The sequence below is a fragment of the Hippoglossus stenolepis genome, chromosome 15 (genome assembly GCF_022539355.2).
Source record: "Hippoglossus stenolepis isolate QCI-W04-F060 chromosome 15, HSTE1.2, whole genome shotgun sequence".
NCBI lineage: Eukaryota > Metazoa > Chordata > Actinopteri > Pleuronectiformes > Pleuronectidae > Hippoglossus > Hippoglossus stenolepis.
In genome coordinates this window covers 4,371,154-4,487,987 of record NC_061497.1, presented here as the reverse complement: position 1 = coordinate 4,487,987, position 116,834 = coordinate 4,371,154, and the positions used below count along the sequence as shown (strand labels likewise).

The following is a 116,834-nucleotide window of genomic DNA, read 5'->3' as shown; positions in this document are numbered from 1 at the left end:
GCAAAGTCAAAAAGACAACAGCTGTCACTGCCAATCAAATTCAGATTCAAATTCAAATGGAAGCATCTGGTTGCCATGGTGACTGATGAGGGAAGTTTTGCCTCTCTCTCTCTCTCTCTCTCTCTCTGGTTTGAGCCATCTCACAGAGAGATGGCTCAAACCAGCCATCTCTCCGTGTCTCTCTCTCTCTCTCTTTCTCTCTCTCTCTCTCTCTCTCCCTTTTCTCTCAGCTGCAGGAGCAGCTGAGAGAAAAGGATGGTCTCGTGAAAAAAGAGACCAGGAAACGACGTAATCGTTTCAGAGCCTACATGGTGTTGGGCCATGGTTTTGTGTGAAACCACACTTCGGCCTACATGTGCCATCAAACCCTGAAGCCGCATGTTCCCCCAGGACTCCGTCTCCCAGGGGCCATTAAAAACCAGAGCAAGGAACTCAATGTCCCAGAGGGCATCAACTTCACACAGAGGGGTGGAAACCCCCCAGGGACACAGGTTTCAACTCCCATTGGTCACTCTGGACCCCATGACCTGTGAGGTCACCGGGCCAATATAAGCCAGGTTCTCCAGCTTCTTGCGCTCGATCTCTCTCTTGCTAAAACCCCTCTAAGGAGAGAAGGCTGTTGAGCCTCTTCTGCCTCTTCCTACGATCCTTCCACAGGAGGGAAGGCTGTGGAGCCTCTTCTCCAGCTCACATCTTCTCTTCCCATCCAACTCTTCGAGAGGAGCACAAAGGTGCAGCTTCCAGCTCATCTCACCAAGGAAACCTCCGCCCTCCAAGCTCTACCAACGTCCTAGCAGCGACTCGATGTCCTGCTGGCAAACTTCAGCAACTGAACTGAACTCAACCGAAACCAGCAAGACGACACAAAACTGCGAACTGCACAGCAACTCTGCTTTTCCTTTCCACGGACTGGTAACACATCTGGGCTTAATAATTATACTAGGCTAAGCAAGACTGTTTATTCGATTCTGTGGTTGATAAGTTATAAGTTTGATTTGTGGTGTTGTGATATTTTGGGTACAAGTTATTGAGAAAGTAATGTTAGTCTGTTATGCTCTTCACAGTCTTTCGTTGCATCCAATCTAGTAACTTCCTCTAATTTGGCACACACACAGACACACGTATAACTCTTCACCTCATTATCTCTACAGGTCGTAAACATTCCAATAGGTGGGGGAAGGGTGTTATCTCTTTGGCCAGCCACCATCTTGAAAGCACGCTGACTCACACAGACACACACACATGTATACACACATACCTATCTTTGTTTAGCAATTAGACCGTTAGTAATTTGTGTTTTTATACTTTATTATATTCATAATAAATGTTTTTCTTTCACAAATGTTTTTCCATTAATGTTGCATGAGTGAATTTCGCCAACCTCTACACTGTCAAGAACCCTATATCTTTCAACTTAGCTAACTATCTATATGGTAATTTTGGTTATAGTTATTAATTTAATTGTTAATCAGAGTTCCAAATTTGTAGTTAGAACCTTTATGAGACTTAATCAATAAATTGGCTATATTTTCACTTCCTTTGAAGGGTGGTGCCCCGAGGTAACTTTAATCAATTAAAGTTATTATTTAATATTAATAATAAAATATTAATATTTAATATCTTTATCTTGATAACCAAATTTATTGAATGCCGAAAGGCACACCATTTTATGGTATCACGTTTGATGCATTATGGCACAACATTAATGGCGTCCCTGGGTGGACAGAGTATAGTTGGCAAAAATTCATAATTATGTAACATTAATTAGTAATTTTTATTTTTAATAATTTTTTTCAACATTAATGGCGTCCCTGGGTGGACAGAGTACAGTTGGAAAAATTCATAATTATGTAACATTAATTGTTTTTCCTCTTCCATTTTTGGCTAACATAAATGGTGCCCCGCATGAGGAGAGTACAGTTGAAAAATTCATAATTATGCAATATTAATTTGTTTTCATTTTCGGCAAACGCCAGAAATAAGTGGAATTTTGAATTTTCAGTCAAGCCAAAGGTTTGAATTCAATTCCACTAGTCTGCCACCGGAGTAGACATTCAACCGTATTTACAAACAAGTGCATTGTGGTGAAATTTAATTTATTCATAAATTAAATGTTTATTAATAATTAATTATTCATAACTACCATTTTAGGTCCTCATAGTGTTACGCTAAAAGATTGCTATCGTTGCTAATAACTCCAGTTGAATATTCGTTGTTGAAATTTTAAGAATTTCTCTTAACATTTGAATATCACATATTCAATGTTAACTGGTCAAGCTGTGAAATTTTCTGTAACTGTTAAGTGCTTTTGAATTAAGACATAGCGTGCCACCGGCCCTATGTAACAGAGCTTGTACCTGGCTGTTACTGCCAAGCATATCAGCCCAAGTTGGATAAGAGAACCTGAGAAAGAGCCACAGCATGCTTCCAGCCCTGTGAATTTATAGAACCTAACTGTTACTGCCCTGCATATCAGTTAGTGATTAAAAGTTTGGTGAACTGTTTAACCCACCATAGTTTTGGTTAGGCTAGTGTACGATCAAACCCACACTACAAGGTGTCTGCCAGTGCAACACCAAAGCCAACCACACTGCTTTTGATTTATAAACTTGTAAATCTAATTTTCAATTTCAGAACCAACAATGGAGAACCCCTGTGTAGAACAATTTGTTTTTTCCATAGCACAGAGCCTGACCCCTGGCTATCCTGAATTCATCAGTAAGTTGAACTTCAGTGAGTGTAATAAAGAAATAGATTCTCTACTTAACGACAGGGGTGATGCACAAACAGCATCAAAGGGTCCATTGTTGAGATGCATGATTCTAAATTTCCACAGGCAAATCAACCTTGCCTGTCAGAGCAAAGCAGCTGTGGAACAGGAGGTAAATGCCCTAAGAGCGCAAAATGCTTTTCTTTTCCAGGAGGTTCAAACTGCTAGTAAGAAAGCCCTGCACTATTTAGAGGACCTGCACTCAGCAGAGTCAGATCTCATTTCACACAAGGAGGAATTGTTAAAACTTAGATTAGAAGGCCCGGCCTCACATCAGTTTTGAACCAATGCGATTCTGGTTATTCCGATTCACACTCCTCCGATAGTGTACGGTTAACTCCTCTTCACTCCCAAGATGGGACAGAATCCCATCCGACCCTAAGTCTTCGGGAAGTAAGTCACCTCCTGATCCTCCACTGACAGGAAGAGGTAACAGCTTCCTAACTTCCCATCTCCCTGACTCTGACACTGACATTGACGACACATGTAGTTTATCTTCAAGAACACATTGTGCCTCATATTCTTCTCATCCACGGATGCATGACACATTTTTCCGTGCACAACTCTCCAAAGGGGGGACTTCAACATTTCAGGATGTTTTAGCACTCTCCCTCAACCAGGAAACCTGGAGCAGGTGATGCGTGGCCGGACCTCACAGTGTCCTCGCTTGATTTGCTTGAGTTTCTAGCTAAAGATATTGAACAATTTGATCCAGACAACTGTGATAACAATATTGATAATTACTTTAGAGAACTAGATCTCAGCTTAAGTGATGTGCCAAATGCAACAGAAAGAGAGAAGGTTAGACTCGTGTTAAAAACCAGCTCTACAGCTGTTCACAAGTTTATTCAGTCACTTCCTTCCAGTGTCACAAGTAACTACACAGAGCTCCGTCAAGCACTAGTCGAGGAATTCTCTTCTACTGCTGACGAGATCACATCCATTGTTACAGCATCCCAAATTAAACATTCACGTCGCGAAAATCCCAAAGATTATTTTCATCGTTGAGGCATGTTTATTTTCAGGAAAGAACGCACCAGGCCTAGAAGAAAATCCCACCTTCAAGTCCATGTTCTTACGAAACTTACATCCATGTATACGCACACATGTTGTACTGATGACACAGCAAGGAAAACCTTCAATGCAGCAGATCAGGAAGATGACACAGGTGGCTTGGGAAACTGTTATCACTTTCAAGGCTACAGTAGGTGCAACCGAGCCCGTCAAAACAAACAGCACGGTGCCAAATTCATCCGCTGCCTCAAAACTTCACCCTCACAACAAAACGAAGGGGGGTGACAACAGGCAGCGTAGGGACACAGAGCGTATCCGCCATGTCCACCCACTTCCCAGAGATAGGCATTCCCACAGTAGAAGCTGTAGGAAGCCATACTCTGAAATTCTGGCTCAAACAACTGACCACTACTCAGAAGATGACGACAGCGTCTCTGAGTACAGTTTAAAATATGGTTATGACCGAGCACACAGTGACAGCGCCTCTGAAGTCCTCCTGGACTCTGGCTCCCCAGAGCGTTACGGCCCTGAGCCACGACACAGGCGATCCAGAGCTCGCTCCTCAAGGCCATAACCAACACAGTTAACCCCTGTACTGACAGTATGTATTAAGTTTCTTGCAGTTAATAGGAAAACTGTTTTGTTAGCAACAGCAGCAAACTCCAAAACCTAAATTCTGATTAAACTTATATACCACTGCCAACTTTGTAAATATGTTTGGATCGACTACTTTCCATTTCATAATAATGAAGTCCATACCACACATGTTAGGACATTAGCATATTCTTACAGAAACAATGATACAGTCATTTGGATTTTGAAAAATTATGACAACCTTCCGCAGGAAAACCTGCTGAAGATTAAAATTGTTAAGTCTAACAGATCAGACTGAGTACTACATTGTGTAGGATCCAAGGAGTGAACAAAACTCTTGGACATTCCAAAAATGACCTTATCATTGTACGTGCCACTCTCTCTGCATCTTATCTTACAATTCACAATGTCTTATTTTTTTTCCTTTTTCTCCCTAACCTAGTGAAGAGCACAGGTTATTCATATTGTACTGTCATTGTAATCTGAATTATTTGTCTAATTTGAATCTTGCTTAGCCAAACTAGATAGTATACACAAATGCCCAGATGTGACAATCCAAATGAACTGACAATTGACTTTTCCAGCTTTGGACTAAACATGTTCAAGTTCGCCCTCAGGAACCCACGTCAGGTGCGATCCTGAGAACGAAGGGGGGATGTTGGGCCATGGTTTTGTGTGAAACCACACTTCGGCCTACATGTGCCATCAAACCCTGAAGCCGCATGTTCCCCCAGGACTCCGTCTCCCAGGGGCCATTAAAAACCAGAGCAAGGAACTCAATGTCCCAGAGGGCATCAACTTCACACAGAGGGGTGGAAACCCCCCCCAGGGACACAGGTTTCAACTCCCATTGGTCACTCTGGACCCCATGACCTGTGAGGTCACCGGCCAATATAAGCCAGGTTCTCCAGCTTCTGCGCTCGACTCTCTCTTGCTAAAACCCCTCTAAGGAGAGAAGGCTGTTGAGCCTCTTCTGCCTCTTCCTACGATCCTTCCACAGGAGGGAAGGCTGTGGAGCCTCTTCTCCAGCTCACATCTTCTCTTCCCATCCAACTCTTCGAGAGGAGCACAAAGGTGCAGCTTCCAGCTCATCTCACCAAGGAAACCTCCTCGCCCTCCAAGCTCTACCAACGTCCTAGCAGCGACTCGATGTCCTGCTGGCAAACTTCAGCAACTGAACTGAACTCAACCGAAACCAGCAAGACGACACAAAACTGCGAACTGCACAGCAACCTGCTTCCCCTTTCCACGGACTGGTAACACATCTGGGCTTAATAATTATACTAGGCTAAGCAAGACTGTTTATTCGATTCTGTGTGAGGTTTATAAGTTTGATTTGTGGTGTTGTGATATTTTGGGTACAAGTTATTGAGAAAGTAATGTTAGTCTGTTATGCTCTTCACAGTCTTTCGTTGCATCCAATCTAGTAACTTCCTCTAATTTGGCACACACACAGACACACGTATAACTCTTCACCTCATTATCTCTACAGGTCGTAAACATTCCAATAGGTGGGGGAAGGGTGTTATCTCTTTGGCCAGCCACCATCTTGAAAGCACGCTGACTCACACAGACACACACACATGTATACACACATACCTATCTTTGTTTAGCAATTAGACCGTTAGTAATTTGTGTTTTTATACTTTATTATATTCATAATAAATGTTTTTCTTTCACAAATGTTTTTCCATTAATGTTGCATGAGTGAATTTCGCCAACCTCTACACTGTCAAGAACCCTATATCTTTCAACTTAGCTAACTATCTATATGGTAATTTTGGTTATAGTTATTAATTTAATTGTTAATCAGAGTTCCAAATTTGTAGTTAGAACCTTTATGAGACTTAATCAATAAATTGGCTATATTTTCACTTCCTTTGAAGGGTGGTGCCCCGAGGTAACTTTAATCAATTAAAGTTATTATTTAATATTAATAATAAAATATTAATATTTAATATTTTTATCTTGATAACCAAATTTATTGAATGCCGAAAGGCACACCATTTTATGGTATCACGTTTGATGCATTATGGCACAACAATGGTCTGCCTGGTCGAGCTCACTGAGTGTCAGGCCAAGTGTGGGAGACTGGAGGCAAGTCTGCACCAGGAGCCACCTCAGCCCGAGACGAGCTGGAGCAGAGAGGTGGAGGTGGAGAAGGAGAACCAGGTTCTGAAGGAGGAGGTCGACCTGCTGAAGGTCGGACAGAGGAGGCTGGAGGATGAGCTGATACACAAGAACCAGCTCATCGTGAGTGCTACTAAGGAAAAAAGAGCTCAAACCAACGCTTACATTGACTGCCTGGCCGTGCTCACGGCTAAAGAAAAGGAGCTGAAGAAGAGTCGGGCAGAGACCCTCGAAGTGAAGCTGCAGCAGACTCAATCTGAGAGACTGAGCTGCAGAGAGGTGGAGGCAGAGACGAGCTGGAGTAGAGAGAAGGAGGTGGACAAGGAGAACGAGGCTCTGAAGGAGCAGGTCAACCTGCTGAAGGTCGGACAGAGGAGGCAGGAGGTGAAGCTGCAGCAGACTCGATCTGAGAGACTGAGCTGCAGAAAGGTGGAGGCAGAGACGAGCTGGAGTAGAGAGGAGGTAGACAAGGAGAACCAGGCTCTGAAGGAGCAGGTCAACCTGCTGAAGGTCGGACAGAGGAGGCTGGAGGTGAAGCTGCAGCAGACTCGATCTTTAAAAAGCTCAGTGAGAGAGAGAACGAGCTGAAGTTTGTTGAGGATGTGGAGGAGAGAGGAGCAGCAGCTGGGGACAGTGAAGGTCTAGAACAAAGACAAACTCCTGAACCAGCAGACAATCATTGTACAAAGAAGAGAGGGATGTGTATATAAAAGTTTGTCCAAAATATTATAATGATGTAAATATTGTAAATATGTTTAATTTTGTAAATAAATATAACAAGTAAGGTAACATCTACCTGTGTATGTCTTTCTGAATATAGATACAGGATTCATGGCTCTGATCAATTAACACAGTGTTGGAGTTAAACACATCAGTGTGAATGGTTTAGTGTGCTACTGTTCACAACAACACAACACAGCAACACAAGACAAACCATGTTTCTTACATTTTTTACAATTGGTTTTATTTATATATTAATTATGACAATGATACAATAATAATAACAAAGATACACCTTTTACACTGATGATGATTTTCTCATATCGTATTTACCAGCCATTTAATACCAACCTTCATTAAAAACAAATTCAATTAAAGCCCTCAAAAAGCCAATTAATTTGCCTGGAAAAAAAAAAAAATAATAATAATAATAATAATAATAATTAAAGTTTCTGTGTGTAAGATTTAGATGTTAGGAATTTATTTGCTGAAATTTAATATAAAAATAAAAACACAAAACATAATTAAAGCCCTCTAAAAGCCAATTCATTTGCCTGAAAAAATTAAATAATAATAATAACAAAATATTATTATAATAATAATAATAATAATGGGCCCGAGCACATGCTTTGGTGAGAATTTGAGCATGGCTAGGCCCTGAAAAAGCCCCAAAAGGGAAATACAAATCCTTCGAAATACAATAGGGCCAAGCATATGGCACCAGTAAAGCCATCATCATCATATATCACAACATCACATATCACAACATCATATATCACAGCCTTCTCAGCAGCTGCCACTGCTCTGAGACAGGTTTGAAGTCCAGCTTCCTTTGTTTTTGGTTGTAGCCTTTGATGCTCAGCCGTCAACAAACAACTCCACTCCTGCATTATCAGCATCAAAGGATTCATGGTCCATGTATGTCCGAGATACAGAACCTCGTGTTTTGATGGCGTGTAATCAAACCTTGATGCCACGCCATGCGCCACGGTCACACCGTGTGACGAAAAATCGATCTTTGAGGTAGTTTTTATCTCCATCTTGTTTAGATGACACTCATCTCAATTTGAAATTGATCTGATGAAAGCCCTGGGACAAGTTCGTCAAAGTAAAAATGTGAAAAATGGCCAAAATGGCCACTAAATGCAAAATGGCGGGCTTCCTGTTGCGTTTTTCAAATTGCACCTCAGACTTTTTTGTTTGTCTGGTCATGATACGCCTGTGTATCAATTTTTGTGAAGATCGGTCAATGTGAACGCGTTCCAGGGGGCGCGGGGGGTTGAGCTGTTGAGCCATTTTGCCATGCCCATTTAAAATTACTCCAGAATACGTACATTTTCACCACTTTCTAATTTTCTGCAAACTTTGGTAACGATTTGAGCATGTTAAAGCCCTCCAAAAGCCAATTCATTTGCCTGAAAAAAAAAAAAAAATCCTTACAATTTCAATAGAGCCTCCCACTGTCTCCTACTGTTCGGTGCTCGGGCCCTAAATAGGTACAAACATGTTAAGTTTTTGTATTCTTCTTTATTGCCTTTATAGCTTGTTGCATGTATTTAGTTTGTCTTGTCATTTTGTCAATGATGTATTTTGAAAAGGATTGTTGGACTCGAACATGTAATAAAGATTAAAGAAATGGTTGCACCCGTTGATTCATTTTATCACAAACTCATCTCAATATAGTAATTGTTGTTATGCATTAGTGTAACGGTTGTGGGATGGTTATATCGAAGGCTATGCCATTCACGTAATAAATTAACTAGTTTAACTTTTGGTTACTGTGGGAAATTGTCAGCTGGGTGCCGCCTTTCTAACTATAATTCATCGAAAACAAACATTATAATATCTTGTTGCTTTTGTACTCATATCTACACCATTCTATAAAATTTCTAATTTTTTAAAGTCATAATGCTGCTATTTAATTTTCTCAGGAGATTATGTCAAAAGCTGTTTAATCCATGTGAAGTTTAGCCTTGTATTGTTCTTAAAACCCTTACCACATCCATTAGTTTACCACACAACATAACCACAGGATCATTTGCTGTTAAACTTGTAAACCCTTTTTGACCACAGGGAGGCACTCAACCTCTATGCCACAGTACAGCAAGCAAACGCCATCATCAATGAAATTTCTATTGTAAAAAAAACCCTTTGAGGTCAACCTTGGAGTCATTATCAGAAGAAATGATAATGATAACTTTCCTGAATGTCTGCAGTCATTTTATGTTGAAACTGTTGTCAGTAATTATAGTAATAATTTCACTTAGATCCTTAAGTATACATGGCTGTGTGGGGCCAATACCACACAATGTGGCTGATCTGTGTACATTATATTCCATCTTAGTGAACATTGGATCTTAAATACTGTGTATTAAATTACATTACATACATAAAATTAGCATCCATTAGGGGACGTTTTTGGGGTTCGGCATCTTGCCCAAGGACACTTCGGCATGGGTTGGGATTCGCATTTTTTGCCAGGAATCCGTGTGCGGAAGTAGCAATCTTTCTTTTTCCATTCCACTATTTGGAAAATACCATCATATCTGAGCATGTCGTAAAAATAATTTCATTTTATTGGAATATCTTTACAAAAAATACAAAGTCGCTTAAGCACAAATCACACAGCCTGTGTAATGTCCAAGAACACACACACAATAAATAGAATATAAAACATCACACAACACAAATTAAAAAAGCCTTGTTCAACATTAGAAAAACAAAAGATCAAAAAAAGTCAAGTGAGTCCAAAAAGAAGGAGGTGAAAGTCAGACAGGTATTTTTACATTTCCAGTAAAAGATCATGAAAAAACAGAGGCACAGGCCCAGGCATGTTTCCACAGTAAAAAAGAAAACACACAGCATTCATATTCAAAGCACAAACCGAAAACACACAACTGAAGACTTCTCAAACACACCAATTACAACAGCTATCAAAGTAAAACCAAAACTGAAATTTAAAATGGAGCAAAAATGTTTAACTTGAAACCCTAAAGGGCTCAAATACATTTAATCTCTTACAAAGAGAGCGCAAAGAGATATACTGACATAGCTGAGTTCTTCTAATTATCAACCTGTTTAAAATCTTGTTTTACCTCCAGCTTATTATACACCGGTAGCTCTGACCTCCTCTGAGGAAAACTCAGATAACCAATAGTCTTTATCATAGTTTCTACTTAATAAGGCTTCTGATTTACTTGTGTCTTTCTTGCATAGGATTCCTGAATAATAAACTACTGTAAGCAGAACTTCAGGTTGTTAAAACCATCCCTACGTCCTTTTGTGTCCCCTTTTGTTAAAAAATAATAGACTTGCGGAGGCACAGGAGACCAAACTGTCCTTTCTGTATTGCTGTGACCTCAGCTGGGATTCCTTCAATGTAGGAGAGAGGGCAACAAATGAGAACACTGAATATGAAAATACTCAACAAGATTAATAAATCAAATCATAAAATGCACACATTGTGTACGTGAGAACAAATCGGTTCCACATCCACACCTTTTAGACTAAAACCTACAGTTCATTATCACACAGTTTGGTATTGCATCTTTCTCTTATAATATGATCAATTATTCAAAGCTTAAAATTCACACGCGAAACACCACAAATACAGACTTTGGTTTGTCAGCTGGGTTTCTCTCTCTCAATAGCTTCCTCTTTCACTAGTGCTTTTTCAGTGTAAAGCCAGACATGACTTGTGCTTAACAGCTATACCACAGACAACAAGCAGCTCTGCACTAAATGTCAAGTAAATATCACCAGCAATAATAGGTTTGATAAAAAAAAAATACCTCCTATCTTTGAGATGTGGGGAGGGTATGTTAACTGATATTTCTATGTGCTGCTTGACATTATTAGTTCATAGACACTCCCAAAATATTGAAAACCCCACAGTCAGAAACCTGCTCAGCTAGTCAAGTTAATATGACTCTGATCTGTTTTTGTTGCACTGATGCTTTAGGGTACTTTTGGGTGTTGTCTTATTCCTGCTCTTTTCCAATGTTACTTGATTTGAGTTGCTGACATTTCTGTGTTGCATTTTTTTTTTAGAATACTTCTATAATTCAAAAGAAAGACATTTCATCTTTCTTATGTATAATCATGAGCATTTTCTCCAGCAGATGAAGTTCTCTACCAACCTACCTGATCTATATAACATTTCAGAGGACCACTTTTAATAAACTATCATGACAACTTTGGCAGTTGGAAGAGAACTCATGTTTTCAGCCATGATATTGCTAAATTTTGCTTTACAAAAGACTAGGAATTAAACACTACAGCTGGCAGTGGCTGATGGTTAATGTGATGGAAACCATCAACCTAATGTGCTTCAAGTATTCACCCACGCCTCGTTACAAAATACTGTAGCTCACTTCTGACCGGCTACTTCTGCAGAAAGCCACCAGATAACATTTGAAGGAGTGTTTCACAGTGCTGACATTAAATGAAAACTGAAATGGTTGACATCCAACTTATCAAAATAAAGTAAAACCAACATAAAATGTCAATGTAAAATTATGTAGACAAACCTTTTTTTTGTTTGAAAAGATAAAATCCTTGAAAGTTATTCTTTAAAGACCATGTAAGGACATTTTCTGATCATGTGCTGTAGCCAGGACTCTGAGCCCCACCTGGTGTCAACATACATCAAAGGTACTCTTAGTTAGGTGATGTTCAGCTGCAAGTCCAGCAACAAACACCCCACCATTAATCCTTGTATCATCACTGCAACCATGAAAACATAGGCCTTGTCAACCCATCCCTTAATGTTGCTCGAATGCAGAGCTCACAGCTCAGTGTCACCAAAGTGTCATAGCAGTCACTCAGTATACATAAAGGAATTTCCAGCCTCACTGCAACCAGCATGCTGACGCGTCTGTCAGCTTCCGCCCAGCAGCAGAAATACAAGTATCATGTTTTCCACCTCACTCCACGGGGCCGCTGCTGCTGCTGGCCTTGACACCGGCTCTGCTAATTTGCAGCCAGGGCAGTTTGGCACAGTTCTTAAAGAGCTGCTCGATGGCAATGTGCCGCACATGCAGCTCTGACGCCAGCGAGTCTTTCTGTTGCACGGCCACAGTCAGCTCCTCGAAGACCTCTGTGGGGAGACAGAGAGGCAGAAAATGGGATTCAGCATTTTCCTTCTCACATAAGGTCAACTTATACACAGCCAAACAAATGGTACGAACTGGAGACACACATAAGAGAAACAAACATGACAAAGAAAAATCAATACTAGTGATTACTGAAGGAGCAGAGGGCAAAGACAACACGACAGGAACAGAGCGCTCATACACAAAAAAGAAAAAAATAAATCTGACAGCTTTACTCAAGGTCTAATTTATACAAGGTTATGGTCATGGAAAAACTACCAGTATAACAAGTACAATCTTGGGCTTGTCTGGCCCACACTAAATTATGTTTAATGAGAAACAACCTCCCCATATGTTCTGACTAAAGTAATAAAAATATGTGAGACTGACATCTCCTGAAGGCTGAATAAGAATGTTGCAGACCAGGCACCCAGTAGACACTGATCTGATGTCTCTCTTGATACTGGCCAGAATGACCATTTGACTCATCTGATCACTCACACTGAAAGACTCAAATGACTGGGACGTCGTGTGCCAACCCTCTCAGAACGACATTCCATGATGGAAATAGTACATGAGCTACCCAGGACCTTAGTGAGATAAAAATAAAACTTCTGTTGATAAAATAAAATGTTTCTAGCATAGCTGTTGTATGTTGTTGTATAGGGCAGCACCTATCAATTATTCTTTTATCGTTTAATCTAACAATTGCTTTTTCGTTTAATCGACCAACATAACAATACATTTTTTTCAATTAATCTAACGATTATTTTTATTACTCGATTAATATAATTTTTTTTAATTTAGAACTTTTTTCATTTATATTTATTTAATCATCTTCTCTTAAATACAAATATGACGATAACAAAGTATGCACTGCAAGTCCTTATTCCACAACAAAAAATAGCCCAGTCAGAACGGCTATTCTGCCTTTTACAGTCCCATACAAATCTCTCCAAAATAAAATTTGTTCCATTAAAGTAGAATGAATATATCAATCTACATTAAGCAGTCAAACAAACAAACAAACAAAAATGAAAACCAAAGTAAAATTCAAGTTACTTTCTGGAGGAATATCAACACTGTGTAAATTCAAGTTTAGCAGTCTATCAAAAAATCTTCTTAGGGTAAAATTAGTGCAATTTCGCTGAAACTTTGAACTGAAGTTACACTGAACTTTTTAACAGGAACAGGAATTTCTTCTTTTCCTTAATATATAACTACATTACACATATAAACAATCTAAACAAATATTAAGAACTCAACAGCTTTAACTTTTATCTTTCTTCCCACTTTCTCTCAGTGAGAGAAGTAAACTCTACCGTCAGCTGCCAGGATTTTCTACCGTAAAGACGTGAAAAGCAGCACAGGTTAAAATAAGACTACTGTAAATGTGATAAAAGTTGCGCAGGTTAAAAATAGAAACGCTCCGTCAAAATCTAAAATTAGATCTGAGTCCGTATAGAATGGCGTCTGGGTCCAGCTCCAGACCGCGGTACGCATATTGGTGACCTACGCTTTAGATGATCATGGGCGATTTGTTCTGCTTCAGCTTGCTCTTCAGATGGATCCATGCTTGATCAGGCGCAGCCGCCTTCCCTACGACGCGTCGACTAACGTTGCGCAAATCACGTATATACCTAATAGATGATGTCGATTACGTTTTTCCAGCCCTAGTAGCAAACAATGGGCTTGCCTGATGAATAATAGAGTCAGCAGGCAGGTAGGGTGTGCATGAGCAAGCAGAGTGCACGATTCAACACAGCTGATCACATGGAAGGACATAATGTGTTGACCAGAAGACTTCCAGTGTGAATTTGTCCCTGCATTATGGAGTCTGATGTTCTGAATCTGTGAGCTCACACTCAGACTGTGTGCGGTGAGTCAAAACACTCTTCACTAATGCAGCTTTCATTTGGAGATTTAATAGAGATGAGACTTACAGAACACGGCAATTACATTTTTTTTAATTGAGAATATTGATATTTGAACGTGTTGGACTCGTTAAGACTGTGTGATGAATGCCAGTATACTTCACTTACTTTGAATCTGCATCAGTAGCTGGGAATTCAGCTGATGGAGCTCGTCTACACTCATTTTGATCACTAGAAGAAGGGGAGAAAAAAATGTATTTGTATGAGAGGTAAAAAAAATGATTTCTATGAGAGGTAAAGACTGTATAGTGACGATTTAGCCACAAGTTACTTTATTATTGTTACTTTATATTTTAAGCAATGTCAAGAAATGTGTTATTACACGGAGGAGCTGCAAGAGCATTTCAAGCTGTTTACGAGCAGAACAGCATCATCACAGACTGGCACTGACTCTAACCAGCTATTAACAAAGCAATAGGAAACCTGATGATTACATAATCATCAAACATCTAAAATGATTTACTCATGTATATGTGCAGGTTTAAGATATTCAGAGCAGTGAGCGCTGTTGGTTTATGACGAGCTAAAGTAGATTTACACACAAATTAATGCAAACTGCATACCTGTGAGATGCCTGTCATCTTTTATTTTGAAAGCAAAGAATTTACAAGTATAGTTTGGAAGGCTCTCTCACATTCCTGCAGGATCTGTAGTCCTAAGCAGCTTTAGTAGTGATGAGACATGAGACAGCCAAGGACATATCTCAAGGTTATAGGAAAATTTGCTTCTCTCTGGAGATACCACAAAAGGAAGATAAAGGATAGACCAGGTAAAATGTATCTCCTGGTGTTGTGTAACTGTTTTGTCTGCTGCCTTTTAATGAGCAACTGCTCTCAGGCTTTAGAAATCTCAGGAGAGATCAGACAGAGTATTTATCCATTTCTGTGCTTGTATTGTGCATACCAGGGATTTTCAATTAAAATTCAGAGAGGTTCAGATAGAGAAAATTTGCTCAAGCAAAGGTCCAGAACATCATAATGTTCAACTACTGTTATGATCCAGGGTCAATATATACAATATATATTGAAATATTAGGGGCATGTTAAAAGTTTGTGAATAGTTTGTAATGTGTTTAAAGTTTCCTTTTTTCTTAACTAATTTTCACTTAACAGTCTCAACCCATCTTAACAACCAAACAGCTTTAGCACCTGCTTTAGTTTCTTCCTATATCCAACCACTGGTTTCTGTCCGTCTTCACTGTCCCTATCAAGCGAAAAGACAATTCATCTTAAATGTGCTCACGTTCAGCTCTGCGCGGGCCCTGGTGGCCCCCTCCTGATGGCGGGTTGCGCCCATGCTGGCCTCTCCTGCCGTCGCTGGTCCAAACCTTAGGTTGTGACTCCTGTAGGAGCCCAAGCTCCTCCACTGTGTGGCACTCCAACATCCCCATGGTGTAATCAGGCAGCCCCGTTGCTTTGCCCATGTCCCAGCAAGGCGTGTAGCGGGGGACCTGGGCATCTGACTGTGGCAGCAGCTTACAGTCACTCTGCTGGCTGTAACAAAGAAGCTTGGTCCCTCGTCTGCTGAGGCCGTTGGAGGAGACAGAGTCTTTGTTCTGGGCGTACTGGATGATGCGGTTCAGTTTCTGGCTGAGGGCCAGCTTCATGCCCTCGTAGGCACTTCGGGAGACCTTGGAACGTGACAGCTTCTGGTTGGCGATGAGATGACATTTCTCAAAGCAGTCTCTGTGGCCACGCAGGGACTTTGAATGTAACAAGGTGGCAGAGCAGACACCTGCATTCACACAGACAAAAAGCAGTACGTCAATATTGTCAAAGGCATAAGAGCAAACATACAGTGGACACAAAGATCCAGGATTCCTAATCCACATAAAAGTACCTAAAATAGATGACAGAAAATTAAGCAGTGATCTCAACAGCTGACCAATTGATCTTGCCACAGCAAATAAATGTAAATTAGAATGAAAGCTCAATAAAACTGGCAGATTGACTTATCGCAATCTCTCTGTGAAAGCTGCTTAGTGTGGAGTGGATTAGCCAGTAGTGTTGAGACAGTGGGTGGATAATACATCATCCCAGTCTCAACACAAACACATAAATCATATTTTTACTGAGCAACAAGGGGAGAAGGTGCACAGAGTTGTCTCTGTTCACATTTATTTCAATTACAATCATTTCTAACTAACCTGTACAACTCAAACAACATAATATATAATTAACACAGTTTGTAAAAAAGTGTCCACTTTGTCTTTTGTTTATCTACTGTAAGCACAGACACAGGGTACAAGTATTCCCAATTCAACAGAGGATGAACCTTGGTCCCAAAAACAAAACAACCCTTCTCATTTAAAATGGGAAACTGAAAAAGCATCTTCAGTACTTGGGCTGATGTTATATAATTATGATGACATTCCTTGGAAGTCGAGAGGCTTCCTGGATCCAGTCAAAACTGGTCACACTGTTACCAATTTAGCCTGGACAGACAAAATGAACACAGAGCAAGTGGACCAAAATTAAAACAAGCTAAAGTGGGTCAGAGCTTGATAAACAAAAGGGAAACTGAAGGTGAAAAGAGGATGAGAGTAAAAAGTGTGTATGACAGACAGCCAATGGGACTGAAGTGAGAGTGTGCTGAACAGGGGTTTAGGTTTCACAGCAGACATTTCTCATCAGACGGACGTACATGTTGGAACCTGAGGTGAGGAGATTAGTCACCGCTGTTCATCTAGATATAAGAGCTCACTTAGGTAGGTTTACCTCAAACGCCTCTTTCAGCACATTACAAGAAGACAACATGGTCTGGTCCTAACGTCACCCACCCAACACCACCTGACCACAGTACATACACAAAGCCTAACAATTAGTGTGGTCTACAGGATATACTTAAGCTTACCGACACACATACACACCACACAAAGTGGAGTTCTGCTGATTTCTTTGAAGGGCTGTAACAGCTGATTTGACAAACTGTGGCCGACAGGTCCTGAAAAATACAGGAAACACACAAATGCTAGACTATTTTCTTTGTTGCAGTTTCAAAGATTCAACAATCGGTTAAAGTGTAAACAGTAATTTACTGGGGAAAAAATGATGATTATTATAGACTTAATTTCTGACAAAATATTAATAAAATCGAAACATAATTCTGAATGTAAATGCTGCATTAATAGGACAAGAGGAAAGGAAAGTTTAACCATTAATCGGTAAAGATTTTCTGTTTCTGCTGTGTACCGCAGCTCTCTCTTCTTTACTGTGCAGGAAGTATATTAAAACACTGGCTTTACTCCTGCAAGCATCACTAAAACAAAATTGCTCATGGGAGAGTTAAAGAGTTATTTCCTTTATCTAATTGGGGGTGTTAGAAAAGAGGATGCTGTATGTTGATTGTAAAGCCTGTTCGTGCAAACTCATTATTTTTAGCTAAATAATAAAAATTGCCTTGGCATGTCATGTCTGTTCTCAGTTCAACTTTGCTGTACGACTTCTGTGTGTGCATACTGCCTAATGAATAGCCAATGAAATGCCTTACTAGTAGCTGCAGGAGCTTCCTGCTTATCAAACAGTCGTTTTATAATCCGATCAGTCTCCGTCTTTAGACCACCACAAAAAACACACTGGCTACCACTTGCCTAGCAGGAAAATCATTGGCCCACAACCAGGGCAGTGCACCGCCAGCCAAAGACCTCACTCACAGCTAAGCAGCTTAGCACTACTGCCTTTCATGGCTGCACACATACGTAAGTGCAGGCACACACACCATTCACTGGTGGTGAATCCACATTGTTCAGCAGTCTCAACGAGAGACATTGAGCACAGCAACGCTGACAACCAGTGAGCGTGTTCTCTCCTGCCCTTTCTAAGGAGGGAGACTAGGAGTAGGATCCTGCCATTCAGTGATACAACTTACAAAGACACAGGATAGACACAAGTGGAGGTCTGACAGAAACATTTTTAATATATTCCTGAGAGTCAAACCAGAGAAAAGTAGCCTGAATGAACTGAAACAAGAAATAATACTCCTGATGCTATGTTCAAACTATGCTTCTAAAAATCTGAAATCTAACCAGGATCAGTAAAATCTCTTATTTGAGGTGAAATTAAATATTTTAAAGGTGTGGAACAGCCAACAAAAAAGTTTTAGTCCCAAGGGAAATCTGAGAATTCAGGCTCAGAAATCTTCAGAACTAGAGGAGCAACATAACTCAGAGACACATTCATGACTTTTAGGTTGGATAATTATTTATGGTAACACAATACAGAGAACTCTCCCAATAGGACGCCATACAAATCCACAGGGTGAGACAAGACATCTCTCTGTTCCAACTAGTCCTGCTCTCTATTTAGTGGTCACAGTTTTCCAGGTTTTACTCAAACATCCTCTTTGCCAACTTGGTTTTGCCATCACGGAAAAAGCTCTGCCTAAAGTTTAAAATTTGATTTATGTACCAGATCATAATACACACACTGCTGTGCTTTACTATAAAGTGTGGTGAACAAAGTAACATGCTTTTATCATCCCTTGTGCGGCTATCTGCAGACTTGTGGTTTTGCTCTGAACAGCATGCGAGTGTCAGGACTGTTTGTTGCACACTTTTGAGCTGACAGTTGAGAAATGGTACCAGTGTCAAGTGGGACAGAGGTCATCGCTGGTAAGGTGTCCAACAGATCAGCATGATAAAGCTTAGAGCAATATGTTGTTGGCAGCTGCACGGGCCAAGTTGGACACTAACATAAAGCTCACATGATCAACTCAGCAAGAAGTGAATTCAAAACCAGCTGTTGAACTCCGCAGACCCTCCACAACCTTCAGATTAGCTGCCTTTTTATAGAGTTGAAAAGTACAACACACCAGTCACTATCTGCTACAGCCTGGAAGAATTACACTATTCAGTTTTCCTTTGTTAAAGTAAAAGAACCTGACGGCACTGGCACAGTAGAGACACAGCCAACACAGATTAAAAACTCCTGAGATTCATTTAGTAAATTCTCACATCTGTAACGTCGATGGACCCATGCAGTTGCAGGCAATTCTGAAACATGTTTAGAATAATAAAAGGAGGAATGAGCAACTGGATCAGAAAAAGAGAATCGTACACCACACACAGGAGAAAAATACTGTCAAAAAAAGGCAACGATCTTTGATAGCCATGTAGAGTCTGCTTGTTATATAAATATCATTCTCTAATTTGCTTTCTCTAAATCATTCCAAAAAGAATAACAAGTCAGTCATTTTATAATGACAGACAGCATAGGATAACTACTGTGTTTGTTCTTAATTATTGTGAAAAACATAATGAATAATTCTAATTACAATGATAATAATCTTTTATGGAGTTCAAGCATAACTACCCAGCCATTTATGAATAACTCTGTTGTGAACAAAAACAATTTATTCTGCAATTTAGAACTGACAAATATACAGTATGTGCTTGTTTTAGTGCGCTTACTTTGAAAATAATTGATATTCTGCAAAGCATTTCATGAGCTTGAGTGTTTGGACAAAATACTATTTTATAAATACAGCTATGTTATCATTCCTTTTCCAGGTAGAACAACGTTATTTTAACATTATTGAAAGCAAACATTCATGTATAAGTCACACTTTTCTTCCCTGGTGTATCCTCCAGGGCAGGTATGTGTGGTATGGTAAACTGAACTGTAACAGAGATATACTCCTCTCCTCTGCAGTGGCTGGTGTCTGACATTACCACCCTGCATGTCACTCTGGTAAGAAAACTAGTGGCTAACATTGGCCAGATATCACATTCAGTTGTTCAGACTGTGTAGTTGAGTTAGTGTAGAACTTTACAAAACTGTAGTGAAAAAGTAAATTATTTTAAGGCTGAATACAATAATGAATAAACTCCATGAGGCTACTTATTTATATATACTGGGCTAATGACGACTGACAACTGTGAAAAAGAGGCTGTTCAAGTTGCACATAAAAAGCAGGGGGGGTTCAGCAGTGTGGACCATACAGTAGGTACAGAAAATCTCAGGGATTTGACTGTGTTCAATTGAACAGCTACCGAGCCTTCCACACGCAGCAGCATGATTGGGCCTCTCTATACATCCCAGGGTGGAGAGTTCACTCACAATGAATGAGCTGTTTACAATAGTATCTGTAGAGCAACCACAATCAGCTGCAACTGCATCATTCCAGTCTCTGGCTGTAGGAACTTTCTGTTTTTTTCCCTCCAAACACAGCTGAGTACATCATCAAGCCTCAGCAAATATTCAGTCTGCATTACGTAACAGATAAAGGAGGTTTTACTGAACCGTGCCGCTCAGCACACGTCTTGTCTGACAAGGAGACGGCCAAAAGACCAATGGAGGAACGTGTGAGAGGCTAAAGGTCACAGTACTTTCTCACTATAGCTCCACATCACTTATTTGTTTAACAAAGCACAACTCATCACATCCAATGAGGCCAGCTCACTAACAGTTACAGTCCTGATATTAAATTATTCTTCACTGAGTAGCAACATCCAAACATTTAAGTCTGATGAAATTAGACACTTAATATTGATAAATAATAAAATAAAATGTTGGTGCTTTGAATACTTCAAAGAGACCAGGACCTAAACCTAACTGTACCAGCTAGTTTACTATATGTTTCTGTAAACACACTGACTTCATTGGTGTTTTGACTGACATGAGTATATATAGATAATAACCTAATTTTAAGGGGGGGGGTCAAGAATTCCTTAATAAGACTTTTGCACATCAGGTGTAGTATGTGTGACCAACTCTAATTTGAATCATATATCCAACAAAAGAAAGTATAGAGCATATAAATGTGCATATACACACATTTTTGTTAGTGATACAATTTCTGGACTCCCAAGCCTTGTTTGGAAAGGAGGTCAAGTTCTCTTAGCTACTTTACAGACTTATCTGTAGTTGTGGGACTGCAGTAGCCCTCTTGTTATCTGCTGAACTGTTTTGACGCTCAAGGCTGTATAACCAGCACAAAGCTCAGATGGTGTGGGAAGAAAAAGAAACGAAAAGCAAGCTCTGAATGTGAGAAATCCCCTGTTAGGCAGATGTTGAGCAATATATAAACAGGCACATTTCTACAGTATTTAGTGCTTTGTGAAGAAACCAGCACATACACAGGCCAAAGCCGTTTCCTCAGGAAACAACCACTTGGAAGGACAACAAAGGCTGCACATCCTGAATGTTTATCCGGTTTCAAAAAGCCTTCTCTTCTACTTCTGTTGGTACTGTGGGCTGAAACTACAACTCTGCACACAGTCAACATGTATATCTGGCTCCAAGCACATGCATAAGTATAATCTATGATATATGAAGGATATTTTATATTATTAGTGGAGCTTGTTGGTGTTTCAGTTGAGATATGTACAATAACTGCCTAACTCTACACAGTGTGCGTAAGCAGTCAACACAAAAATGGACAAGTTAGAACATCCCCACTTCATGTAGACCTACAAACAGAGGTTCGAAAAAAGAAAGACACTTTAAAGAGGCACTCCACTAATTCAAAATATGAACTATAGTTTACTCGTCATGATTATTACCTAAAAACTTTTGTTGAATTATCACACCTCGTCCTGGCATTAAAATTTGTTTTGGGGGATCAGATTGCAGTCTTATAGAGCAATAGAGCTACATATAAGTAAAGGCATGAATTCCCCCAAGATGCATTGAGGACAGATGGTGACTCAATCTACCAAAGTACATTTGTGGTCAGGGACACACTGTGATAACACTGAACACAAGTGTCAATGCAAATGCATTGTCAATCCACCAGACCTCCTGTTATTCAGGACACCTGTGGGTGCAGCGAAGATGAGCCCAACCGAAAAGCAAGAAAACACAACAACAAAGCTTCGCAAATGGCAACCATCTTCTTCTATTCTCTTTCTTTATGTCTGCTGTTTTGTGGAGCTGCACAAACAAGATGAAGATGTAATATGAGCAGGGCAGAATGATCAATGTGGAAACTGGAGAAACATTAATACCAGGTATGAATGTAATCAATTGAAAATCACATCTAGATACAATCTGGATATGAAACATGTGTTAATGCCAGGTGTAAAATGAGTCTATGAAGCAAGATTTGGACAAACACCCTGATGTCATGAGGGTTGAGCTAAGGTTGCGTTTGCAGGTGTGCAGACTGGAAGAGTGGAGTTTGAAAGAAGACTGCAATTAGTGGTGAGCTAGTCAAATAAAAGCAACTATCGAGTTGCATTCGACTATAGCAACTTGATAACCTTGAGCTTGTTCCACACTCTAGATTAAAAACAGGCTAATTCAGCCATGTGTCTAAAACAGTAGAGAACCATTTTAATGCAAAGGCATACAAGGTCACACATGAAAATTCAGAATCAGTGATGACAGTTTTAACCTATTTACTTGATAATTTAGTTTAAATTCAAATCATGCAGACAGAAATAAAGATAAAGGGCCATTATGCAAGACGCAGCCATAATATGTGCATTGCAATATATTCTCCTTGTTTAAAAAACAAGAAGCAATTCTACCACAATTGCATCTGATAAATATTCAAAACCAGCATAGCGCAAAGGCCATGAATATTCAGTGGCAGGAGTTTACCTTTGAGAGAGCATGACATGGTTTAGAACAGAAAGACACTGGGAGGTTATGTGTGTCTGTGTTGTGTGCAACAGGAGATCATCCTTCCACTTTATATTTGTTGTATTCTGCCTGTGTGGTGATTGGACTGCTTCTCTCTTCTCATTTAATGGAGGATGGCAAAGATTGAATGAGTGTTGCAGCAATAAAGTCTGCATGAGCAGTCAGCCGCCACACGGCTTGGCCCGAGGTTCATCAAGCCTAATGTAGGCACATGCAGCTTAGCAGGCTCCCCTCCCACAAATGAAACGCTCAGCCGCATCAGCTACACATGCTCGTCTGCGACCACCCCCGCACCCTCTTTTCCCCCCCCAGACCCCACAGTTACATAACCTCCACTTTATTGCCACATAGGATATGTCAACCCCGAGAAGCACATGACTCTACTGATGCAGTATGAAGGCTTGTCTGAGAAAAGCTTTGGGAACACTTACGTAAATGCCCAACGAGCTGATTGTGTCCTACCTGAACATAGCATCATGGCTGAAGCATTAAATGGAGCAACCGCCGCCTTTGTGGCATGTCAATATTTTCCTCAAAAGTTTGACTGAATATATAAATACAATACTAGGAAGATATAGCAAAGGGAAAATTATACATGGACCCAGAAAACTGTATGTGCAGCATCCGGCTGCTGGGGGAAGCAATGTGTAAACAAGTCAAACTAAGTCGTACTACATGATACATTATTATACAGATCAATGCTTTACTGAGGCTGTTAGTTTTTAATGAGCAGGATGAGGGTATATTTAGGTTTCTTATATACTCTATGTACAACTCAGCAAACCAAGGCTGCAGCTTTCTAACATTTACATGATAGTTTTTCAGCTGAATAAGGATTAATGAGCCTGCATGCACTTACGTATACAACTTATTAGTAAGCACTGTTCTAACAATGCTTGTCTGACTGAGAGTAGGGCTCAAAACTCTTAACAAAGTTGTAAAAAAATATCCACCCACTCAGTTCCTTTAAACCATTATAGAATAAGACCTGAGTTTTCATGCACGTGCTTTTATTTCCTGCTGTCAACCGAACGAGATACTCCTCTTGGAGATCTCACACAATCATACACCAATAACATATGCACACTCACAGAAAATAGCCTTTATATCTATGAGACAAGTGGTGAATAAGAGGCATATCCAGCCCCTTCTGATTTCCCATTCTTCTTCAAATAGGCCACCCATTAATTAAGAGATGAAAAACTTCAAACACACGCTCTTGAGTTGGAGTGGAACATCAAACAGTCGAATCACAGTGGCCTGCTGCAGCGAGGGCTTTGGTCCGACAGGCCCATTACCCCTGCACATACATGTTTTACGTTGGTACAGGAGAGGATAAAAGATGTGTTTGCAGGCAGCAGTCGATTGAGACATCCACACTTCTGAACGGCTCCTGGGCTCTGTTACAGCTCCCAGTGAGAGCGCACATTTGCCATGATGGGAAGTGATGATCAAAAAGAAATGGATGTTTTTGCAGATGTGATTTACTCTGTGATCCAGATACCAGTACTGATCTATCCACTGAATATTGCTTCAATGTGAAGGTAATGAACTGCTGGGGGTGAAGACAGATATTAACTCTGAATCCCAACAGACAGACATCAGTGAATATGTGGAATGTGTGTGTGTGTGTGCATATTCAGGAGTTAAAAGCATGGCACGTTCATACAGTAGTTAAAAAGAGCAAGTTTTTTTCCTCCTCACCACTTTTATCTTCACTCAAGTGAGCAAACGAACAACATGTACCCCAGACGCTGTTTCATACCTTCAATGCTGAGTTCAAAGCAGACATGGCAGAAAGATAAGGTCCCCGTCTCTGTCTCTATCTTGCAGACGCTGCAGATATTGTCATCGTTCAGATCGATGTTCACAAACTGCTGCTCTTCATCCATGGTGCTTCAGGGGAAAAAACAACCAATGAAAAAGAGAACACAGCTAAATAACATGAGCATACACAACCACCAAGATCTGCTTTGCTAATTAGGTCATACTTTCAAATACACTTATTAAAAATGCAGCTTTGGTGGTGCCAGTTGGGGGTAGGGGTTCATACTGTCTTTGGTACATAAAACAGTAAATGAGACATGGCAGTGTCCCATCTTTAGAGATTTATTTAAATTTTTGACATTTTCTCCTTAACTGGAGGGAGAGACAGAGAAGAGGCAGACAGGAAACAAGGTGGGAGAGAGGTCCCTGGCTCAAATTAAGATTTGGATGTTGTGGGTATCAATTGTGACCATTCAGTTGTCAGTGTCCTCTCTATGTTTTCAGTCAGTGATGTTATGGATACATTACCCCATGAGCAGCTAAATGCAGATTGAACAGGATAGACTGCTTCTGATCATTGTGGCAACAAGCCTATCAAGATTTTAAACAAGATCTGACATCATCTGAGTTTATAAGCAATAATTGAAAAATCTGCAGTCATATCTTAAAACAGTTAGAATATATTTCAAGACTGGACTCACATTTAAAATTGGTGTATGAATTGTGTAAAATGACATGAACACGCAGAAGGGATTCACATTTAAAATGTCCATATTGTCATGCTGCCTCAACAACACATCAGCAGTTAAACCCTGAGTATCCCAGTGCATTACATTTTATGACAAATTTCGTACTCATCGTCGTTCTCTGTATCATTCAATTAGATGAACATCCTTACAGTCAAGAAGAAACTGTCATCTTGCGTTATTCTTTCATAAAAGTCTTCAAGCTTCCAAACCACCTTACTTCTTCTCACTAATTTAAAACTAGTCACTACAGTACACGATCCAGTAACTACATGACCTTAGATTTCCCCTATGTTCACACTAATGTTTGCAGAACTGGGTTCAGGTATTCGGCCCCTTTTAAATGGAATGAGCTGCAAAATTACAACTGCAGTCTTACTTAAATCCCTTGGTGATTTTAAATCTTTGTTATCTGATATTTTCCATGATTATTGTAATTAGTTCCCTATTGTGTTGCTTTTTTTTTTATTAACTCTTTGATTTTTTGCATTTATTTGCTCATTTTGAATGTCTGCGGGTCTCTTTTGAAAATGAGATTGAAAATCCCAATGAGACGGCCTGATTAGATGACGATTTAAAAAAACAGCTGTAGGAAAAGCATTTGATCAACTGTTTAACATCCACACCTGACAGAGACTGCTCAGATGTAGCTTCCCCCAGTAAACACTTATATTAGTGTCAGTATGACAATGTCCAGTCTGAATCATTCATCTTTTTCTATCACGAATCAGAATATGCAACACTGCATCTACAATGCTGTCAATTGCATTTGTGAAACTAGGTATCCTAAGGCCTCACTGTTTCCATCGGAAATTTAAGGTCGACAATTTCTGTCCTCCAACTTTAAGAGGTCAAAGTTAGTTGAAGAAGAAAAAAGGGTTTTTAAGTGCAACTAGGTTTCACAAACATAACACCTTGACACGCTCCGCTGTGGCACCGACAACAAAGGAAGGTTTCCTACTGCTCATGTTTTTGAGAACATGAAACCACAACAATGGAGGGAGTTCTTTAACTGTACGTAACTGGGTGTTATTATCTAAGAGATCAGAGTAAAGACACTATGACACGGGGCTGGGTATACTATCAACAACTAGACGGTGGCTCAGGGGAATAACCAGTGATAATGAACACAGGGTGGAAAACGTCCCTCTGTTGGATTCACAAGTGTAGTTAACCTTCGCCACTGCGTATATTTCTCATTGTCCGCAGTTCAAATGCCTTCAGGCCTGTTGAATGCTGCTTCGCCTGTGAGCACTTTGAAGTACACCTACATCCATATACTTAATGCTAACTAACGAGTTCGCGTGCAGCCTTTAATATAGAAACTACTCAACTGTATTCCGGTCAACAAACGCCTGCTAACAAGAAGTTAAGCTAGCAGGAGAGTGGCATCCTCCTCCGACTGCTCTGGCGGATTCGTGACCGTTATTTGACGCCGATAAACCCCGAGGTGTGTAACAGGAGGACGGCGCAACACCATGTTTGAGGACAGCACTTCTGACGGAGCTCACCTTTGTGGTGGAGAGTTCCGTGGAACAGCTTCTCGTTCAGCGCGGACTCCTCGGGTCTCCTTCGCCTCGGTGGGCGCACACACAGCTCACAGCGCTGCGCGTCCCCGTGAGTCCGGAGAGAAGCTACAGGAGGCTGTGAGCCGCTCAGCCGACTGAACCACTGCCGCATCTGAGGGGTGCGCACAACCAGCCGCGGTCCAAATGTTCAACACCCCGCCCCCAATCAGACACAGAAAACAGTACAAGTTATTTATTATATTTAAATACACTAAATTATTTCGTTTTAATTAGTTAATTTCGTTAAACAATCCGCTTGTGATGTTAGTAGCCGCGTGACCACCCCTACATTAAACCGAAGTAAGTCCTCCTGGCGTCATCAAAACATTTCCACATCAGAAGCAAAGGGAAGTTAATTGGGTTTAACTAAATTAATTTATAGCTACACAACAAGCAGCGGTAACAGTTTGTCTTTGGTTTACATAACACATGAAGCCACCGGCTGTCATTGTTGTACTTGGAACCACACGTGGGGGATTCCCGGGAAAGCCCGAGAGGAACCGCCATTAATGGGTTTAGGAGAAATAGAGGAAATCAACATTCAAAGTAAGTTCTCTTCTTTGTCTCTCCAATATATAACTGAGCTCATTTTAGGATCGTTGTGAGATTTGCTCATACTTCTTAGATTAAGCTCCTGAGAAATAGCCGTGGTCTTGTCTTATTTAAGATCATACAATGCTCCCTTGTCTGTCTCCCTCCACTCATCTTTATTTGTGTCAACTGATTAGATTCTTTAGATAAATGATCCAAAACAAAACTTGATTGGCTCAAAATGAGTCTATGCAATATCTGAAATGTGTCTCTATGATCAAATTCTATACTCTGAAGAAAACACTGAGAGGACAATGAGCCCAGCAGAAGATCTTCTTGTCTTCTAGGAGTTTATTGCTCCCTTTTCCCCAACGGGTAAGGTGGTGTTTGGAGAAACTGTATAAATCTTCAAAAAATAAATTGATTTATAACTTAAGCCAAAGATAATTGTGAGCAGCAAAATGTCCTCAGGGGGGGTCAAGAGTTTTGAAATGATTAACAGAAATTCTTAAAATAACTACATTTATTTAAACAACTAGTCTTGCAAGTTCAGTTTACTTTTACCAGTAGTGGTATTTGTAGGAGTGGGGTCGCAGCTCCCCATCCCCACTCACCAGCCCCATCATCGCACACCATTCTATTCATTAACAAAACACTATCTATAATATTTGTAACGGTAATGACGGCTGATGTCTGTGATCTTTTTGTACAATATTTCTGAATCAAACGGTGATCTCATCACTTGTGGCCCTGATGCAGGCCTATCTGTGCCTTCTGGGATCTGTTACTCTGTCAAATACTGGCCATCAAAGGTCTGTTATGCTAACACAGATAAACGTCAAAGCGGTTCATACACTTCACAAAGGCAGTACTACATGTGGGACATTGTCAGAGGTTGTCATCCATCCAATAAGGATTTATGCTGACTCTCCTGGCTCAAGTGACAACACATAGGGAACACAGGTTTTACATTTTTATTTTTACATGTCATATTTCCTGTATTATAAACTAAAAATGACATATTCTAATGATAAGCGAGAGGCAGTCTAATTCGGGCATCAATATTATTTGAAAGTAAAAGCATCTGTATGCATTCATATCACACAAGCTCCATTCAGGAATCTGTCAGTATTTAACAGTGAGGCCATTTTTGTCAGGCACTGTGGAACTTATGCAAACCACTGAGCAACTGTCATGTAAATTGCACAGCCATAAGCTCTGGTATGGCTGTGGGCGTCATTACTCACAAGTCAGGTACAGTTTTATACAGTTGTGTTTATTCCGTGAATATTGTTTATGTTCTGTGTCATGTGCTGTTGTGTATTAGGGCAGTCTAACAGACAATAAGACCATTCTGCAACTGTGCTTTTTCGGTTTTTCGTGAATGTTTGGACATGCAAAGAGAAATGGCTCCTCTCATGATTTTACATATTTTAATAACGTTTTTTGTTGTTAATTTACACAAAAAAGAAAAAAAATGCAACTGATGATTGTTTTTTAAATCTGGTCTGTCATCATAATACTCAGAGCTGTAGGTAACTTGGTAACAACAATCCCCTGGACAAACACTCAGCACTTACAAAGACTTTGCGCCATCTCCTGGCCAAAGAGCAGTAGTACAACTGCTACCAAAACTGCTGTAATGTTTCATAAACATAAGGACTCATAACAATGATTATAGACCTAAAATAAACCTGTTTGTTTAAAGGTTTGTCACAAAGATAATTAATTATCTCTTTCTCTGTGCATTGGATCCACCTCAACATGCTAACAACAGTACAGCCTTCTATGAAAATAAACTACACAATACTGCGATGCCCCACAGGCTACACACTCTAAATGTTGTGCACTCCATCTGCCTGCTGTACGTCCTGGAGCAGTGAGCACAAACCGAGATGCTTGTCAGGCCTCCTGTCCACAATATGCCAGACAGGCCCTTTGCCTTGGCAGCTGTACAGCCTCTTTCATTGTGTGTTTTAATTGCTCAGTTACACAGAGGCCTTGTGTGTGCGGGCTGCCAGAATTAAGATGCTATCAAAAGAATTTGCAGCTATGTGCTAACTAATAAATACGCTAATGGGAGTCTGGACGTCTGAGCAGTAAAACGACATTCAGAAGTCATACTGCCAACAGAACTCACAAACAAATCACACCTCGGTTCGAGTGCTAGTGCTTACTTGTGGCTATAAACCCGGACAACATCATATTACACAATGTTGCGTCTACAGATCAGCCTTCATTTGTAATCGCGATCACGTCAATTGATTTCAAAGGAATGGAATCAAGTTTGCCAAGAGTGATGTCACCTGAAAACAAATCCAGACATGTCCCCAAGCTGCTCCATTAACAAACAGCAGGGACACATGTTGACACAGTGGCTCTACACACTGGTTATTGTCTGGTGACAGAGGCTTGTTTCTGCTGTACAGATTCTTTTCTCTCACTGTGGATTTTAACCTCAACACGTCCAGTTTTAGTTGTCAGACTTAACACGGAGACTACTGTCAGGAAACTACTTTTCCCTCTTCATGAACTTCGACCAAAGGGCAATTAGAAAAAAAAATGCGATGAGTAATCAGTTATGGGCTGGGTAAACTCGTCTCTAAATCTACAGTATAATAATACTATCAAATGTTTTCCTCTACTTAATGAAATGAATCTAGCTGCCCTTCATTTCTGTTCAATCATCTACTTTCTGTGACATGTCAAATGGTATGTTCACCTTCAGTTAAACGTAAATCTTACAGGCTACTTCGTCAATGTTGAGTACATATTTTAACCCCGAGGCCGTGCACATGTTGCTGCTTGCCTAACATCTTGAGAGACACAGGCTCAGATCTTGTCCAGCAAGTTCTGCGAGGTTAACAACAGGGGAGAGGGAGGAAAGAGTGGGTAGAAAAACAGCACTCATGAGCATGAGCTCGATTCTCTCGACATCCAGTCACAGAGTGGAGAACAGATGTTACTGTGTGGCAGTTCGTTTTGCTTTCAGATCATCTGCAAATGAAACCGAGATGAGTAAAGGGGGTTAGGGAACGAAAAAGACACATTTGCTCTGAAATATATACTTTGATTTTTCATTTTAGAGCTCAGAGCCATTAACAGTGTATTTAATACTATACTCATAATCTTGATAAGGGCCTTGTATCACCTCTGTAAATGTTCGGTGGTTGTTCTATGTCATTGGCCTGACGGAGCAGTGAGCTATGACTCAGCCAAACTGAAAAGGCCCTATCATAATCAAACAAAGGGGAAACCAGACACCTTGTCTGACAAGAAGGAAGGAAGAAATCTTTGAGACACTCATCGATCACTGATCTGTCCAGATAACCGGCCACACTGAGTCTAGCAATGGACTGTGTTGGTAATGTATAAAAACTGAGGGTTTTTTCCAATATAGATATTTTTTATAACATGTTTGATGCTGCAACATTGAGAAGAAAGCTCTAGTGGTTATTAGGTCAGTTAAATTATTGCTTTTTTTAGATTAAGATAATCTTACAGTTTACACCTCATCACTGCTCAACCCTTGTAAGAGATTGTAGGAGAGAGTGATGGAGAGTACTCAACAATTATCAACAACTCCATCTTATGAACTTCCATCTACCCATTCATCCATCCATACATCTACTCATCCATCCATACATCCATCCATCCATATCTGTATCGCTTTGAGGGTCACAGAAGGAGCCATAGCCCAAATCCCAGCTGACAGTGGACTTGAGGCTGGCTACACCCTGGACAGGTTGCCAGTTTCTTGCAACCTATTTTTAATCTTATATATTAAAGTAGGTTTTTTTACTACATTGTCATTTATTGTCTGTTTGTACACCAACATCCACTTATGGCTGCTCAAATTATACGATGGGTTACAGTTACAAAATAAACTTAAGTCTGCTTACAACTGCAATATGTGTATGTTATAATGCTAAAAACAAGATTTAATGTAATCATACCAATGTTTTTTTTAACTACTTTTTACTATAACTGGAATAATGTGTATACAATTATGTAGATACTCCTTAAAAATGTATCCCATAAGAACTGCAATATTTCTGAAATGTAGTTGAGCATAAAATGGAAAAACTCAAGTGAAATACCAGGAACCTCAGAACTGTTCTGAAGTGCAGTGCCTCAGTGAACTTATTTACTTCCCTCCTCTGTGTGTAGATGTTACTGGAACAGAGAAGCCAGAAAACAAGAATTCCTAGTTTGAGATTGATTTAGAAAACATATTATTTCTCGTTGTCAAACTAGCTGACTTAGTTTGAGGTTAAAATTAACAACACTTATAGTCAGTGAGTTCATAGCCATCCCCTATTACAAAAGATATTACCTTACTGGACTGTGATGGATATTTGAATCTTTGAATGTCAAATATGCCCCCAGAAAACTGACAGACCTATATTTTCTATTACTGACTGAAATAAACTAATATACATTTTTTAAGGAATGAAAATGATCCTAACTACTACTACTACAATCAGAGCTTCATCTCAGAGCTGGAGGGGATGCCATGTTGGGCTCCTCCTCAGCATAAAGGAGTCAGGGCCCCCCCGGCTGGTTTCCTTCTCCTGAGCGCCTATGACTCATGTGATGGTAGGGACTGACTTCATCCATCATTTTACAGTGTGAGGTGCCAGCTGAACTCTGATTCAAGAGAACTGGAGAGGGGAGTAGAGGAAATGACTCATGTCTGTACATTGCAGTGGTTAACTCTAGAGATACATGTACACCACAGGTTTACAGTGGGCTGAGATATCATGGATATTTCTCAAAAAGAGCCATAGATTCAGTCAAAAAGAGGACTCATTCCCATATTTCTGAAAATGACACGATGTTACACAGCCACAAGACTTATGATCACATAAAATGAAAATATGTATTAATCTAGACATTGATCCAAGTCAAAGACCTGATACATTATAAGATCTAAACACTTCTGAACTTCCTGGCACTGATGGAGGAATCATTAACTGCAATAGTAAATAATGCACAAACAATGAGAGTATGTATTGATCTAAACATTGACCAACAACTCTTTTGAGGTTCCCCAAGACTTAGTCTTTGGCCCATTTGTCATAAATTTAGCTTCGTTTGTGTCATTTTTGTCCTGCCAACCGAACATGAAATAACCTGTAGGAAAATCTTGTTTTTTTTTGTTTCTACTGTAGGTACAGATCATCTTATGTGTTTCTTGTGTCAGAGTAAAAAAACAGAAAATCTGATTGACTGAAATCTGGTGGTTTAAATGACTCAGGAATAAAGACAGCTGTAGTCCAGAGAAGAAAAACTCACACACAATACTCAGAGTAACTGTAGAACATGAAGCTAACACAACAGTCTTTCAAAGACATCAGCAGTCTTGACAGGGACATAGAAGCTGTGATTGGGCAACAAGCGCACATTATCTTCCCCATCGCCAGAGCTGAGACAGATCACCAGGTAACAGGCGTGGATAGAGGCCTGTGTACACAAAACAGAGGCCTCAGATTACATACTTTTCACCACTCATTTTCTGGGTCTCAGCAAACACTGGCTATAAAAACAGGACAATTACAACAGCAGCCACCCGCACTCCGTTTCTCAGGTTACGAGAAGCCGAGCCCTTGAGGCGTCAGGGGTGGCACGTTGGCTTTAGAAAGTGATGAAAACCTTAAGTGGTCTGAGGAATTAGCCAACAGGCTGGAATTGTAGGTAGAACTTCAGCGCCCCTTCTCACTCATCCATCATCTCAGAGCCTGCGATCCCCCTTGGGGGCAGTTCCCATGGTCTGTGCCAACCTGAGCACGCTCTGTGGGATCTGGAGTAGAGACATAAAGATAATAACAGAACAGGTGAAGCTGCAGATGCAGACATGCCAAGTCTGGTCGACATCAAGGCCGATAAATCCTGCACACATGCAGGTGGAGCAGAGACACTGACGACAAGAAAACACTCTCCCACAAGCCTGCTGCAACATGAGGTGGTGGAAGAAAAGTTGTGCTTACTTTGGACAAGTGAAACTTTAGAAATTAAAGGAAGAAGAAAAAAATAACAGTTCAGGATTGTGGAGAGGTGGCTCTCAGTATCAGGCTTGAACTCAAATCTTGATGAAAGAGTTTGTTCCCTGAATTAAAACAGGAATATAAAACTATAAAACCTGGTGATAAAAGTTGCAAAGCAATTTTTCTGTATAGCATTTTGAGTTTTTTTTTATCTGAGAGCAGTGAAGTTTGCTCATGTATTTGCTCTGTGATAAAAGGATCTTTTCTGAACATTACCTTGGAAAGGGCGTGTACTGTGAACAAACTTTTCAAAGCTTTTATGTCAGCTTTAAAACTTCTGGGTGTGAGGTTTTATCTCACAAAACCCTTTTCTACATATTTGGGCCTTAAACAACATTTTGTTATCATGGTTATATTTTGAGATTTCTAGCTCAAACTTCCTCGCTTGATGTTACTCTTCTACTCAAATGTCTGGAAAGAAAACAACTTAAGTTCATTAAGTTTTAATTTACGTTGCGAAAAAATCAACAAGGTCAAACAAAATATAAGGTTTTATATGTTTTAATGGATGATGAAGCACCGATATGTAACAGGTACAGAACACTGAAGTCCAAAGTTGTTTTTTTTAATGCAAACACTGTGATGATCTCCAGCTTTTGTGACCAAAGCTTGTGTTCTGATAAACGGAAGTCACAGGGATAACCATCTGCAGAGCAGTGTAGAAAAAGCTTTCCTGATCATATCTCTGATACACATGCTTGTTACATCAAATAGGCTTGTTATGTAAAAAAGTATACAAAAAACTAAAGTCAAAACAAAGTATTTAAAGTCTATTTACAGTGTACATATTTACATTTTAGTTTTTCAGACTTGATGAAATACCTACAGTGCTCAAAGGGCCTCTAAATCCAAAAATCGCCCTTAAAATTGGAATAACAATCCCTCCCTCACTCTGAGGCATCAGTGGAGAACAGAAATGACACATGAGACAGATGTGAGCGCAGATGTGACAGTGTCTTTGCTCCGGTTAGCAGGATGCTGACGCACACTGTGAGCTGGTGGATTGTGGACAGTCTTTATCTCTGTGTTCAGTCAGTTTGAGAATGACAACCTTTCTCTGGAGCAGCTTAGCATCCAGTGGGACGGGCTGTTCAGCTACTGGCAGCACTGTGCTCTCAGTAACTAAGTCCCGACAGTCCTGGGGTAACAGCATAGTAATGATATCCGAGTATCCGCCCTGCACTGCCAGGTGTAGCGGGCTGAGCCCCTGTTCGTCTGACAGAGCGCCAGCATCAGGACAGTGAAGGAGCAGCTCTCTCAGGACTTCACAGTGTCCGTTCTCTGCTGCCAGGTGGCAAGGTGTGCGTAGGGCATTGGTGGACCTGTAGGGGTCTGCCCCCTCTTCTATCAACATCTTGACAGTGGCCAGGTGGCCCTGCTGGGAGGCGAGATGGAGGGGAGTGTGTCCGTGGGCGTTCTGGCCGTGGATATCTGCCTGGTGTTTGATCAGGAGGCGAGAGGTGCTGGTGTGACCCGTCTCTGCTGCCACATGTAGCGGCGTGTTTAACCCATCGGCAAGAATGTGAACGTTTGCTCCTAATTCAATCAGGATCCGTGCCACTCGGTACTGCCCCCTTTTGGATGCCAGATGCAGCGGTGTGCGGCCGTCTGTTGTCTGCCCATCCACCTCAGCAACGGCCTGCTTGACCAGCAGCTTGACGATACCCAGATGTCCTTGCCATGCAGCCAAGTGTAGCGATGTCCAGTTGTCCTTGCCCTTGATTTGAACATCAGCACCTCGGCTCAGCAGCACTCGGATAACATTCTCCTGACCATGTTGGCAAGCAACATGAGCCGGGGTGCGTCCCTGGCCATCAGTCTCGTTGATGGCCGCCCCCCGGTCCAGCAGCAGGCGTGTGATTGCCTCGTCCCCATTCTGGGCAGCCCAATGCAAAGCTGTGTACTGGTCTTCATCTTTGGCATTGATGTTGGTGCTGCGGCGTCCGAGCAGAAGCTCTGCCAGGGGCTTCAGGTGCTTCTCAGTGGCCAGGTGGAGGGGTGTGGAGCCACGGTCATTGGCGAGGTTGGGATTGGCATTGTTCATTAGGAGGAACTTGAGGGCCTCTTCATTGTTCATGGTGATGGAGTGGTGGAGTAGACTGCCTCCTCCGTCGAGGAGAAGGTCGACATCCTGAGGCTGGAGGATCTTCATCAGCTTGGCAGTGTCTTTTGTCCTGATGGCCTCACACAGCTTCCGCTTCTGGACCTCAGCAGAATCTGAACAGCAAGGAGGAAAGAAATTAGAACCATACTCATTATCAGCTGTGGTTCTTTCTTGCGTGTATTCAAGCTATCAGGATTGCACAGCACTTTTATTGTTTACTAATATAATATTTCCAGTTGTAGGTCTGTAATCAGCTCTTACCATATGTGCTTTCTTTCTCAAATGACAGCGTGATAGAGTCTTGAGAGGAGAAGGCTGAATCTGCAGAGGAGATTCCAGACAGTCTCTTGCAGGTGTTCTCTTTGCTGTGGCAGCCATCTTCCTTCACTCGATCAAAGCTCCTGGAGATCCCAGAATCCACCTGGCTCAGAAGCTCTGACAGGCTGTAATCTTTTTCCGGCAACATGGCAGACTTTGGACGCACTGGCTTGTTGTCTTTAACCTGTGGAGCAAAGAACCTGATTAGTATATTTGAACAAGCTGTTCTTTGACACACATCACATTCCATGACATTCACACTCAGGTATGTGACCGCCTCTCACATCCAAAGCCACTTACTGTGCGGTGGATAGTGAATGTTGACAATGTGATAATTTGCTACCTAAATTTGATCGAGCCAAGATGAACACATACAGAAGTTGAAAACAGCCGCGGCAGCTATCACCTCTCATAAGAGATTTGTTCCAAGTCACGTACGCAACAACGAACGCCATGGAAATGACCAAGCAGAACACAAGTAAAACAATCCCATCAGTCCACATTCTTCATCTGTGGTGCAATTGTTGTTCAGGATCAAACATTTACACAACATATGACTTATAAAGTCCTGTCTAGAGATAAGCCTCATTGTCTGGGTTGGTAATTATACGTTAATGAGTAATGTGGCGTTGTCATCGTACCTGATCACTAGTGAGTGCATTGTGGGACTCAGGCTCTGGCTCGGATGTAGACAGGGTTGGGGTCCTCGGCTCCTCTTGAGGTTTGGAGCAGAGCTCCTCGGCTTCAGATGTGATTTCTGTAAGGACGACAGCTCTAGGTCAGGTTTCAGTAATGGCAGGGATGGGATAAGTGAATACAAAAGGGAAGAACAAGCAGCATTAAAAGTAGGAGGGTAGGAGAAAACTTCAATTTAACAGACGGCTGCACGTGTGTGTTATCCAAGAGTGTGCAGTTAAAGGAATAGGGTCACTTGTGTAACATAGGGATTTACTTGATGTGATCATGATAGTAGAAAGTTTAAGAGGCATATCTTACAAAAGAGAAATCCAACAGTTTCTCTCTTTAACAAAATTAATGTAAACGTGTGCATGTACTCTTTTTCGGTGTGTGTGTGTGTGTGTGTGTGTGTGTGTGTGTGTGTGTGTGTGTGTGTGTGTGTGTGTGTGTGTGTGTGTGTGTGTGTGTGATTGGCAAGCCTATATATTACTTTTGATTAAATGTGTTCCTCATGAAAAAAGATAGAGAAGTAAATTAGCTTTTTTGTCATTTGATTAATTTATTTACTTTTGTGAGCACAGAACAACAACTCACCCTGGAAGCTGGGTCTGGACGCAGGGTTTATGGCCCAGCAGCGCTGCATGAGGCTCAGGAAACCTGCACAGGCTGTAGGTCGACAGCGTGGCACCGCAGCAAGGTCTGGACGCACCCCCTTAACCACCTTCACCATGATCTGCAGGATATTATTGTCTCCTAGGGTAAAGAAATATAGTTCCACACTTCAGTTTCATCAATAACAAGCCAGATTTTATATTTAATCAACTCTGATCTGATGTTCTAAAAATAATATGTTTGAAGGCAAATACAACTAAATTAAATCATAACCTAAGTTGTTGCAGAACATGACGACATAACCTATGGTGCTAGTAGGCGCCAGTACTTATACAGATAGTCATGCATGGTTTTATCGTCATCTTCCTGTGTGCTCAGATAAGGAAGCTGTTTCCCATGGGAGCAGAAAGGTAAAAACTCTCTGAGCTCCTGCTCTGACCTCTTTGTATCTGACTGTGGGATCAGCAGAGTCAATGAGTCAGAACAAACAGATAGAGGCTTTAATCACAAACACTTCCCCTGCTTTTGAAGCCATAATACCCAGGTGGAGGAGGAGAATGGGAAGGGACGGCAACCAGGCTATTTGTCACTTTTTAATTATGCCCGGATCAACATGGGCAGAGCAAACCTGGCAACCCTCAGACACTGGTCTTCAAAAGAGCCAAACTCCTTGAAGCAAACTACTACCTGATATGCCTGGGAATAAAAATACACTGTGGCCCAGTCCACCTGACTGCTCTGGAATTGACTGAGTAAACACACAGTGCAGCTCTTGTAAACACACATTGTTCACCGTCTACTGGAAATTAGGAAAGCTGATTCCAGTATCTTATTTGGTTTATAGTCAAGTAGCAGAGAGGTCCGTTTATTACTATTGGATGGACTGTCATTATGTACTGTACATACTCAAGTGAAAGAATTCAGTGGTCAAACCATGAGACATTCATCAATGATAATATTGCTAATATGGACTTACAGTTATCATTTTGAAAGAGCATCTGTATTTTCACATTAAGCATTTGTTCCAAACATTTTACAATTTTATTTTGTATATTCCTGTGAGCACACAGGTCTTACCTTGGTAGGGTTTCTTCTGTGTGAGGACTCCCCAGATCACGATGGAGAAACTGGAATGGGGGCAAAATAAAATTGAAAGCTGTCAGTAAAAGGAAAATATCAAAGATAAGAGTTGGTGCAAATATGGCACCTGAGGCAGTGCTGTTAGTCAGAAGAATTCAATGGAAGTGAGCGGGTAAATCGATTCAACAGAAAATATTGAAATAACTCATATGCTAATTTGTTCAATACACAGTTATCATTTATAATTCACCGCTGAGATTTGATGGATTACAGTGAATGGTATGAGTCAGAGCTTAACTGATCATAACAGGAGGAGGAGGAGGACAAATCCAGCCAGACAGCAAACACCGATCCCAAACTAATACCTACATTCAAACAAAAAGGTTAAATGCAAAGTGCTGAAGAGTCCAACCTGTACACGTCGTGCTTGGTGTCTGACACCCTGTCCTTCTCGATGATGCTCTCGGGTGGCAGGTAGGCGATGGTGCCGCAGAAGCCATCTCTGCTGATGTCATCAGCCCGTGACAGGCCGTTCCAGCGGGCCAGGCCAAAATCTGAAATCTGAGACAGAAAGTGATCAGATAAGACCCTCAAACAGAACAACCCCGCTGCCTTTCTCATGAAGCTCCGTGACTTTGATGACTAAGTTTACCCGCTGAATGTGACAGGCAGCTAAGCTCTTATTATGTGCACTCAGAGGTATGATGGGAGCAACATGGCCATGTCCTGGCCTGTAGGAGAGGAGAGGCCTGTCACGTTTGTGTTGAAGGAGTGCACACCCACACACTCACCGAGCACGCAGTTACAGAGGGAGGTTTTAAAAAGGAGCAGAATTAATCCTGTACGGACAGGCCCGGGTGAGGTGTTTACATCCAGGCATTAGACTCAGATATGACAGTTCTCACCCATTGCTCTCAGTACTATTGAGCTGCTCAGAGGTTGGACAGTGGCTGAGAGACAGCTGTCTGCCCAGAGCGTGGGCAGGGCTGTCATTTCAACATGAATGAAAAGCAGAGGCAAAGCACCTCACGGCTGAAATGCCTTTGAAACCCCTAGAACCGAGACTTTCAATAAAATGCAGCTGGGATCTGACTTGATTTGAAACGACATCAGTACACTTGATATGTGATCTCAATGAGATAATTGTTGATCATTTTTCCTCTATCTTTATTTTTTCTTAAATATTGTTACTGCCATAGAAAAACCTGCTGTTCTCATGAAATCATGTCCTGCAGCAGTAGAATCACTGGTGAAGAAGAAACACCTGACATGGATTCTGCCACCACCAGGACCAGTGCATTGGGGAATAGGCTACATTTGAACACTTTAAGTTCATTGTAAAGCAAGTACTTACTTACTGTTACTCAATATAAGTTAATGTACTTTTGTTTGCATATATTTATTAATTATATATATATATATATATATATATATATATATATATATATATATATATATATATTTGTACTTTTACTTAAGTGGAATGTTTGAGTACTTCCTCCACCACTGGTGTTCACACTATGAATTCTACAAAATAGACCCTCTACCTTGACGTGATAGTGGGCATCCAGCAGGATGTTGGCGGGCTTCAGGTCCAGGTGGAGCAGTGGTGGATTCATGCAGTGGAGGAAGTTCATTCCCACTGCAGTCTCATGGATGATGCGGAAGCGGAGCTCCCAAGGCAGCGGCTCGGTGGCCAGCAGGGTCTCCAGGGAGCCGGTCTCCATGTACTCCATGACGAGGCCTTGAGGGTCCTCACAGATCCCATAGACAGGAAGGATGTATCGGAACTTGGCCGCCTCCATCTTCTTCGCCTCCTCCAGTAGCTCTGAGCGCTCCCTATGTAAAATGTGAAATTATTTATTATGTTATATCGTGACGCATCATTGCATTTATGGCTGAAACAAAACATCTTTAAAAAAGTCATTCAGGTCATTATGTTTTAAGCAACCATCCCACATTCCATAGCGAGCAGATAATTATCAAAACTCTCCTCTCATTAAAGATTTACCAAATGCTTCTGAGGACACGCTCTGCTCAGTGGGCTGTTACACTTGGCACAGCGATTGTCCTAACCCAAATTCCTGAACATTGCACATCGTCCTTACTGAGCTGCCAGCTATGCAGAACGTTCACTATTAACTGTGGCCGCTGAGAAAATGTGACCTCTGCGGACGTCTATAATTAATTTACAAATCCAAGCATGTGGATCGCGCTCCGCCACTGCCCGGCGGTTCATTCAGGGCCTTGAGGACATTCTGGTCGAGCCTGGAATGCTTATGGAGAGCTCTCGTCCTCTGTTGCTCAACCTTTGCACAGCTCCCTTTATCAGTGCGCCGGCCCTGCTGACATACCTCAAACACAACTGAGCAGGTCATTCATGACCTCAGTGCACACGTCTCCTGCTTAAAAAAATGCGAACTCTATAATGAGGGCAAATGAGAGCAAGATGAATCACTAATGATTGTACTCATAAGGAATGTGCCTCAAAGGCAGCGTTAGGTGGGCACGACTGGGGATTCAGTGTTATCCACCATCAGTAAAACGAAATTAGATGCACCTAAAGAGACTTCATGTGGCTCAGAGGACACTATTATGTGCTCAGTGTATCAGGTTACTAAGAGAGCCATGTTCTGTTGGAAGGAGCCTGGCTATAATTATCCTTTATCATCTGTACAGGCGAAGGAGGTACAAGCCCCCGAATCCACCAGGAGAGAATAATCAAATATGACGTAAGAGAATGGGCAAGCACTTGTTTGCTAAATCCATCATCTAATCCAAAGTGCTCCTCGTCAGCTCCTCCGGACAAAACAATGTCCCTGCTTCAACAGAGGCCCGGTAAGACCGGTTTTACAGCTTCTCTTATTGTCTGTGCCACAGCACAGCGGCAGCCTGCAACCCGGCAGACAAAGGTGTCTTTGAGTTGCTGCTGTGGATGCTATGCGTGGGTCAATGCAGACTTCAGACAAATGACTGTTTACGCACTTTGCAGATGTTTGGAGGTGATAACATCTTTAGGTTCAGGTTCAGCGGATGCATTTTAGTTGCACCACGAGTTTGGGGGGAGGGTGTCATTCCTCTTTTTCTTGGGCAATGCTGAAGGGAAGTTAGTGTTTGTCATGTTTTGGTGACGGTGACTGGGCGAGTTGTCATAATGTGATGTTAATCAAAGGCTGAAAGGAGAAGTCATGAATTACAAATTCAGAGAAGCTGTCTCAATCTCTGGTAAGGCAGGTGCAGCTCTGCTGGTTACTTCATGTCATTTCGTGGTTCTCAGGGTTATTGTGAGGTAACATTTACAATGTCTCACTGATGAACCCCAGTGTTTGTTTGTGTGTGTGTGTGTGTGTATATAGACACAGACTCTACATGAGTGGAAACTTCCACTGACAGACAAGTGTTGGCAGGTAAAGCTTCCTCAGATGTTGGCACCAGTCACTCAAACCGCAGGGCACCACACAGAGCATAAATAAGATTCACTGATACACAACAGAACTGTAGGGGTGTCTGATCTAACACCTTTGCTGTCCTCACTGAAATGGACATTTATTCACATCAGCCCCTCCCTGAGGCTTCTGCATTATAATGTCTCTGTTGGTTGGGGAAAGCAGCTGAGAACCTTTCATGTTTGGCCTGGTTGGAATATGTAAACAATTGGGTCCCTGAGCAATGTGGCTTTACTTTTGCCCCCAGGGATGAATCAGCATGTCAGGGCTCCCTGCAGCTCAACTTAACAGTGTTTAACAATCTAAATGTGGCCGGCTGTGTGCTGCCCGGGCTCCTTTACAGCTGCTGTGTGAGCCCTGACTGGCAGCCAGTGAGTCACACTTCTCCCCTGGTGCTCACCTTTTAAAAAAGGACTCTGAAGCACTGAGGGACTTTTTTTATAAGACACAATCTAACGTCTCACTATCTACTGTTTAGTCATTAACACAGTCATCACGATGATCGGGCTGAAAGGCAAGAACTTAGATTGTAAAGGAAGCCAACACAGAAGTGAAGCAGCCCGTGAACTCAATTCCCTCACACTACTTGAAGTCATTCTGGCTCCACATCTGTACAAAGATAATCCACGAGGCTTAACAGCTGTTACTTACTTTTCATCCATATGAAGGCAGGGAGGGCACTTGATAGCCAGACATGTTTTCCACTGTACGTGCCGGACTTTGTATACTTGTCCAAATCCACCTGAGCCAATCTTCTCCCAGCTGCCAAACTCAGAGGAGTCAAAGGTCCTCAACAGTCCCATATTCCAGTTTGGAGACTCCGGGACGTCCATATACGTGCTGAGAAACCCACCACCTGGGTAAACTCCTCTTTTATTCGTCTCCAAGGCTCAGTGTGGGGAAGTGAACACACACAGCGACCTGCCTGCTTGTGAGCTCTTCCTTGTTTTTCCCCTGGTCTAGCTCAGTGTGGCCTCTCCCTCTCTTCAGGTGAAAAGAGGGGCTGGGCCTGGTGCAGTGACATCACTTCCTGGTTTGGAAACTCAGGGAAGAGATGGAAGAAGGTGGTGACATTATGCTTTTAGACAATCGTTTTGCAGATGCCCTGAAGTTGCAAGCTTTCTCATATTTCTGCCACAAAGAGCAGAGGATAATCTTCATCACGAGCCGGAGACCATGAGCCCAGGAATGTGTCGCTTCATAAACACACCTTTGTCCTACTGTAGACCATTATCCAAGCAAGCCCCCTGAGGTAAGAAGAGGGAAGATGTTCTAACAATAGGTGGGTTATGTGATATTGACTAAATGGTTTAGAAAACCGTGGACTCATGTTGACAGTACAAATCTATTCAGGAGAGGAGGACATCGCGCTCTCACATAGCTGAGAGCTGTCGTAACCTCAATTAACCCAGTGACACATCTGTTTCTTCGAATTTTTGTGTGTGTGGTTTAGTTGAAATTAGCCCAGTTGTTTACTTTACTTGGAAGATTTTATCACTGCAATCGCCGTTGTAACTTTTAAATAGATAAATAAAATACAATCACTAACCCATCACAGTACATTCCACTGGGGGTTTCTCCAAAATACACAGCTTTTGTCAAAATATGTGTTTGTGATTAGCCTGATATTTGCCTTCACCAATTTGAGCCTTAGTCATGGCAAATGCTTTTAAGCTATAACTTTTATTTAATACTGGCAAATGTGTAACACTAAAATAGAAATCTGAAGCCCCTCCACTAGTAAATATTTACATACTTACTTGATAAACAAGAGTAAAACCTTGAGACACAAGCTTTTCATTTCTGCTTGACTGTGCCTTACCTGTGGAAAAAATATAATTTGACCATGTTCAATCAAGCCTTTTTACCATGAAAGAAATACCAAACTTCACAGATATTAAAAATGACCATGTTTTATGGAAAACATTTTTATTTCTACGTTTTACCTTTTAGACTCTTTACTTTCCTCGTGTCGTTGTATAAGGTGTAAATGTTCAACTTTGAATGAGCAAACTGACTGTTACAAAATCCAAATAAATACAGTTTAAATAGCTTGAAGCCTTTTGTAGCTAAATTGTTTTAAAGTAAAATATGTTTTCAGAGTCAGTTGCAGTTTCTTTACCGATGATGAATGTTTATATCATGAACGTACCACAGTTCAAAGTCAGGAGCAGAGTTACAGCCCTGCAGCAGATAAAGATTCGGCTCAAGGACACGTCTCTTACACAATGAGCCTGGTAGCTGCTGTTAATGATTCATTTTTCACTTATCATAAAACAGCAGATTTATGTAGGTTAAACCAGACTTGTCTCAGACATAAACACAATGAGACTGGTCCCTTGAATGCATCATTCACATAGTTCATACAGCACTATACCTCAAACTGATATGAAATATGAAATGATGCAATACTACATTAGCCCCTATGTGTCAGACATCATCCTGTATTCATAACACATCAAATATGCTCCATAACTGTATGGCCCCTAACCCCAAATTTGCTGACATAGTAATTTTTGTAATTTTGTTTTTTTGTAAGTAAATGTTTTTCGTAATTGGTTAATTTATTTTTCATTCAATCATTATTTTTAATCATTTATTTATTTTCTCATTGTTTGATTTGGATGTATATGGTGTGTATTTGTGTGTACATGTGTGTTGTTTTTTTTTACTGCATGGCGTAAGTTCCTCTCTGTGTTTTTACAGTTTCCCTTTGTGGCTGTTAGAGTTTAATAACCAAATAAAAACCAAATCATAAAAAAGGAAATACCATCAACACAGTTCACTTCCTTTACGTATTCTCCCTGACTCACAAAAGAGACACAACACTGATGGCACACAAAACAAATAGGGGAATATTTCAGCCACTCTATTGATCTTACCTGAGCACTGCACCCCCGGCCCCCCACTCACTTAATAAAAAGTGAAGAAGATCATATGATTCCTGATATTTACATTTGTGACTTCTTGGTACCCTCCTGCTTTAGGGCATTTCCTCCATGGAGCAAAAGGCACAAGTCTCAGCACAGCACAACAAACATGATTATTTTTTTTCTCTTTTTCTTTCTGGAGAAACGCACCTGACAACCCTCTATTTATCTCTGCTTCAACAGCATAACAAATGATCTCATAACATTGCCCTGCTCCACCCTGCTCCCCAGATTTAATTAGGAAACTGGAAGGACGAGGTATAGAGTCAAAGTATAAATAGTTTGTCACCGGGGACGCTGTGGAGACAACGCAGAGATCTTATTGGATGGCGTGGCACCTGGCTCCATGTCAGCCTGCAGGATTTTGTCGGGATGAGTGTTTGTGCCCCGAGGGCTGCAGCTCTGAGGTGGAAGCTGACAAACAGTGTGGAACCCATTGAGGTGACAGTCCTCCCCTCATGTAAAGTGTAAATGTATTCTCTGGGGTAGCATCACGCCCGCTCTTCATTAGAATGAAAAAAGGAGCTTTTATCAGTGTGTTAGTAACATCAGCTTCTTTTGATCTGCTTCACTGCTCTGATTAAAAACAAGAAAATAAATCAGGACCGTCCACTTTCCTCCGCTGTGTGAAAAATGGCTTTTTTTGGTTTGAAATTCAAATGAGCTTTAGAGGCCTGAGATACTTTGTAATGCATCAGTGAGCACAAGGTATTGACCAAGCTCTGACAACAAAGACAGTGAATAATTCATAATAATAATAATAATAATAATAATAAAAATGATGATAATAATGAATAATCTTATAAACTATCAGTCCATTTATCATGAGATGTTTAATTACGACCATATCTTGGTTTTCAGAGTGTTCTTCAGTGAGTCTCAGCTTGTGACAGTTTGTTATCTGCCAGTAACTCAGGTACATGATGCCTTATATTTCATACTGGATCCAGTGCAAAGCCTTCACAGTGTATTCAGTTCTCTCCATCATTCAGGTTAATGTAGAATGTGATAGTTTGTCTGAGTGTTCAAATTACTATTGCTATGACCTCATGTAGTTCTCATACTGTGTCCATATCAGGTGTAAGGAATTCTGAGTGAACAGTTTTTAAAACAAATCTTGTTTTGATGAACTGGGCTTATGAGGAAATACATATCAATTAGTTTACTAAATCAATTGTGAATATTCAGAAGTACTTATAGCACTAAAGTGCGTGATGATGCCAGACTATATCGCCATCTGTTGGTAGTTTCATGTTAATGCGTCCAGCTCTGTGAAATTGATAAAACTTGATGACTGTTTGACAGCATTTATAAAAATATGTGCATAAATATGCACTAAATAAACATTTATTATACTTTTACCAGCACAATAAATGTTTATTTAGTGTGTTTAACATGTCATTAAGATTGTAAAATTGTAAAATTGTAAACCTGGAAGATTTCACAGCATCTTTTGTGTAACAATGTCAATTTTAAGTTGTTCGCTTGTTTACAAATGATACAAAGATTTGTTGGAACCCTTTTGAAACAAATGGATAAGTGGAGCTACAATCACTACAATGGAATGACCAGAGGTAATAGAATCAAACTGCTCATCTTTCTGAGTGGACTTCAATCCAACCAACAACTGGAAACAGCTGCAGGTGTCAGGAGAGAAATCCGTGGCAGTGGTTTTCTTCGTCCTGGTCCTGAGTAGGAATGTTAAAGGCTCATGCATCTTTCAGAGAGTTGATGTGGGCACAGAGTTTGAGTGCAGGTCCCAGTTTCAGGTTCATGGTGCTGACCAGGTGATCCTCGGTGAGAAGCAGCAGAGCCTGACCGTCGATTTCCTGCGAGTGAAACTCTTCCGCTACGACTCGACTGCCTGGAGAAAGGAGAAGAATAAATACAATCATGTTCATTTATTTTCTAATTTATATATTTTTCTTGAAAATAAAACAAAAAACGAGAGAGAGACCAGGAACACTTGTGCACCATCAAGTATCAGCTCTGACCAGTTATAATGAAAACAATAAGAGTGTAAAGATGTTATTGATTATTAATGATAGAAGCAACAATTTATATAATAATAAAATTAATAATAAGTTTAATTATTATTATTATTATTAAGAATAATAAGAATATTGAAATTGCTATTAATATGAATAATATTAGTTATCCTACAGTTCTGGAGTCAGAGATACCTGCAAAGAGAGAGAGAAAGAGACTATACGAGTAAAAAGACACATAGTTAGTGACATGTAGTAAAATAAATAAATGAATAAATGAGTGTGGGGGCAGAGAGACAGAGAGAAGGGGAGAAGTGCTCAGTGCATGATGGGAGTTCCCCAAGATGTCAGGCCCTAAAGGAACATAACTAAGGGATTAGGACTCACCTGATCCAGAACTAACTAGGCTTTATCAAAAAGGAACGTTTTAAGTTTAACCTTAAATGTAGAGATGGTGTCTGACTCCCGAACCAAGAGTGGGAGCTGGTTCCACAGGAGAGGAGCCTGGTAGCTGAAGGCTCGACCTCGACTCTTACAGATCCACAAGAGAGCCTGTGTTTTGGGAGCGAAGTGATCTATTTGCCTAATATGGGGATATATGAGCTCTTTGATATATGAAGGGGCTTGATTGTGAAAGGGTTTTTCGTAAAATTGTGTATAGGTACATTTTTCTACATAAATGATACTATACTTTACAAAAGCCTTGAAACCTCAACGCACTGCAGTCGAATGAAGTGCATGCAAAATAGACAAAACACAAGAAAATGTTAACCACCAGCCATTTTCAATATCCTCAGTGACAAAGTAGTGCTGAAGCCACATCAGTACCTGGCAGAGAGTTGATATAAGAAAACACTTGTTGCACGTTTCACTGGGACGGACGGCCGACGTCTTCCTCTCCGTCAGAAACACTGATCGTTTCTGGCATCCTTTGCTCTCTCTCCCTCTCTTGCTCCCTCTCAACTTGCTTCCTGAGCCTGGTCTTCATGGGAATGGGAGGATCGTCTTCCTCCTAGTCTTCCTCCTCTCTCGGTGAGCACTGCTGAGTCTCCTCTGAGGAGAGACTCAGCAGTAGTAAAAGCGCTTGGAAATATATTCACTGTTTTGGTTGTAGCAACAGAAATGGAGATTCTTATGGCACTTGGCAAAGATGACATCACTGAAAAGATGGCAGAGGGCAGTGATATATAACGTGCGTGATGTGTGACCTGGAAATGAGTCGAATTCCCGGCCTGAATTATTGTCCCAGTCCGCCCCTGCTTTCAAAGCCTCACCTGCGACCCTGCCTCTCCTCCTGTCTGAACCTGCACCTCATACAATTCATAGAATAAGACTCATTTGGTTTGGACTTTCCTCATATTTTCTGTTTTACTTTTAAGTTTCTTGCCTTGTGTGTTTCTTTTCTCTTTACTTCCTGTCTTTGTCTGGTTTCCCACTTTAATGATTGCCCCTGCTCAATGCCTTTCACCTGTGCCCAGTTATCTCTGCCTTTCCTTGTGGATTCAGACTCCACAGTCTGCTGCTTGTTCCTGTTCCCTGGTGTATCCCTATACAGTTCTTTTATTTGTTCCTGTTCTTAAGTTCTCTTCACTGCCCACATGCCCACAGAGACTGTGAGTCTGTCTATGTGATCAAATAGCATATTATTTTCTGCAGCCTGCATTTTGGGTTCTCTAAACTACTTCCACCCAACAGTGTCACTATAACACAAGCAGGTTATGTTTTTACCCCTGTCCATTAGATGGGATGGGTATATATGGGTGTGTGAAAGTGTCTGCATAATGATGGGCCTTGGTTGAGGTGAACTCACTGTCATGAAGGGCTGTCCTGTCAGATCTGAGGAGCTGAAAACCAGATGCTCATAAACGGACACACAGAAACCAGTTTGCTTGTGAGTCAGATGACATCTGCACGGCAGAACCTCGCTGCTGAGGGAATGTGAGCCCTGTTGACCTGAATTTATATGAAGACACACGACAAGAACCATTTCAAAGAGGTATTTTTTTTTTGTTTAAAAATAGTACAGTACAAAAATGATTCCAGTATTTTTTCCCAGACAATTAAACAATAACTAGTTACAGCATTTAAAAATAAAGACTTTTGGGAACATGACAACCATCATTTATCACTTCACCTGGTGTTTTCATTTTACCGTAACGTTGGGTCATTTCATGATTCAGTTTTCGAGCAGCAGGTTCATCTTGAAGACATGCATGTGTTTATAAAGGCTGGTAAGGCATTTGAAAATTCAACATGTTGCTTTGGTTTGAAATGTAAATATTCCAGAGGAGAGTCATGATTCTGGGTGAAGGTACCGTCTCTATCTTTTTTATAATATGTTAATAACAGCCACTATGTTTTGTCAGTATACAAAAGAAAAAAAATGTAAATTCATTCACTTCCATGAAGCTGGAGAGGCATCTGGTGACAGTTCAGTCATAAAATCTACTCTACTATATAACAATGTTGGTGAGCGTGAGGCGACCGGCACCTCTAGTCTCTGCTCAGTAGCCGAACATCTGCTGTGCTGAGCTGCTCTGGTGCTGGGGGGTGGGCGGTTGGCCCTGGCCGGGTCGACCTGGGTGTTGACCCTGGTTCTGGGCCTCCAGACCCTCCCCCTGAGTTCCCTCCACCACAGGGCTGACCTGGCTGCCCTCAGCTGCCGGTACAGGCCTCCAGGGCATAGTCGGCGCCTCCAGCTGGTGGCCCATGGGATTGACCAGAGTAGTGAGGTTGATGAAGTGGGTGACTGACTGAGCTGCTGCGCCTCCGCCGGGGCCCACCGTCTCTGGGATGAGTTCAGCGGGACGGTTGTGGAGCATGGCGGAGCCGCTGACGGTGTCGAAGGTGACGGTGAGGATGGAGTTGTCCAGCGTGAGGGGCCGGTCGCTGGCTGTCAGGTGGCCCACAGCTACAGGCTGCAGGCTGGTGAACTGGGCAGGGGCTTGACTGGTGATGGGCGTGACTGTGATGTTGGTCAGCCCCACTGAGCTGTTGGGGGAGGCGGCTGATTGAGCGCTGGGGTCGGTAAGAACCACCACCTGAAACCGCAGGAGCAGATCAATTAGAGTAACAACATAAGAAGAGCGACTCATCTGCTGACTGAAAAATGGTTGTTCATTTTAATCTGTTTCTATGTCCTTAAATTATCAGTCTCATTTTTCCAGGTTAGATGATCTCTAAAAGTTGTTTTACTCTCAAACAAGCGGAACGTCCATGTAAACAAGTTAACTATGATATTGTACTGGTTACATCATGTGGGTCTGTCAGCCAAACATTGGGGGAAAGGGGCGTCGACCTGATCACCCAAAGTATCTAATCCTACATGACATTGCATTACTTAAACTGTCACTACACATTTATTTTACAATGATTTATTTATCTTCTTTCTGAAAATATGCTACTTTAAACCATCGTGATTGTTTAGTTCATTTGCTATAAAGTTTCTACACAGCTTATTGTTTTATTTTCAGGAGTAACTCAAAGTAAGTGTTCTGTCAATTTATTAGATTCACAGGTTCTATATTATCAGCCATTTTAAAGGGACATTTTATTATAGTTAGATAAATGATAATATCCAATAGTTGAAAATGATCATTTCTGACCATCAAAAGATTATCTATCTCATATCACCCACTAACCAGATTTTAACCTTTAGTTTTACTCTTGTGTTCACATAGTCTATGTCTCTATGTCTATTTCTCTTTTTTTAACCTTGGTTTAATTTTTTAACTATATTGTATTGACTCTGATTTTAATGCTTAGTTTTATTTTAATTATTCATGTGACCTATTTTCAGGTGTCCTTGGGTGTATAGAGAGGCACCATGAAATAAAATGTATTATTAAAAAGAGATACTAGTAACACAGAGAGTGAAAGCAATATTTCACTATCTTGCTTCATTAGATTTATATTTATTCTGCTTTCCATCAGCAATGTGTAGTCGACTTCTTTCTCTGGCTCTTCAACAAGAAAAACCTTTGCCCCTAGTTTCACTTTTAATCAGGCCACCTGCCTTGTATGAAGTCATTTGTTCTGGGTTTAGAAAGAAACAGTTGCGAAATGTTATTGTAAATAAAAACCAGCAACTTCATATGTATCTTCATCTGTAAATCTTCATATGTACCTGCTGGATGCTCTGCACAGCAGAGCTCGTCTCAGTCTCTTCACCAACGATGACGGTGTTATATTCTGGCATGGTTTCGTGTCTCGGCTCAGTGAAGTCGACAAACTCGTCGGACTCTGAGAGCTCCGGCTCAACTGGAACCCTCTGCTTCTTCTTGGGGTGTCGGAAATGTCGGATGGGCCTTTCCTGACACATGCTGTCCTTTTCCAGGGTCAGAGTGGGCTGAGGAAAGAGGTTCAAACATTAATAATGTTTATTCAGTGAACTGTGTAATTGAAATTAGATTTTATTCATCGTCTTTCTACAAACATACATATCACACAGGATGCCCGTCGTAACAAAAGGTGCCATAGTAATGCTATAATCGACAGTGGGGGGAGGAACACTATTCATGCATTCATAATTTCATATTTATAAATATATAGATCCACTGTGAATAAACAGGGACTCTGTCAGTTCTATGTTTAGTCTACATTCAAACACTACAGTACTCCACAAAAGAGATTAAAGTATAAGGAGCAAAACATACATCATATTAGTATCTCATTAATTTATTACCTCTGCTAGATCTAGTTAATTAAAATGTGATCTCGTTAGGGGACTGTTGAGCCTTGGTGCAGGTATGTGCTCTACTGAGTGCCCTTCTTTAGATATAGTAAGTAAACTGTTAATCTGAAAAGCTCATGTCAAACATAAACTGGCTTCTCCATGATCAAGATGCTGAAGTCTCCTGTTTTCACACTGCAACAGTTTGTTGTCAGAGCTACTCCAACATCATGTTTCACTGTTGAGCTCGGAGGGACGTATGCTGCATCATTAAAGAAGCCCACAAATTGTAACTCCCACCTGCACAATGCTGATAGAAGAATCATTGATTGTCGAAGTTTCCTGAAGTTCATCAAACTCATCCAGTCTCATCGACGCCACCTGGAGGCAGAACGAAAATCAGTGGCAGTTGAACAGGTTTGCTTTGAGGATTTGACAACAGCTAGCGGCCTGAGTGGTCAAACACATGGACCGTGTCCTAACAGGACTCACCTCAGGGTGTTTCCGTCGCAGGTGTCGGTTCATGGATGCACGGGTGGACACCTTTGTCCCGCAGAGGTGACACGACTGGGCCTCCACCTTCTCATGGGTCAGGTGCACATGTTTCTGCAGCATGTACTCTGTCAAGTACTTCTTATCACAGGTTGCACACGTCCACGTCTTCCCCACTGCAGGGAGAAAGAGGTCAGTAGGGTCAGTCCAGCATACTGAACTCACTAATGTAAACACTAACAGTGGGTGGTTGTTGCATATACCAGTTTTCTATAAACACTGACAAAAGCATTTTGTTTGGAGGCTCATGCGCTAAGCTAAAGCGCAGGAGGAGACGAGTGTTCATGTCTGTGAGTTAGATGAGAAGCAGGGAAGCTGATGTGGACTGTTGCTCAGAGCTAGTGGCTCTTGTATCAGCTGCTGTGTGGCTCAGTGGGATCATTTATACGTCTGTATCAAAACAAGGTCTCGTAGACGGCCTCCAGGAGAATATTCTGTTAAATGCAAAACCACTATGAGGCAGCATCATGGAACCAAAAAACATCAGATGTAAACTTCTCAAATTATAACACAGGACATGTGATGACAGACCAGAGATGCTTGATGTAATATTTTGACTGATGGAAAGTAAAAGTAATTATAAAGCTTCATATTTTTGCCTTAAAGGAAGAGTTTGACATTTTGGCGAATACATTCTGTGTGATAAAAAAGACGATACACACAGGACGTGGACCCAACATACGACCCAATACAGGGAGGAACACGGAGGCTAGTGTATTAAAAAATGTTTTACACTGTTGTTTTTGTACCAATTAAAAAGACAAGATGTGTTATTTAGTGAACATTGAATTGCTGTTTAAAGTTTGGTCTGTTTCCCCTGTTTATAGTCTTTGTGTGAAGCTAGGTGACTTGCTGTAGCTTCATGTAGGGTGTTGCGAATGATGTAAACAGTATATGTTCCTATCTAATAAACCAGAAATACATCATTACAGTACAGATATAAGATTAGGAACAACTTGAATATTAACCTGCTTGGTGAGATAAAAATCAGCTGACATGCATATTTTTTATATACTGAGAGCTACTGCCAGGAAGCAAGTGACAAAGACATGGAAACAACCAAACCCACCAAAACTTACTTCATGGCTATCAACAATAGAGACATGAATTCGTTTTGTGTATAATTTTTTTTCCCTCTCGGTTTCTAACCAAACCATCTTCCACATCTCAACGTTCAGAGTTTTATAGTAAACATGTCCTTTAACTTCTGACTGCTGGTTTGGTATTTTATGTACTGCTGCTGTTTGAAATCAGTCTGCACATTCACTTCTGCCTCTGAACATGGCGACATTAAAGAACCAAATCACAGGCTCCCATGTTGTTGCTGGTTTATATAATAACCGAGTTGTGTGTACCGGCCTAATTTTACATGAGTCACTTGCCTGTGTGGATGAGCTTGTGTGTTTCTAGAGTCGTCCTCTCGCTGAACGTCTTCCCACACAGCTCACACATGAAGTCCTTCACACCTACAGGCACGACAATGACCACACAGTTACATTATATATTTTCTGTGAATATATAGATATAAAGAAATCAATAGTGTCCATTTCCTCTGACCTTTCATGAATCTGTAACACATTTTGACTCACCCGTATGTCTCTTGTAGTGTTTCAGCATGTTGACCTTTTGGGCAAACTTGCGGTTACACGCCTTACACTCATACTCTTTGATGCCCTTATGAAGCTTCATGTGGTGCCTCAGTGCGTGTTTAGTCTTCATGCCTGCACAGGAAAAAAACATTTCCTCAATATGGCAAGGAACCAAACATCAACTACTCCACGCCGATTCTGTTGTTTACACAGTTATGACATGCGATGTGTAATGGAGCAGTTAAAACCTCACCTTTCCCACATTCAGCACACAGGAAGTCCCGGATGTCATCATGAACCCTGAGGTGCTCCTTCAGCATGTCCTTCCTTGCGAATGATTTGTCACACTTGTCACAGCTGTGGCTCTTTACCCCTGAATGATCACACAAACACAAACACGTACATTTAATCATCATATGAAACAATAAGTCATTACACTGTGTCGCCACATGTAACTTTGCTCGTTTTATAATTGTCAAAATATACTGTATGTACAAATGGTTTTTAAAATAATCAAAATATCATAATAATCATAGCTTTTTCACTCTGGCAATTTGCAGCAGTTACTAAATAACATCAGGGTGTAAATCCCAGAGCGAACTCACTGACTAAACTCTTTAGATCACACACTGCAGAACGCCGCAGCCAAAGGCCTAGATCAGGAGGAAAGATCCCAACTGGGCCCCAAGACGCTAAGGACACACACCCCGGTCTGATCAACCTGTGGTGGGCCTGCCTTAGAAGAGGGTTTCTTGTGATTAAAAGGCCAAAACCCCCGATGACGCGAAGGTACACAACTGAAGATATGTCCGTAACATCCGCTGGTGGTCACTAACATCTGATAACATTAACTGGTGGTAGGGATTAATTAGTGTGGTAGACCATACAAGACATATTCTCCATCTTGTCCTATGTTCTAAAATGAGACAGTGTTTAGTTTAAAAAGGCATAGAGGTAATGATGTCTGATCTACTGAGCGGCCACATGGCTCTCATAGTTCTGCCATACAAGCCAGTAGCCAATCAGATTTACCTTTAGCCTCAGCAAACCCTCAAGTTCGGCCTGTATCACTGATTACAAGGCCAAAACACTTGATGAGGCTAAGGTGCACAACTGAAGTTATGTCCCTAACATCCGCTGGTGGCTGCTAACACCTGCTAACATCTATTGGTAGTTGGTAACTTAAATTGTGCAGGAGAACTTCAAACGTACTGTACAAGGGATATTCACCATCTTGTCCTATGTTCTAAAACCTGCTTGCTTCCCCCAGAGCATTAAGGGAAATGAAGTCCTAAAACTCAGGAGATGTTTATAAGTTTTATAATATATATAAGAAGTAAGAGGGAGGTTTTTTCATTCATTACAATAATGCTAAGGCTCAGAATGTCTCATCAACATGGGGGTTACGTCCCTGGAAAAAATTTACGACAAAAACATTTAAATACATAATTTGTCTATCCTTGAACTTGAAACTGAATACATATTTTTTCTATTCTTCTGTCCAACATGTATCATACAACTTGCACATCTCCAGCAAGTAAACGGTCTGTTTTTATATACAGATCTTTCAGTCTTGATGACCTCTCCAGGCACTTTACAGTACAGTACAGTTTACTGCCATCCATCCATTCACATACATTCATACAGTGCATGTATGTGCAGCACTTTTTCTATAACACATCACTACCAAGCACAGACGCAAGGGACTAAGGATCAAACTGCCAACCTTCTGGTTAGTGTACGACCTGGTCAACCTCCTGAGCCACAGCCAGTGAATGACAACTGAGCAAAAGGCCTCAGTCTCATAGGGTTACAGGGACTGTGTGAGGTATACGGATGTTGTACAGTTTTTGAAAATGAATATGATAAATAATTTTTTGGTAGGTTTTCCTTAGTCTTGATGAGGGTTAAGGGCAGAGGAGTAACACCTTGTTAATCACATGAGACAAACTGTGATTTGTGAATATGGACTATCCAAATAAAATGTAATGATGGCAGTAGTAGCTAAAGGCGACCACGAGGATGTCTTTGTTCATATATCTACCTTAGGAAAGTGAACATTGTGCAGAGAGATCTCAGAGTGCTGCTCACCTGTGTGGATGATCTTGTGTCGTTCTAGGTTACCGATGCTATTGAAGATTCGGCCGCAGATTTCACATGGGTGGATGTACCTTTAGGATGGATGGAAAGATTTGACAGCTAGTTAATTTGCTTTTCTTTTAACTTAAAAGGTTCAGTGTGTAGAATTTAGTGAAATCTAGTGGTGAAGTAGCATGTTGCAGCCGAATACCCTTCACCTCACGCTCCCCTTCCAAACATGAAAGAGAACCTGTGGTAGCCTTCAGTTGTCATACAAACTCAAAAGTTGTTTAGTTTGTCCAGTTTGGACGACTGTAAAAAAACATGGCAGCCTCCGTAGAGAGGACCCGCTACCGATGTAAATTTAAAGTATTTAAATATAAAGGGCCCATTCTAGGGTAAAGAAAACAACAATTCTCACAGTTTAGATGAAACACACTAGTGACCAAGTCACCAAGAAAATTTTTTATAAAATTTCTGCCAATAGATCCTTTTCACCTTAACCTTACACACTGAACCTTTAAGCTCTAACACGACCTGAACAGAACTAAATAAATATTTATTACATATATATCTATATCAGGGGCGGCTGGTCAATAGGGGGCGTTAGGGTGCCGCCCTCCCAAAAAAAAAGGAAAAATGATGATAGTGATAAATGTTAATTCTCATTATAATCATCATTATCATTTTTTAAATGTATTAAATGATACAATTATCAAGACAGTTTGTCCTGCCGGCTACCTCTGAATATCATCGTCCAATCAGCTGCAGCGCCGAGCCCTGTGTAATAGACTATGGGGAGATTTCCATATGGATGAAAATCGCCCCACATCGCTCTCATAGACTTTCATTGTAAAACGTTTTTTTTCAAATTGCAGGCACTGCAATGCATTCCCTATGACTTCCGGGAGGGCTCGCACTAACGTGATTTCGTCATACGTAAGCTGTTACACGTGCACCTGGGCGGTCTAATCACGCCCGTACCTATGATTACGTCAATGTCACAGTCATGGCTAACGGGAGCAACTCGATCGTTAGCAAAATTTCCTCTGAGATGTATTGCAGTAGGAGTATAAAGTAGCATGAAATTATCAGGTAAAGTACAAGTACCTAAAAACTACTGAAGTACAGTACTTGTAATTGTCCACACATACTGAAAATATGTAGCCTAAGGAACAATCCTTGTCTTATGTTGCCATCTAGTGGATACTTTGTGATCTGCACTGCTAGCTGTAGTAAGTAGAAGGCAATGCCAACATTCATTTCTTTGTTTAATAACAACACAGCTAGCTACAAAATAAACGTTCTTGATTTGCTGAACCTTAAATAAACTCTATCTGATGACTCACCTATTTTATCAATGGCAAAACAGGTCTCTCTTCATATTCAAAGGTACTGATGGACGACATTTTATCTGTTGACCACAGATTTCTCAGTCATTTTAGAGCCAAATTAATTTTAATGAAGACCTGTCTACCAAATGACTGTACAGTATGTAGCCTCAGGAACAATCCTAGTCTTGTGGTTACTGGTGGTATTGCTATGTGAGGTGACCAGAAAAAAAAAAACTAACATTTTATGTACGTAATGCAACGAGACAATGTCCAGCTGACTTGAGTTTATTTACCCATTAAACAGGTAACCTTAGCCATCATCGCAACAATTGCCCTCCCTGAGAAATTTGGCAGGAGCCGCCACTGGTCTATATATCTATATATATCTAACATTTTGGACAGTCAGCACAGAACTTTCACTCTGCTTCCTTGTCTTACTTCTGCACTGAAGGGTCGGGCAGCTGCTCTCTGTGTATGACCAGGTGAGCGTTGTACGTGGCTTTCAGGGCAAAGCGTCGGTTGCAGATCCCACAGCCGTAACCTCTCTCCTTGTGCTGCTCCATGATGTGCTTCAGGTACTCCCTCCCCTTGGCAAACGACAGCTGGAGACGCACACACAGAAGCTCAAGTGTTTGTCTGTGGTTGTTAGTGACAAATAAAGAGATGCGTGCCTCCATGATGCAGGTTACACACTGTAAGTTTATATTACATCATCTGCTCTTAGCTGAGGCCATTACACACCGTTCGCCATAAGATAACTGGTGAAAGAGTAAACATTGTATTTTTTAAATGTGTTTCCACAACAACCCTCTGAATATTGTGTTAGCAAGCGGCTTCAGATAAAGAGTCTGCAGATCTTTAGATGCCTTTCGAGACGAGACCTACCTGACATTTCTTGCAGTTGTACTTGTGGTGCTCAGGATCGTCCTCATCTTCATCATCGTCTTCGTCTGTGTCGTCGCTGTCTCCTGCCGAGATGCCGATTTTCTTGATGAAGACTTCTCTCTCCTGCTCGTCCATTAAGGCGATGTCCTGAAAAACAAAGAGCAGCTCTTTAAAATGATTAAAGTCAAAGGCAGCTAAGATCCAGAGGGCTCTTGGTGATTTAATGAAACACGTATCCAAGGTGCTAATTGACAACCACAGTCACATATATGCTCTTATTTACCACTATTTTCATCTTGCAGGGTGATATTCAACCCTGGGTTGAATATCACTGTGTGACTGAACAGAGAGCTGCACTGACAGCTGCTGATGCTGAGCGGCAGCTGATGAGACCGGAGGGGCATCCCATAAAAATGTGATGCATCAATAACAACATGCTGATTACCACAGCACAAAGGAAGTGGCAGTATGTGCAGTTAAACATCTTCTGTGTTGTTACATGTTTTCCTGCAGGTCCAGGTTCAGTTACAGACTAAGCTTGCAGCAGGATTCAGGATCTCTGCCTCACCTTGAAGTGAACGTGGATGTGATCTCGAAGGACGTCCACGCGGAAGAACTTGCGGCCGCAGATCTCACAGGTGTACTTCTTATCACCGTGAGTCAACAGGTGCTTGTTCATGTTGCTCCTGCAGGAGAACACCTGTGCACACAAACACACACATGCACACACTTTACACACGTCACTGCACTTGTGGTCACCTGAAAGTTATTTGACCTGCTACCATCAGGACCATGAGTCTCTGCTGCTGTGCAGAGTGCTCACCTTGCCACAGATGGGACAGGGTGACGGCTCCTTCCTGTACTTGGTCCCTTCTTCTCCATTGGCCTCCAGGTCCTCTCTCTTCATGTGCTTTGGTCCTGTCCAGATGCAATATGGTTGTAGTTAAGCAAAGAGCTTGATATTGAAGAAATATGGTGACATGCTTTCTGCTACTAAAACATCAATATTTTGGTCTGCACACCCGTCTGTGACAACTAAATTTACTTCAGTGAAATTGGTTAGGTATTTTTTATATCCAGTCCCATGTTTTTCTCAAAGAAGTTCCACGATTTAATTAATAAGTATTAATTAGAGTAATTAAGGAGGATAAGTATCGAATTAGCTGTTGTGAAGGCACAACTGGTGCAGTGCTCAGGGATGTGGAACGAACTGATGGCAGAAAACAAATCGTAAACAGATACCCCAGATTCACATCTCTTTCTGCCACAATAAGGAACAGGGTTTTTAATCAAACACCTGAGTTTAAATATGTATAAAATATCAATTCGGATGTTTGATGATGTTTTTGCAGGATCGCTTATAAATCAGTCTGCATTGCTTCATAACATAATATGATTGATTCTGTCAGGATCTGTTGCCCACAGCTGCTTTAAACGGTGTGGAAATCTACAGTTCATTAAATGCAGCATTGTGAAAGCAGCAGGACACATCCTGTATGTTCTGAAATCCATTATGATCTCATTACATTGCATGCGAGTGACACATGATTGCACACACACGCACGCACACGCACACGCACACACAAGTTTTTTTTAAATCTGTGTCCATGGCAATGTGAGGCACAGTATAATTATGACTAAAATCATACAGGATAATTGCGATCATATTGCTTCACCTAACTATTTTCATTAATTTGTATCCGGATTGTACACATTAACTGTAGAAGACAATCCCACACGCTCTGCCCCAGGCTGCAGCTCTGTGTGATCACATGTAGCCCCGCACCATCCACAAAACAATATCTTTTCCTGGAGAAGTGTCTTTATGTTTATTTAGTTATTGTGACCATGCTCCTCTGTGATTGGCCCACGTGTTGCACAGTACTGAGACCGTGATGAAACTCAACACAAGGTCAATATTTCAACAATTTCTCCTGATAACAAAGCAGCGTATAAAGTAACTTGTGATAGGGCCTCGCTCCCTGCTCGCGTGCGACTCACCCACACCGTGCCTCCTGTGGTGCTCCTGCATCACGTCTTTGCGGTAGAACATCTTGTTGCAGATCTCGCAGGAGTACAGCTTCTCGCCGTGCTTCTTCTTGTGCTTGGAGAGGTTGCTGTTGGTGGAGAAGAACCGCGAGCAGATGTCACACTGGAACGTCTTGTCATCTGGAGACAGAGGAAAAGGACATCCTTGAAAACGTAACATGATAAGACCTGGTGGCAATGTGATCAGAGATAATTTCAATGGGTGACAAAAAAGCAGGGATGTGATTTAAATTTGAACAAAATCAAAATACAACAGATACTAGAGTTTGTGCTACCTGTCCTGCAGTTGTGGAACTTTAAGGCATTTTCCAGGCGGAAGGATTTCTCACACGTGTTGCATTTGTATTTGTAATCCTGGTCGGGCTGTTGGGTTCACATTAAAAGAAGATATTAGCCAGTGCTGGGAGTAAAAACCCTCGGGGTGGCAGGTTGGGGTGTCACTCACCATGTTCTTGCTGTGCTTGTAAGAGATGTGCTGCTTCAGACTCTCCTTGCGGCTGAACAACTTGTCACATTCATCACACTTGAACAGTTTATCACCTGCGGGGGCATACAAGAGAGACACTTAAACACTTAGCTCCCAAGAAACTTTTATTAGCCTGGGAACCGATGTAACTGGAGGCACGGCCTGGTGTTGGCCCGTGTATGTGTGTGTGTGTGTGTGTGTGTGTGTGTGTGTGTGTGTGTGTGTGTGTGAGAATGTACAAAATAACATTTGAAATAAGAGATTTTCCCTCCACTTGATGGGGGGGACTTACTTGGGAGTTTCTCTCCACATTATCAACTTTTAGAGCTGAACAAACAAAAGAACATTTTGAAAGATACCTTTTTCCAAGATATCTCTGTAATATAGAATGACTAGAGAGATAATCTAATACTAATATTGATCAGAAAACTACTCCCCATAATACGATATCATATGATAAGTGACGTCATGAAGAAGTCACAATGAGGTATCTCTGAATCCTATAGGACTATAGACCCAACACCCAAAATAGATTTAAGAAATAATATAATAATTATAATATGTGACATCATCTTGACATTATATTGGTTACAACCAATAAGATCAGAGACATAATCGACATCTTATTTAGACGAACCACTGATTGTCAATATAGCAGTGTTCAGATCCACAGTGAAAGGGGGGGGGTAGAGAATAGGGAATATTCCTACTCCCTGTTCAGGGAATGTCAGTTCAGTGGACTTCCCATCACAAATTGCTCCACTCGGAAAACATCCTGCTACATCACCTTCTCCGTGTGTTTCCCTGGTAACGTAAACACATCGGATACCTGTTGCTGCTACTGTGGAAGGATAACGCCACACTAGGGCTGCTGAAATAAAATACAGATTCAAGATGTATGTTGTCATTATGAAAAAATATATATGTTCTGTTATAGTGTCATGTATGAGGACTGTGCTGAACCATGTGACAAGTAGCTAATGTTAAACTTTGTATTGATTTAAATTATACTGCTGTGCTAATTTAAGCTTGCTAAGAGCATTTTAATGTTTTAACCACTTATATAGACATGTAAATAATTATACCGTTAGTTACAACAGTACTTACAAACATATGTAAACTCCTTTGGGATCTCCATAATAATGTGTGCTTCGATCGTTTAATGGCTGATCCACTTGCAATTTCTTTGGTTTCTTTTAAGCGCTCCATCGAGGCGCATTGACTGATGGGTATTTTTTCTTGTCAGCTTCTGGCGAACTGATGAACTGTTCAGTTCTTCCCTGCACAGTTCCCTTTGAACTGAGCATGATTGCTCCCTATGGTTTGGAATCTCACTAAAGATGGCTGAATACCCTGCGCAGTCCACCTCTCACTACTGGGCAATCGGAACGCACCCTTTTTCTAGGTCTCATTCATTCACAATCTTTTACTCTCCCCGCCTTTTCTTATCAGCTGGCTGTTGGATGTTTACAGTCATCCAATCAGATTTGGTCATGATCTTTATCAGCCAATCATGTTGTTGCAGTCATATTTTAATCTATTCTCCTCTCTTTCCCTGAGTTTTTCATCTCATCATATCCACAACATTTTGTTGGTCCCATCAACCAGCATCAATATCTAGGCCCCAGGGTTTTTTCCTATACTATGCAGTCACATCCCCTTTCAATCTTGATTACATCACAAGGCATCAGTTTTATTTCTTATTGTGCATGTACTGTAGATAAATCTTAAAATGAAGTCTCTCTGGAAATTATGTCATTATAAAAGTTGACATTAACTGACTAGGATAAAAACAAGGCATGTGGCAGGTATGCATCGCCTCTCCGCAGCTTTTCATTTAAATTGTGTAATTTTGCAGAAAAAGAATTGAATAAGTTTAACACTCTTTCGAAAGCTAACGTTGGCTTTCCAGATCTCCACGTACCATGAGATCGGATGTGTCTGTTGAGGTTGCTGCTGTTCTGGAAGACCTTATTGCAGAGGGAGCAGCGGTACACCCTCTTGTGCTCTCTGACTTTGTGTCTCTTCAGCACAGCTGCGCTCTCTGGAGCACGCTCTGCTGCTGCCCCTGAGGCCACCGGCTCGGACGTTTCCACCGGGGGCTTCACATCTGCACACATCAGGCAGAGAGAAATGTGTCATCCTGCGGTGATATATTTACCATGTACACATTCTTAGCTTAGCGTGTTAGCATTCCAACATGTATTATTAGCACTGAACCCAAAGAGCAGCTGAGACTGATACATAACTAGTCTTGCTGGTATTTGGTTCATAAACCTGCTCCCTCTTCTTCCATTCCAGGCAGTGATTTGCAACATTTTCCCAGAATGCCATTTGCCAGCTTCCGCAGAATGTGCCTAAACCTGCTGAGCTCAGAATGATGTCATACACAGCACATGTAAATTGACAGTGATGGTGACGATGTAGAGAAAGGAACAACTTAAGAGGGAATAAAGTAGGAGCTGCGTGTGTTACATTAACCATAGTGGAAGAACTAGTTATGTGGTGATCAGCGTTGATATTGTGGCTACAAACAAATAAATGTACGGACACTGACAATCATAAAAATAAGTTTGATTCGTTGTGAACCCGTCACTGGCAGTCGGTCCTTTATGAAATTAGCGCCGACCACTTGTGATCGGATCACTCAGGACGGATGTTTAAACCAGATCTATAGAAGCTTGCTCTTTCATGGGCCGACACAAATCCTGTTGTTTACTGATTTCAGATCCTTTACCACTGTTCAAACATCTCTCAGCATTACATCAGACACGTTTTCTAATCAACTGGTCCAAAATATATCAAAAGAATATAATGTAAATTCTAAATTGTTTACTCAAACCTGGCCGTTTGCTCTCACCTTTGTTTCTGCCTGCCCCAGGCCTGCGCCCCTTAGTTCTCCTTCCTCTGCGGCCCAGCTTTGGGACCCGTTGTGCAGCGGGGGGCCGGGGCTCCTCCTCTTCAGGGCCCACCAGGTTCTCTTCTTGGGGCAGGTGCGGGTCGTCTGGGAGCTCACTTAGTGTGTTCACCTTGTCGAGGTGACTCAGCGTGTTGCCTGTGATAAACAGAGGGAATAGAGGATTCAGAAGGAGAATCCCTGACACAGCATTTCCTCAGTAGAGGTGTGCCGAGGGTCTGATTTTTACTCCTATTGGAGTCAGTATGGAGGAAACACAATCAATTACAACTGAAAGCTTGAAAAATATAGAATTTCCCTAAATGTAATTGAAATAAGAGTAAATATTTCTAAGAAGCAGTGACTGAAGTGATGGATGTTACGCTGACCTGTGTTGGGCTGTTCAGCCACTGACGGCACGTGACCTCCACTATTCTCCGAGGTCTCTGAGTTAGCAGATAAAGACGTCACATCTGAGGAGAGGAGACAAAAACTATAAGATACTTTTCACATTGTGGCCTTACTAATCTACCAACAGGGGCTGTAACACCATCTACCTTGTGGAAGTGCCTGAAGTGGAGGCTTCAGCATGGGCTTCTCCATCTTCTTGGCATAGAAAGCTCCGTACCAGACCCTCAGCTCTGTGCCCGGAAGCACATCCTGGAAAACAGACAGCAGAGGCGAACATGAGAACTATTTCCAGTTAGAAAAGACTCAGGTTCAGGACGGACACAGGTACCTGGGAGGTGTTGAAGTACAGGTCATCGTCCTGCTGGTAAGCCGTCAGGTTCTGGTGGTTGTGGTCGGCCGCAGGACGCACCAGCATCATCCAGTTGCAGTCTTCTTCACAGCTGGAGTCAAAACACACCACCAGGCCATCCCTCTGGAAGATCTGTGCATTATGGGGAGGGAGGACGTTAATATAGCAACAATCGCACAGTCGCGGATCAAGGACTTTGCTAAATCAGGGGCCATAAAGGGCCCACGATTTACACAGAGGGGCCAATTATATGCACAACATCCATGAGCAACTCCTGATTCGGTAAGATGGACATCAAAGTCATTCATTGTTTACTGTTAACTTTGAAAATTGTGCTTGAAAAATAATTCAGAATTTGTTTTGTTTTTTTGGAGCTTTTTTGAAGAACACAATTTTTCTAAAACTCTAAACAAATGATCTCATTTACTTTTAGAATTGTAAGTGACTACTTTATTGGACAGGACAGGGGCACTTCAGGGACCAATCGGTTTTCAGCGCCTCCCTGGCACCGCTACTGCAATTACAGCTATTCACGAAAATAAAACAAGCACAAAATGTGTCCACTCAGGGTTCATCAGGCTCCACCTTCAGAGGAAACGCTCCTTCCTTCTCCAGGTGGTGGACCCTCTTAGCCTCAAAGGGGCCAAACCGGGTCCTCTTGACCAGCCGCCGCAGGACGAACACGCCCTCCTCCCCATCATCCACCTCTCTGATCTCCAGGCTGTTTGGTAGAGATGACCTGATCCAAGACGGGGACAGTATGTGTGTTATGAAATGGCAATAAACGTAAAAACTCATTTTCTCAGTAGTACTTCACGTGGTGTTGTGTGATCGCACATGCTCCATGATATTTTCTACACCATTTAAAAATAAAATATTTTCCTGAGGATACAAATGTAGCAGTTGTAGAGCAGAACTTAGGGCGCAGGAAGTTACACACTCACATTATCTCTCTGGAAGGTCTAACAACATGACACTTGTAAAGGCTTTGTATTCCCTCCTCTCCCTCTTCATCACATTAAGCTCTCATCAATACATGTTACAGACTTAACTTCTACCCAGGAGTCCTTGTGGTTTATCGCTGCAGATCCAGGATCAAGGCTGCTGCCACATCGTGGATCGTGATCATGGATTATGATTACAACCAGATGGCTTAGATATACAATATGCCTACTCACATATACTATAATACTGGTAATACCTCCATCATTACAATTATCATAACTGCTTCCTTTATCTCTTGTCCTTTTTGTTTTGTTTAAATTCATTAACCATTGATACACCTCTTCATTTATTTAAGACACTGTTTTTTCTTATGAATGTTATATTGATTAATTACTGTTTGATGTGCTCTGTTACACGCAGCCTTTATTGCTCTTCTGTCCGTCCTGGGAGAGAGATCCCTCACTTGTGACTCTCTCTTAAGTTTCTACTTTTCTTTCCTTGTTTGTATTGTTTCTCCTCAATCTTTTTCTGATTGTTAAGGGCAGAGGGTGTTGCACCTTGTTTAGCCCTATGAGGCATATTGTGATTTGTGAATATGAGCTATGCGCATCAAATTTTATTGATTTTCAAACGCCAGAGCCCATCCATCAGCCTCCGAGGTCAGCATCATGTTTGAGGACACCCCAGCAGGCCTGATGTCAGTACCAGACATTTTTAGAATATTATAGCTTCTATGGATGGATGATCTCAATAGTTTGGTTGCGCTTTGGAGCTGCCACTCACTCACCGAGCTCGGCTGAGGACGAAGGAGTCCTGGACGGTCACCAGTGGTCCCAGCTCAGGACACTCTGTGTCATGGTACTGGCCACATTCCTCGCACCCTGTGAACACACATCACACCTGTCATCACAGCCTGCAGGTCACTCACACACGCACACACGCACGCTCACACGCACTCACACACACACACACATCAAATGAAATTCATTCTTTCAGGAAACTCCTATGAAGGCCAAATCACTACAGTTTTGTTGTTTTTTTTAAACTGACAACATTCAACCTATTTTCAAACCAGTGCAAGCAGCAGAGGAAGTACACCCCCCCGGTGATTGACAGGACACAGGGTGAACATCCTCATGCACTTGGCACTGCACATCAGAATCTGACACACACACGCACACACACGCACGCACACACACGCACACAGAATGACAGTTGGATTCATACTCACAGATGAACTCATCTGGTGTTTGCTCAGCCATCACTGGAACCTACAAACAGGAGAAGCTGCTTTATAGGTGCTCATGAAACGGGATCAGGACAGTGAAGGTGTGCAGTGATATGAAGGGACTACTTTAGACTGGAGCTAACTGAACTTCAGAGCCTGTTTAACCGGGGACACCTGAATGCATCAGGCCGCTGTCACCACACAGCAGCGCGTTACAACAACATCAAGTGTTTTGTGGTGCGCGGCCACACAGCTGGAGCGTGCATGTTAACGCGCGCAGTCCGTGCAGGAGACGGGATCCGGGATTTGAATCGCTCCCAAAGTGTAGCCGGGTTTTAACTCCGATCTGAGCGGCTTCGCTGCACTGTAACAAAGAACAGGCGGCATGGCGGATGGACCGGAGACGCAAACCTCCAAACCGGAGTCGAAGCTCTTCAGCGGGCAGCGGAGCGCGGTGGAGGCGGCGCAGGAAGCCGGGGAGCGGACAGGACGAAGCGGCTGCAGCTTCTCTACAGGACCGCGACGGACTTCGGGAGCAAAGCGACGCGTAGTGAGAGGAAAAGCCTTTACCTTCCCTGCAGGAGACCCTTCATTTATCCAGTCCTGACTCCGGGTTCCAATCCGCTCCAGAGACGGCGCAGGACCGGAAACCAGCCGCGCCCAGTGCATTATGGGGACTGTAGTCTCACAATTCACGATATGGTAACAGCGGCACCAAACTTGAATTTGGCTATAACCGATTGTATAATAATAAAAAAATTATAATAATGTTAATAAATAAACAATTCAATTATGAATAACATGAACAATAATACATTTACTTCATTTATAGAGCACCTTTTAAAAACAGTTACAAGATACTTATATATCATTAGTATTATTATATTGATAACAATAATTATTAATAAATAGTTAAATTATTAATAACATGAATAATAATACATTTACTTCATTTATATAGCACCTTTCAAAACAGTTACAAGGTACTTATATATTAGTATTATTATATTGATAACAATACCTTCCTATAATGTTATTTGTTTGAGCAGTGGTAGATATTGGCTTCACTGACACAATATAGATAAACCCTAAATCTTGACTGATTACAGTGAAAGTTATATTGCAAAAATAACCAGATTTTAGGATGTTCACCAAAGTTAGTTTATAGTGTCATGGAGACCTCCAGAAAGTTTGATCTTTGTTTTTTGAGTTGTCGAGATATCATTATTTATCTGAAGTGGCATCATAAGTCCTTACAATGTTGAACAGCAGTTAGGGATCAGTGCCTCGTCAGGCACATGCAAATTACTTATGTACTAGTTTGCTCCCAGGTCAATGGATATTATCCTCAAAGACATACATGTGAATTTTTAATTGAAACAAAATGTTATAGGGTTTATTTTCAAATTCACTGTAGCTGTTATACTCACTGATAATGATTATATTGAGGATAACATACAGTTTAGATAATTATGCAGCAGGGAAATAGCTTGAAAACAATATGGAAACAATTTCTCTGTGACGTTATGTTTAAGGACATATGACCAGTCAAAGTCACATAGGTTTCTCATATGATTAAATCAGCACGCCAAATATCAACATCTGTGATGGTGCGCCCCAAAAATGTGATGATTTTACACAATGACCTGAGCAAAGGCGTCTTAAATTTAGGCCATTGATCTTCATTACGCTGGCTGACCTCACCGTACAGCACATTAAGTATGGAAGCATTCTCCAGATGCCTCACTTTAAAGTATTAATACATTAATGTGAACATACTCCACTACAGATAAAAGCCCTGTATTCAAAATCTGGTAATCTCATTAAAACTGTATAAGTATTACCAGCAACATGTACTTCCATGTTATGTATGATGAAACCACAAGCCATGATATATTAATGTGTAAGCACCACATCTGTTGTAGTTGGCTGAGGTGGAACAAATTCTAACCAACAATTCACCCTCAGTAAAAACATCAGTCTTATGAAGTCACGTCTGTCTGTAACTTAGTCGAGGGCATTAAGAATATTTCAAACTAAAATTTCAATAACTGTTTCAGACTACTGATTCCTATTTCTCAGGAGTCAATACATGACATACAACTTTGCTTATTGATGTTAGCGTTGCTTTGTTTTTATTGGGCTATACATGCAATTGTTAATTAGCTGACTCAGTCATTACTTTCTGCATGCTAAATGACAAAATCCAATCTAAAAAAACACATTTAACTTATAACTGTTAAAAGAAGTTCTCGAAGTGGATGTCTGTATCTTTAAACAAGAATAAATTATGTAATTTGCTGCATTAGAATTATCTGAAAATTTTTCTACGACACATGGTCTCTGTTTATTGATTTAGAAAATAAAACTTTTTGGAATAAATTAAAAACTAAAAGAACTTATTTTCTTTCTGTAAGATATTAGTATAAATGTTGTGGAGTAAAATGTATAATTCCCTCTGAAATGTAGTGGAGCAGAAGCATCATACCATCAAATAAAATTGTCGAAAACACAAGTACCTCAAAAAATGCATTTGTTATTTTCGACCAGCAGTGGGACAATGTTGACTCTTTATGAATGAAAAGCCACTGTAAATTAACAGAAGTAAAAGAGCATATCCACATGTAGTGATTTACATTAGCAAAGGGCGGACTCCAGCACAGCCGCGACATTCAACGTGGCACCACATTCTCAGTTATTGCTGAAAATGAAAATATGTATAATAGCTGCAATCCCTGCAGAGAAGTGACTGAGGCTCTGCAGCGACAGTGAAGTCTCTGTGCACAAAAAACAGATGCCAGTGAAGAAAACATCAGGAAGCAGTTTATTAATCACAGACAGCCCTACTGCTCACTGAAAGCTAAACTGCACCCACAGCTTGCACGAAGCCTGAAGCAACGGCTCGGAAGCTGAGCATGATTAAAATGACCCGTTTTATTTTGACAGGATGTTATTCAGCCTGAATCGTAGCTTTTATATATTTCTATGAACAGAATATGGTCGATGATGGAGAGCAGGCGATGAGATGTCTGCCTTGTAAATACAAAGACACAACTGTGTCCGCAGGAGAGCGCAGTCATGGACAGTGAGTGTTTTTAATTCTCAAGTAGTCTTTGTGATGACAACACTCCGTTAACAGATGTGTGCATAGGCTTTTTGATTATAGACATTGCTGATGGTGCAGGAACTCGGTGGCGCGCTATCCCAACAGCTCGCTGCCGTCCCTCAGTTCTCTGCTCTCCGATGGTGCGTCCAGCCTCAAGACCACGAAAGTGACACTGAGTCCAAGTGTAGACAAGCCGACGTCCACTTCAACATCCTCAGAATATCTGTAAGGCAATCTGTTGATTCGGATTCTGAGCACATTACCTTACTGAAGAAACAGTACAGGATGTGCAGAAATGTCTTGAATGAAAAAAAATACAATCATTAGCTGGATTAAAACAAATAAAATAAAAAAGGCAGCCAAATCAATCTGGTTGCTCCCAAACATGTTCACACTTTCTCTTTTTCACGTGTTCAAAGCTACATCTTTTTAAAAAAATTAAAAGAGAGAAAGAATAAAGATTTCATTCAGATGAAATGCTGGATTGAAGAGCGTAGAAGGAGTTCAATTAGTGCGTAACGCGGCAAGTATGGCCAAATGGAGCATCACAGTCCCTTTTACAATCCTGCTGATGTGTACAGGAGGAATCATTTGGGAAGACAAAGACAAACGTTGCATATATCATTTTTAAATAACCGCAGAGGGGAGGAAACATAAAAAGCTCATAAAAATCTAAAGTTTCACGTGAGCCACAGTGGCGCCGTTTTTCTTTAGATGGGTGGTGGTGAACTATCAAATGGCCTCTGCATAAGTTAATCATAATTAACTTGTAATGACTGGTTTGATATGTTTGTTAAACACGAGGCTTCTGTTTTTAATCGATAACTTTGTAGAACTTATATGCTTATAACTTATAGCTTTTATATGCAAATGACATACAGCTGTTAATTATTGATTTGGAATAAAATAAGGATTTAAAATGATCTAGAAAAAAGAAAATGTTTGATTTAAATACCCTACTTCATAGTTTTAGTGTCAATAAGTAGTTCTATCACTATCTCCCACTTGCACTAGTCATGCAGTGAACAGATCAACTCCCTTTGTGAATGTTTTCAACACGACTCAGACCTAAAGAAGAGTCTCTAACACAAGAGCAGCTCTTGTCATTGCACTTTAAATAAAAAGGTTTTCTAAAATTGTGCAAATCATACAAACACCGCTCTGCTCTTCGTCTTTGGTCCTGTTGGTCCACCGTAGGAAACGTTACGGTTTACAGCAGGGAGAGCTAACTCTCTATCTTCAGTGAGGTAAAGAGCGATGGCCCGCACCAGTCCCGTCTGTCCGTAACAAGGCCGTAAAAGCACTTAAAAGATTTCAAAGTTTTGCATAAGATCAAATAAACAGAAACATGCAAAATGATATCCTCTGAAATGCCATCAATCCAGGGCAGGATACAGTCATCCACATATGCACACACTTGCTTTTGGTGGAACATCTGCTTCTTGTAGGAAGCACTTATGCAGGATATGGCAGTAAAAGAGGATATTTTTCCATCTGCACAGCTCTCCCATTCACAATGCAGGAGCCCCAGTATGCAGGTTGGGCATTAGGGGGAGTTGGTTAGCCAGGAGGTTTGCCGATGCAAGTTTTAGATGGGGGTGGTGATGGTAGTTGTTGTGGGAGTGACTGAGGTGAGAAGAGAGTGGAGGGGTCACGCATGTGGCTCCCCGACGGAGGTAAAGCCGTTGGTTTTGCTCTTGTTCTTACTCTTGCGGCTGAGCATGCGGCTAAGCGTGGCTGTTCGGCTGGCGCGCTCCACTGCGGCCGGAGACTCTAGGTAGACCAGGTCATTGTGGGACTGGCTCATCCCCGGGTCCTTGCGCTGGTGACGGCGCCGGAAAAAGAGCTTGGCACTCTTCTGTAGGAAACTGCCTGTAGCAGAGAAGCAGAGGACATTAATGATACATCCAGACAAGTGCTGCATTTCAATCTGTGTACTTACTCATACTTATGCAGAGGTGCGTTCACAATGACAACATTAGGTGAGCTATGAATACCTAGTATGTGCACTAAAAACAGTCAAAAGAGAGCATAGTAACAATGGACACTTCTCACCCTCAACCTTTGCCATCTCGGCTACAGACCAAGTGTGATTTACATTCTGCATGACACAGAGGGTACAGTAGTAAGGGCAAGGAAAACATTCACTTTCAAGTCCAGCGAGAAAAGTAGCTAGAAGATATTTTGAAATGTGAAAATGGTCACATTGGGACAACACAGTGGGAATCTGTCGGAATCCCAACACTATATCAGTACAGCACACAGTGTAGTACAGGTGAGTATACTGATGTAAGAAAACTTGTTTGGAGACAGCTGAAGAATCAGCTGTGCAGAACTTAGAAAATTAGAACTTAGAAATTGATATTAGAGAGAACTAGTGGAGTGCCTGTTCTAAACGTTGTTGGAATGGGCTGTTTGCTTGGCCTGTGGTAAAACACCTCTGCCAAAAGTACAAGTTACAGTTTACACCCAAGTCAACTCATATGTAGTAAAGTCTGTATTAAGTGTATTTTGTCATAATAAGAATTTGGATTATTGAGCTATGGCCAAAAAGGTGTTTTGTGAGGTTTCAATGAGTTTGACCTTTCACACCCAGTTCATCATTAGGTGGATGTATGTGCCTAAATGTTACCAAAATAAATTTCCTAAAGGTGTTCCTGAGATATCATATTCATGAGCATGGGGCCTCCAGATGTAGGATTTTTAGGATTTTTCTATACATGTGGATTACTTCAGGTAGGCTGTGAACTAAATTCTATACATTAAAAAAAACGCATATTGCAATATGAGAAGATGTCAGTGATGGTGCCCCCTGCCACATCATAAGTCCTATCATTAAAGTCCAATTGTAAATTCATATAAAAAAAAAAATATATATATACATCTCTAAGTGGGTTTACATTTAACATGTGTAGGATTTAAGTGGATTTATCAGCAGAAATCGAATATAATCTTCACAATGTTTGCATTAGTATATTATCAACTGAAGCTAAGACTTGCTGTTCATTGCTTTAGAATGAGACCTTTATACCTAGTTTGGGAGTGGGTCCTCTTCCACAGTCTGATATGTTGCACTGCCATGTTACTTAAAAGGTCCAGTGTATAAGGTTTAGGTGAAAGGGATCTATTGGCAGAAATTTTATACAGAATAATCCTAGTGATGTTTTCACTAGTGTGTTTCATCTAAATCTTATGAATTGTTGTTTTCTTTAACCTAGAATGGGCCCTTTATATTTAAATACTATATATTTACATCGGGAGCGAGTCCTCTCTACCGAGCTGCCATGTTTTTTACAGTCGTCCAGACTGGACAAACTAAACACCTTTTGAATTTTATGACAATTGAAGGTTTCCACAGGTTCTCTCTCATGTTTGGAAGGGGAGGGTGAGGGGTATTCACTGCAACATGCAAATTCACCACTAGATGTCACTAAATTCTACACACTGAACCTTTAAGTAGCAAAGAACAGACAAAACAAACACTGACTCTAGAGAAGGCCTTTAGCGTTTTTTATGTTACCTGAAGGTCACCATAGATTCTCCAACACATTTTCAAGGGGAGGGGTGTTCAGGTGGTTATAATGTGCAACAATACCAACAAATGCAACACACTGAACCTCTACAATATTCTACACTACTGCTAGCAGAAGCGACACATAACTAGAGTACCAAGAATACTGCAGGTAACTTGTGAAGTAACTTACTCATCCACACATGTGTGCTTAGCACTGCATTCCTCTAAGATGGCAGTGACGATAGTTCAGAAAGGAAATTATGTCAGAGTAGGAAGGAAAGAGAGAAAAGAACAAAAAAGCAAACTGCATCACGACAAAAATATTTTAGTTTTCCCAATAAGTTAATGTTTTCTAAGGATTTTAAGTAAAATCTACAGCATAGAATACTAATACAAAGACCAACAAGTTGACCATCTCCATGCACAGTCACACATGGCTCATCAGTGAGTCCCCTCTGTGCCCTCTTACCTCTAGTCTTCTTGCAGTTGGCCTCAGACACACACATGGATAGCGAGCTATGGTTGATTTCCTCTCCTGTCTGGCTCTCCCAGTCCTCTGGGGGCCGGCCTATTCCACTGGGTCCCTCCTGGGGCTCCGACACCTCAGGAGTGCTACTGGCCCCTGATGCAATCGCCACGGTTACATCCTGAGTGGAGCTGCTCTCTGACATCGAGGCATCCATCGCAGCAGCGTAGCCCGCCATCAGAGCTAGCTCATCATCCTGGGACATGGGCGTCTGGAAGCATATTCAACTATTTTTAGAATCAATTTCTAGTAATTTCAATATCAACCACACAGGAGGGTAGGACAATGGCTTAAAAAGCATTTGTGTAAACTAGCAATCCACAGCCTCTATGCAGTTCCATATTATTTAAAACCCTGTTTATTAAACAAGTGAAACAGTTCTACTAAAATAAAATAAGTTTAACAGTACGATGCACCAGTAAAGAGTTGCTGAGATCTGGCTGGTGAGTTCATCCTTACTTTGGCGATGCCAGAGATGATGATGGTACTCTTCTTCACCGGGGACTTGAGCTTCTGCTTGGCAGACTGGTGGAGTTGTCTGATGGCGGCCTCGGCCACCGGGTCTGTGCCGTTGAGCATCAGCAGCTCGGTGTCAGACGAGGACAGGGCCTTGCTGACGGTGGTCCCCAACATAGACACCTCCTCTGAAACACGCCGCTCAGACAGCTTGGGCTTGTTGATCACAGCTTTCTGGGCAGGATCTGAGTGGAAGTGACGATTTTTTAACATTTCACAGTGTGTATTGCAGAGGTTAAAGAAAAAAATGCATAGTAATAACATCAACAAGTTTAATTAAAAAGGACATTACATCATGACAGTGAGCCAGCCTGAATAATATCAGAATCCAGCAACCTGTGCAGCTACATTATATTCAACAACATCACTGGTCTTCAATGGAAAAGCACTATTTACCAAATCCTTCTATTGTCGAGATCAGCACATTTAAATGTCTGTCATCATGCTAAGACCAAATTGCTAAACCTGAGATGACGTAGCTGTCATTTAGTATTTATAAGGTGTTAAGGATCACTGACACAGTATTATTCCACTTGGACATGTTATTTAAATTAGAAATTGTAGGCACTTTAAACTTATTTAGGGACAGAAATTGTCTAATGGTGTATTTGAACAGTTCAAAAGATGTAATCAAGTTTCAGGTACATCATACAGAACTGTCACACCCTCCAGCTGAAATTTATACACATAATAAGATTCATGCACTGTACTGAGGCTCAGTGGTGCTTTGAGCTAAATCCTAATATGTGCACAGTGGTGATGATGTTTAACAAGTTAAACAATGTTAACGATTTGCTGATCAGCATGACACACAAAGTGAACCAGAGGCTGAGGGCAGTGTTATATATAATGTTATGTTATACAGACATTTCTTTGCTAACCATGGTACTGAATAATTTCAATTTATTGACATTAGACTCAAAGTTTTCACCAAAATGGAGGAGCCACCAACAAATCCATCCAGTGAGCTATGTTACTGGCATGGATAAAAATAGGTTTTATCGATTGGAATGGTGATTAAATTTCAAGGGTTATTCATACAAATTGTTTACATTAAGACAATTTAAATACTGAAGATATTTACTGTGAATTAAGTCAATTCACGTGGAACAGTTGTGATTGTTTAGAGAAACTCTGCATTTAAAAAGGGCCAATTATATTTGCAATGCTCAGTGACATTAAAGCATCATCATATTGTATATCAACAGGAATAACAGGCTTGTTGCTAATTACAGTGACTCTACAACAGATCTAGTAGCTGCTAAGACTTGAGTGTTGGAATTTCAAATTTGATCTATTGTTTTGGTAAAGGAACTCACATCCATGGAAATGTCAACAAAGAATCTCCGTGCACTATTTAGATTTTCATCTACTGAAACTGTTCAAAATCAGCAGTACTAGAATCAAAATGAATAAATAAAAGAGGTGCTTCTGCATCAGTAGTGTTGAGTGTCACTGTACCCATGTTGAGTCCAAGTGGGAGTGGTCGACCTGGCTTGCTCTTCACTGCGGTGACGGTGGTGACCACCGTGCCACAGGGCATGACCGTTCGGTCCATCTCCACCCTCTTATTAGAGGCCGGGGTCGGAGGGTGCCAGGACCTCACCTCGCTGGGCTCCAGGTAGGTAAACTGAGGAATATAATTCAACACATTAAATACTGTAGCACAAGTGAAAACCTAAGGCACAGAAACAGAATCTAACTCTTTGTATTAAAAAGTGTGATATCCCAGCATTAACTGGGATGCGGGTGTTACCTCAGTAGTCAGTGATCCAGTCACCGTGTCTTTGGTCATGAGTGCAAATGTTTGCTGTCCTTTGGGATGTTTTTTTACAAGATCAAAAGGCACTGACACCTGACCTAGAAAGGAATCTGACAGAGAGAAAACACACCTGATTTAGTCTTGTAGTGCCAAAGCACATGACAGTCAAAGCTCGTGAACAAAATAAGTTTGTCATCAAAGGGAAGGAGTTTTTCCTTACTCTGTTGAGGTTGTCCATCATTCATCAGCTGAATAATGAGCTCTTTTGATCGTCCATTCAATTCACTGGTGAGATAGAAAAATAAAACCATTTATAGAAAAACAAAAGACGAACTCCATCTCAAAGATCGTGGTGGTTTGCAGACTTACAAGATAAATGGCTGGTCCCAGGCAGGATTGGTTGTGTTCTTCAAAACAGACGTGTTAAACTTCTGTGGAGGATCATCTAACTGCAGTACACACAGAGGATTCATGCTGCCTACAAACACAACAAAAACAGCTCAGTTTGCATCACAGGAGACAAACAGTGTGTGTTTGTCTGAGAACTAACAGGAAATTCCATTAGTTCTTCATGCCAAAGTCTTTTGACAGTTGATTAAACCAAATCTGCTTTTGCATGATTACATTTTGCTACGGTCACTTCCACAGCTTCACTTTAATGGACAGAGGGAAATTCCACCCACACTGCGTGTGATGAACTGTGTATATGTGAGACCACATTCACAAAGTAAAGGCAGATAAAGTCCATTTATAAGTGAACTTTATCAGCCACAGGCACTTTCTCCTAAGGAACGCATCAGCTTAAAGACAGGAAGTGTCAACTGAAGCGAAGTATAGAGGAAGGAAAACAGAGTGTGATGCTGTGTCATGTCTCTGCTGCACAGTATCGACCAGAATACTTAAGAAGACACTGACTCACAATTAGAGGGTGACTCATCACATTAACTACCAAAACAAAGTTGTTGGAGACGATGTTGTTGTCAAAGACTTAAATTAAATAGCCTCTTATCAGCTGATAACATGTTTTCCTCTCGTGTCATGGCCGACAACACCACAGTGCTTTGTTTTTTACGCTCATCATAAGTGAAGTTCCCTTTTGTGCGGTTCCGTCGTACCACCATGCTGGGTGGGGTGACACTGATGTGAATTTATTATGAACATGATCAGCTTTGACCAGTAGATTACCACCTCTTACCCTTAACCCTTAAAACTACAGGCAGAGATAACCCTTCCCACAGGCAAGCCGGATGTATTTATCTGTTCCATGTTTGACTTGTTTGTAGTTTTAGTACTGCGTGCTAATATCTACAACCCTCGGGAGACATTACAAACTAAACATGCAGGCAAAATAGTTCTCTTAAAAAACATTTTACAGCACAATGGAAGTATTTATAAGGTGTTAAGGATCACTGACACAGTTCTATTTACCACTTGGACATGTTATCTAAATTATAAATTGTAGGCACTTTAAAAGTATTTAGGGTTAGAACTTGTCTAATGGTGTATTTGAACAGTTCAAAAGACATAATCAAGTTTCAGGTACATCATACAGAACTGTCCCATCACTCTATGGATTGTTTTGTTTTTGTTTCCAGGGGGTTTGGTCCCAGCTCCAGCTGCAATTTATACACATAATAAGATTCATGCACTGTACTGAGGCTCAGTGGTGCTTTGAGCTAAATCCTAATATGTGCACAGTGGTGATGATGTTTAACATGTTAAACATTTCCTGATCAGCATGACACACAAAGTGAACCAGAGGCTGAGGGCAGTGTTATATATAATGTTATGTTATACAGACATTTCTTTGCTAACCATGGTACTGAATAATTTCAATTGAATGGCATTAGACTCAAAGTTTTCACCAAAATGGAGGAGCCACCAACAAATCCATCCAGTGAGCGATGTTACTGGCACGGATAAAAATAGGTTTTATCTGTTCCATGTTTGACTTGTTTGTAGTTTTAGTACTGCGTGCTAATATCTACAACACTCAGGAGACATTACAAACTAAACATGCAGGCAAAATATTTCTCTTAAAAAACATTTTACAGCACAATGGAAGTAGCGTTAAACATAATATTATTTAAGTATTTAAGACCTTTTAAGGTCTAAAATTCTGATTATTGTATTTTAGACTTTTTAGAACCCAGAAGAAACACTGGAACTGATCTGCCTTACTATTATAGGAATATTTACATTGATAAAACAGGTGACGCTGGAATTTGTTTCAACAGCCCCATGTCTGTGACGCGGATTTAACAAATGCATCTTTTGTTAACGTCTCTAAAATCCTTTATTTACATCCTGATGTAATGAAGGACACAGCTCAACATTTTGGGAAATATACAGTTTAAATGATAATCCCTGCAGCTCATGTCTTATTAACCTATTCCTTCTCAGTCAGTTCATACTGACCTTACCGATATGGTTGCTGTAGATGGCACAAGTCAGGGAAGTGGAAGGGCCCAAATGTAGGTTTGTGAAAGCTGACTCAGTGAGCTCATGACACAAAGACACAGTTACAGCTGTTTCATTTGAATCTAAATGATGAAGACAAACATCCTACCTGCAGCATCTTCCTCCTGATTGAGCGTCACACGGATGTTTTTCACCAGCAGCTTCCAGTCGTGGGCACGGGGGGGTTTTGGGGGCGAAACCACTTTGTTCTGGGCTTCCTATTGAAGAAACCATAGTAGGTGAAGAAGTGAATTACAATGTTGATCTACTGACTGCACCTGCAGCAATGCAAGCAAAACACTCCCAGGTTTCTCCACAGCACTGTAATACACATCATGGAGACGACAAGGTCTTGGAAAGTAAATCAGAAAAACTGATTTGTCAGTTTATTTGCTGACATTATACTTTAATTGCCTTTTCCTGCAATTTACTCATGTGGTGGTTGTTGTTCTTTCCATTTCATGATGCAAGTTCTGCCTCATCCTCTCACTGCAGTCGTTGACACCTGTTTTGTCATGGGGGAGTCGGGGCCTTTGTGTAATTTGTGGGGCTCCACACAATTTACTGAACAGCCCTATGTGTAAACACTGCACGGCTCTTTTTAAAGAAAAGGTGGATGCTGCGCTGCCTTTTAAGAGCAGCCTCTGTTTTCCCACTGCACTGTTTGTAGCCACAGGTTTTCGTGTAAAAAGGGCGAGATAAAAGGCTTTTGTGAACACGCCGTTAGGCTAAATGAATATTTGAGTTTGTGTCAATAACTGTCTGTTTACCTTTTAAAATAGTCTGTGCTAAATCTCATGTTTTCATACAGCTGCTGGGCTCATGGTGTCACACCCCATACCATCGTTTTCTTTAAGATCTTCTACACTGATCTCATACATGGCCTCTGTTTTGTTTTTGTTCTCAGTTGCTTGGAGCGTTGGATTTGACAAAACACTTCTAGCTTGAGTCAATATGACAATGAAGAGTGTATTCATAGTCTTCACTGTGAAAAATTTAAAATATAACATTAGTTGGTACAAAAGGAGGGAATATAACCCTGCTGACAGAATGAACTATATCCATGATTTGAATTTGATTTTCATAATGTGGATGACTTACATTTTTAATCTTGAAATAGAGAGGATATAAAGTTCAGACCAGATTAAAAAAAGCAGATGTGTTGATTAGACCACACAGGCCGATCAAGATAAATGGTCTGGTTCAACCTGCTAACTGAGGTTTCTAGTCTGTTCAGTCATCTTAAAACTTTAAATCACATCAGGAGGTGGTACGACTGCAACAATTAGAAGATAAATAAATGATCAACATTTAGAACAAACATTTCCTGTTAAAAGAACCTCAAATGAACGATTTGCATGATTAGGGAGATTTGGCCTCTGGTGAGTTCCGATACACATGATTTTTTTTGACATTTAATAAACAAAATAATAAGATAATCTACAGTAGTGACCTGAGAGTCAGTACTCAGTCATGATCTTTACCTCCTTAACATCACTTAGTATTTTTATACAAAAAAGAAATGTGTTTCACATTAAAACTGAGTAGCTACTCAAAGAATACCAAGTCCAGTTTGTGAACATGATGCATGGTCAAATTAGAAACACATGACATGACATCATGTCATGTGTTTCTCATGTGAATTTACTCTTCAGACTTTAGAGCTGAGGTTTCTGAAGACAAACTGTCACAATGATTAATTTGCAGAATTTATACACTTTTGCGAAGACAGAGTTACTTAGCAGGTCTAAAATATTTGTAATAATACTTGAGAAGAATCACAACTATGATTCATGTTAATTTAACTGTGGACCTGTGAGGAAGTATACAGTAGGTTATAGTCTGGTTTGTCACCTTGCAGCATACCATGACCTGGAATATCAGACATACAATACAAACACACACACCCTCATTGTGTTCTTGTGTGGCAGCAGTTAAGACGTCATGCATCAGGCATGACTCCTCCACTCACCTTGATCTCTGAGGCCTGAGCAGGCCTGCAGCTCAGCAACACAGAGGGGCGCGTCACCGATAACAGCTGCCTCAGCTGCTCCTTTATGGCTGCTACACTAGAAGTGTTGGCATTGTCCTGAGAGAGAGATGGTGATATTATGAGTCACACATTAAAAAAAATAAAATAAATAAAGATTGTGTTAAATGGAGGAACGGAGAATATAATGCCTCCACGCCGGCGACAAACACAATTTCCACCTGACTTTGACTGCTAAATTTCTTTTATTTAACCAGACGGATTCTAAGAGTTTTTACTTACGATAATTCACATCATATGACAGACTAGCCAAAATGTTATCTGGACCTAAAACACCGACAATAAGTGTAAGTGTTTGTGTTTTGTTTGGAGAAACGTTTGACTCGTGTGGACTTGTCGGACTTAAAACAGCGTACAATGAACAGACGCCCTAAAATATTAGCCGCTGGCCCCAGAGATTTAATTATCACCCGATGATAACAGATGGGCTTCGAGAATGACCAAAATGTAACCTGTTGATATCTGATAATCAAACTACAGACTCCTTATTTACGCGACTTAACAAACATGACTATTACCGTAAATCACAGTCAAATTCTTTTTGTTTCAGTAAAATACAACAGTTCTCCTGGGTTGTTTGAGAGGGCCCTGAAATTACCTGGGTGAAAGTGGGGGTCACCTGCAGCTTCCCTGTCTCCAGGTGAGACACTCCCCAGCTCACCTTGATCTCATCTTCAGCCTCCTGCATCTGCAGATCAAGCTGGAGAACACAGGAACAACTCATGATGCCACAGTCATGTGGTTTCACTTACATTGAATATATGGCACTATATTAAATAACTATGAAATAAAATGGATTTTCAAGATATTAAGCAATGCACCAAACATGATGGGTTTTAGTATGTGTTTTAAAAACAAACCACTTAAATGGGAGGGTTTACAGAAACTAAAGGTTTATTGTGGCTCATTAAACCGTTTACATGTGTTGCTGTGGATTTATGATTTCTCACTTGAAAAGAAATCACAGTCTGTTGTTGTGTCATGTCATTTGATGAATAAATGTCCTAATACCAAACAGGCATTAAACTGTCACCACTGCACCAGTTTACACAAATTAGAAATAATTCATCCCAGTGGATTACAGTTGTTCATTTGTTGAATAACTTCAGGCAGTGAAGACCGTTCACTCACTCAAAACTGTAATGATTTTTGAGAAGAGATGACAACATGACTGTTGGAATCAGTGGAAGTCTACTGGATCATGGATTCAATTAAATTCATTAAGGTTTTCTTTCATTTTCATTGTTTTGTCCTCAGCCAAGGACATTGTGTTTCCACCTCAGCCCATTTTTTGTTTGCTTTGTTTGATTAAAGCAAGATTACAACTACTGCACGGATTATCGTGAAACTCAGAGGAAGGAAGCAGTACGGGTCAGAGAAGTACACATTCAATTTTGGTGCAGAAATGGATCAGGGGACAGATCAGGGCATTTTTCAACATTTTCACAGTTTTCCAGAGAATAGTTCCTTAATCTTGATGACAAAAATAATTAGGCATATTAGGGAAATGATATGTATGTAATTTGGTGCAGCTTGATTGATTTTTAAGAGACGGTTGGGCCTTGGTGCAGGTAGGTGCTTTGCTCAGTGCCATTATATTATGAATCTGCCTTGTCTCTGAAATCATGTTCTGCACACTATGTTTAATAATAATAAAACTTAAAACTAAAAAACACTTCTGCAATTGTCAACACCATACAGTCTACAACAAGCATATTACATCAACGTCACAAACACAAAGAGGATTTCCTAGAGAAGGTCAACAAGATGAACATAAACAACAGGCTCATCTGAGAGAGAATATGAAACATGACAAAGGAAGATAGAAAAGAGTGAGATAGCAAACAGAGTGGGCCATCCTGCCGCAACATGCCTGGATTCCAGTGTAGGACTGAACAGCTCCTTAAATGATGCCAAACATAGACCAGATACAAATAACACTTACAAGATATCAGAGGCTGCATCGATATGAACTGGATCAAATAAAAATTAACTCTCCATCCATATGAATTGTTGCTCCCTCACTGCGAGCTAAACACTCATCAAAATCACGACTGTTTGCTGTCCTGGCTCCTAAATGGTGGAATGAGCTCCCCATTGACATCAGGACAGCAGAAAGTCTACACATCTTCCGCCGCAAACTAAAAACACACCTCTTCCGACTATAACTTGAATAAAATTTGAAACTAACAATTTAGTTGCACTTACATGTAAAAAAAATGTAATTGAAGAACAGAAATAGTTTATGAAGGTAACTGCCTTCACTTCATATATAATCCTTATAAAGAGACCGTCCATTGACTCTGTTGTGTACTCATACAACAAATATGTAAAAACAGCATTTACAAGTCAGATGAGTACTGCCTTAGCACGACACGTGTGTAAGCTCATCACATGAAGTGGGCCATGTGGTGCAGTAGTGTGTTAAAGGACACATGTACAGGGCATACTGTAAATGTGTGGGGCTTATGTCGCACATGTCACTCCACTCATAACATAATGAGCCAGGAGCATTCTAGCCTGGACCTCTGTGGAAAGCTAACAAATGTACCAGTGGATGGAAGGAGGCGTTTGAAAAGGCTTTATGACTTTTCCAGACTAAAATGGAAACAACGAGAGTGAAAAGGGGACAAGCGGCTTCCTTTATGTTCCTGTGACAACAACTGATCCACAACCAAAACAAAAACGCTCCCACTCTAATCCTGACTTAGGCTTTGTAGCCTCTCACTCTGGTAGTATTTATGGCACAATGAGCTAAAGAGTTGTGACAAGCACCTTATTAGTGTAAAAATAGCCTTAATACAATTGGGTTAACTTGTATAGCTGCTTGTATCCATACATTTAACACTGGACCTAAGAAGTCAGGTAGGTTAAAAGTCAACCACAACCCTAATATGTTGTATTCATTAAATGTCCAAACACATCCAAGTCCAAGGAGGGAAGGGTGTCAGTGAAGACCGGACCTATTTCTGAAGAAATGAGGGCTGTCTGATTTGAAGATGATAAATCAAATAAATGTCTACAATCTCTGGAAAGCGACAAAGAGTCATTAGTGTTTTGTGACAATTTTAAAGCTTCACCAATCCTGTAAAGACCCACTGACAAATGTAGAAGTAGACAAAGTGGGTCTTACTGGAAAGGGGCCCGATAGTGATTTAAATTACGTCTTCAGGACATTTGCCATGCACAGAAAGAAGCCCCAACCATTTAATCTAATGCTGGTGCCAGCAAACATCCAGTACCGGGCAGCAGCACATCATGCTTAATAAAATCTAACATTAAACTAAACCATAATGACTGCCTGAAGGATGCAAGTCTTTTCTTCTGATGCCTCAGTGACAAGTGTTGCACAAATACGTTTTTTTCTTTTTTTCTTTGTATTCATTACTTAAGTATGTAGAGCATTTACCTGCAGCTCAAGTGGAGCTATACACACTGTGTATGTACGAGGATCTGCTGTAGCCATGGCTGACAATGCCGCACTGAGAGAGAACTGAAGCTTCTCCCCAACAACGCTGCAGCAAGTGGCCTGTTGGGACGACAAAGTGAGACATTAGTGTTATGTAAATCTACTGAGAATGTAAGAGCTACAGCAGGGCCAGCATTTGCACAAAGTTGAACCATGTGTTGACTTATGTATGTAAAATATGACCTATGAAAACAACTCAAATAGGAAGGGAAGAAATTTGCGCTGCACAGGTGCTGTGTGTAAAGACTCACTGATAAAACATTTATGTAACCGTGTGTGTAGATTGTTACACAAGAAACATATGTATGACATAAGCAGACAGAGATAAAAGCAGTGAAAGCACAACAAATCCAAACAGGGGAGAACATCTGTACTGGCTTCTCAACAGATTCAATAATGTGTGAGAACAATAGATCACTTTCACTGCAATGGAACACAAGTTCACAGAGTAAATTACCACACAATGGTACAGTCCTCTCTTAGTAGAAACACATTCATTCAGTGCATTCTTTCTGATTTCAGGGTAGAGAGAATGGGTTTGTCCAGTTTGGTGTAAATCACTGTAATGGGAAACCAGGACATAAACATAGGTGCTGCTGCATTCCTGTCTGCCTGTTCCTCCTTAGTGCTGACCTTGACAGATATATAAGCTTCTTAAAGCACACACACACACACACACACACACACACACACACACACACACAAGACAGCATGTCGGTAAAAATAAGCCTCTGTTCATTAAACTCCCCACATTCAGCGACAGAACACCTGGTATTTTGCACCATATCATGATGATCACAATGGAAGAGCTGAGTTTGCATGGAGAGCTCAGCAAAGCCCACCCCACGCCAGTGACACAGAGCAATTTGTCCCTATCTGACCTCGCTAAAAAATGAAAGCCTGATGGTGGCAGTTTGCTTTACGCACATTCTGCCGCATGTTGGCACATAATGTGTTTACTGTTTAAAAACTAAATGCAAGAATTGTGTGGTCTCTTTCAAGGATCATTTGCATCTCGGTTTATGTGATGAGCATGTGGACCCCAGAAAAGAAATGCACAGCATATTATCTTGCCAACTGGAAAATATTGGGGGTAATGTCTGTACCAAAGCTGAAGGGTTAATGAGTTAGTGTTGATCTAATGCAGGCCATAATGCAGCACTGGTTGCGGAGTAGCTCCCTCTCAAATGAATTAGGGGATGGCAGATTGATGTGAGGGACAGGCTTTGTCAACAACACAAATAAGGAAATTAAAAATCTATAAAGTGTCTGCAGCTATGATCCACTTCAACAGTGAAGCGACCATGGAAGACAAATGAGCATTTTTCCAAACACAACATACTCACTCAACAAGAGCACAGCCGATCTAGATAACTCCCAGAACAGTATATCGATTGATGACACAAAACGGCCATAAACATGAAGCGAAAGCCCTTGCGTTGCATTCGTAACACACTGACTTTAAGAGTAAGTGTACCTGGCTCCTGGAAGACTTTTTGAAGCTAGACACACGGCTGACCGTGAGCTCTGACGCTTCAAGATCATCCTCTTCAAATGTCAACAGAACAGCACCCTGGTGAAGAGGAAGAAGATTTGACAGATTAGTACAACAACATATCACACAACTCCGACATCAGGGCAATTACGTTGTTGCCAATGAATCAGCATTGATCTGGGCTGTCATGTATCACATTGGCATCTGCAGTGCGTGTGATCCCACTGAATAACTCTGAGAAATAGAAAATGAAACTGCACACGATCCAGGGGGGGTTTCTAATGGTGCATTGAGAATTGAACAGAGAGTGACAGGGCTGATGTGTCCTATGTCGAAGGATGGTGTTGACATGTGAAGTCTTCAGAGGCTAAATGTATGAGTGTAGATGGGGGTGATCTGTTTACAGGCACTTCCTCAGACAATGTGCTGTCTTTATTGAAGTCACCTGCCACGCACACACACACATAGAGGAGCGGTGGCTCTGGTCATGAGACTCACCCCACGCTTCCTCGACTCCTCGTTCAGAGCCCCGCACCAGGCTCCTCTCCATTGACTCTTCCAGCTCTTCAGCGACAGCGCCCATTTCAGCAGCGCGGCGGCTTCCTCCTCCGTCGCCGCATTGCCCTCGCCTGTCCTCTGCTTGTTTCCCACAGCCCTCTGTTGGAAGTACTGGACGAAATACGCCACCAGAGTGACCAGGGAGGCGACGAACAGCGTGACCATGCACAGCCACAGCGGGTCCTCGAAACCGAAACGTGAAGTGGCGCCTTCCAAGTCGGACATTCTTTGCTGGATGAAAAAACGACGAGCTCAGCTTAACACACCTCCTCTGGGAGACAACCTGGAAACCTCATAGCATGAATGTGCTCCTGGTCACTGGAGGCAAACTGAGCACAGCATCGCTCTCAAGTCCATGTACACGCTGTGCTTATTGTCCCTCATGTTGCAGAAGTGGAAAGCAGCTACACAGCAACGCGCATCGCCCGCAGACACCCGGTGCTAAGGTTTCTAAAGGGAAACTCGAACCCACCAGCAGAGGAACATCCCGTCCTCCACTCATTGAATATGCTCGTTAGCTTAGGGAGCTAATCTTCGCCTCACGTCGCTTTAACTAGCTGTTCCTCGTTAGCCGATAAAGTTTACCCCCCGCAACAAAAAACGACTTATTTCCAATGTTCAGCGGCTGAGTTCCAGCGGACACCATCCAGACAGAGAGAGACGAGCCCCGGGAAAGCATCCCGGGAGCGGAGAGGGCAGTCGCGGCCGCTGGACTCGGTCTGACTGGACTGAAGTTTCCTATTGGAAACGGATATGTGGCACAAACTGTAAGTCCCAGAATGCACCGCGACGGATGCGAAAGTTTGTTGTTGTTCGGGTAGAAGCGTGAACCGAGACTAACTCAGGCTGAAATTAGTCCTTTAAATTACTTGCTTTAATCTGGAATAATATTTAATATTTAATATTTTGATTAATTACCGCGTATAGAAAAACGAACTATAACGACTATATAGAGCTACGCGGCGTGCCGTAGATGGTGTGACGTCATGGTTAGCGCGTCATGTTTGTAGCAAACAGCTAGCTAGCTGCTGCTATGTACCTGCTATCACTGCTCAGAACTTACATTTAGATCGGGCTCCCTTTCATACGTTGTATTTAATTTAGAGATATTCTGTGTTTTAGTCCATCGTGACACGTTGTGGAGAGAAGGGGCCGCCCGTCAGGAGAGGTAAACAAACTAGCCGAGCTGCCCTCAGTAGCCATCACCTCCCTTCTTGTGTCGTCGCTTGTAAATGGAAACATCTCCTGTTCCGCAATGAACTGTCGCTCGGAGGTTCTGGAGGTGACAGTGGAGTCGAGGCAGGTGGAGGAAGCCATGCTGGCTCTGCTGCACACCATCTTAATGCACCGCAGCACCGGGAAATTTCACTACAAGAAGGAGGGCACCTACTCCATCGGAACAGTGGGCACACTTGACTTCGACTGTGACTTCATCGACTTCACCTTTGTCAGAGTGTCCTCAGAGGAGCTGGACAGGGTGATCAGGAAGGCTGTGTCTGAATTCAAGGTAACTGGTGATTGTAACATGCTGTTGTTTGCTATAATCCATGGCTAGGCCTGTAATCTCATGATTTTATGACATGTTTTGGTTACAGGATGCTTTGAGCAACTCTGGCAGCGACGGCATGGGGCAAATATCCCTCGAGTTCTACCAGAAGAAGAAATCTCGCTGGCCTTTTTCCGACGAGTGTATTCCCTGGGAGGTGTGGAGCATCAAGGTCAACGTTGTCAACCTCGCCAACGAGCAGGAGAGACAGATCTGCAGGGAGAAAGTGGGCGAGAAGCTGGGGGAGAAGGTGATCAACGTGGTTGAGGTCATAAATCGCCACGAGTACTTGCCAAAGATGCCCACCCAGTCTGAAGTGGACAATGTTTTTGACACCAGTCTCAAGGATGTTCAGCCGTACCTTTACAAAATCACATTTCAGATCACTGACACTCTGGGCACCTCCGTAAGCACCACGATGAGGAGGCTGATTAAAGACACCCTGGCCCTGTGAGGATGCCCCAACACAGAGAAGAGAAAGTTATGGATGACTTCAATCCTAAAAAAATATCTAGTAACATCTGTCATTTCTTTATGTAAAAAAAAAAACACATTTTTTTCAGCTCCACTCCTGCTACAGTGAGAGTGTCATCACTTTTCAGACGTCTCTGCCATGATTCTGGTATTGATTGTACCTCAAGATTCTTAATTACACAATGTCTATTTAATGATATTTAGTTTTTAACAAACTTACCACCATATAGAAATGCAACCCCAGCACATTACACTATATATATATATCAGGATATAATATGAAATCTGTAAATTATTGTAAATTTCTGACATAAATGTTGATTGTAACGAATGGTATTTACTGTCAATAGGCAAGTCTCTTTAAAACTTAAGTCTGCCTCTGTGAATTCTAACCTTTGAGACTAGAGCAACTACTGGCAAATATTACTTCACAAGATTCAGTCAATAAAAAATGTAATCTGACTACCGTTTTGTGTGTGTGTCTGAAAAAGATATGGATGAGTTTGGGGACACATTTCCTCATTTATGTGAAAACTTCCTTTCTAACATTTTCATGGAGAGTGTGACCTTACACATGGGTAGGACAGGATTTCCAGTTTCCATATTAAAGCAAACACTTCCTAAGTTGACTCCCAAGTTTTCCAGTCAGTAATTGTCGCAGTGGCCCAGAGCGTGATAAAAACATCCCGCAGGCTCAGGGTTGTCTGCCAACAGGATGATGTGTGTGCATTTTCACATCATTAGTGCTACTCTTGGATTAATAAACAAAGTACCATTTGCCACACACTGATGAAACTGACAACTGGGGGGATCATTGTCCGTGTTTACTAGTTTGTAAAGGGAAGATGAAAGCTTAAAAATATATTTAACTGATAAAGTTATGTCTTATCGTAGATCACAGATTAAATTTTGGGACAGAAAAAAATGTCCTTTCACAAGGTAGTCATGTATCATTAGATTTGAGGCTCAATTCATTTCCAACTATATGTAATTTTTACGTTTAAAAAAATACTGAAAATCTAGAAAGTGAATAAGTATTAAGCAGTAGTGTAAATTCAGATCTTCAGTGTTAATTACTGAATGTTATTCAGATTTTGATCGGCAAAGGTTAGTGACTTATTACTCCATTGAAAGAAAAAAATTTCAGCAATTAATATACAAATATTTTTTTTGTTAAACTGCAGAACATTCACTGGTTATAGCTCGTCAAATGTCAACAATTAATACTTTTTCTAGTTATACATAACAGTAAACAAATGTCTTTGGGTTTTTGGACAGAACAAGACATTTGAAGGTATCACTTTAGGCTGTGGGGAATTGTAGTGGACAATTTTAGCCATTTTCTTTTACATTTTAGAGTCAAAACATTTGAAGGAGAAGCCCCAGACTGATTGAAGTGTGACAAAGATCAAGATCATTGAGTTGTTGAAGATCTAACATACATGGATAAAGGTTGTTTGATTACGGTCTAAATTAATGAAGCTAAATGATTCAAACACCACATATGGTTGTACATGTATTCTCCATTGTTACTCTTTATTACAGAAATTAAGCACAAAAACTGTAGAAAAGCCTAAGCACAAAACGACTGCAAATCTCCAAAAGCAACAATAATACAACCGATGCTGATACAAATAGAACAGTATTAATTATTGCAGTGAGAGCACAGGAATACTAAAAAGATAAAACTTTTCTTTACTAACAAAATTGGTACAAAATCGCAGATACAAACACTTCCATATACACAATTCTAGTCGTTTCTGTGAAACCATAAAAGTGTTTCTCACAGGAAATTAAGAGCACTATTTCGCAATACAGAATCTCTCCAATGAATTAAACATCAAAATGCAGCTAGAGTCACTCATTTAGAGGAAAAACAATAAAACAAATTTTGTTGAGCAATCAACATCTTCCAAATAGTATTAATCTTAATAATTTAAGACAATCAGTAAAGCGAAAGCAGAATATACTAGTACGCGAATACAACTGTGGAACAACTGGAATACAATCAAAACACAATCTTTAGTAATAAACTTTTAGGAAGCAGAAACATTCTCTCACCATTAAAGAAAAGAAAAAAGATCAGCCTCTCTCTTCTCCACTTTACCACCAAAAATCTAAATGCCTGAGTTGTAAGTCGTCTGTTGTGCTTTCATGTGAAACAATATCGACAAAGCATTTGAAAATTTGCATAAGGCCACCAAAGCATTGTAAAGCTCGGTTCATTACCACCTGTTCGATTGCACAAATCAGTGTATGAGTATTTACATAACACTGCTAATGCTGCACTGGGGCAGCAGACTTTAGTGAAGCAGGAGTAGAGTCTAATATACACAAATTAATATTAGAACTTTCATATTCATTAACTGAGTTCAACCATATGTTGCATTATGATACTGCAGTGTGCTTTTATCAAAGATGTCTGAAAGTTTGCCTGCTGCGGATATTTCAGATTTCTAGAAGGTGAAGTGATGAGCCAAATACTTGAATGATGTTAATGTAGTATTTAGGATACTCTTAAATCAACCCTGCCCATTATCTTCACTGGTAATATTCCCCATTTTTCCAAATAAGCTGGTCTGAGCACCTTTTTTTTTTTTACACTTGATTTTCTTCAGCAACATTTGGAAACATATGTATTTACCTGTGGAGAAAAAAAACACAATTTTCTCAAATCTCATGACCCTTGATTGCACTGACTCATTCACTTGTAAAAAAAAATGATTCACCAGACTGACTATGAGGAAGATACAGTGACCTTTCAGAACTGAGTGTAAGCAATTAGTCAAGGCTGCATACTGAGAAGCAATGTTTGAAACCAGAGGGTGTCTGAGGTGAGTCTGATGTGCAGAACTGTGTGTTAGAACATCTTTTTTATACTGAAGGTCAATCAGTCTGAGGCTCAAATATGAGACAACAAATTTCAGAGGAATGCTAAGTATGAAGAAAGAAAACACAAACTGCTGGGCCTAGTCATGTTTTGTTTTTTTTACTTCTGCAGCCTAAAACCTCTATAGCTACAATTTTGGATTAAACCACCCCATTTAACAACAAAAGTGTTAAACAAAGTGCATATTGAATACATTGTTGAGGCCACCAATATTACCTTAAGGGATGTGACTCACATCAAGAGATAGATCTGACACAAAAGCAGAAAAGCACTAATATTTAATTCAACTGCAAGCTCCAAAACTTTAAAGCACTTTTTTCACACTCTGAGACAACAGTGTATGTAGTTGTACCTCCGTTTGCCGACTGGTGCAACTCTGTACCTTGTTATCTCAAAACACCTAGATAGATAAATACTAGTGTACAACTAAAAGAGGTTTGAAACAGATCATTTTGAAAGGAAAATAAACCATTTATGATCATTTCATCTCACACAGGGCTCTAGCACTTGATTGCACATTCACGTTTACACCTCTAATGAGCATGGCCACTTTAATATATGACATTGGAGGCAAGCGAACAAGCTATACATTCAAAGTCTTCCTTTTGTAGGCTGAGGTGTGTTTATTCGGATATTCTGTATCGTCTCTCATGAAAATGCACTGATATTACTGGTCTACATGTGATTGTGACTCTGCTCATGGCTCCAGAGACTAAAGGCCGTCTTGAAGGTCCTGTGACAGAGTTTACACATGTACTGCCTCTTAAACGTCAGGGCAGAGAGAGACGGTGCGTGGTAAAAGAGTGTGTCTGATTCCTGAGTGCCACCTGGATTCTCCATGCTGTCTGACCTTGACAGAGGGCTGTGGCTGCTGGGTTGCCGTTCTAGTTCGGGTCTCTTCGTCTTGCTTGCTGAAGAGCTGCAGGGCTCTGGGCTGCTGGACTCCTCGGCAAACTCTGCAGCAGCTGGCGCCGGCGGCTGCGCGGATTTCAGCACGGTGGCCTGCGGAGAGTGGCGCTCCAGGTTTTGAGGAGTCATGGGAGGGGAGGGAGACAGGGGCGAGGGGTGTCTGTCGAACTCTTTGGCTCCAGGTTCGTTTGCAGTGGACATGTGGGACTGGAAGTGGCTCCAAAGGCGGAAGTTGGTCCTGAAGGCTTTGTTGCAGATGTGACAGATGAATGGTTTGATGTGGCATAGCAGCTCCTGGTGTCGTTCCAGGTCTTTGCGAGAGCTGAAAAGATTTCCGCATTTCTCACATGGCCACACACCAGGCTCCTCCAACCCAATTTTGGCAGCTTCTGTATTTTCCATCTCACTCACAGCCTCCTCTAAAGGCTCCTCCTTCACCACCAGTTCGCCATGGTGACCCATGCTCAGGTCCTCAGGCACATAGGATGATGAGTCTTCTGAATCATACATGTATGGCCCTGAGGAGTCACTATAACCAATGTTCTCTCTCGAGCTCCCAGTTGCGAGAGGCTCATCACTGTAATGCTCCTCTATGAGCATTTCAGACGCCTCTTCACTGTTCTCCTCGTGCTTTAGGTGAATCTGGTCCTTCACCGTCATCATGTTGTGGTTGTGGACCTCCACCTGGTGGCGCCATATGCTGAAGGAGGATTTGAAGGTCCGCATACACTCCAGGCACGTCAGTTTCTTGTACTTACAGTGAGCCTCGTGGTCCCTCTTGACAGTTGGACTTGAGAATCGGAGGCCACAGTACGGGCATACAGTTGCATGACGACAGCCCCTCTCATGATCGCCCTGTTCAAAGAGTGATGACAGCTTCATATTACAGAGTCTACAGGAGTAAACACCAGTGTCTGTGTTCTTCTGCTGAGTGATCTCATCCTGTTCCTGGTAGAGGATGCTCTCACTTGCTGTGTCCTGGTCAGATTTGTCTGTAGGATGTGTTCTTAAATGCTGTCTGTACTGAGACTGGAACACAAACACTTTCCCACAGTAAGGACATATGTAGCTGGGCCTCAATCTCTTCTTGTTAAGTACTGGAGACTGGAAGCCCTGCTTATTCCTCTTTAGCTTCCAAAGCAAAGCTTTCTTTATTTCTCTCTCCCGCACAATATCTATCAACTTCTTTTGAAATTTCTCATCCAGTACAGAGGAGCTGGAGGACGAGGCTGGGTTTTGTACGACACCATGCTGAGTTTGGCAGTGTGTCCACACTTTGAAGTTTGTATGAAAGCGCTTGTGGCAGATGTCGCAAGCATACGGCTTTTCGGGATTGTGATACATATTTACATGACGATGTAGTCCAGCACTAGACCTGAAAACTTTCAGACAGTTCCAGCATTTGAAAATCTTGTTGTGAGACAGCTCTGCACTGTTCTCATTAGATTCACTGCTGACACTCTGTGGTACTGTTTCTGACATGTTCTCATCAGGTGGGAGGGTACGTTCTTTAAAAAATTTGTTCTTCTTAAAAGGATATCTTCTGTTGTCTGGCCTCTCCTTCCTTTTCCCCAGAGGATTGAAGTCTATCCTGGATCCTTGGTCATAGTTGGTTTGCAAGTCTTTAAGGTTGACTGGCAAAGAATCTCCCACTGTGATCCGGATTATGTCCATGGGGTCTGCGAGTGGACTGCTTGGCTCAGCTTTCACACTGACCTCTCTTTCTACCTGAGTTTCTTCATCACACGTGCTGGGGTACTTTGACCTGAGAACCAGAGGAGATGCTTTTTTGGAATTACCATTATGAGCAGATGTTTCTGGCCCACACACTTTTGATGCCAATTTAACAACCGACTGTTCTCGATTCTGCAGCTCCTTCAGCTCCAGCGTGGGAGAGAAGACTGGAACGGGGCTGTCCATGGATAATGATCTTCGGAGGAGGCTTTTTATGAGTGGCCCGCTCCTGTCAATGGTCTGGCTTGGCTCACCGGCCTGACCCTCAAAGGGCACTTTGGTGTGGTAGAGCTGGTCCTGCTCCTTATTCTCCTCTTTAGTACCTGGGTCAATGTCAGACTGCATCCTTACGTGCTGTATTTCAGCATCACTGAAAGACACAGATGATGTCAGCTGAGGCCTCACAGATGTCATGTGTGATGAATTCCCTTTTAATATGGAGGAGTAAGGATTGGTGGACTTCCTCTCAGCAGCTTCCCTCTGATCAGTTGATTTCCTTTTGATGGATTCAGAGTTCCTGACTGATTCGTGCGAGTTGTGTTCTGATGGTGGCTGAGCAGCCTCCCGAGTTGAGTGGGGAGATAATGATCTCTCTGATGTTTTCCTCTGATAATTTGAGCGAGAGGGATGGGTTGTGTCATTCCGCACCCGGCACACAATGACACTCCTTGTTTGGACATCATTCTCATCCCCTTCAGAGAACGAAAGCCTTTTTCTAGACACACAGTACGATGCATGGGGTCGTGCTGACAGAATGTTGGTGAGGAAAGGGATTCCAAGGCTGTAGCCCAGCTCTTGAATGGCTGCAAGGCTGCCTTTGTCCACAAAGAGCGAGGAGGAGTAAATGTAATTCAGAACCATCTCGAAGGCATCGGGCTCACAGAAGTCCAGGTTTACAACTTTCAGTGACTCTGCATCCATCCGTGTGAACAAGGACTGGAAATACTCACTGCTGGCAGCCAGAACACACTTATGTGCCTGGTACCTCTGGTCTGCCACGACCAGGACTACGTCGCACATCTTGCCCCGTAGTCGCTGCTCATTGAGAACCCCAAACACTGAGAGGGCATGGGAGGGGTTACTGTAATGCACTAGGCTCTCCATGGCTGAAAAAAACAAAAGGGAAAAAGTATTTTATTATAATGCAGGAATGGAAATAAAGATTATCATTAAGTTTGCACTCAACAGATTTGTTGTACATTTTCACAGAGACAAGCATCTCCAGATGATTAACTTGTGGAGCTGATCGGTCAAACGTCAAAAAGAATATGTTCCAAAAAAAAATGTTTCCATGATCTTCAGAATTAATAGAGAAACAATCTGATGCTTATATTGCCCAGAAAATGATTTCCCTATCATATAATAATAATAATAATAATAATAATAATAATAGTAATAATAACTTTATTTGTATAGCACTTATCTAAACAAGGTTACAAAGTGCTTCACACAAAAGTCCATGGCAAAAATGAAGAATCGATTGTAATAAAAGATATTCTGTTCATGAGGTCATTTGATAAGTGACGTCATGAAGAATTCACAAACAAATGTCACAATTGTGTCATGTATTCAAAAATGCATTTTCCAGGTATCCTGTAGGACTATAGAAATGACCCAAAGCTTATATAGAATAAAAAATGATTTATGATTATATAGTAGGATAATGACATAATCATGACATCACAATGAAATCAGTAAATGACTACTGCAATAAAGTATTAATGACATCATATTTTGGAGTCAGAAAGTGATGTCATATAGTACAGTAATTTATAATGACATCGTTATGAAATGGCATTATTACAATATATAAAAAAGTGTGTGCACATGGTATGCATCACCCTGCTTATGTTTTTCTTTAATTGATAATGAAAATAATTGCCACGCCGTACTTTAAACACATGATGATCTTCAATCATAATTTTGTTTATTGACGTTGTAAAGAATGTCCTAATTAAAGATTAAATTATATGTTTTTATTTGTACTAGTACTTGTTTATGATGATCACTAGAAGTCAGATGAACCTGTTTCTTTACCCATACATGGTGCACAATGACACACAAGGACATACACTGAGTATGTTTATGGGCCTTACATCAGGTTGGTAGTCAGAAAGCATGAAAATTTAACTCTGTCAAATCAGCTTCAATAACTAATGCAGTAAATTTACATTTAAAGTAAAGACTTTTCACCGCTGAATGTTTGTGATGTCTCCCCCAGATTATCACCTCCTGTTGACATTTACAGGCTTTCGCACCTCGTCCAAAATGAACAATATTAATATTATTTTAGAATACAGGACAAGATGGTGAATGTCCCTTGAAACAGATCGTAAAGACTCTATATAAGACATATAATATAAGTCACTTTACTCTATTTTCCTACTGTTAACTGCACCCTCATTACCTCAACTTGTATTTAATTACAGAAGATTATCTTATACTTCGTTTGCTTATTTCATATTTTTATCATATAGTTGCTTACATTTGTATATTTTCCTTAGAAAATCTTTATAACAGGCACAATTTGATTTGATGATGACAATTTTGTAATTTTGTTGTGCTTGCACGATGACAATAATTTTCTTGAATCTTGAATCCACCTTGTGTCTACTGCTGTTAAGCAAAGCATTCTTGTGTTTTTATATGATGTATTGTAAAGGCATTATCATTATTTTAATATTCCGGACATTACTGCAACATGCACCAAGTTACCACTTTAAGAGGTACACCTGACTAAAAGTAATGCAGTCTAATGCAACAGTCATGCAATAACTCTTCTCCTTGAGGAATATCATACTGATAACCTGGAGAGTAGTCTGTGGTGCCGTGAGAACATCCACATGGATAAGGTAATAAGGGAAATGGCATTAGATTTAGGTAAATATACCTAATAAACTGGTAATAAAATATATTTGCATTAAACAGTGGCAACAATTTATTCAAATTGTTGCATTGATTTGTACACAACACAAGTCACAACATAACAAGTACTGAGTAACATGGTCACAAACAGATATTACACTGAGAGGCATCTATCGGGTGTTTACTTTCGAATTCAAATGTACTCTCTTTTAACACATAAAGCACGTTTATTTTGAAAACTGTGACCGGAAGACATGTTGACTACAGTGACAGTTGCTGTAATCGGTTCATTCATTCAGCAGAAACAAACAAGCAGCCTGTGGCCTCTGTGGCCTCTCTCTCTCTCTCTCTCTCTCTCTCTCTCTCTCTCTCTCCGTGTGAACCGAGCTCGCAGAGCAGCGGTGATGGCGAGAGCCGCGTCAGATATGAGGAAGTCGAGTCAGGCTTTCAGCATTAGATCATCCATGAGACGTGGCTCCCGTTTCTCAGGACAAATAACTTCTCCAGCCGAGATGTGGCAGCGAGGTCGGAGAACAGCCCGGCGTTTGAGAGCTTTAATGGCCACGGAGCCGCCTCTCCGCCTCCACGTTAACGCTGAAGGTATAATGCTGTCTGAGCGAGAACGGGAAAAAGTTAAGCGCGTTCCCCTCGGTGTGCTCCGCGGTGAAAACACGGCGCGGAGCTGACTGACTGTGGGCAGGGAGGGGGGGGTGGGGGGGTGAATTAGCCGCTAAGCCCTGCTGGAAGTGGAGGTTTCTCTTCAGGGTGTCTGGGTTCAGTTCAGAGTCCTGTGCTCCCGACGCGGCTCCGTCGCTGGCTAACAGGTTGTATCCGCTCAGGTTTACCAGCAGCACAACCCCCTCCACCCACCCACCCCCTCCAGTTACGTCAGGGAGGAAAAGGAAAGAAGCTTCTTCTTATCAGCGCTCCGCCAACTGCGTTCCCCGCTGCTGCGTCAACCTTAAGTTTCCCGGTGTGTCCGCACTTACCCTGCACGTCGTGAATACGCTCTTTCCTCCGCACCGCCGCCACTTTCTTCACTGTTGTGTCGCTTTCTGCGCACTGGTCGTGATTCCATCCATCTTGAATTTGACGTCATCCCACACCAGGGATGAGGTCATCGCAAGGAACGATCGTCACGTGCGCCGCGCTGTGATAGGCTGCGCGGGGAGCAGGAGGCGGGACTAACGGAGGAGTCGACACCGGGGCTCTTTTAAAGGGATAGGTCATGTTTTTGATTTCAACTGTCACTCAGCTGGTTTTAACCAACCTATTTATGATGAGAAATGGAAACTTACTGTTACAATTATGTAAAGTTGTGTTACGTTGTCCTCGTTTCTGCAACACATCCTGTACTTGACTGCTCCTTTGTTATTATTATAGTGTAATAATACGTTTATAACTATATTTTTCTGGACATTAAATAACATGTTAGAGCAATCTGCCCAAGAGTGGAGAGTTAAATGAAGACTTCTCACTGGAAAGTAAATGTTTGGAGGGACTGAGTGATTTGTGGAATATTTACAATGTTAGTGATGTGCTTTTTAAAAAAACTGTTTCTATACTTTTTAAATGTTTGACTATTTCAGTATTTTTTATTGTCATGATCTTTACTTAAAGTCTTATTTTATTGATTGATTATTGGTAGATGAATAACCTTTGTGTATGATATTACTCTATACAAATAAATGTGCCTAAGAAGAAGCATTTACACACACACATCCATCCAATACTGCTTTATTCATTATCATTATTACTCTCTCTCTTGCGCGCGCTTTATATGTGCATATGTACATGTATATATATATATATATATATATATATATATATATATATATATATATATATATATATATGTAGTATATAGTCTGACATTGTCTAAACTGTGAGGTGCAGATATAATACCGGTGTAACTACATGCCCCCCCAACCCCAATGAAACTTGATAGGTCAAGACTGAACGGAAGTCAGTCTAGCATGGTAGTAGATTTGTGTCATTATTGGCATCCAGTGGGGATTCGTTGCCATGTTTATTTGGCCTACAGGTCTAGTCCTAGACAGCCAGTGTTATCAGTACCTGGCAACAGTCTTGTGACCCAGTCAGCAGCAGCACTTGAATGCACCGCCCCTCATGATCTTTATTTTCATAGAACAACGTTTTATTCTATTTTTTTTGTGGTGAAACCATTGAATGTGTTCTGACCTTAGATGACTTCTGCCTGTAGCCCTGCACCTCCCTACATCTACATGCTCCAGTGCATCAGCTTGTACCCAGTCACCGTGCCACAACCAAGTATAATTAGGCACATTTTCACACCTCATTACTGTTGAATTAATCAGTGATTATATTAATCACTGCCACTATGAAGGATAAAAATATGTATGAAACGGAATACAGAATGTAGAGGACCTGTTATATTCTTTTTAATCAAACATGCACATAGGCTTACACACTGATGATGGCGTGATGACAGAATCTTGATCTTATTTTAGAACATATCTCTGACAGACTAAGCCTCCCGCTGCTCCTTCATATCATGAGAATGAAGACATGTGGGAAAATGGCAGGGAAGTTCTCACTCCTCCTTACTTGACATTAATGGCTGACACAGGCTGTTAGTGCCAGCAGCATAGCGAGCACTGCCATGGTTACCTGTGTGGAAACCAAGTCATTAGGGACTTTGACTCCTCCCATCCCTCATCTCTGTCTCCCTGGCATCATAAACATGTTTACTGGCCCTAATACTGCCAAAAATGTGTAAAATGACAACTTGTACATACTACAAAAGAGAAAAAAGGCATTTTCATTTGTACACATTATGTGAACCAAAGGATTTTTCACTCTGTGATATACACACTCACTTATCATTGAAATTATGGCAATGTAAGATATGAAATTGTTTACGTGCTTTCAAAAATGAATGCAATTTCAGTACAAAATAACTACAGATATTAATACGCATCTAATACTTACCCACTGGCTGCCATGATTTTGTTGTCCATCAGGGACTGATGGTGCAGCGAGGGGAGGAGGAAGACAGAGCCACAGAGGATTTGGTCTTTGAATACACCCTGAACAGTTAGTTAGCGTCATCTCAAAGAGAAACATGCACGTACAATGTGGTCGTTAAATATAGTTTCGAGATTCTGATCTGTGAAAATGAGTTGGACGTTCTCCATCTGGGTGGCGGCGGCTCTGATGGCTCTTTGTAGGGGACAAAACATTGGCTATGAAGGTAGGCCTCTATGCAGATGACGGATTAACATGTAATTGATGCATCGTCATAAAAGATTATGGTGTGTAGGTGTAACTATACTAGTAGTATGTATACTTTTTGCTTTACCTATACAATTCATTTTTAACATATAGTAAGACATGTGATGTAATACTTGAATGAGTCAAAATCAAGGTGGAGTGTTGGAGACATAAGAGGTCACAAGATGTCATTCGGCAGCCAGAGGCTAACTAGCAAGGAAGTTAAATTGACAAAATATACTTTATTCCAGGAAATAGTCTGTCTCCATCTGGCTACCATCTTTGTATTCACAACGAGACAAGGATTGTGAGTTACCTGGTGATGCACAAGGCTCCATATACTGTGACAAACAACTGTGGCGGCTGGCTCCTATGGAAGACATGTCAAGTGACTGTCTACAAGATGGTTTCTCAGACAGAACACAAGACAGTGACGGAGCTGGTCACCAAGTGCTGCGATGGCTACGTACAAGTCGGTCGTTACTGCGCCCTGTGTAAGTGTATCCAACACCATTTATGCATGTCTGCGTGTGAGGATGAGAGAAGAGCACTAATTGTTCTGTTTGCTCACAGATTTCAGTTGTTTTTGTGCTTGTAATATTTGATGATATAACATCATTCGATTTCGGGCTGTCAGACAAGTAATCAGCGTGACCTTTGGGTGTGTGTTGCTGTGTGCGAGGCACCAGATGGAAGCACAGAAACTACACTGCAGCAAGTATCTTGCTGCTAATATATGGTCTGCAACCTGTCATTTCCTTTCAATGAAGCTGTAAACAGGACTGGAGAGCTCATCGCCAAGCCAGGCTCATGTCCAACTGCAGATGGACTTTGTCCCGTATCAGAGGACTGTGAGTGGGACATGGACTGCCCAGGCTGGCAGAAATGCTGCCAGAGACTGGGTCGCTCTCTTTGCATTCAACCTTCAAGTTAGTGCACATTCCTAAATGATTGTTATTCATTATCAACCGCCTTGTATATTTTCTTTGGTAAAGTCATATGTTAAGGGATTACATTTTACCCAAACCTCAGTGGTTTTAGCCATGCAGACAGTGTCAGACAGTACATCAGAGGTTTGCTGATTAACTGAATGTTAATGTCCATCATTTTATCTCAAAAACCAAATAAATTACAGACATTACTGCAAACCAGCTACTGCATCTGAAAATTATGATGGTATTTTTTAAGGGCAAAAAGGGAGAAGGATTTGTGCTTTTTTTGCAGCAACGACTGTCATTACATACTTCGTCAGCCTAGTTTATTTGCTGTAATGTTTGAGATGCAATCTCTATATCTGGTTTTATTCCAAATTAAGTTTGATAGAATTTTGAAAGTTTTTAATCATTTTACATAGAAAGATACATCATCTTAAGTTCTTAATGGAAACTAAGTTTTTATGATCAAACAAGTAGTGGCAACATTTCTATTAAACACGAGAAAGGCCATACTTTTATACTACTTAAGTGAACTATAAGTTTCACCTGCCTTCCATACTCACAATATTCATCCATCCCCAGATGCCACAAGGCTGTAGTGAGAAAATATGGGCTTATTCTTTGTGATCACTTTTAATGTGACTTTCAGGCTCAGCTAATTATTCTGTGAATGGAGGATACCGATGGAATGCGACAGTGACGGTGAAGACAGATCACCAGCAACTGTTGTCCGAGGATGAAGGACTTCTGAATCACACACGATTACTACATGCAATGGTAAAACTACCTTGAATATGTTGAAACAAACTCTGCCACAAACTTTGTATGTATGAAATCTGTGATAAGACTGTATGCTGTGAAGACCTCTGGCCAGTTATTGCCACTATTATTGTCACAATACCTGGTCTAGTGATGCTGTTTATTGGGAGATTACACTATAGAACATATACCAAGGTTTCATCAGAGGTTAGGCTATATCAGCTATATCAGGCTAGGATTATTTTTCTTCTGCGATAAATGAGTTTTTTCTGTTCCTCTACCACTAATAGATGACTGGAGCTTTGCAGCCTGATGAGGTTTCAGTCCATTACCTCAGCTCGTGGCCTGTGCATCCATACAGGACTGCAACGTCACTGCTGATCGTCTGCAACTCCACTCTGACACTGCACATTGTCACATCAAAGCTGCATCTGCTCCTGAAACACATACAAGAGGTGACATCTGTAACCGTGGAAGGTGAGAAGGCTCGACTGTGTTTGTCTCCATGAAGCTGCACAGGGCTTTTATTTTGTCCTTCAGAGAAATGACATTCTTGCCGAGTTGAGAATGATTCATTTTGCAGAGAACACAGTGTTCAGGAAGAAATGACTCAGTCGCACCACAGTTTCCTTCTCCCACCACTTCTATTTGAGTGGCAGTCATCTGTGGGATGTTTCCTGCTATAGCGGAAAATAACACCAGAGCAAGTGCAACACACACACACACACACACACACACACACACACACACACACACACACACACACACACACACACACACACACACCCGCGCACGCACGCACGCACGCACGCACACACACACACACACACACACACACACACACACATGCAAATGCACGCACAAGATATTAATCATGAATCTGGATCAGTCACACTTGTTAGTGTTGCACAAAAAACACAGTAACAAGCTCTCCATCACGCAGACACACAGACACATCAAACTGCCTTCAAAATGTTCTCTTACAGGTGATTTCCAATCTACACAAAATCTTATTCAACCTTTTATGCCAAAATGATAATGTATCATTATTGACGGTCACCTCAGACAAGTGAATGAAGTTCACCTTGCTCATATTTACCTGAGCACGTATAATCGCAGTATAAATGTATTTCTCTTATGTTTCTGGCTTGTTGTTTATTGTCATAATAGTATGTGTTATATTCAGTTTTGGCATTACATCTTACAATTATTACTCCTTATCCAAACACAACTATAACTCATCAGCATAAAGTTCCAAGTGATTGGACACCTTGACACTAAATGTTTATTGGGCACCTGTAGACTACAGTCCTGTATTCACTGGACCTTTATGTATTGTGGTGCCTTATAGTACTCTTGTTGCTATTATTATTATTATTATTATTATTATTATTATTATTATTATTATTATTATTATTATTATTATTATTATATAGCTAATGAGCTACGCGATAAATCTGGTGCAACGGCTTTTAATTGCATATTGTCCCAGTAAAAATAACCAATTATAAAAAGATACGTTTAGATCAGAAGATGAGGAAGATAATCATTAAGCTTAAAAGTAAAAATCCATCAGACAGATGATTGTGAGTTTGCCAAAGTTTTGTAATACTGAAGAGCCAGGTGTGTAAACATGGATTTGGACAGACACGTGTCCTTGTCAATGATCAAGAGAAAAGTTCATGACCAGAACCTCAGAGGATTCACCACAAGATGCAAACACCTGGCAAACCTGAAAAACAGAAAGTGTGCAGGTCACTAACAAACCCGACACAAAAAACCAAAACAAACTAGTAGAATTCTGTAACAATGTCTTATGGCTGAAACTGAAAATCAATCTTTATCAATATGATTGAAGGAGAAAACTGTGGAGAAAAATGGCACAGTTCATGACCTAAAGCAAAATGATAATGAAGAATCAAATCAACCAGAGCTTTATATTCACATTAGCTGGTGTCCAATGTTAGCTGAAGATAGATCAAATGTATTGTTCAACCTTCACATATGGTTTCACTTTCATCCAGATTTTATTGTCCTTTGCCTTTCAGTTGCAGTGAAATTAAAACAGTTTGTCAGATTCTCTGTATTAATGACTTATAAACCGGGATCACAGCAGTACCACATTATTCTGTTCATGACAGCATTTTGAGCTTCTGACACTGAGCATGATGTCAGAGGAAAATGGCTGCTGTGTGAATATGGGCTACACAAAGTGTCCGCTGATGTGTGTGGGTTGAAGACTTCAGGAAGTGATGACTGCGAGGGATTTTCCACATTTAGTGAGAATACATGTGTTTTTTGTCCGCCCCTAAACCTTGGGGTTACAGATTTCACACAGTTCTTTACATATTTCTGAGATTTTATTTTTGGAAAAATCTCTGCACAGCTGAATGAGTGACAGGCACGTGTGAGGGAGTTGCAACTGGAGAACAATGAGAAGAGCTCCCACACACTGTCTTCGTTTACTGCTGAAATATTAATCAGTTACCTGGATCAAGGTCAGATTGACGCTGTTACCAGTAAATATTTCAGCAGCACGAGAGACAGTGTGTGGGAGTTCTTCTCATTGTTCTCATACTGTCAAGACTTAGCACTTTTGTTTAGAACGAGGAAGAACAAAAATGTGTAACTGTCCAAATGCCTATGATTTGTACTGTATGTGTGTAACTGGAATTCCACTCCACCCTTTTCATGCGTCTGTATTTGCAGACGTGGATGAGTGTGTGCAGTCTGCTCTCCATCAGTGCTCCCCTCAAGCACAGTGTAACAACACAGTGGGATCCTACCAGTGTACCTGTCATCAAGGATACATTGATGTTGAGCCTAGCAACCCTGGAGCCCATTGTACAGGTGAAACGGAGTGTGTGTGTGTGTGTGTGTGTGTGTGTGTGTGTGTGTGTGTTTAACTCATGTTGTGGGAACCTAAATCCATTCACACAGTCACATTACAGAGACTCCTCTGCTCTTTTTCAAGGGGACAGAAGTTCCAATAATGTAAATAATTACATTTTAAGGTAAAGACATGTTTTTAAGTTCAGGTTTAGTTTAGCTAAGTCTTTGGGTTAGATGATTTAAAGTATTTGTTATGCTTAAAGTTAGAAGTGACTCTGTGTGAATGATTTTAGTCTGCGTATGTTAGTCCTGCAATACCCAAAATTTAAACTGGACTTTATGTGTGTGTGTGTGTGTGTGTGTGTGTCTGTGTGTGTGTGGAGAGGTTTAAGAAACTACAAGTTGGGAAAGTGAGGACATATTGACTCATTCTCACTTTCAAGCAGTTTGAGGTTAGAATTAGATTTGCGTGGGCTAGGATAAGGGTGGGGTTTAGGCATGTAGCTGCAATGGTTAAGCTAAGGGTAGGGGACTAGGAAATGCATTATATCAGTAAGTATCTTCACAAAGAGTATGAGATTCTTTATCATCCAGTATTTTCAGAAGTGTACATAGGTAACTGGACTTGCTGGTGGCTCTTGAAGACGTTTGCCTCTTGGATGAGAGGTGAAACAAGCAAGTCCAGAAAAACAAGTCCAGTGGCCAATGTACATCTCTAACTCTTGAATATACAAGTATGTGTGTGTTGACAATATATATTTATCATTCATCTGTTAGTGGCGGAGCGTGGGTGGGTGCAGTGATTAGCATCTTTGCCTTTCTGTGAGGAGTTTGCATGTTCTCCCCATGTTTGTGTGGCTTTTCTCCAGATAACCTTGCTTCCTCCTGCAGTCCAGTTAAATGAATTGGAGAATGATTGTTGGTCTTTGGTTGTGTCCGACTCATCCAATACCCCCTACTCACCATATATTGACTTCTATGTAGGACTATAGGACTATATAGTGAGCTCATTTAGTAATAATACTTTAGGTAAAAGGCAGATAGCAACCTCTACAGGTTGATCTCATCTTGCTGCCTTCTCCCCCCTTGTTTCTCTGCCATTTTCTGTCCTGTCAATGCCGTGAGCACAATGCATGATGGTATATATTGCTCAGTAAGTGACCATTGGCTTTACAATACTCTTCACGATGCACTTTGGGAAACAATGAGTCCACTATAGGGTAGGAAAAATGTCCCTCAACATTCGGACAGCACAACACAATGGCTCACTATTTATTGGATCAGTGAGTGATTTTGGACACAGCCTACCTTTGTTTGTGCTGTGATGGGCTGGTGACCTGTCCAGGGAGAATCCCTTATCTTGCTCAATCTCAGCTCAGTTTGTCTCCAGCCCACTTGTGACCCTGAAAAGGATAAGCGGTGTAGATGGATGGATTTACCTGTTGGTTTATGGTAGTAAGTTGATCTGCAGTGGCAAGTTTAAAATCAGCAATAATACACCTTTTATTTTAAAACTAAGATGTATGGATCGAAGGAACATTTCTCATCATTGATTTCTGTGCTTTGTTCCTATAGCTGATGATGGCGTGTGGACCAGCACAGAGACCCCGCTGACCCACCTTCCACCCATGACCACAGCCTACACTCCAGCCCCCAACACCACACAGGAGCCTGCAGACAGCAGCACCACTGTTACCTACAACTCCTCTGAGATCAGCATGACTACAGCTCTGAGTAATACAAGCTCTGTCCCTTATAATTCATCACATGCTCTGCAGTGGACGAGCTCTGCGCCTTACACCAGCATGAGCTCACCTGAGGAGTTACGTCTTCCGACAACCACATGCTGTAAGAAATATTTATTTGTCTTCGTTAAGGCTGTGTCGACCTCTAAATTCACGATTTATGAGCCAGAGTAGGAATTGTTGTGTCCAAATGTAAAAACTATCCCTAATGTCTCTCATTATTTCTTTCGATCAATATTTGTCGTCTAGTTGATTTAAGTATCTAATTATAGCCTTATATTTACTATACAGACAGGGGCGGGTCCTGGAGTGGGGTCAGCTGAAATCTGATTGGCCTCTGAAGGGCCCCTGTCACCTTTTTTGAACTAGACAATGTGAGGAAGGAAATAAAAAAATGTATTGAATGATATGTGCTTTGCTCAAAGCTATGGAGCTAACAGTAGACAGGGGATGTCTTAAATATGCACCATACTGTATTAGGAGTTGTTGGATATATAATTGGGCCTTCTGTGGACATTGTGTCTCCTTTGTGGCCCCTGACCCAAGATCTGCCACTGCACACAGGCATGGCAATAGTATAACAAAATTTCACTTAAATCTGCAAGAAAGTACACCAGCATATCTCCCAATAAATGTCAAACTTATTAACTCCAATGAATAAATCATAAACCTGTTCACTGCCCCTATCTCTCCCCTCCTACCCACCACCACCTCCCAGCTCCTCCCAGCATCACCACCTTAATGTCGTTTAACGTTACCGGAACCTCCCTCTGCGTGTACTGGTCCAGCCAGTTTCAGACAAACCAGACCTACCGGGTTGTTCTGAGGAAAGGGTCAGAGGTCATTCACCCTTTGGAAACTCATCAGACCATGATGGAGGTGAGGGGACTGCAGCCTGGGGGGCTCTACAACGTCACTGTCACACCTAGTGCCTGCGGGAGAGAAGGGGTCACCCAACATGTATTGGTCAAGACAGGTAAGAACTGATTGTTCCAGTGGCTTTGACCTTCCAATGTCCTTATTTACTATATAGGCTACAGTTGTGTCATGAATTCAAAACTTACAGCAAATTATTGTTAATATACTGTAGATCTTACAATATTAGTTATGGTAAATTTCAATCTCAAACAAATCATTTTCATCCATTCACACACACATTAATCCGAGCTCTACTGTATGCTGTGCTTTACTATCACACATCTACATTCACACTCTGACAGAGTAGCCCAAGAATATGAGGCAAGCAGAATGGAGGAGCTGGGGATTGAGTCAACAACTTTCAAGTTGGTGAATGATCCGCTTTACCTCCTCAGCCACAGCTGTAGTAAAAAAGAACAGCCCTTAAGTTGCTGCTGTAGAGTGAATATTTTAGATAAATTTAAGTTTCTTTTTCTAGTTTTAGTAGTATGTTTTTTTAACAGAAGGACGATTTCCCTCAGCCACAGGAGAAGACACTGACTTTCTAATTTCCTTTCTAAATGAAAGGATGCAGCCACAGATTCTTACCCCGAGGGATAATAATTTCCCTTAATGGCTAATGTGTGATGAAGGAAACCTTATTTAACCAACAGGCCCAAGGCTGGTGAGACAGCTGACATTTAGTTGTGGACATGTTAACTGTACAAAGTAAGGCTTTTCTTTGTAGATGTTCAGACTCTTGACGTCACAACTCGACTCACCAACATCAACTTCACTGCTGACCTGCACAACTCCAGCAGCCAGGCCTACAAAAACCTCACTGCCAGTATCATAGAGGAGGTAGGTGCATTACAAGGCTCATCTAATGACGGAATGTGAGCTTTGAAAAGAATTTCACACGGTTTAAACATGAACATTTTGGCAAGCTTTATTGTTTCACCCACTCAGACTGATGCGCGTATCTCTGCCATAAACAGATCTACCAGTCTCTGTCTCCGGAAATGAAGCTCTTGGTGAGGATTGAGATCAGGAGCTTTTCAGCGGGCAGTGTGGTGGTCAACTTCACCCTCACCCTCATCCTCACCCCAAGCCAAAGCCAAGACATCAGTAATGTGTCCCTGGCTCTGCTGAACTCCCTGATGAACAGCTCCAGATACACTGTGGATAGAAACAGCACAAGCATAACTGGTACGTCTTTTTACTCGCTGTTCTAAAAACTTTATATTTGAGTGTTGAGAATGATCTTAATGCAACTCGAAATTAATTTAAATGACTATGGTCACTGGTCATAGGATACACTGGAACATTCTTTATGAAAGGAGATATCGGTAAAATGTATTGATGATGCAGCTTTGTGCAGATTGATTCTCTTAGCATCATGATTGTCCTTATGAATTGTCTTTCACAACTTTCCTTGACCTCATGACATTTTCCATCAAGCTCAAGGAAAAGTGTTAAAGAAAGGACTCTCTTCTGACTTTTCAGCTGTAGCCTAAGTTTGATTTTAAACCTCAGTATTTTAGATGAGTTACTCAACATTAGTTATACTCATCTCTGAGTATGGAAAACTCCTTAATGATGTCATCGTGGTTATCCTGGTAAGAACTTGAAGACTTGGATCTAAGGGGGCAGTGGTTAAAAAGACTTGGGCATTTGCCAGGTCCTGGGGGTTTACCAAATCATGCTATTGAGTTGCAGTTACATTTTACAAGACTTAAAAACAACATCAAAGTTATTGATCCAAAATGATTTGTTTTGTAGATTTTAATGAATGTGAATCAGGGGAAAACGACTGTTCCCAATGGGCTACATGTACAAACACCTTGGGCTCTTACACATGTGTTTGCACGGACACGTTTACAGACGACAACCCAGAAAGGCCTGGGCGAGCCTGTCAAGGTATGAATTGATTTTATACAGATCTAGTGAAGAGAATATCTTTGTGTTTTGTAACGCAGTGTCTTGTCTTGTGCAGCAAATGCTTCCTCGGAGACAATCACACCATCACCAATACCTGCAATATTCTCTACAGCTGGCACAACCCCTCTATCTCTAATGACGGCCTCAACCAGTGATCCAGCTTTAACCACAGTGACAACCACTCCAGAGATAACCACTGTCATTATAACAACGAGTGAAATGGTTTCTACTACAGCCACACCCACCACAGCGGGTTCAACCACTTCTACGGTCATAACTGTCGCCACTCTAGCTACCACTACTCCTGCAATGACAACCACTACTAACCCCCCAACAACAACCATGGCAACAGCTTCAACAACCATGACTACGGCCCCAACAACCACCACTACTGCTCCAGTATCTATGGCTACAGCTGCAACAACCACAAATAGTGCCCCAATAACCATGACTACTGCCCCAATAACCATGACCACTGCCCCAATAACCATGACTACTGCCCCAACAACCACTACTACTGCCACAACAACAACCACTACTGCCCCAACAGCTAGGGCTACAGCTGCAACAACCACAAATACTGCCCCAACAACCACTACTACTGCCACAACAACCATCACTACAAACCCAACAACCACAAATAGTGCCCCAATAACCATGACTACTGCCCAATAACCATCCCTTCAATAACCATCCCTACTGCCCCAATAACCATCCCTACTGCCCCAATAACCATCCCTACTGCCCCAGTAACCATCACTACTGCCCCAATAACCATCACTACTGCCCCAATAACCATCCCTACTTCCCCAATAACCATCACTACTGCCCCAACAACCATAGCTACGACCCCAACAACCATGACTACTGCCCCAATAACCATGACTACTGCTCCAACAACCATAGCTACGACCCCAACAACCATGACTACAGCAAAAACAAACATGACTACACCCCCAACAAACACCAATACTACAATGACATCCCTAACTTCTACTCCTGCACCCACTGTTACCAACACAACTGCTGCTGCTGCTACAACCACTGCTTTGGCCCAGACAACCCGCTCTGTGAAAGGGGCCATCTCAGTGCAGTGCAGGGTCACGTCCATCACTGTAACAGTTGCCAGAGAATTTCTTCTGAACACCAAAATCAGAGAAAGCGCCCTGTACTTGGGCTTGCTGGAATGTGGCGTCAACGAAAGCAATGCTACCCATGCCCAGCTGACCGTGGCCTGGAATGAGTGCGACACTATACTTACACATGTGGGTTTTCTTTTCTGATGCATTTGCTCTTGCTCTTTCTCTGTCTCTACAATTCAATTGCATTCAACCCAATCTGCCTCCAACATTTGTTATTTTTAGAATGAAACCTACTACACAGCATCTGTGACCCTGTTCAACACCATGGATCCATACATCTCACCCAGTGGAACTGTGGAGGTACCCAGAGTTCGGCTGGAGGTTCCCATCATGTGTCCCTACATGAAGAACATGCTTATCTCTGCTGACTTTGGCTCTATGGGGTATGCTAAACATGATTTCTGTCTGTTATGCTTTTAAAGGAACGGTGGACTCAATTGGCAGAGCACAGGCGAAGAGATAATAGTATAGCAAAAATACGATTTTATGTGCCAACAATCAAAATATGCAAGCGGCATACTCAGGGTTGAGAGAGGTGAAGTGGCTGAACTGCTCAGAGGCATCAGTTCACACCTGCAATATCAAGAATGAGAAATTAACAAAGTGCTCTTAATTACGTTGACGTGATTAATGTTAATCTGACTGTTTGTACTGTATAATGTAGCCTAGAAACATTTTTCTAAAAATTCCTGGACCAAAGGACATTATTTTGAGTGTTGTACTTGCCTCAAAAAGCTAAGGGTTCAATTGAAGATTGTGTCCCAGCTGATTCTATAGCTGAACATATGTTGTTCTCACCCATCCACAGGTATGAAATTATCAAAGATGTCATCATGGGCCTGGGGTCGTTCCATGTGACGGTGCAGCTGATGAATGGGACAGTCCCTCTGCCCCACAACTACAGCTTGTCGTCTGAGGACGTAGTGGTGGTGGAGGTCAGCCTGAACACCTCCTCAGAGCAGATTAAAGTAGTCATCAACAAGTGCTGGGCTACTCCCACCCTGAATCCTGCAGATACCCAAAGCTACACCTTTGTTCTGGACAGGTCTGTTTCCACCTCCAGCACAATGTCCCTGTCACTGTTTCACTTAGATTAACAGTTTCTATTATTTAATTAAATATATTAATGGAGCTGACCCTAAATACTTAAGACATGATAGGGCAATGTAACCATACCAGCCCCCTGAGATCACTGGGGAGTGGTCAGCTAGTGGGGCCCAGGGTCAAATCTAAACAATCAGCACAGTGCTGGAACCAATTGCCCAATGGTACTAGGATTATTTTTACAATTGTAATTAATTTAATTTAATTAAATATTTTTTATCTATTTTATTTATATTATTCCAATACTTTAACATAACTCCAACCTTTTACATTTTTATACAATTTAATCATTTTTATTTCTTCTCTACATCTTTTATTCTTCTCTTTGTAATCTCTTTGTAAATCCTTCCTTTTTGATTTCGGTTTCTTAACGTCCCTGTACACCACCTTCAAACTACATATGAAATGTTCTTTATAAATAAAACTACCTTGCCTATAATAACTACAAATTATTTTACAAATACTATGACTACTACTACTACTACTACTACTACTACTACATTACTACCATAACTACACACTTCAGAATACCTCCTCAACCTAGCAGTCAGACCCTACAGTTGGGTCCTGGCAGTTCACAGATTAACATTTGTATCGTTATTTTCTTTAAAATATGTTATTTATTTAAATATTATGTTTTTGTTTCGATTAAGGATTGACTTCTTTAATTTTTTATCTTGAGACCCCAATTTATTTAATTGTGTCATAGGGATAGCAAAACAGAACATACAATATTATAACAAGAAATTTCAAATTAATATTAACATAAATAAAACCACTGCTACCATGGTCTCTCATGACATTTTCCCCATTATAGTCAGTGTGGAGCTCCCTTCATGCTTTTCAAAATAAAATACCAATGGAACTGGTGCTCAGATTTCCATGACAACACTAATTGCTAGGTGGTCTCTGAGACCTAAAAATACCTTCACAGGCTAAAAAAAGGTTAAGAACACGTGCTCGGCTTCATGAGCTGTAATCTGCTAAATAAAATCTGTGATGTTATATGAAGACTCCCCCATGTTCTAATCATGATGAGTCAAACACAAAATTCAGTATTCAAGCTCTGAAAAAACCCACAGAATACTATGTGTGTTGCCTTTTCTGTTAAAGGTGTAGCTTGACATGTTGGGAAACACGCTTATTTACTTTTTTTTGCTGAGTCTTAGAAGATTGATACAACTCTCTAATATGCCTGTGGAATATAAAGCCACAGCTGCTGACTGTAGCTGCAGCTGCTTTATATTTAAAACTGCAGCTCAGCCTGAAGAGTGGCAGCAGGTCTTACCTGACTCATCTGGAGGTCATGCAATCTGTCTACCAGCACCTCTAAACATCTGTAATTAACACATAATATCATGTTTGTTTTCTCCTTACAGACAGTACCAAGTTTTTGTCATTATTTACACTTTGGCCTTTGTATGGACTATACAAACAAGATAATAACATATTATGTACTGAGCTGTAGACATGTATGCAGGTAGAAGAATGTTGTCACTTTAAACAGCCATTTACCCCTTGTTAACAGTTTTTATGCTAAGCTAAGCAAACCACGTCCTGGCTGTAGCTTCTTATTTACACATTAGACAGGCATCTACCCCCTGGTCTTCTATTGTATATGACTTTACACTTACACAAGTGATGCAGATGTATATACACATATATGCCAGTACACAAAATATGAATATAGATTTAGAATGACTGGATTACAAGCATACAGTTTAGATAAACAACCCATGAGGAAACATTATAAAGAGGAAAACAAAACCTTTACATCTTTCAGAAATTTGAAATATGAGATGGCAAAGCATCCCATAATATTGATTATTGAGGTTTACAGGAGAACAGATCAATGAAGGAATGGAGGGAGGATCTTTTTCAAAGAACTTTATACAAAAAAAGCAGTTTGCAATTGATTTCAAAGCAAATCTCAAAAACCATGTCGTGTCAACAAGAAATCAACAGTCAGCCCAGTGCTGTCAATGCCTCCAAGGCACCTTCGATCCAGGTCGCCACAGTTTAGTCAGAAAGGTTTTCATGTTCATAGCAATGAAATCAAATGTATTACAACAATCATTGGACACCATTTCTACCCACATCAGATGCAGTCATACAAAAAAGACACTTCTGTTTCCATCTCTGACATCCTTCTCTCCACAGCTGCTCCTTTAACACGTACACCGACGTGTTGATGAACGGGAACCACAGCACATCTCGAGTGTCTGTGCAGATTTTCTCCTTCGTCAACCTGAATGTGATCTATCTGCACTGCCAAGTCTACATCTGTGTCCAGATTGGATCAGACACCTGTGTGCCTGTGAGTACATCCTATTTAAAACTATAAAGGCACTATCTATCTATGTATCTATGTATCTATGTATCTATGTATCTTGTATCATGTATCTATCTATGTATCTATCTATGTATCTCTATATCTATCTATCTATGTATCTATGTATCTATCTATCTATCTATCTATCTATCTATCTATCTATCTATCTATCTATCTATCTATCTATCTATCTATCTATCTATCTATCTATCTATCTATCTATCTATCTATCTATCTATCTTATTTATGCATCTCTTTGTTTGAATGTTGAAGATTAGAGGAAGAACAGTGAAGGATTCTCTTGTGTTTTCTTGCAGGACTGTCTGCAGAGAACCACTCGATCTATGAACAGACTGGGAACAGCTTACGGTTCCTCTGGACCTATACAAAGACTTTTTGATTGTGAGTGTTTTTACAGGGAATGACCATGTCTATAATTTAAAATGTCACTCTTGTGTTATGACGTGTGAGCCTGTAAAAAAGAGAATTCCCCCTGAAGTGACAGTGACAGTCTCAGCTCCTGCTCTGCCTCTGACGAGCTGAATTGTTACAGCAGAGAAACTATCCAAGCCTTCAGTTGGATGACGACTGTGGTGCTGCTCTCTCTATAATCAGTCTGGTGGAGAGGAAAGTTTAAGTAGCTTGATGGAAATTATACAATCTCAAAAGCCAGGTTGATGAAAATAAATTTGAGGTATTTTCATTTGAAGTGAATTATCAATAATTAATAATTGCATTTTACTCTCATAATGGACTCATGAGATGATTAAAAAGCATGCTCAGCAATAGTTTGGTTTAGTATTTATACAATATTTCCTTCTAGAGGGTTTTGACCTTTCAAAGCCATTTTCCTATTGATTCTGTATTTACTGATTCTTAACACTCTTATCTGACTCATGCTCTTTCAGACAACTTGGAGCAGGAGTATGACAGTGCTACTATAATCGGCTTCTCCTGTCTGGGAGTCGGTCTGTCGCTCTTCTTCATCGGTGCCTTCGTCTGCCTTTTCTACTACCAGAGGAACCGCATCGGACACTACAACTTCAGTGTCAAACCCAAGCAGGAGAACTTCACCTACCTTGTCTTCAACACCTAAGGGTGCAGCAGCAGCAGCAGCAGCAGCAGCAGCACCCACAACCAAAGTCACAGAACTCGGAAACAACTGTAAATAAATTCTATTACTGCATAGTCGCCACTAGATGCCACTGTTTGGCAGTTCTCACATTAGAGCTGATTAAAATATTGCAAATCTTTGCACATGGAAAAATAAATGAAGTACAGATGATGTTAATATTTACCTGCCCACTTTATATATATATATATTAAAATATATTTAAATTATCGTAGTTGTTGTTAGTTTTACACTGAAATGTCAAATATAGAGATGGATGTTTAAAACTAATATTTTAAATTATATTTGTTACATATTTCAAAAATGTAAAGTTTTAGAAGAAACAGATGTGATAATGGAGTTACAATCTGAGAAGTGAAAACAGGCACATGATGTAATGACTATATATTTATGTGCCTATATATAACTACTACACATTTACAGTACGTATAAATGATCATATTCATGTAGTCCAATATCCTTACACCATGTTCAATAATGTTCATGCACTTTTCCTTTTAGCTGCTATTTTTTTTTTTTTTACCATTACACGTTCAGTGAACTGTTTGTAACACGTCTGAAATATTCATTCTGTTCTTACTGGTACAGACAGTACTTGTGCTGTGACAATAAACCTGTTCTGTATGAACACCGACACTTGGTGGTGCTGCTGGTTCACTTCTTCAGCTCTAATAATCAATGCAAAATGGCTTCCATGATTCACAGAGACATGTTTACAGTGTTGACAGGAGGCAGCAGAAGGTACCGATGTAAGAAGAAGTTTAGATCAGAGCCAAGGTTTGATTTCCATGCATACATGTATGTTTTGGTTGAGATGGAAGGGAACAGAGGCGTTATGTTCTGTCTTTGATGAGATGAGTGGTTTAGAAGACATGTCTTTCTCAGTTAAAGCTAAGGAGCACCCCCCCCTCAATTCCCACAATCCCACGTTGTTGACTACAGAGTCATAGATGCAGCTCCTGGATCGACGTGGAGGGGGGTGAATACTAAACAGCAGAGGCTTTCACTTTTGAGAGGGGGTCCCTGGAGACCAGTGGCAAAGGACAGCTTACAACCGTCTGGAGGGCTGCGCACGCCCCACCTCCCAATTAACCCATTCGGCTCCACTGTCAGAGGCTTGGCAACCTGTCTCTATGGCAACAGCCCCAGTGCAGGGATGGAAGGAATAATGGATGGAAGGAGGAAGGGAGGGAGGGCATCAGCGATCAAAGTGGAGGGAAAGAGCAGGGAACCATTTCAGTTCAAACGCTTGAAATCTGCAGAAAAGTGATGTTGTTTTTAATGCAAAACAAATGATGTGTTCAGACTTTGTGAATCAAATTTCCTTCTACCTACTCATGCTTTGCTGTTAATCTACAGTGGATGTCTTTAGATTTGGATCATTTACAGCTCCACAAACACGTGCACACACACAGTGGCCACAATGAACAACAACCCCTATTGTTAAAAACAGAAATCTGGCGTCTGGGGAGTGATTCCTGACTTCATAAATCAGCCTCTGGGGATCAGCAGGGTGCCCTGGAGGAGAAATGAGCTTTGAGACACGGCCATATTCTGGAAAGCAGCAGAGCCACGTCCGCTCATAATGGCTGCAACATGATGTATGGGTCCACATGTCTTCCTCCCCCTCTTCCTCACATCCGTCTCCTTTCATCCAGGTCACAGGGCGTCTCTGAGACACAGTCTTTCATTATGGTTTACGGTCTGTGTGTGTGTATATGTGTGTGCGTGTGCAGGATGTGCAGGGATCTCCAAAGGCTTTCACTCACACAGGTCATGACTAATTAAACATCCTTACTGTGTTTTTACAGAGCGGCTCAGGACCTTCCTCCAGCTCCCCCCAGCAGTGTAACGGATTATAAACCTCAGACATGAGCATTGCAATTAAACCATTCACACACAACCCTGCTCACCTGCTGTGTGACTTATGCTTGTCAATCAATTTCAATGTTGGAATGAATACATTTACTCAACTACTGACCTGAACGCTCCAAATCTGGGACTGTGTTTCTTTTTTTTTCTTGATTAAACTAAAAGATATTTTACAGGCCCCACTACTTCCTGGGAAATTGTGCAAATCATTGGCAGAGTACAGATAGTTATTAAGTTAGTTGTGTGGGGTTTCTAAAGAATCAATGGTATTTTCTAGTGAAATTTCGATGAAGACAAAACAAAAATCATAATGACTGAGACAATTTAGGCCACACATCAATTCAATTCATCAACTACATAATTGTCTTACCTTGGTCCAATAATTCTTCTTTTTAAGTGAAGTGAGTGTTCACAACCAATTTTTTCACATGCATGAAAAGCTGTTAAACTCACTTGCAAATCTAAAAGCTAATTTATTGAAAATTAGACTGACATTTGCTGCATACATAAATAACTAAATGTATATCATTGAATGCGGACGCTGATCACTTTGTGGTTGTACAGGAGGACGTGTTGTTTCTCCTTTCCTCACCCCCGGTCACAGAGTAGTTTACTACAGGTAAAAAATTAAAATTAGCAATCACCTCCTTTCCTTCCACTTTACTGTCCATTCCTAAACCCCAGAGTAATTAACAATCACATGATCAGAGGACCCCTCTGAAGCTATTCTATACCCAGTAGTGGACATGTATTGCTCTTGAAATTACTCTATGTAAAAATAATCTCTCTGCATGTCGGGTACCACAGTCCTCACAAAGAAGTCGTGCCCCCTCTTCCTGTTGCAATGGGGTTTTTCCTCATGTCATTAAACAGAACTGTGTCAGTAGACCTCGTGGTACAGACG

The 116,834-nt window shown here is 41.1% G+C and overlaps 7 protein-coding genes across 8 annotated transcripts; 2 read left to right on the top strand and 5 right to left on the bottom strand.

Moving 5' to 3' along the window:
- Positions 1–9,786: 9,786 nt before the first annotated feature.
- On the bottom strand, positions 9,787–26,992 carry c15h21orf91 (chromosome 15 C21orf91 homolog). The gene is made up of 5 exons (XM_035178500.2): positions 26,865–26,992; positions 24,606–24,736; positions 15,498–15,989; positions 14,364–14,426; positions 9,787–12,326 (listed from the first exon to the last, which is right to left on the bottom strand). The coding sequence occupies exons 2-5, from the start codon at positions 24,730–24,732 to the stop codon at positions 12,154–12,156; spliced, it is 855 nt and encodes a 284-aa protein (XP_035034391.1). The 5' UTR covers positions 24,733–24,736; positions 26,865–26,992; the 3' UTR covers positions 9,787–12,153.
- A 6,992-nt stretch (positions 26,993–33,984) lies between these two features.
- Positions 33,985–42,728, bottom strand: ripk4 (receptor-interacting serine-threonine kinase 4). Its single transcript, XM_035179370.1, has 8 exons — positions 42,389–42,728; positions 39,839–40,130; positions 38,704–38,852; positions 38,289–38,338; positions 37,194–37,352; positions 36,563–36,678; positions 35,865–36,105; positions 33,985–35,716 (listed from the first exon to the last, which is right to left on the bottom strand). The coding sequence occupies exons 1-8, from the start codon at positions 42,568–42,570 to the stop codon at positions 34,467–34,469; spliced, it is 2,439 nt and encodes an 812-aa protein (XP_035035261.1). The 5' UTR covers positions 42,571–42,728; the 3' UTR covers positions 33,985–34,466.
- Positions 42,729–48,641: 5,913 nt separating this feature from the next.
- On the bottom strand, positions 48,642–66,782 carry prdm15 (PR domain containing 15). The gene is made up of 24 exons (XM_035179503.2): positions 66,681–66,782; positions 66,114–66,153; positions 65,670–65,763; positions 64,523–64,676; positions 63,917–64,069; positions 63,735–63,837; positions 63,567–63,650; positions 63,142–63,336; positions 62,206–62,391; positions 60,261–60,355; positions 60,091–60,178; positions 59,768–59,935; positions 58,590–58,684; positions 58,335–58,466; positions 57,767–57,913; positions 57,320–57,483; positions 55,560–55,639; positions 53,722–53,841; positions 53,469–53,600; positions 53,262–53,345; positions 51,820–51,995; positions 51,628–51,708; positions 50,782–51,003; positions 48,642–49,696 (listed from the first exon to the last, which is right to left on the bottom strand). Exons 1-24 carry the CDS (start codon positions 66,777–66,779, stop codon positions 49,160–49,162), a joined length of 3,429 nt encoding a protein of 1,142 aa, XP_035035394.1. The 5' UTR covers positions 66,780–66,782; the 3' UTR covers positions 48,642–49,159.
- A 2,129-nt stretch (positions 66,783–68,911) lies between these two features.
- Positions 68,912–86,321, bottom strand: LOC118122051 (C2 domain-containing protein 2). Of its 2 annotated transcripts, XM_035178468.1 has the most exons (14): positions 85,507–86,321; positions 84,991–85,086; positions 83,454–83,573; positions 80,643–80,744; positions 79,967–80,083; positions 78,104–78,212; positions 75,904–76,012; positions 75,755–75,819; positions 75,529–75,644; positions 75,234–75,402; positions 73,716–73,957; positions 73,200–73,467; positions 72,921–72,954; positions 70,867–71,088 (listed from the first exon to the last, which is right to left on the bottom strand). In XM_035178468.1, exons 1-14 carry the CDS (start codon positions 85,789–85,791, stop codon positions 71,004–71,006), a joined length of 1,917 nt encoding a protein of 638 aa, XP_035034359.1. In that variant the 5' UTR covers positions 85,792–86,321; the 3' UTR covers positions 70,867–71,003. The 2 variants fall into 2 exon arrangements, with proteins under 2 accessions (XP_035034357.1, XP_035034359.1); XM_035178466.1 differs by lacking the exon at positions 72,921–72,954 and having other exon boundaries at positions 68,912–71,088; positions 85,507–86,319.
- A 58-nt stretch (positions 86,322–86,379) lies between these two features.
- On the top strand, positions 86,380–88,048 carry atg101 (autophagy related 101). Its single transcript, XM_035178469.2, has 2 exons — positions 86,380–87,073; positions 87,162–88,048. Exons 1-2 carry the CDS (start codon positions 86,822–86,824, stop codon positions 87,564–87,566), a joined length of 657 nt encoding a protein of 218 aa, XP_035034360.1. The 5' UTR covers positions 86,380–86,821; the 3' UTR covers positions 87,567–88,048.
- An 819-nt stretch (positions 88,049–88,867) lies between these two features.
- On the bottom strand, positions 88,868–97,105 carry zbtb21 (zinc finger and BTB domain containing 21). The gene is made up of 2 exons (XM_035179147.2): positions 96,974–97,105; positions 88,868–94,225 (listed from the first exon to the last, which is right to left on the bottom strand). Exon 2 carries the CDS (start codon positions 94,221–94,223, stop codon positions 91,152–91,154), a length of 3,072 nt encoding a protein of 1,023 aa, XP_035035038.2. The 5' UTR covers positions 94,224–94,225; positions 96,974–97,105; the 3' UTR covers positions 88,868–91,151.
- A 1,919-nt stretch (positions 97,106–99,024) lies between these two features.
- On the top strand, positions 99,025–114,034 carry umodl1 (uromodulin-like 1). The gene is made up of 19 exons (XM_047343572.1): positions 99,025–99,219; positions 99,491–99,733; positions 100,010–100,168; positions 100,824–100,951; positions 101,224–101,410; positions 103,643–103,812; positions 104,635–104,683; positions 105,341–105,613; positions 106,229–106,486; positions 107,156–107,268; positions 107,406–107,616; positions 108,190–108,327; positions 108,404–108,999; positions 109,041–109,613; positions 109,713–109,873; positions 110,299–110,535; positions 112,755–112,911; positions 113,244–113,328; positions 113,835–114,034. Exons 1-19 carry the CDS (start codon positions 99,144–99,146, stop codon positions 114,020–114,022), a joined length of 4,002 nt encoding a protein of 1,333 aa, XP_047199528.1. The 5' UTR covers positions 99,025–99,143; the 3' UTR covers positions 114,023–114,034.
- The last annotated feature ends 2,800 nt before the right edge of the window (positions 114,035–116,834 follow it).

Coding starts and splice junctions, on each gene's coding strand:
- c15h21orf91 (XM_035178500.2), bottom strand. CDS start 24,732: ATGGATGAAGAGCAGCAGTTTGTGAACATCGATCTGAACGATGACAAT. Junction 14,427..15,497: donor GGGCCCGCGCAGAGCTGAAC/GTGAGCACATTT, acceptor CCCTTCTTCTAG/TGATCAAAATGAGTGTAGAC. Junction 12,327..14,363: donor GCTACTGATGCAGATTCAAA/GTAAGTGAAGTA, acceptor GTCTCCCCACAG/AGGTCTTCGAGGAGCTGACT.
- ripk4 (XM_035179370.1), bottom strand. CDS start 42,570: ATGGACGTCCCGGAGTCTCCAAACTGGAATATGGGACTGTTGAGGACC. Junction 37,353..38,288: donor ACAGAAGAAACCCTACCAAG/GTAAGACCTGTG, acceptor TCTTTACCCTAG/GAGACAATAATATCCTGCAG. Junction 36,106..36,562: donor ATGCACTCACTAGTGATCAG/GTACGATGACAA, acceptor TTTGCTCCACAG/GTTAAAGACAACAAGCCAGT.
- prdm15 (XM_035179503.2), bottom strand. CDS start 66,779: ATGCACTGGGCGCGGCTGGTTTCCGGTCCTGCGCCGTCTCTGGAGCGG. Junction 57,914..58,334: donor ACATCCACGTTCACTTCAAG/GTGAGGCAGAGA, acceptor TTTGTTTTTCAG/GACATCGCCTTAATGGACGA. Junction 57,484..57,766: donor ACAACTGCAAGAAATGTCAG/GTAGGTCTCGTC, acceptor GTGCGTCTCCAG/CTGTCGTTTGCCAAGGGGAG.
- LOC118122051 (XM_035178466.1), bottom strand. CDS start 85,791: ATGTCCGACTTGGAAGGCGCCACTTCACGTTTCGGTTTCGAGGACCCG. Junction 75,820..75,903: donor TGGGACCAGCCATTTATCTT/GTAAGTCTGCAA, acceptor CTATCTCACCAG/TGAATTGAATGGACGATCAA. Junction 73,468..73,715: donor TCATCTCTGGCATCGCCAAA/GTAAGGATGAAC, acceptor ATATGCTTCCAG/ACGCCCATGTCCCAGGATGA.
- atg101 (XM_035178469.2), top strand. CDS start 86,822: ATGAACTGTCGCTCGGAGGTTCTGGAGGTGACAGTGGAGTCGAGGCAG. Junction 87,074..87,161: donor AGGCTGTGTCTGAATTCAAG/GTAACTGGTGAT, acceptor TTTTGGTTACAG/GATGCTTTGAGCAACTCTGG.
- zbtb21 (XM_035179147.2), bottom strand. CDS start 94,223: ATGGAGAGCCTAGTGCATTACAGTAACCCCTCCCATGCCCTCTCAGTG.
- umodl1 (XM_047343572.1), top strand. CDS start 99,144: ATGAGTTGGACGTTCTCCATCTGGGTGGCGGCGGCTCTGATGGCTCTT. Junction 100,169..100,823: donor TCTTTGCATTCAACCTTCAA/GTTAGTGCACAT, acceptor TGTGACTTTCAG/GCTCAGCTAATTATTCTGTG. Junction 103,813..104,634: donor AGTGTGTGTGTGTGTGTGTG/TGTGTGTGTGTG, acceptor GCTTTTCTCCAG/ATAACCTTGCTTCCTCCTGC.